This window comes from Sebastes fasciatus, chromosome 1 (genome assembly GCF_043250625.1).
Source record: "Sebastes fasciatus isolate fSebFas1 chromosome 1, fSebFas1.pri, whole genome shotgun sequence".
Taxonomy (NCBI): domain Eukaryota; kingdom Metazoa; phylum Chordata; class Actinopteri; order Perciformes; family Sebastidae; genus Sebastes; species Sebastes fasciatus.
The window spans coordinates 32,890,906-33,033,769 of record NC_133795.1 but is presented as its reverse complement, the minus strand read 5'-3'; the positions used below and the strand labels follow the sequence as shown (position 1 = coordinate 33,033,769).

Here is a 142,864-nt window from a genome sequence, read left to right as displayed (position 1 = left end):
ACAAAAATATGCTGTGAAAAATATTGTCGGTAAACTGAAACTAAATAAACTATATAAAACTAAACTGAAACGATATCGCCTGGGTAAAAAACTAATAAAAATAACATTAAAATGAGCTTAAATTAATTTCAGTTTTAGTTTTTTATCTATAATATATCACCACCGAAAAAAGGAGTCAGCATGAATTTCCGTCAACTCTCATGACGTCGAACCAAAGAAGCTTAACAGACTTGACCTTATAGGAGATGGCACTATGCTGCAATTGCTTCACATCAGACACTTAAGTACCACGAAGATTAAACATTATGGCCATTCCTACACAGTTCTCCAATGAAAAGGCCTGAACAAAAACAAACTAAATATATAAAAACTAAAACTTTCTGAAAAACTGAAACTAAACTAAAATTAGCAAACGCACCCCGAAAACTAAAATGAAATTGAAAAGTCAAAACTAAAGTACAATAAAAACTATAACCTTGCTCTGTACAGAGACAATATACAAGTTATTGAAAGTTTATTAAATGTTTATTCACATTGCTCAATGTGGAAACTCATTTTGATGTCTTTTCTACAACAACTACAGACGATTCAGTGACATGCTATGATGGTAGGTGTGACACACCTGAAACAAACATTTAAAAGTACAGCCCATTGGTATTTTATCAATCCAGTGGATCCACTTGGCAGCATATTTTGGATTCTTGCCTGGTTACTTAAGTTTAGTGCTCTTCTTGACCCCAGCACGAATACCAGACCGCTCTCCACTGTATCTGGTCTCCTCCCGACGAACATCACGCACCTGGTGAACGTGAACAACAATGTCAACTATTGAACGTGTTTGACATATCAACATATATTCAACATACTGTATATTCTTGATTCAAACTGATGAGCCTACAGACAGTTACCCGGAAGCTTTATGACGGACTTAAAGCGAGACACTACGGGAAAAAAAAATTTTTTTTTTCATGTACTGATCAATTTTGAGATTTTGGGCTATTTTGCTTTCACATGTCTTCTTTCAGACTAGTGATTAAAAAAACATCCGAAATACATTTAGGTGTTTATATTTCTACACTTTGTCTATTTGTGTCTCTCCTAAATTCACCAAAAGTTGGCATTAGATAATGCCTCATTTGCATATTTAAACATAATTTCAGGAAACTTGTAATACAAAAATAATTTTCTTAATGTAAGTAATCAACTGGGGAAGTTTCACGGTGATATGTATTGGTTAAATATGTTTACCTTATTCACCTGTAGTGTCTTCAAAATGTATAAAATTTTACAATCCATATCTTTAATGAACGTTTTCTCAAGTTGATTTCTTTTTTCTCAGACTCTGAACCACTTCAGTTGCACTTACATCCACCAAACTTTCCAGTTTCATTCCTATCTATATTCTGAATGTTTCTAAAGAGCGGTTTGTTCATATATCACAACATTTTAATTCTAAAAACATGTAGAAAATGGATATTTTTTTTATGGCTATTGACAGTATTTTCTGATTTATGGAGTGATAAAAAGAGATATTGAGAAGTCCCTCTGTAAAGACATTTGACTCTAATGTGTCAACAAAATGAAACAATAATTTAGAACTTTGCTTTATCAATTGTTCAGATTCCTGTACTGGAACTGTGTGCAAATAAGCACATTTTTAATAAGAAAATGTATCATTTTCATATTTAAACATATATTTTTAGAAAACTTGCAATACAAAAAAACAATTGTCTTAATGTGAGTAATCAACTGGGGAAGTTTCATGGCAATATCTATTAGTTATTTTTTTTTTACCGTATTCAACTTGGGTGTCTCCCCTTTTAACAGTGTAATAAAAATGATCACATCAACATGTGGAATACAAACCTGGCCCTTTCTGCGGATTTTGGCCCGTCTGAACTTCTCTCTGTGCTTGACTCTGGGATTACGGTCAATCTTCTTCCTCTTTGGTGTGAGCCCCTTGTTCTTGGCCATCTGTGGAAATGGCAGAGGCACATAATTAGAAAAACTGTTCAGAAATGACAAAGTTGAACATGTAATGCATGAAGTGAATACAGTGAGGGGCACCATATATTCATTTGTCTTCCAAATTGTGGGAATAAAATAGTCCACATACAGAGAAGACCTACGCTGCTGTAAGACTAAATTCTAAATTAAATCCTGTTTATATAATGTAAACCTGAACAAGCTGATCAATTCAGCTTTGTTAGTCCAGCATAAAACTATGATATTTAGTACGCTAAAACAGTAAGAGATTTTTTAGCATGTCTGAAACCGTAGTATGAAACCAATAGTACACAACTATTTCTAGTGAAATATTACAGTATGCAAACACTGGACACTACGGCGGCATATATATATCCCACAATGCAATGCAGTAGTGACGACAACGTTCATAACAGACGTTGATGGACAGCTCTGTAACATCAATAACACTTCAATTTAAGTAAGTGTAAGATTTCAATTTGATAGGCGTATTTTTAAAATGTTGTTTTGGTCACATGAGGTTGGCACTGGTTACCATGGTTACGCGTCTCCAACTGACGAGGCTCTCAGGAAGTTACGACGTAAAACTACAGTTCAGTGGGTTCCGAAAAGATACTTACTACTGTTTATTCAGACAAAAGTACGTTGAACGCTAGTACACATTCAGTATGTAGTGCGTAGTATATGATTTTGGACACAGCATTGATCTTCCACTTATGTCCAAATAATTAAAAAATTAGGATCAATTCAGCTCTTGGCATATGATCACCTGATCTGATGGGGTTGTGTTTATCATGAATAGTAAGTTACTCAGGGTGAGAGCATCTGACTGTAGATACTAGTATTTCAGTGTGTAAGTGGTTGTAACTCTGTACCTGGTAAGTGATTCCTCTCTTAGCGTCTGGATCTTCCTCCACCTCCACCTCATCTTCATTCTCCTCCAACCTGCAACAAATTCACAGTTTATCAGATCCCCAGTTGATTTTGTCCCAACTGCCGTTTTGAAGACTCAAATCATACTTACTCTACAGGTTCTGGCTCACTGCCCTTTCTCTTCAATTTCGACCGCTCAGCCACGTCTCTGTAGAAACGCAGAGCCGCTTCCTCGTCCAGGTCAGAGTCGGAGTCCTTCTCAACCTCAGGTGCAGTTTCTCCAGAAGCCTGCAAAACAACGTGCAATCATCATCATCATTCAAGTTCCATATTAAACACCAGCAACAGATTCAAAGTGAGAAAAAAAATACACAACTCTCACCTTTTCCTTCTTACTGGAGACTCTGGTCTTCTTGCCCTCTGCTGGTCTGCTGGTGGTCCCATTTGTCTCCTCACCAGACAGCAGCTTGCGGAACTGAGGTGCAAGCCGAGCATCTACTGAACTGAGTTCATTGATGAGCTGCAGACAGAGTCAGTAAGACAGAGGGTTGTAACTACTGTGGATGTGTCTGTGTATAGAGGAGATATTTCATGATCCCCTGTATCACAAGAAGTCGGATCAAAAAACAGTGGCATACTAAAAGATGCAAAATAAAAGAGTATATGTGCAGTTTTCAGTAACACTGACCTGTAAAATGAAGTGTTACCCAGTTTTCTTGACATATAGGGTGAAAATAACTTCACTAATACTGTATGTTCTACTGGCAGTGTGTGTGTGTACTTACATTTCTGTAGGTGAGCAGTCTTTCAATCACTGGATGGTTGTGAGCAGGGATTCGTTTTGCTTTCAGCACCAAGTAGAAACTGATGTTTGTGCAGTAACTGTGGCAGGAGAGAATCATTAGTAGTTCAATGTAGAGCCGTGACGTGATTCTGCAACGTGTCATTACAATTTAATTACAACTTACTTGAGATACAGTTGCTGTTTTGTCTTGAGGTAGTCAGCACCCTTTGGAAAACAGGACGGAAATTATTGAGATTCAATCTAACAATAGCTTTTACATTCCAAAAAAAAGAAAGCTGATTATTAATCTAACTGATGTTGTGATTACAGTCAATTTAAGAACCTAATCACAGCCGTGGTGGATTTCAGTGTGAACACTCATAGAGCCCCAGGTTAAGCCGGTTATGGGAACGAATTTAGCTTTGATTATGAACAGGCTGTAGATGGAGTCTCAGCAGCTGATGCTCTAAGACTGACTGGAGGTTCATCACAACGAGCGACTTCTTTCACATTTTCATTTGATACTTAAAAATATTGATTATAGTCTTTAAAATTCGGTCTGGTGACAAATTCACAGTTAGAAATCTAACTAAAATGGTAGGAGTCTCTGAATATAGAGCTGCAACAATTAATCGATTAGATGTCAACTATTAAATGAATCGCTAACTATTTTGATAATCCATTAATCGGTTTGAGTATTTTTCTTTTTTCATTCTTTATTTTGTGACAGCAGTATAAATTATAAAACATACTGTCAGGACAAAAGCAGTCTTACTTCCTCGGCTGTCCACAGATCTTTTCAAAATGTAGTAACTTTGCACATTCTGGGAGAGGTAAAATGTGCCATACAGAGCTTGTAAAAAAAAGTCTTTGATTCCAGCTTCTTAAATGTGAATATTAGTTTCTTTACTCCTCTATGACAGTAAACTGAATATATTTGAGTTGTGGACAAAACAAGACATTTGAGGACGTCATGTTGGGCTTTGGGAAACACTGATCAACATTTTTCACCATTTTATAGAACAAACAACTAATCGATCAATCACGAAAATAATCGACAGATTAATGGACAATGAATATAATCGTTAGTTGCAGTCGTATCTGTATGTATGTCTATCCTTCGACAACGACATGCTCGCTCTCCGTCGATGTTTATTTGAGCTCTTGCACCCAAAATGCGGCGTATCCTCTAGCATGGCTAGGGGGTGCAACTATGTCATGACAGGTGTATTGGTCAGGACCCAAGGAAGCACAGTGTCGAGTGTGAAGTTGTTTGGATGAGCGGTTCTCGAGAAAAAGCTGCAAGTAGCAATAACACAGGTCAAGCAATCGGCCCGCAGGCATGTTTTGAACGTTCACTGCATTAGTGAAGCTAAATGCGCTCACCTTTCCTGGAGGGATCTTTCCGTCCTTGACCATCTGTACGAGGGGCTGCAGCTCATCCTTCAGCTCTTTAAGCTGCACACATACAAAATAATTTACATCAATTACATGTTGATCTGTGGTAACTAAGCAAATATCATGTTAGTGTTTTGGTTGCATGCCTGTGTTTTACCTTTGCTTTGAAGTCTTGAATAAGTTCAAGCAGCTCTGGTGACTCCTTTTTCAAAAGTTTCATTTTTTCCTTCTGGGACATCTGCTTCAGGTCTTTCACAATCCTCTCTTCTTTATCCACAGTCTTCTTTTCATCCTTCTCCTCCACTGCAAATTCCTTCATTTATAAAAAACATAAAACAGTCACAATAAACAGACAAACACTTTCTATCATCACATGTGGAATTAAAGCAGGGGTAGACCGAATGTTTTTGGCATCAAAATGAAACTAAATTCCATAATAACCTTTCAGCATATTGTAATTCAAGTGTTTTGAGAGAAAACTAGACCTCTGCTCCTCCCCATGGCTCTGTTCTCAGGCTTTAGAAAATCTAGCCCGTGACAGGAGACTTTGGCCAATCACAGGTCATTTCAGAGAGTGAGCGTTCCTATTGGCTGTTCATTCAACGGAGGCAGCTGTCAAGCACCCGCGAATTCCGATCAAATGGTCAAACTAGGCAGCGCTGATCAAATATGAATCAATAATCTGTTACTATAATGGCTATTTCTCTCCTCAAATGTTTTCAGAAACATCTTGTAGTGTACGGTTTAGCTGTAAAATGAGAACGCTGCCTAGTTTGACCGTTTGATCGGAGTTTGTGAGTGATTTGACAGCTGTTCAGAGAGGGCAGACTCCAGATCGGCTCTGATTGGTTGTTTTCCTCCGGTCTGTGAAATCTTGCAGATGCCGTTAGGAGCACCGGAGGACACAGAGGCACTTGATGTTTTTCAGTTTACCTGTCTCATACACTACTGTCAGGATATAGTGACCGTTTCATAAAAATAACTTATTTTTTAATCATATTTGCTCCATTTCTACCCACTGCTGCTTTAACTGCAGGTGTACAGGAGAGATTTACAATAACAAAATACCTGGAAAAAGTTTAAATCATAATCCTCCTCGCTCAGATTCGCAGCTAAACGGTTTTGGACATTTTTAGCCTCTTCTTCTTCCTCTTGTTCCTCAGCTTCCAACTCGTCTTGTCTTTTCCCCTCTGTAATAATAACACAAATAAAATGTTGCATAAGCAAACATTAGCCACACAGACAACAAAACGATCATGAATTGCTCCGATAACATTGCTGGAGATGAAAGATGCTTACTGGTGGTGATGTAGTCAGAGTCATAGAACATCTTCTTCTTGGTGCCCCATGCCATTTCATTAGGAAGATCTGAGGAAGACAACAAAGTTACAGTTAAATGTAGGCTAGTAGTATGACAGTAAAACACATCCTGGATGTGAACTAATGATTTTATGTTTACCGTCTTCTTTTTTCCCTTCTAGATCACTCTCCATGTCCGTCCCCTCATCCTCTTCTTCTTCCTCGTCATCCTCTGACTCAGAGTCGTCCAGGGCCATCACTTCCTCCTGTGAAATTCAGCTGAGCTTGAATTTGTTCTTGAGCTACATACATTTTCTGAAGCAAAATCCAAACAAACAAATAGGTCGTCACCTCATCATCCAGTTCCTCCTCGTCGCTCTCCATTTGGACACCGCTGGCGAGAAGTTTCTGTGGCAAAGAGACGCAGCAACAAAGAGTTAAGAGAAGGTAAAACGGCACCAGACACTTACCACAGAACTGCTACTGAGGTAAACTTACTGCAATCTTCTGATCGTGAAACTCATCGATTTTGTCTTTTGTGTACAATGATGATTTCTGAAAGAGAGGAGACATGTTCAAATCAGACTGTTGAAAATAACGACCACAACACCAAAACAGAGTTATTGTTGATGGTTGAGAGCTGCTTGTTTGATGTATAAGAATACAGATCATCAGATTGTGGTTATTATAAGAAAGTAACAGGATTAGTGAAAAGTTTTCAAATTTGTAAGTTTAGACCGTTTGGCCATCATTTTCACATAACTGCTGATAGTTTTGCACCTCTAGTTACGATTTAATACAAGAATACCAGTCAAACGTTCTTGATATTAAAGTATTGATGAAAAATATCAGTGTGTGGAAGAAGCACCATATCAGTGATCAACGCAGGTTCCCCTGACATACAGGAGGGATAATACTGTCTAAGAAGTAAGAAAAAAAATCCCCCAAAAGATTAATGTGTAGTCGATAAACAATGTTTTTAGATCATGTAGCCCCGATAATAAAATCCATTTATAACTTTTGACTGAAAGCAGAGGGCCTTGAATTTTGGGAAATCACTTCTTCTTACTTACTTGCCAGACAATATTGCGCGGCTCTAGATTAAGTTACATTTTTAATATGCCCTGTATCCACTGACACATATAATAATACATTTATTTATATAGCACCTTTCAAACAAGGTTATAAAGTGCTTTCCAACAACAGCATGATAAAAGTATTAACACCCAGAACTAAAGATCTAAACAAAATAAAATCATATAAATAGTTACAACAATTCACCATCAGTTAAGAAACAGACATAATATAAAAGTGAGATTTAAAGGAAGGTATCATGGATATATAATAATAATATAATAATAATAATAATAATAATATATTATTATGAAGTTTATTGTGAAAATTTCTTTAGGTAACAATTACTATAATCAGCATTTGTTGGATAGATACAGTATAATACAAACGTATTTCTTTTGCTCTGAGTATGTTGAACCTTTCCTTTCCTCTTGTGCGTGCTACTGTAGTAATGTAACATATTTTAAACACATTTATGTTGTGCAACTCTGTCCAACTGCAATCACACTGTACGTTTAATAATCATATTAATATCAATAATAATAATAATAATAATAATAATGTATATTGATAGAATTTAATTTTTTTAATTCTTATTTTATTCTAACGTTTTTATCTATTCTTTTGTTATTATACTACTTATTTGCACCAACAAAACCAAAGCAAATTCCTAGTGCACACCTCTTACACCTGGCAATAAACACCATTCTGACTCTGATAACATACATCCAGGCTGTAATGGGCCCTTCTATCAGTGGTATAAAGACACACAGCAGGGACATGTCCTCTGCTGAGTCCTCTCACCTTATCAGGGACAGGCATGTTCTTGTAGGCTTCAGGGTCATTCTCATCATATCGCTCAGTCTTCTTGAGCCTTGGTATCTTGATCTTCCTGAGCAGCAACAGAGAGGAGACAGAGATTAAACCTCTGCTCTAAGACATCCAGATGTTTATATAAGTTCCTGTAGGTCCCATCTTATTAGAGACTTATTGGGACTTATTAGACAACTAAAAAGGTCCCATAACACGTCCCCCCTAACTGTTAATGACCACAAGACATGGGAGAAAACAGTGTATGAAGGTTTGCAGTCCTTTCAGCTAACTTTAGCTAAACTCACCTTTTCTCTCGAACCATGATGAAATGAATTAAACGTGTTTGCTACACGTTAGCAAACAAAACAGAAAACTAAACAACACGTTTAAAGGCCAGTGCTGATATCTGGCGATTTAACACAAAAGAAAAGTGTAAACATGCAGCAGAGTTGAGTTGAAGCGACACATCTCCACCATGTGCTTCCGGGAGTTCTTCTTCTTCTTCTCTTTAGAAGGCGGTCTCTACAGTGATGTGAGAGGTGCACACTGCCACCTGCTGGACTGGAGGGTCACGCATTGTTTTATTCAGTAGTGTGTTTTAAATTATTTGTTTTAGGTTCAAATCCAACAAATTATATGCAAATAATAACGAAAATGTGCAGAGAGAGGAAACAAATATAAGAATATAATATAATTTTATTATTAAAGGGACTGTTTGTAAGAATCAGAAATGCTTGTTAACAGCGACACCTGTGTCCGTTAAGTCAACGAAAGTCAGAGTTGGGCTCGCGCTTGTGCTCGCTCTAAATAGACATGAACGAGCATCGCTCAAAACAGTGAGGCGACACACGTCAGCTAAAACCACAATATCACTCTATATTTCACCTGCTTGGCAGTAATGTTAGCTGACCAAACGAAGGTCTCTCCATGAATCAATGCTGATCCTAGTGTTGGCTTTTCCTGCTTCAGCCTCCTGACCGCAGCCGGAGGGAACAGGGGAGACACCGGAGTTTTGGTCGGAGACGATAACGTTACTCGCTGCGGAGCCCCGTCACTTCACAAGACACGGGAAACCTCTGTTGGTCTGGAGGAGCTGCAGCAGTTATTTGTGTACAAACGTCCACTGTACATTCACTAGATATTCTCAAAGCTACGAAGTCTTCTACAGTGTGTAGTGTGCGCGCATGCACGTGAGGTGGAGCGAGCTGAGTGAAAGCAATCAGAAACTCCGGCCCTGGACATCAAAGCTACGGTCTCCCCCTGCTGTCTCAAAAGTATTGGTATCAGCTTTAAAAAAACAACAACTCACTTTTAAATCGTATTGTAAACTGCACTTCAAGCCCGCCAAATCCCAGAAAACAATACTGAGGACATGACCTCCGTGTCTTCACTGTTAGCTACAGGCCTTTTGGCTCCAGCTACATTGGACCTTTTACATCCTATCAGCACAAACTCAGCATTTTCCTTTAAAACCATTTATTTATCTCATACCTTCTTTTTCATGATATACTGTATAATGTTGCATTAAGGCCAGTATGTCCTGACCTTAATACAAAACAATAGCATCTTCTTTGTGACATTTTTTTGTCAATTTATCGGCACCATTTCCTTTTACTCCCTTGTGTACCTGTATCCAACACAAATGTAACATTTAATAAAATAGTTATTCTAAATTTCAATCAAAAGGTCCTTCTATAATTCAATTTTCTGCGACAACCGCCCATTGGTTATAACAGTTAAAACCATTCACGATGAGCAGCATTAACAGAACAATTTCATTTATTTAAACATATAAAGTCATAAAGCCTTGCATCAAACACACTGTATATACTGTACAGTGAAACATCCAATCATCAAATTCAGTGGGATATCAAATTAACAGATATACATCCTACATATATAACAATGGTTTTATTCTCAGAGTCACAGCCTGTTTTGGGCTTAGTTTGGGTGATTAACACTGCAGATGTTGTAACCATCCGCTGCTGGCAGCTGCCTTTCCTCGGTGACAGAAGATGTCATTACAGAACATGTCGCTCCTCATTCCTGTTCTCCCTCCGTCTCGGCCAGGGACCTCCTCCAGAGTCCATAACTGGAGCTGCGAGGCCTCTCTCTGGGCAGAAAGTTTTTTGGAGTTCTGTACAATAAAGGTTTCAACTCATCGTTCCTCTTCCTCATCAGGGCGAGAGCAGGTGTCATGTGATCCGGGTCAAAGCTCTGCCAAGGAAACGGGAGATTGATGATAACAAAAAAACATTAACATGATATGCTTGAGGGCGATAAACTGAGTAAAGGATTAGAGTTCTACTTTAAGAGTACACACAAGCATATACACAGAGAAACACACACTTACACTGGCCTTAAACCTCGGCACCGGGACTCCTCTGTCATCATCTGTGTTGTGTACGCTCAGGTCCACCATGGACTGGCTCAGTTCTGACACAGCGACCTTTCCTCCTCTCTTGAGCAGTCCTGAAGTGCTCTGCTGAGGCTGAATCCTCTTCATGATGTCACTCAGAGAGCTGTAGTTCTCAGACTGCGGCATTCTCAGGATGAGTGGTTTCTGTGAGGAGAGAAATGCATCTCAGTTTTCTCAAAGCTTTTTCACACGTTTAACTCAAGTGCTTTACTACAGAGAAGGGAGGTACTTACTCTAGAAGATGGCGTGTTCTCCACTTTGGAGCGTGTTTCATTTATGCAGCTCGCTTCTTCCAAAAAGACCTCCCTCCTTGAGCGCTCTTTTCTCTTAGGAGAGGACAGTATGATCATATTGTGTATTGGTTCTTTTGCTTTATCATCAAGTCTTGTTGTTGTTCTGTCATCTAAAGTGGTGCTCTTCTCTATGGAGAGTTGCCTGGAAATGGCTTTATTTATTATCTGTTCCACCCTGCAAGAGAAAAAAAAACACATTTCATTTTGGATATGATATTTAAATAACAATTTATCCAATGTGCTTCCTTCATCTTTTGGGTGTTACCTTTTCATTCTGTCTTGAGCTGTCGGGCTGGTGGGCGAGAGCTGTGTGTTGCTATGTGAATGATCAAGATCCCTGGCAAAGATTTGCATAAAACGTTAGCAGCAAAAGACAATAGTCAATATTCTTAATCTGTATAATGTCAATATTATCTGTAACAAGACTCACTTGAAAGGTGTCGATTTAAATGGCCCATTGTTTGTCACTGGAGAGGTTTTTTCATATACCCTGTCACATGCAAAAAGAGATCAATAAAGTCATGCAAACAACCTGTAGCACAACAAAACTACGCTGTGCTAGAACTACATAGGGGAAGTTATTCAAAGAATGATAAGAAAAAGAAACCATGTTTCAATATTTTGGTTTAAGTTTCAGTAAAAGGTAGATTATAGTAAAAAAAAACTAAAAAAAACACCTTCTTGTGTTACATACAGCAAAAGTTGTATTTGTGTAAATGGCAAAGTGAATTTAAAGGAACAGTGTGTAGCATTTCTGGAATCTATTAGCAGAAATGGAATATAATATTCATAACTATGTTTTCATTAGTGTATAATCACCTGAAACTAAGAATCGTTGTTTTCGTTAGATTAGAATGAGCCCTTCATATCAACATAGGGAGCAGGTCCTCTTCATGTAGTCCGCCATGTTGCTCCACCATGTTTCTACAGTAGCCCGGAACGGTCAAACCAAACACTGGCTCTAGAGAGAGCCTTTCACGTTTTTACGTTACCTAAAGGCCACCGTAGTTCTCCGACACACTTGTGAAACTGCGGTAACGTGAGCTGCAGAGTGCAAAACCGAGGTACCGCTATCCGCAGCCTGGCTTCCGTTGCTCCTAAAGTAGTGTTATTATGGTAAGGATTGGCTCTGAGCGAGGCTCACGGCGTTACCACGGTTTTCCACTCTGTGGCTCTTATTAGGGAGGGGAATTTAGTTGGATGCAATCTGCAACCACACCGCTAGATGCTACCAAATCCTACACACTGCACCTTTAAAAACTGTATGCTTGGGCCAAAGACAACTTAGATTGGTTAAGTCAAGATGCTCCATGTACCTTTTCTTATCCGCAAATAGATTTCCATTGTAAGTAAAACCCTCCATAATGGGTGTATCTCTATCCAACAGCACTTTGCTCTGCAGTGGTATTTCCTTGGCCATGATTTCCTCGTGTTGAACATGAGGACTGTCCGGGGAGCAGCAGTTTCTCTGGACAACCCCCATGGCTTCCCAGTCCAGGAAGTAATCAGCAGGTGGGGATGGAGGGTTGGTAATCTCAAACTCCGAATGTTGATGTTTTTTAAACCCGAGATCTGAGTGGCCTTTCAGCTGATGACTTATCACATCGACATGAGTACCTGCAACCCTCCATGTGTCTGGGACGGGGAGAGAAGCAGCGAAAAGGATCCTGAACTCCCTATCGAATGAGTCAACAACCGGGCCGCCCAGAACAGTGATCAGCTGCCGGTGCAGGTGGGCGTCTGTCCACGTGAGGCTGCAGAGTGCAAAGACAGCGTGGTGTTACATCACTCTCAAGTGTGTGTGATGCATATAGAAAAGACGAAAGACACGATTGCTCACCTGTAGCTGCCATGAATCACTGTCTCTAAATCCACCAGAATGAACTTGTCTTTCATTTCCCCGATCACCATTCGTCCCGTCCTCGAACAGAAGGGTTTCCCTCCAAGAACACGGACCCGCATGTTCTACCAGATCACAAGCTTAAGTTGAAACTCGAGAATGAAACATTGAAACTCTGTGTTTATCCGTGATATATGCTGTATCATATACAAGGTTTGTATGTAAACAAGAGTCTACAGCCATGCTAGCAGCTCTGTGAGGCTGTTTTTCAGCACAGCGGTGCTTTGAGCTAAATGCTAACATCAGCATGGTAACATGCTCACAGTGACAATGCTAACATGCTGGCGATTTGCAGGTAATGTATAGGCTAATGTTTACCATGTTCACCATCATATTTCAGCGTATTAGCGTGCTAATATTTGGTAATTAGAACTAAACACAAAGTACAGATGAGTCTGATGGTTTTAGTCATAAACCAAAGTATTTGACCTGATGATGGTGCTAGACGAACCATTAAAGGGGACATATCATGCTCATTATCAGGTTCATACTTGTATTTTGGGATTTTTAGGCGACTGAAAACTTTGAGCTGCTGGTGGCACCAGATCAAGAGAGCGGGGATCACCAGCGTCACTAGGGTTTGTCCTCTGGGCACCATGGACATCTGTACCAAATTGCATGACAGCCTATCAAATGGTTGTTGAAATATTTCAGTCTGTACCAAAGAGGTGGCTTGTCCAAACAACCCTAGAGCCACACCCCATGGCATGGCTAAACATTGTGCATTAGATTGTTGTAGTCATGGCATACCAGTATAATTAATATTATATAATTGACTTAATTGTTCTTTTCCCCAATTATAGACGGAGAGTTCTGTTCAGTCGTGAGTCTGCATTCATCAATTTCATGCACTGCATTCATGAAAATAAGATTGTTTTCATTTTGCTTTCAACAGAAGGCACAAACATTTCACCACTAGAAAGAAACACGGACGACACTGAATGCTGTGCAACCAGTTTAACTAAGTGGCGTTAGAAGTACATTCCTAAGATAAGAATGCCAAACTAGAAGCCGTGTATGAGATACCTCTCTAGAGTACGTATGCAGTGTGTCAAGTTTTTAATAACACTCACACTGAGATGTAACCTTTGTTAGAAAGAATCCCACAATACAACGTGTTGCTCTGTTAAACTGGTGGCACTCGGTTTTGGCAAAATAAAGCCTCTGGTTTATTCATCGCCATGTTAAACATACTCTAGCGCATGGCTGCTATAGGTGTGTGCTGATTTGCAGGAGGTGACTCACCGGATGCCTGAGCCTGTTGAGCGTGAAGTTCTCTTGAATGGACCTTTGGTTCAGGATGATGTAGACAGGGACACCCCGCGAAGCAGCATTATGTAAATCGCCAATTATTGCACCGTCCGTCAATCTGTCTGTCACGATGGCAATTACCTGTGTAGTACACAAAATTGTCACATAGCCTATAATTGACAGGATTATTCAGAAAGTGTTTCACACAAAATGGAACCCTTCAGTCCATCGTGTCATTTACCTCGATGAAGGACTATACACAAGTAAAACTGAACAAGTATTACCAGCAAAATGTAGTAAAGTAAAGTAGTTTATGTCGGAGTGTTATCATTTATTGATGCATTAAGCTTTGAGCATCATTGTAGCTGGTGCAGATTGCTTCATGTCTTAATACTCTATAGCCTACCATTTAATAGTTTAATCTGAAGCAGTGTATTTTTAATTTATGGTATATTTTTCAAGTAAAATCTCAAATTAAAATCACCAAATAAACGTAGTGGAGCAAAAAAGTACAATGTCAAAGAATTGAGTCTCAAAATGTGCCCCACCTCCGCCCATATGAAAAAATGTGTTGTGTTCATGCACGAAAATCATATTTGCATACTTGGCCAGCCTTTTGCAAGTGCTGTCTGATGATCTGTCTGACTGGGGGTTCTCCCTCAGCAGGAGGATTCGTGTGGACTGTAACGCTCCCCTTTGGCACCCAGGGGCCTTTTTCAGGCCAGCCCAGCTCCAGGTCCGGGGTCGGTGCGTCTGAGTGGGAAGGGAAGTATGTGGTACAGAAGTCCTCCGTCTCTGAGTTGCCTTCCTCTCCGTTCTCCTGTCTTTGCACCCGTAGCGGGTTAAAGCGATAGTCCTGAGCCCAGCTGGTGATCTGGCTGACCTCTTCAGAGGACAGGAAACAGCCGGACCGCTCTGTGCCCACGGAGCTGTAGAAGGCCTCCGGTCCTGCATTTAGGAGCCTCTCCACTGCTTGACGCTCCTTCTCGCAATGGAGGAACTCCGGGGAGGCCTCATTCACCGGCAGGAACACGGCATTCTCATCGAGGCTCTGCTCCTGGGAGTTCGACATGACTGCAGCCTGGTGTGTCTCTGGGAATAAGTGCTGCCTATCACAGTTCCTTCTACTGACTCCTGTTGTGTGACGACGACCCAGGCCAGCTCACGTCACCCTTCCTTCTAGTTAAAGTGATTTCATTCATTCCTCTGGCAAAAAGTCACACTGTTTCCATGTTGGCAAGTGCTGCCCAGAACACATACAATATCTTGATGTTGCAAACAATCCTTTCTGGGTTCACAAGTTCAGTCCTGAGCACATTTTATGTTCTGCAGCAGCCTCGTCCCCAACCTCATGTTGACATAAGAAACAAATCAATGAGTTTAAGTGATCAGTGTGTCTGAGAAAGACAGTTTGAACACACAAAAATCAATGTAAAACTCACCTCTTGGACAGCATGTCTCCCTTTCTCAGTATTCGGCTGCACTCAGGAGCCGTTGATCTTCATGTGTTCCCTCCCCGGCATGTTATCTCACAACTCGTAACCCTTCCACTCCTTCATACCGGCTTTGTTCTCAGATTCCAGAAATTCTGTGCAGCTGACAGACGGATCAGCTGCTCCGACACACACTCACGATTCTACTGTGCCGCTCTCTCTCTTATCTTTACAGTGGCAGCGTTTAAATCAAATTATCTTTGATATTCTGGATCCAGGTCACTTCCTAAAAGGTGTGTGAGGCGAATAATTGCCACATGCACTTTATCTAAGAGGCTGCTATTTACCTCTCAGTTTACCTTTTGGACTGGTCTAGCCTGACGGGTAGGTTTGTCTGCAAGAGTAACACGTAACACTGTATCTGACTTTCCAAGTAAAGGTGTCAAGTCACACCAGTTTCTTGTTGTTTCTTTGGAAACACCTTTAGGACCGACCATTGTGCTATGAGTTAGTTTGTTAATTGGAAAATAGTGTGAGCCTACTTTAACAAAGTAAACAATGAATGCCACAAAACAAAGAGTGGTTAAATAAGAAAGATGACACACCCTTTTTCTCAACCACGGTGTTATATCAGAGGATTACACCTGCACTGTGTTAACACAGAGAGCACTTAATACAGATTTTGCCCTTTAAATACAGGAATGCTCTCTAGTAAAGTTCACATCAACAATCAGTGTATTGCTTTTTTAATAAGTAAACAGAGATATATACACAAAATACACAAAAAACAATCATACATTAAGCACAAGTTATGCGTTCATTACCTAATATTCCTATATCAGAATCCTTCCTGTAACACATGAATATGTGTATCTTACAGCATGACTGAGATTTAGTTATTTTGATCTGGTATTTAGTGACAACATGTCTCACAGACAGCCACCATGATGACATAATGTCCTGCATACCTTGCAGCACGGTAGGGTGGATGGATACAGAGCCAGAAAGTAAACAGAATTGTATCATTTAAAGAGGTATTTCCTTCTCAGTCGTCATTTCCTCGTGTGCGCTTAGTACTGTTAATTGTAAAGTGATTAGCACTTATTAGTTTTTTTTCCATCCTTTCTGGTTTTGGCTCACTGCTTCTTGCGCAGGTGGACGTAGAGGACTCCACTGACCAGGAGGAGAGGGACACACAGCCACGCCAGGATGAAGCAGTAGCCGAAGCGTCCTTTGCTCAGATCTCTGGAGTCACTTAAGATCTCCTTTCTGTGGAAGGTGAAGATGAGGCAGGCAGCGAAGGCTGCGAGACCTGCAAGAGTGACACATTCAAAAGTTTGAGTTCAGATTCCCTTATCTCTTCACAGTCATACTGTACATTTTCATGGTATGCATATATTTAACTACTACTCATTAAAAAAACTTTTTCTTCCTGTCAACAAATGCCACAAAATCTGCCGCCTGTAGCATTCAGCCTCAAGCCCATTAGCTTCTACTGAAGATGTAAATCTTTAGAAATGGGCCATAAATATATGGTTTCATTTTTTTTTAAAAGGCTGCAGAATTTTCTAAAACAGCTGGGCACTGTAAGTTTTAGCAAAGTTAACTGAAACAGGAGTAAATGGGGCATTTGTTGAGGACTATTTTCAGCTGCGGATTAATACGCATTTTGTGCTTTAGTGAATATTTACTGCCAGCCCGTACTCATTCCTGGGGTGTAAATTAGCAACACTTTGTCACACCCATCAGCGTCAGATACCAACGCACAAGGTACCATTTAGCACCTGTATGAGATGCACCAGGCTTTCAAGTAACCTCAATGTAAACCCATCCGCGGCAACAGTAAACGCTCAGAGAAAGTGCTCCGGGAGGGTGATGACGTAATTTAAAAAGCAAAAGAGACACACAGGGTAGGCGGGGGTGTGGCCGATGGGTCCAGCAACACAAGTGTGTTACGTTTCACTTTCATGTTACAATCAGCTGGTCATTTTTGTCCCGTGCTCCCAAAGTTAAGTCTCATTTTCACTTTACAAACTTAGTAATTTTAAGCCCAACCATGTTGTTTTTTTCCTAAACCTAACTAAGTGGTTTTGTTGCCTAAACCTAAGAAAGTGTTTTTGTTTAATTAACAACGTTACGCACGTGTTTACTGCAACCGAAAAGTGATGCCAAGGGGTCTGACAAAGGGTGTGTATGTGACAAAAAAATTATAACAAAAGTTATTTTTTATAAAACACCTGTGCTCTTAATGGCTTTTGCAAGATTTCACAGCACTGAAGGAAAACTGCTGTGAAATAAAAAAGTTTGCTCCGGCTGGTGGATGATGTTTGGTTTTGGCTCGACTGTTTTCAACATGGCTGCCGGGTCACAAACTCTCTCATTTAACAGCTAAACAGTACACTACAAGATGTTTCTGAAAACATTTGAGGAGAGAAATAGGCGTTACAGTAACAGAATATTGATTCATATTTGATCAGCGCTGCCTAGTTTGATCGTTCGATCAGAGTTTGCGAGTTTCACAAGGAGTGATTGAAAGGGCGCTGTAGAGACTGTAGTTTGGCTCTGATTGGTTGTTTTGGTTTGGGCATGGTGAAACTTTCAAATGCCATTAGGAGTGCAGGAGGAAGCATGATTTTCTTCACAGATTACCTGTCTCATGCACTACTGTCAGGATATGGTGACAGATTATTTTTTTTTATTATGTTTGCTCCAACTCTACCCACTGCAGCTTTACATTGTCATCATAAGAATTGAATAGATTTAACAATACCTTGAATGATTGAAAACATAAAATGCTGTCAGGTTTTTATTTTCACTGACAACATTTTATGTGGCTTATGGAATAAGACTTCAAAACACCTGCAAATGCCTGACAGAGGCCTGTGAAGTAGAAGAGTCCTCCTCTGGACATGGTGAACAGCTGACCGAGGAAAACCAGGAAGGAGATGGAGGAGAAGACCACGGAGAGGACCATGAGGGCCTGGACAGACTGCAGCCAGTCTGGAAGAGCAGAGTGTAAGACACTTACTCACAAGTCACAAGCAAAACACTATGCAAAACAGGAATAAACAAACCAGCATGCACATATATGCAGGCAAGGACACAGACAAAAAAAACAAAACGTACCGCTTTCATTGGTAGCAGCACACATCCAGGTGTTTGTGGCATTATCATGGAAGCAGTTATACCAGAGGTCTGTGATTTCCATTTCATCCCATATCCACCAGGACTGCAGAGAGAGAGAGAGAGAGATTATTGGATCGGATTTCAGGGACAGTTTCTCAGAATGACATCAGGGCCACAGCCAGGGTTTTGAAATTAGTGAGGTCCAGAAATATTTATCTTTTAACGGATAATATTAAGTGGGGGGTCTGGGGTCACTACACAACACTTAATTTCCTGCATTCTGGTGAATTTTTCTCCATCAATTTATGATGGAAATGTCTTTATTAATGCAAAGGAAAACACAAAATTAAGGCGACAATTAAAAAAAATATAAATGACAATATAAAGCTGGCATTCTGTATTCCTTTTGATTATTTCCCCTAGATCAACCATTTTCATTTAATGTTACCTCTGCTTAGTAGGCATGATTTACTTTTCTTCCTCTTTTGTGTCTTTCGTTTGGGGAAGTAACCTCTTTAAATGTGCGTGTGGCACCTATTCACAGTCAATAGCAGCCTACATTAATTAATTTCAGTTAATATATAAACCTCTGGACTTTAATAGCTCATATGTATTTCAGTAAGACTCCTGCTCATGTTCAAAACTTTCTGCACATTCAAAACATGTTCCACATATCTGTGTTCTCTGAGAGGTTGTAATAAAGTTGCAGTATTTTGAGAAAATAGTAATAGTAATATTACAACAGTTAAGTTGCAATTTAATGAGAATAAAGTCATAATATAAAAAAAATAAATATATATATATATAAAAATCTACCAGCACAGGGCACAGTGCACAAAACCACAGTTAGTATCCGTGCAGCATTTTTGTGTTTGTGAAGAAAGACAACACCAGTTAAGACATCATGTGTCTCACCTTCTCCAGGGTGGCGATGAGGAGCATGGCCAAGGTGACCAGATGCAGCACGGTTAGGAATATGAGCAGGAAGACCATGGCTGCTCGGAGATGAGGGAAGAGTCTGGTATCCTGAATAAAAACAATGTTATTTTGATTATAGGATAGGATGGGGTCATTTGTGTTAATACTGGTGGCTCCACATAGTACCAAACAGCTCTGTAGTCAGATTTCTGAAGGCCTGAGACAGTGGACTCTCTGTCTGCCTCTGGAGGAAGCACTTTCATATCATGCATCTCAACATCTGCACTGATAATCTCTGCCCATTTACCAGACGGACAGACAGACAGACAGACAGACAGACAGACAGACAGACAGACAGACAGACAGACAGACAGACAGAGAGGGGGTTTTCTCTTTCTGCCAACAGAGCCGGTCGTCTCTGAGGAACACATCATAACATCAGCTCCCTGTAACCGTTGTAAACAAGCATGTAATCTGAAACCCAACGGTCTGACATACTGCTGTGTACTTTTTCTGAATCTGGGCACAAACTGTTTACCTACAGTATAAAGGATGACAATCTGGCATTACACTTCAGGTTCAATATGAAAAACCTACAAACGTTTTCCCTATCCTTCATCTTTTCAAACACAATGATCCACACCCAAGAAAGCTTTTAGAAAAAGGCTTGATTCAAGTCAAATGGCAAAGACTCTGGATAATGACTAATGGATGACTCAATAATTTGATTCACTTTTTCCAGAGATATTTTGGAGAACCAAAAAGGGGAAGTCACAATTAAGTAAGATTTGTTCCTTTTTGTTTTCAGTTCCCCTAGATATAGTCATAAATAAATAAAGACAGAATTTGCATCGTGCCCTACTTACATACAGTACAAACTAAATAAGGAATTAAACTTAAACATGAATATAGTGTTGTGTGCTGTTTTCCTACTACATTATTAGGGCTGTGTATTGGCAAGAATCTGGAGATATGATACGTTACAGGGGTTACGATTCAATATATTGCGATTTTTTAATCTAATTTTAGGAAAACTGTCATACTATAAAGAACATACCACCATATGCATAAAATCTGGGTGAAATAAGTTTACTTTGTTATGCATTTATTACAGTCCCTGTAACATCCAACATCGTAGCATTACTTTGAGAGGGCACAAACACTGAGAGGGCACATCTCTTTGCAAATGAAATAAAGTATTGACTGAGTTAATCTTTGCATGTAAACTATTAATTAAAAATCGAGACATTTCGAGATATTTTCTTACACCCCTATACATTATAGATGGCTATTTTTATTTTTTTTAAATCAAAAGTTACAAGTGCTAAATGTAGACTTTTCCTTTTCCTGAATGACCTTCCCTCAACTCTGCAGTGCACTTTAAGGACTGGGTACCTTGCAGATGTTTGTCTTTCCCACACCAGCTCTGTCCATAGAGGGAAACCACTGTTGCTATTAGATTGTAGACAATTCAGAGAGGCATGTGTTTGATTACATACTACTACATCTGGTTTACGTAACAGTTTGAGGTAACCACCACAGCCACAGAGAGAACGAAAATAATGACCACAGAAATAGCAAGCACTGTGGAAGCACAGAAAAGCATCCTTACAAACGTTCAATCTTTAAGGGCTCTGTTCTTTTAGCATTTCATCACATTTGGGTGTGACCTGCATCTCATGAGGTAATAGTTACATCATACTAAACTGTAAATCCAGGAATAACATTTCTGTTTAATCCAAGATGAAGTTCTTACCCTTCAGCTTCAGTGCCTCTAAGTGCCCGTTGTTGTTATCCTCCCTCTGTGCTCTTTCCGTCCTCACAGACGTTTTAGCTCCCAAACTTGGAAAGAAGAGGAATGTGGGCTTAGATATAGGAGGAGTTCTCAACACCCATTTCCTCTGAAGTTTCACTGCCCTCCCCCTCAAATCTGTGGTCTGGACCAACTCAGCACCAAAAGTGACATTCCCGTAAACCTGCATAAACACAGAACATTTCCTCAAAAGCTGTCAAAAGTCCAATCTGCATTAAAATTCGGAACAAAATATGATGAGGTAATGTATGGCTTAATCCATTATTTAGACTCTACCGAAGGACAAATCAAATCACACAGCTGAAACACATTTGTGGGCTGGCAATGGTTACATTTTGCATTATTAAAGCCACACTTTTGTGCCAGTGCTGCACATGAACTCATGCTGTTCAATGCAGTTTGGCATGAAGACCACCACCATGGTTTTTCCAGAGTGAGGTGATTGAAAGGCAGGAAGTCAGGACTGATTACTGCCCACTTTAGACTGTAAATGGGCAGGAAATCTCAGACCACCCAAGACACAACACACAGTGATTAATCCTAAATGTCATCCCCAGAAAGAATATAGATAGAACATAGATATTCTGTTTCATTAAAGGCCCAGTGTGTAAGATTTAGAGGGATTTATTGGCAGTAATGGAATATAATATTCATAAGTATGTTTTCATTAGTGTATAATCACCTGAAACTTCGAATCCTTGTGTTTCCGTTATTACTTAGAATGAGCCCTTCATATCTACATAGGGAGCGGATCCTCTTCACGGAGTCCGCCATGTTTCTACAGTAGCCCAGAGCGGACAAACTACACACTGGCTCTAGAGAGAGACTTTCACGTTTTTACATACCTGAAGCCACTGTAGTTCTCCGACAAGATACCACGGCGTAACCCTGTTTTTCCACTCGGCAGATCCCGTCTTGGAGAGGGAGGAGTGACTGGAGGGGTACTCAGTTGGTTGCAATCTGCAATCACACCACTAGATGCCTCCAAATCCTACACACTAGTCCTTGACATGACACTGGTTACGGTAAAAATTAACTTTTTTGTCCCACCAGGGTAGGAAATTTATCTCACAAAGAGGACCATACAGAGTAAATGCAATGTAATACAATATAAACATAAATACACAACACACATCACAAATCATTAACATGCCACATAACTGTTATGTTGGCGGTTTCATTCCAGTCGGTGATCTTTGTTGCATGTAATGCCCGTCTCTCTCTTCCTGCATTTTTAGTCTGCCTTTTCAACTATCCAATAAATATGAAAATACCCCCCTGAAAAAAGCTCCCAGCTGGGTATATTCTAATGCTGTTTGTTCTTTATATTGATTGTACTTACAGATAAGTTTAATTGCACCCCATAACTATTTATTACACACCTGTGTTGAATACTCGACTCTGATTGGTCAATCACGGTGTTCTATGGTCTGTTATTTCTTTATAGCAGACCGTTGCTATGTATAACAGACAGTTGCTATGGGCGCAGTTCTGATGTCGGACTCTGGCGGACCGTTTTTGTGTCAAATTATTGATTGGCCGTGTAATAAGCAGGATAATGTACAGCTAGCGGGTCATTGACCGGCTCCCTTACTTATATTACCATTTGTATAATGAACACAGTTTGTAAACACATTACTGGCAGCTGCAGCAACAATGGATGCCTATTTAAAAATTATGAGTAATATTTCTTTAATTATTCAGTAAGCTATGGTGAAGTATTCAGATCCTTTATTTAAGTAAAAGTAGCAATACCACACTGTCAAACTCCCCATAACAAGTAGCAGTCCAGCATTAAAAATGTTACTCAAGTAATTGTATTAGCAAAATGTACTTGAAGTATCACAAGTAAATGTACTCAATGCAAGAAAAAATTACCACTATGAGTGAAATATTATAAATTATTATGAATATTGCATAAAATATTTTTTTAATTGTCACTTTACTGTTGTAGCCATATAGGTGGTGCTAATATTACAGTTTTGTATACAGTATGTTTTTAGTGTTAAGGGCTCCTAAATTGGTACACAATATGTCAGGGATCCCCATTTGATATGATTTCATTTCAGGGACCTCCATCTGAGAAGATTATGGTTGTTGGATATGATTAAGACCAGATTTCTATGGTTGTCAATTTTCATGACTCTTATTACTCACATTGGGCTCACTTCTATAGTGAATTAAAGGGGGCTTGGGGGACCCCCTGAAACTCCCTCAAAGACCCCTGGGGGTCCCCAGATCCCTGGTTGAATCTAGATCAACAATGCATGCACAATCACAGGTTTTGTACATAAAATCTTAATTTTTAAAGTAACTATATAACTGTCTAGACTAAAATATACAAAATATACATAGTTATACAAGTACAATCGTGTGAAATGCTTTTTGCTGGGAAGCTCCATTAAAATAATAAGTTATATTACAATTATAAAAGGAAATACTTTGTATAAAGGCATATTAAGAACATATACATATCAGGAAGTATGAATGTACATATATAAGAAATACTTTGTACAAGGCATATTAAGAACATATACAGTATAAGATATACTATATAAATTAAGAATTTGAGATACTCAAGGAAAGTAAGTACCTCAAATTTATAATAGGACTTGAGTAAAAGCAATTAGTTAGAGGTATCCCATCAGTTTACTCTATGAATAAAAATAATAAGTTATATTACAATTGTAAAAGGAAATACTTTGTACAAGGCATATTAAGAACATATACAGCATATACAGTATAAGATATACTATATAAATTAAGAATTTGAGATACTCGAGTAAAGTAAGTACCTCAAATTTATAATAGGACTTGAGTAAAAGCATTTAGTTACCTTCCATCACTGCCACTGATAGAGGTAACCCTCAGTTTACTCTAAGAAATGGATTCTTACACAAAGTCTCGTTTTTACCGAGGTTTTCCAGTGACTTTAAACTACTCACACTGTTAACTGTCCCACAAGACCCCTTCAGGGACGCGCGGACAGCCCGCTATCACAGTTACAAGTAGTACCAGAACCTCCCACCACCACTTATATCCCAACCACAGACACTGATACTTTACTACACATCCCTTCAGCCTCAGCACACAGCACGTTTACACTCTTTTGTCGCTGGTTTGGACGTGAAAATCTCGACTATCTGTGTATTAAATCCCCAAAGTTAGTGTGGAGTTGCGTTGCTGTTTGTTACGCACCGTTATATTGACCGTCGGAGCCGTGACGTCGCAGTGCTGTCTCGGAGCCAGAGAGAGTTGATCTTCAGTCCATGTCGGGACTTCTTCAGAAACACATCAAGGCTGAGATGTGATTGTAAACTGCAGAAGAAAAGTTGTTTCACATCGCAGGACACATGGACCAACCAGAGGTAAAGTACCAAACACATACTCTCCGTTTCGTTTAGCGTTAACTAACTAATAAAACGTTTATGAACTTTAATCTCTGCAAAGCTGGTGATGAAGATAAATTAACCCTTTACATGTTCTCCCTTTTGTCCCACCTCCTTAAGTAACTTCCAGGTTGAAAACATCATCTTAGTTCACACTGTATCACACAACAGTATCACCAGCTTGTTCCAGCTCTACTAGTTATAGTCTCTGTTTTACATGTATCTGTCTGTACAACTCCATCAACTGGAAATGCTGCAGATGTGTTGTGCACCATGCAATACACATTCTCCTACAGATGTGCATCCTTTGCATCTTTGGAAACTTTGGGGATACAGATAAATGAATGTGCTGTGTTTCAGCAAAGTGTGGCTGCAGAGTGATTCTAATGACTGAGCGTTAAAGTGGCAGTAGGCAGTATATTTTTGGCATCATCTGGCAAAACTTCCATAATAACCTTTCAGCATATTGTAATCCAAGTGTTCTGAGAGAAAACTAGACCTCTGATCCTCCTCATGGCTCTGTTTTCAGACTTTAAAACATCTAGCCCCACAGGTCATTTCATTGAGAGAAAGCATTCCTATTGGCTGTGCTCCGGTCATGTGACCAGAACTTGGCGTTCCTTCACCAGATTTCACGAGATTTCAGCGTCATGAACTTTCTAATTTTATAGCTAAACCGTGCACTACAAGATGATTCTGAAAACATCTGAGGAGAGAAATAGGCATTAACGTAACATAATATTGATTCATGTTTGATCAGCGCTGCCTAGTTTAACCGTTTGGTCAGAGTTCGTGAGTGAGTGACAGCAGGCTCTCATAGACAGCAGATGGACAGCAGACCTCAAATCAGCTCCGACTGCTTGTTTTCCCCCGGTCTGTGAAATCTTGCAGATGCCGTTAGAAGCACCGGAGGACACAGAGGCACATGATTTTTTTCAGGTTACCTGTTTCAGGTACTACTGTCATGATATAGCTACCGTTTTATAAGAATAACTTTTTTTAATCATATTTGCTCCAATCTCGCCCGCTTCAGCTTTAAGGGGTTAACGTTAACACAGTTATTCCCACCACAGACACACAAGGAAGAGACACATTGGCAATGCCAGCTGTCTCCACAGAAACAAACAGCTGTTCCCCAGAATGTGCAAACAACTTCAGCCACAGCCAAGAGAAGTGTTATCAGTTATCTCACTCTAGTTCAGAGCTGGAGAGCTTTCATTGATAAAAAAAAAAGATTATTTTGACAAGCCTCTCGTCATCTTGAGATGTAACATGTAAGCATCACTCTCAGGAAAAAAACACAAGGTTGATAATAACTAGGGCTGTCAAAGTTGTAGCGGGCTCAGTTTTAAAGCTGGAGCGAAGATCCTGGCCTCATATGAAACTAGAAAACCTAATGAATTCATTGGTACCAACCAGGTCATACTAGCTTGTCGCAAAGGAGTTTGAATAACACTCCAAACTTTAAATTTTGGTGAGGAAAAACGGTCATGGCCATTTTCAAAGGGATCCCTTGACCTCTGACCTCCAGATATGTGAATGTAAATGGGTTCTATGGGTACCCACGAGTCTCCCCTTTACAGACATGCCCACTTTATGATAATCACATGCAGTTTGGGGGCAAGTCATAGTCAAGTCAGCACACTGACACACTGACAGCTGTTGTTGCCTGTTGGGCTTGAGCGTACATATTTTTTATGCTAAATGCAGTACCTGTGAGGGTTTCTGGACAATATTTGTCATTGTTTTGTGTTCTTAACGGATTTCCAATAATAGATATATACATACATTTTCATAAAGCAAGCGTATTTGTCCACTCCCATGTTGATAAGAGTATTAAATACTTGACAAATCTCCCTTTAAGGTACATTTTGAACAGATAAAAAATTAATTTGCGATTAATCATGGACAATCATGCAATTAATCACCATTAAATATTTTAATCGATTGACAGCCCTAATGATTATCTAATATTATCCTAAAACCAGGGTCTTGAATTACGTTTTTTCCTCACCTGCCTTTGCGGCAGGTCACTTAACATTTCTACCGGCCACTCAGTTTTTCTATTCTGTCTGCCTTCTGAAATCTATGTAGAACGATTTAGATTTCTAAACACTGAGTCAGTGGTATCAGACAGCGGAAATATGGAATATATCATGTAGCCTTAATCCCTGACTATTTTAAATTTAGGAATTGCTTTTGAAAAATAATATTTCCAAATATAAGGAAAACATTTCTGCCATGGTGGCATGTGACCTGAAATCTTTACCTGCCACAGCCAACATTTACTCTTCTATTTGGCAGGTGCTAATTTCATTCTCTGCCTACAACTTTGTTTAGCCCATGTATTTTAATCTTGTAGCATCATCAGTTTCTCTAAGTGAACTGAAGTTGCAGGGTAAGATTAAAAACAATACATCTATTTATAATGATATCCTAACCACACAGTAAAATGACATAATGGGAACATTAGAAACCGATTGTAAATATGTAATTCAGTTTCTCCTCCAACAATGCAAGTAGTCGGACACGGTAAGCCCTTTTCTAAGTATGAGACAAGGTGGTTTGTCTGTGACCATATCCACATATCACCATCTCTAGGAGGAGCTGCAGCAGATCGCCTTATGGCTCAGTGAGGAGGGACTCACTCCTGACGCCCCTAAAGAGGCTCAGCTGTGTTTACTATGGAGTGCCCTCGAGCGCACAAGAAGCTGTCTGAACAGTGTGTCGTGGGACCTGGACACCCAGCGCTCACAACACTTAGCAGAGATGGCAGAGGTAAGTTATCACTGCTGAATTACCAGTGACATCAGAAATTGTCAAGAAGAGCAAGAGTGAGGAAAATCTGTGTTGGCCTTCTGTCTGTCTGTCTGTAAGGTACGCAAGTCCTTGGAGCAGATCCGAGTCTTTACAGAGCACAAAGACGTTTTGGCTCAGGAGATACAAGATGAGAACGATCAGCTTAAGGACCAGCTGCGACGCATAATATCCCTTCAAGGTTGGACAGTTTTACCTGTACACTACCTACCTACACATAAGAATAATCCAACAGCAAGAGCAGTAGTGACAACATTCAAACTTCTGGATCTGCACTATGACAAAGTCTTTTAGTCTTATTATCCAATAGATTATTAGTAGAGATTTTGAGAATATACTGCAGGTATTTTTGTCTCCTACACTGAAGACTTTCTTCTCTTTTTCCGGTATAATTCACAATTTTTTTTTCAGTAACACAAGCCATGTTAGCTGTCATATCTCATTGGACAATGTCATTGTTGTAGTTAGCCTCGTTGGCACTATCTCATCCACTGTGTCCCGGATGGTTACATAGAAAAGCTCAGAGAGGCGACTGTGTGCTGCTCTTTAATAGTTTAGGTTATTATAGTAAACTAAAACTGAAACTAAAACGAAAATAAGCAGTGACAAATATTTTTAGTAAACTATATCCTTTAAGAAAAACTAAAACTAAACTCAAACTAATATTGCTTGGGTAAAAACTAATAAAAATAACATTAAAATTAACATAAAATCATTTCAGTTTTAGATTTTTTTAGCTATAATATATCACCAACGAAAAAAGAGACAGCATGAATTTCCATCAACTCATGTGACATTGAACCACAGAAACTGAACGAACTTGACAATATTGAGATCACAATTATTCATTGATTTTAGTGGCGAAATATTTGTATTGTTTATTTATATCACATTTAAATAAACAGAGCAGTGATTTCACTTCCATGCTGTGCTACATTCCTGCTAATTGTACAAATCTTTGCATCAAATTAAGACTGGTCCTTATTCACAGTGTATCTCCTAGAAGCAAAATAATATTGTACCAAAACGTTTTACCCCAAATTAGATTAACAGAGCGCTGCTTTCACTTTCCACTAATTAACAAATCTTTGCATCAAAATAAGACTGTTCTTTGCCTGAATTAAGTGCTTTTTTCAGTAATATAGAGTATATCACTCTTCTGCTCTGCTGTAGAGTGTGACAGCCGCCCAAAAGTGAGGCCAAAACATCTGGATCGCCCACTGGTTGCTAGCTGTTAGTTTAGGAAGCGCTTGATTTGATGTGCAGCAGAGTTTTCTATGAGCAAAACATTTTAGACGTCAATATCACAGTCGGTCATGTTCATTTAATGGTGGGAAGCCAAAATCGTGACCACGATTAATATTCAATTGATTGTGCAGCCCTACCTTCTTGAGACGAGGCTTCAGACACCCCCTAGTCCAGAGATTTTAAAGCATTATAAATCCTACTATGTCACCATTCTCTGTTGTGATAGATTCCCAGATCAGCGAGGTGGCTAAGATGCTGTACCAGCAGGGTCTCACAGAGTTGATCCACAGCAGCCCCAGTGAGCAGGTGGCCTACCTGCTTGTAGAGAGAGCCTCCTTAATGGAGACGAGTGAGGATCCGAACAATCTGACGGGTGACGGAAACACAGCCAGGCCGCTGGGGACTGAAGCCCAGGTGCTGAACACCAGTGCACACCAGGTTAGAGGACCATTATTTTAAATTTTTAACACACATACATTTCTCTGTGGGCAAAGGACTTATTCCATTATTCTGTGATCTAATGTAATTCCACAGTCTTCCCACAAGGGGGCACCGCCACGTCACGGCCAGAGCCCATGGAAGAGACTCTTTGGACTCCACAAAGCTTCACAGAGCAAACATACTTTTATTCCTGTATGTCCTTTTATCTACAGTAATGTTTCTGCATCCCATACTAACAAAACACTAAAAAACTGAACGCAGGTCTTTTGTAAAATCAGGGACAATCAGCCACGCTGACTTTATTTTGTGCATCCCAAGGTGCACGCTTGAATATGAGGATCTCCCTGCATGTTTTCCATTCAAAACGTCTGTTCAGCAGCATCCACATTAACTGCAACCTCTGTTTTTTGTTCCAGTGTTATTAAGCTCTAGCTCAAGCTAAGGAACTTTGCATGGCAGAAGAAATTCAAGATGCTACACCGCTGATGCATCTTGATCCAATGCACTTCTCAAGGTCTCTTGTCTGTTCTTGCATGCATTTATGAACGTTTCTTGTTTGTATTCATCGGTTCTCTTCATGATTAAAGTGATTGCCGCACTATGGTCAGTTGCTCTTTCCCTCTCTCTTCAGGCTGAGGCCAGGCATTTGGCTGGCCAGGCAAGCAGCGTGGAGAGGGAATGTTCCCGTCTGGAGCGGGACCTGGAGGAGGGCTCCCGCCGGCTGGCCATGGCCCACAACGAGATGCGGCGTTTGACCGATGAGCTGGAGTCCGCTCATTTGACCCAAAGAGCTTATGGTGAGATACAGTATACTGTATTAATCAGCTACTTACAAGCAGACTGTGTCATTCTCAAAGAGATTTGTAAGTAGACTGCTGTCACCACTATCTCAGCGTTTCCTCTATTTTCTTTTATCATTAAATCAGCTCTGCTAGAAAAGAAAACATCACAAACTTTCAGCACAATCCTTAATAAATATTGTATATTTACTAGCATTGTGAAGTTATTTCCCCATCATACAATATCCAAACAGACTCTGAACTGAAACTGAAGTTACCACCAACTTCCACTGCTTTAAACAGAAGAGGAAACATCTGTGTTTTTTAGAGCCTGAGCTGCAGGCAGCACAGCAGGAGGTAGAGCAACTCAGGCAGGAAGTACAAAAACTGAAGAAATATGGTGAGATTTCTATTTCATGTGTATTCTTTAAGCTGTTTCCAAAGAATTGCCGTATGTTATTGAGCTTACATTGGGTGTAAAAAGAAGAAAAGATCTGTGCTACAGTCCCCACACAGCTCCGATTCATCTATTTTGTATACTTGCTTATCCAGGAGGTTATTTCAGGATGCACAGGGTGAGAGGCAAAGAACACCCCGGACATGGCACCAGTCTGTTACACATGTAAACAAACACCGTCACACTCATATTAAGACAATTTCCAGTTTCCATTTCACGTAACCTGCAGGGGCCAGATGTATAAACGATGTGTATGCACAAAAACCCATTGCGTACACCTTTTTCCACACGTAAACTGGTATTTGATGTATGTGGTATGTAAGTAGTTTTGTTTATACCCGTGGGAGCGGAAATGAAGCTTGTGCACCCAGCTCCACAAGGAAACCCACACCAACAGTGGGTGAATATGCAAACTGCACACGAAAACAAACGCCCACCTGACTGAGCCACCTCGCTGCCCTAGATCTGATCTGCACAAAAACATTTACATTTTTTTGTTTAATCATATAAAAAAGCACTAAAAAAATAAATAAAAAATAACTTAAATTATCAGTTTGTATTTTTAGTATGCAACATGTTAGAATACTCACAATCGACCAGCATTTCACAGACAAGAATGCGTGATAACAGTGAAATGCTTTAACATGTATTATCTCTAATCTCATGAGTGCGTTATCTGACTTTACTTTAAAAGAAATGGTGGAACTGCGAAAGGCCAAAGAGCTGAACGATCGTCTGGACCTTGAGATCAGAGCCTTGAGGAGCCGGGTACGCACCCTGGATGCTGAGAAAGGCTCTCTGCAGCAGACGGTAAGATACCAGCTGGAATAAGGTATTTTATCAGTAAACATTATGCTGAGATAACACCGCATCAAGAATTTCTATTTTCACATTTTTTTTTGCAGCAGACTTTTGAGCTCCAGTAACAGAATAAACTTACATTTATAGTTCTGATAGGAACCACGTCACATTATACGAGGGGTGGAACAAACTCCTAATTTTGCACTCATTTTGCAGATAAAGGCAGATATTTCAGTCTACCTTATTTCAGATTGTGGGCCCATATTAAAAGTGGAGGTAAATCATACTTTTAGGAGAGTGTGTGAGATGTGCATGTTGTAAAGCACACTTACTGCACAAAGAGCATAGTTGAGTGCTGTTGCCCTTTTCTACTGTATGTTTATGAGTCTAATTCAGGCAATATCACTGTCAAAGTAGTCAAACCCTTGTTCTTTGGTCCCGTACGCTTGTTAGCGCACTACCCATGATGACAAAACAATGGACCGATTGTTTAGAGATAATTCATTGTGTTTTAGCTGTTTGTATAGCACAGTGTATGTTCAGTGTGTACTGTATGGTGTAGACATACAGATCAATTCACTGATTGGGTACCATCCAGCAGGCTGCACGGTGGTGCAGTGGTTAGCACTGGCGCCTCACAGCTAGAGGGTTGCAGGTTCGAATCCGGCTTGGGACCCTTCTGTGTGGAGTTTGCATGTTCTCCCCGTGTTAGCGTGGGTTTTCTCCGGGTACTCCGGTTTCCTCCCACAGTCCAAAGACATGCAGGTTACGTTAGGTTAATTGTGGACTCTAAATTGCCCGTAGGTGTGGATGGTTGTCTGTCTCTATGTGTCAGCCCTGCGATGGACTGGCGACCTGTCCAGGGTGTACCCTGCCTTCGCCCAATGTCGGCTGGGATCGGCTCCAGCCCCCCCGCGACCCCTAACGGGATAAGCGGTTGCAGATGGATGGATGGTACCATCCAGCAGATGCTGCGGTTTAACCACACGGCTTTCCTGTTTGCTCAACAAGCAGATGGGAAAGTAGTGTCTAGATTAGCTTCTGAGGAAGTCAATATTTGAAAATGAAATTATGAATGTCGGCTGTGGTCTGAGACACATAATTGCATTTTTGGTTTTATTGTTTTTGTAAAGTATTTTTTTTCTCAAATGTTACAAATGTGTGCCACTGGTGTAGATACAGAAGAATGACATGTTAGTGTAATCATGTTACGGCACTGTAGATGTACTAGTTGATTAATTGATCAACAGAAAATGAATTGGCAACAATTTTGATAATTGATTCATTTCTTTCAAGCAAAAATTACCAAAATTCACTGTTTCCAGCTTTTCAACTTTTTTTAGTTTCTTTGATTTAATTTTTTTAAACAATATGGAATATTTTGGGGTTTTGGACTGATGGTTGAATATGTCAATTTGGGCTATGGGAAATTGTAATGGGCATTTTCACTACTTTCTGATACATCATAGACCAAATGAGTAATTGATTAATCCAGAAAATAATCAGCAGATGAATGAGTAATGAAAATGAGTTGCAGCTCTACCGTACTGTATGTGTATTGGTCTCAGGTGGTGTCTCAGCAGGAGAAGGTGGAGCGGCTGGAGTCGGCCCTGCAGGAGCAGCAGCAGCTCCTCACTGTGCAGGTTCAGGCCAGCCGGGCTGAAGTAAGCCTCATTGTTTCACTGTGAAAACAAATAGCTGTTTTAGATGTTCAACAGCTACAGTATAGTCTGTTCAAAGTCAAGTACTGATGAAAATCACATTTAACATTTAGAGACTCTTTATTTTTATGCTGTCATTACAGCACATTATCCAGCAACAGTTATAAATTCAAGGTATCTCGTCTATAAAATCTTTCCACTCAGCCGAAATCTAATGTAGCAATAATCTGCTGCTATAAACGTAGGCAGGTTTTACAGGGCAACAATACTTTCTATTTATTGTCCTGTTAGATGTCTCATGAATGTGGTCTCATAAACCATGGTCAGAGACACAGATGCGGTGTATGACACATTTTAATATGTGTTTTTTATATTTTTTTCCCAGGTGGTGTCTCTGCAGAGGGAGGTGCAGCGTCTGGAGAAGCAGCAGCAGCTGGTTCATGCGAACCAGACAAACGACTTAGCTAAAGTAAGGCTGCATTCTCACCACATCAGGCGATGCGGTGATTCGCCGCAGAATTGTGCAGCGTTGTGCAGTAGGAGAATGACTCAGTGGCCCTTTCACTGCGATAACTAACATCTTTTGTCACCGCAGCATGACATGAGGTTGGGTTTTTCCAAAATTTGATTCTGTTTCTACTTTTACTTTTTTTTTTCGCCCCCCATTGCGGCCACCGCAGCCGCAGGCCATATGAACTAACCCCATTCAAAATGAATTGGAGGAATTGCGTTTTTGCCGCACCATCGGATGTGGTATGAATACAGCCTAAGTCCCTCTACACAGCACTCTGAGAATTACATCTGACACTGAAGCATTCAGTCTTTTAACACTGAGCCGAATGTAACTCGGTGTCAAACAGCTACAGATCTTTATCACTATCACCATTATTTGTATGTAATTTAATGCCAGTTAAATGAAGAACACGATGAACCGCACACAGACCAGTTGGTGTCTAATTTCTAATAAATCACCAGTAAAAACCTCTTGTTCCTCAAAATCATTCAAAATGAGAACACCCAATAGATGCTTGTGCATGCGAACCAGTACATGCGAACAAGTACCTTCTTGTTTCTCTTTTTTTTTTTTTTTTTTAGTCTCAAGCAGAAGAGCTGTCACAGAGTAACCAGACCTGCAGAAACTTACAGGAAGAACTCACTGCTCAGAAAAGATGCCTTTTGGAAAAGGAGGAAACAGTGAGTACATACAAATAGCATCAGATTGCAAACTAATACAAGTCAGCATTGGATTGTTTGTACTGTATGGCTTTCAAACACACAACAACTTGGCCCCGACTGCTCCATTTCAGCTCTCTCCCAAACAAATAAACTGATTAAGTATGACAAAACTACCATCAGATGTCTCTTAATGATTATTAAGCATCCTCTAAGTGTTGTAAATCCAATCCCTTGGAGTAAGTCCTGAATGTCTACCTAATTGTCTCTATGCCACTGACACTTTTTAATTTGTACAGTTTAACTTGCCAGTGCACCGCGCTGTATATCACTTTAAGCCATCGATAACTTGAAATGTCAGTGTAAGATATAGAATAGAATGAGACTGAAGACTAAATCACTGTGTGGCTGATGTGTGACAGAGTTTTTGTGATAAAAGATGTAGAGGTATTTGTTCTTTACTTTGTATGAAAATGTGTACAAATCTTGAGAAAACTGAATTATTTCAGTTTGAGTGCAGTCAAGTTGAAAGATATGGATTATTGGCACATCATCACCTGTTGGAAGCTTTGGTGCCTGTGTACTCCCATCAGTCAAACCTCTAGAATGTGAACCTTGTGCTGAGACAGACATTTGGTAACTACATCCACGTGCATAATGTTTCTCAGGTGGTGTCTCTGCAGACGGAGGTGGAGCGGCTGGAGACGGCCCTGCAGGAGCAGCAACAGCAGCTCCTCACTGTGCAGGTTCAGGCCAGCCGGGCTAATGAGTTAGCTAAAGTACGTCTCACCGTACATATCCTTGGGCATTACATGAGTAGATTACATTTAGCTTTAACCGCTATCACCAAGTCAAACAGAGCAGAGCTGAATCAAACGGCAATTTGGTTCAATACAGTTTTTGGTAAACCTTCATGTGCATGACTCGGTCTTATTCTTGTAAACACAGTAGTCAAACACATCAGTATCAACAAACTTGACTCTATACATTTTCGGTTGATACATGTCTGAATGTTGATCTTGTTGTGTTTGCAGTCCCAGGCAACTGAATTGATTCAGAGCAATGAGATCTGCAGAGAGTTACAAAATAAGCTCAGCGCTCAGTCGAGATGTCTTTTGGAGACGGAGTCAGAAGTGAGTGACTGGAATTATTAAAAGATTATTGATAATTACATTAAAGGTGCTAAATGCGAGATTGTGAGCATTTCTATTGCCTACGCACGGCTCTCAACATGTGACGGCTGAGCTGGCAGCTAGGAGCTAACGGTGCTGACAGTGAAAACAACGGCAACGGTGCTTACAGAGCTAACAGTTTTGCTCTACACAGCAAATAGTTGTTTGCTGCTATATTAATGTTCTGGATATCGTGTAGAGCACCTTTAAAAACAAATTCATTCACTGATTATTTTTTAAGAGAAATGGACTACAGTGGTTTCCTAAAACGCAATGTCAAAACTTTCTCTTATCCTTTCAGATACATTCCCTAAAGCAGCAGCTGGATACTTCCCATAATGACCTGGATAATCTTCTATCTACCATCTGCACCAAAGAAAACAATCTTCAGGATCAAAAGTAGGACATTTTACCTCCCTATACACCATCCAGCAGCTACTGTGTGTGCATGCCACCTCTCAGCATCGTAGTAACACGTAGGTTAGTGAAGGTTTCTGTGTGTGTTTGAAGGCTGTGGAACCAAAAAGAGCAACATTGTGAAAACACTCACTGTCAGCTGAAAGCTGATAAAGAGCTACAGACACAACTACAGCTGCTGCAGAACAAGGAAAACACTCTGCGTAAGGTAATTTCTTATCTATTTGAATATACTAGAGAATTGGTAATTCATTGTAGGACTGTCGACCAGCACTAAAGGGCAAAAACATATTGCCACCCATGTGTTAAACTCAGACAAAGCTATGTTCAAATCAATTAAAGTGAATGTGCCAGCTTGAGTTGCATAATGTACTACATGTACTCACTGTAACCTGTAATTATCGTCTCAGCTGATGTCTGTACTTTTGAACCGCAGGGGTGTCCTGATTATGCAGAAGCAGTGAAGACTCTGTTGGCCACCCAAGATGAGTGCGAGACACTCAAGAAGGAGATCTGTGAAACCCTTAAATGCCTCGACAAAGAGCGGAGGTAACAATATTGCCGTCAGCTGAAAAAATTCAACCCTGACAAACTACAAAGCCCAGTATAAGGCTCGATGAGACTGTGATTTTGGATTTTAGGTGATTGGTGATTTTAGCCAATAAGATATGTATGTGTGAACAAACACCAAAGACTTTCCTTCCTCCTGTAGAGGACATTGAAAACTTTGACATTGATGGTAACATATGACAATGTCCCTTCATAGCACAATATAATAATAATATATGTTGTATGGCTTTCTTTTGCCACAGCTAAATCAACATTTAATATAATAACAAGTAGAGGTGCAACGATTAATTGATTAGCTGTGAACTATTAAGCCAACTATTTTGATAATCGATTCAATAATTTTTCAAGAAATAAAAGTCTAAATTCTCTGATTCCAGCTTCTTAAATTTGAATATTTTCTGGTTTCTTTACTCCTCTATGACAGTAAACTGAATATCTTTGAGTTGTGGACAAAACAAGACATTTGAGGACGTCATCTTGGGCTTTGGGAAACACTGATCAACATTTTTTAACATTTTATAGACCAGACAACTAATCGATTAATCAAGAAAATAAGGAACAGATTAATCGTCAATGAAAATAATCGTTAGAAGATAGAAATACAATTATTATGAATTAATTCTGTTTCTATGGTTGCAGCCATATTAACAAGTAATGTGTCATTTTGGTCCATCTCCTTACAGTAAATACCACGAAATGAAAGAAAAGCACAAGGTGAAACTGTGTCGAGCCAAACAGAGATGTGACGATGAAACGACATGGCGCGACGAGAAAATAAAACATCTAGAGCGAGAGCTGTCCTTGTGTTCCCATTCAGTAGCAAAGGTAAATCTGCAGCTTGATCCTACTTCAATCAATCCATGCTTGAGGTGGGGATGCTGGGTTTCAGTAATATGTTTCTGATGGTGCTTTTGAATCAGTGGTAATGCTGAAAGTCCTCAGGAAACGCTGATTCATAGTGAAATTCCTGTATTGACGCATAAAGTTGATTATATGAAATTGGGTGATGAATTGAAGGAATTGAAATTGTTTTTCATTTGCAGGAAAAAGAGCTCACCATAAGCATTACTGAGGAAAATGAGAAACTACTTGTTGAGAGGAGAAGGCTACTACAGCAGCTAAATGAGGAGGAGCACAGCAAGAAAGACAGTCATCTAACAGCCTCTCTGTCCAAATGCAGGTACTTAACTTACACAGTCAGCACTTAACTGCATTAGCTGATTACTGCACATTTATCTAACGCGTGTTCATTGACGAAGAAGAGATGTTTGTTTCCATCTCAAGGGTGGATTTTCTCGAGATGGAAAACAAGAAACTAGGAAACAAAATACTCCACATGTCCCATCAGCTCGCTGTCCTGGAACGCAGCCTGCAAAACATGCAGTCACTCCACTTTGCCGAGGTACTGGCACTGTTTCCTTCCAAATTATACACAGGCTGTCATCTGGAGATGCTGCTGTTATTGCTGTAGTTTAGACAGTGTAAAAGCTACTTTAAATCAATTGCCCTCTTAACTAGGGACACGACTACAAGTCTACAGACAGTAGAAGGTTAGTTAAAGAAGGTACAGTGTGTAGGATTTAGCGGCATCAAGTGGACTGAGTACCCCTCCGCTCACTCTGCGGTAACGTGAGCCGCCAGGTGCAAAACCGTGGTAACGCCGTTCGCCTCGCTCAGAGGTCATCCTTGTCGTAATAACACTACTTTAGGAGCAACAGAAGTCAGATGGCGGCTGGCGGTACCACGGTTTTGCACTCTGAGGCTCACGTTGCCGCAGTTTCACAAGCGTGTCGGAGAACTACGGTGGCCTTCAGGTAACGTAAAAACGCAAAAGTCTCTCTCTAGAGCCAGTGAGTCAGGACCCGCTCCCTATGTAGATATGAAGGGCTCATTTTAAGCTAACGAAAACACAATAATTCTCAGTTTCAGGTGATTATAAAATAGAAACATAGTTATTGTATTATATTATATTTCTGCTAATAGATCCTCCCTAATGTTACACACTGTTCCTTTAAAATATAAAAAGGGGTGAGACCATTTAAGTGTTTATTTCTGCCTAATCTTTTTCGGACTTATATTATTTATTCAGAATTTGCTATATTTGTTTGCTGTTCATTAGTCTTGTTTTGTTTTTCTTATTATTTTTGTAAAATGTTTGAAATAAATCTAATCGGATCTAAATTTTGTTAATTAGCACTAAACATAAAGTACAGCTGAGGCTCATGGGAGTATTTGGTCATAAACCAAAGGATTGGAAACAGTTTGTATGCTAATGTTAGCATTAGCATGTTATAACGCACTCACATTCAGTACGTCAGCATGATAACATGCTAAATTACCATTAATCTCAAAGTAAAACTCACACGGACAGAGATTAATTTAAGTAATTATAGAAGTATCTTGTCGTTAACTGAGGTGTTGAACAAGGCTCAGGAGGTTACTAAAGTTATTATGTTTCATCATCTGGGGTCCATAACTTTCGGCACCAGATTAAATGTCAATCCATCCGATGATTGTTGAGATACCAAAGTGTTTGACTGATACTGACTGACCACGTTACTGTTCCTGGAGCCTCACCTCCACCACTGTTGGATACAGTCAAATAGAGAAAGACCAATTTATTCCTGAAATGGTATAATATTAATATTAACATTTGTTTTGTTTTATTAGGAGCTGAAGAAAACATCTAATATTATGCAAGTTTATAAATCCCTCCCTGTGCAAACTTCAAGGTAAGTCCGATCCAGTTTCAGAATTTAAAGGTCACATATTATGCTCATTTCCAGGTTCATAGATGTATTTTAATGTTGCACTAGAACATGTTTACATGCTGCAATGTTCAAAAAACCCTTTATTCTTCTCATACTGCAGCCTGAGTCTGCCTGCCTCAGAGCCTAATTCAGCCTCTGTCTGAAAACCACTGATTCACAGCCTGTCTCCTCCCACTCTGCTCTGATTGGTCAGCGTTTTCTGTCAATCAAACTTCCTCAACAACACAGCGTCACTATCTCCCCCTCCCTCCCGGAGCAGCTCTCTCTCTCTCTCTTTCTCTCTCTGAGAGACGAGTGGAGAGATAGCAGCTAGAATAAAGTTTATAAACCTGGGCACAGCACCAGCGAAAATAAAGTCCATCCACTGGGTCTTCAGAGGATCCGAAGTGGGTACATGGTGCAAGCTTTTGTGTGGAGTATTGCAGCCAACAACAGAACAAGCGGGTTTTCCTTTCAGCATGTTTACTAGTAAACAGTCGAAATAACAATGGCGGACGCAGCTTGCTGAGCCGGCTACTCCGTGGGCGGGGTTACCAAGCCGGGGTATGGGGTGAGGGGGTGCTGTTCTGTTTCACTGGAAACAGGAAAGCCATATATGGCTTGCATTTCTGCCTAATGACGTCAGAAGACTAGGAAAAAAGCGAATTTTTATTTCTGCACCCATTTCCGGACAAACGGAGGAGGAGAAAAAGAGAGAGGATGGTCTTTTATGATACTATGGTGGCCTGTAGACACACTGGGGACAGATATTGATGTTTAAAAGACATGGAAAAGTGCATTTTGCATAATATGTGACCTTTAAGCAAAACCTGTTTGCTTGCAAAATAAAACACCATTAAATGAACTTTGATTGCGTCCCCAGTGTGACGAAACCTGAGCTGTGTGAAATTCGGGGCTTATTGGACGATCCTCAGAGCAAGCAGACGGACGTAGCTTCCTCCCCTCGCTGTTTCATCTCTGGGCCCCCGTCTCGATCAGCAGAGATGGGCTACCTGAATCTGACCTCCGCTCAGGGACGCCCAGACCCCTCGGCTCCACCGGCCGCCATCAGCAGCTCAGACAGTTTGTGTTCCTGAGATTTTCTGTCTATCTGCAACATGAATATACTGTACAGAAATTATTTTATTTGTAATTAAATTAAATTAATAAACAAAATAGCAGAAGAATTTCCCTTTCTCTTCCCTTTTGATTTAATTCTCATGTTCATACTGAACACAACAAATGTGAAAACTTAGCAACAGTTTCTTCTGTAAAATAGTTGGAATATTTCTATTTAAAATAAATCCAAATCTTTTAACTATTCCAAATCCAGACTTGTCTTAAGGCCTTATAACCTGACCTGACCTGACCTAATTTAAAATGCTTTCATTTCCTGTCAGTAGGTGAACACAACCCACACAAACATGTGACAGTTTCCATCATGAGGTTCAGCGTTGCACGCTTTCCTTTCTTCCTTTGCAATGAACCAAAACGAGTTGTTTTGCATGGCGCTCTGTGGCCAGTAGAGATGGTGAAACCACAGAATTTATCGTAGCAAGTGTTCGTTCTAAACTGGCCTTAGGCGCTACAGTTCTGCAGCGTTAAATAAAATGTACTTTTATTATGAAAGTGCACAAAATGTCATTTTTGTTTTGATTGCAGTGGCTGGTTGCCTGTTGTATTTGTTGACATTTAAACTAAATCATATGACTCAACAGTCATTTGACCAGTTGGCCTTTTGGTCTGTTTTACCCACTAAGACATCTGAATAGACAGAAGCTACATCTCAAAAGATTTCCAACTAAAGCAGTCCGTTCTGAGTTAAGTGCTCACAGGTAAATCAGTTGGATGTTTGTCAGTAATAGCTTCACACTTTACCTCCATTTCAAACTATCATGCATACACAATATTTAAACATTTAGTAAAATGTATAAGAATAGACCCAGATTAGGGTTTTATAAAAAAATCAAACATATATCCAACACTATTACACCACAACTTGGACATTACACACACACACACAACACCAGAAATACAGACCGAACTAGATCATCTAGATTATTGGCGCTTTACCAGAGTCTCTCAAGTGCAGCCAGGGCAACTTGTACAAAGCAAAAGGGACTTCCTGCAATACATTTTGATGAGGTCGGACCACCTGCAACACAGCTGCAGAGAGGTAGAACAATTGGACTTTAACGTGTGTGTTAAGAGCTTACTGTACTATTGAATTATTTAAATTAAATAAATGCATTTGTCCTTTAAAAAAAAGAAGAAAGAAACATCTCTTGGACAAGGTGCCTAGGGACATTATATTTCTCCTCACAAATTTGTATTTTATTAACACAGCTTTCAAATAATTGTATTGTAAATCTTCATAAAAACAAACAAGTATTTTTCCTGCAGCAAAGCAGCTCATGCAGCAGTAAACGCGTCACAACTTTCACAAAAATGCAGCCTGGAAGAAGGCCCACCCATATAATACATCTGGGTGGGAAATCTGTAATGCCCTGCACACACCGTTTGCAAGGTTGGGATACAAAATACATTACATATGTACATCTTACAGACGTCAGCTGCGTCGATTAATTTAAAGCTCTCCTGAGTGAAACTGAATCAGTGCTTTTTTTAAACTGGATTTTAAACTAATAATATAAAAATAAAAAAAACAGTACAAAATGCAAAGTGACCAAAAACATTTTTTCACAACTTTCCCTATTGATCAAACTCTAAGGATCAGTCAATACAACGAATTCAATTCAAAGCTCTGGCTTCTACCCAAGCTTTACAGTTTGCTTTGCAGAGTTCAAAATGAAATGAAATTTGGGCAGCTTGTCCCGTAGACGATATGAAGCCCACTACATCCGGCACAACATCTTTGAGAAAACAAACTGTCTTGACTGTAGTTGTGGTATAGATGTAGTTACTATATTTGGTCTTTACTCCATTTAATCTTCATTTCTGAATAACTAAAGGCTCCATTGACCTAAAGCTGCTCTATTGTTAGACAATGTGTCATGTCAACACATGTTCAAATGTTTTCAGAAACATCTTGTAGTGTGCTGTTTAGCTGTAAAATGAGAACGTTTACTCCGGCTCGTGGGCGGTGCTTGGTAATTCCTCAACATGTCGGTCGGGTCACAAACTTTCTCATTTTACAACTAAACCGTGCACTACAAGATGTTGCTGAAAACATTTGAGGTGAGAAATGGAGTAACAGAATATTGATTCATATTTGATCAGCGCTGCCTAGTTTGACCGTTTGACCAAAGTTTGCAAGTGATTGACAGCTGCTCAGAGACTGCAGGCTCCAGCTCAGCACTGAATGGTTGTTTTTCCTCCCCTGAAATATAGCAGATGCCATTAGTAGCACCGGAGGACACATGATTTTTTTTTCAGATTACCTGTCTCATGCACTACTGTCAGGATATAGTAGAACATTTTATAAAAATAACTTTTTTTTAAATCATATTTGCTCCAATTCTACCCACCGCTGCTTTAGTGTCTCACTGACATCCTGAATATTACATATCCATCTTAAGACATTGAACTCAACATCAACACTGTGGATACAGATAACGAAGAGCAGCACGTTGCTTACTGTTAATTCAGAGGAAACAACCTGTTGAAATGAATTACTTATTGACCCTGAAGTTGCAGTGACATAAGTAATATCCACTAAAAAAGGAGGAATTGGGAAACTGACTCACACATAAATATAACTTTCATCAGCCAGAACAGACAGTCAAACATTTCAAAATGAATATACATATACGGTATGTTATGAAATGCAACAAAGACTTTGATATTCTCATGTGGCTGCATAAAATTAAACTATGCAAGTGCTATTTTTCAGCACACATATTTTCACGAAAACATTGACAATGAAGCAAGGGCGGCATTTGCATAGATTTACCTAGAGTCCTGGATAACAAAATTCTCTGGCAGGTCAGGCGGTCAGGGAAAGATGTCGTCACTCCTTTAGGAAAATCCACACTGGCAGATGTGCACATAAAAGAGCCAGGGAGCATGAGAACCTGAGGGTGTACTGCTTTTCAGGTAGTTTTCATGCCATTTATTAAATACTGGAGGTGATTTTACAGCACGCTACTCTGTGCGAAGTGTATCATAATGTTTCGGCGCCCACAGCAGTCGTTCGACTCGTATGTCGCTCCTGTAGCCGATACTGGTGTCCCAGCAGTACTCCGGAGACAGCACCCTGCTCGGCTTGTGAAGCCACATGTACTTGTTGAGGTGGCTCTCGTCGTGCCACAGAGCCTCCACGTTATTCTGTTTATCCTCCATGATGGTCTGATAGCACGCCTCAGTCAACGCTTTCACGCTCTTCCACGAGCCTCCGAAGATGGCAGCGTGGTAATAGAAATCCCCGGTCTGCATGTACGCCCTGGACTTTGGGTTACGGTCGTAGGTGAACAGGCTCTGCGGGAGGTGGTAGTAGTGGGCGTGGAGCAGAGCCACAGAGTCTCCCAGAGCCTCCGAGCCAAATCTCCCAGTAAACACCTGATCCACATCGAAGCAGAAGACGTGCGTGCAGTGGTGGCGAATATCGAACTCTATGACGTCCGATATGGTCTTCATTCGCATCATAGAGATGTCCTGCCACCTGGAGCTCTTCTGCACTCTGATGACCTTTAAACTGCGCTGAGGGGCGAGCTTGACGTCCGGTACCTTCTCTGGCAGGTCCGTAAATACATAATACGTTACGGGCAGACCCAACATAAAGTGATGCTCTGATGAGTTCAGGAAGGTCTCGAGGTAAGCTTCCAGGTACCTGTGGTGGAAGTGGAGACAAGTACAAAATTTACATCTTAATAGTTACCAGTTAAACATAAATGAAATAGCAGTTGGTAGATCAGGATTTATTCACGTTATTACAGTATTATTGTGAAAACAAACCTGCCGACAGCAAACACCGTCAGAGCCACAGAGGACCCTTCCCTCTTGTGCGCCTGGTCGTAAAGGTCAGGGTCAAACATCCCTTCCCAGATGATGGGAGCGTTCCAAGATGTACACGTTTGCACGTCAGATCTGGACCTGAAATATAAGACGCAGTTGTAGTTTGCAATATTAGGATTCAAATAAATACATTGACATTAAAAGAGGACCTATTGTGCTTTTTTCCTTTCCTTTAGTTTGTTATATATTTTTTTTGTGCATGTAAAAGGTCTGCAAAGTCACAAAGTCCGGGCCAAAGGGAGTTACTCTCCCCCCACAGAAACACTGCTCCTGAAGTGCCTCAAACACCTCGCTTGAAGTCCCGCCTTTTCTTCTGCAACGTGGTGATGTCACCAAGTAACACACTTTGCCGGAGCAGCTGGTTTGGCATGGACACACACAAAGCTAGTTAGAGCGGAGCTGGAGTGGAGTCCGAAGAGTTTGGTTCGGTTGACCAATCACGACAGAGTGGGCCAGATGACCAATCAGAGCAGACTGGGCTTTTCGGGATGGGAGGGGGGGAAAGAGCTCAAACAGACCGTCTCAGGCTTCATCCACACTAATATGTTTCCGTTTTAAAATGAAAACAATCTCCGCCCAGACAAGCATTTTAGGGCTGCTTTAGATCAATCTCCTTCCATACTACCACGCTTGAAAACGCATATCACATGACTGTTCATGTACACTGGGCATGCGCGTGCCGGTGTAAACCGAAAGCAGCGCTGAACACAGGACTTGATAGAAAGTGCTCGAATAATACCTTGCCCCCTGCACATGTAGGCAGTAGTATTTGTAATTGCTATTAATAAGTAATTGTTATTGCAGATTCATCATGAGGTTTCATCACAGCAGCACTACAGTTAATCTCACATCCAAAATGCATTAATGCAACCAAAGCACTTTATCTCATCTCATCTCTAATCTTTGGTTTTAAAGTAAAACATGTATATACTCTGCCTTCTGTGCAACAACAGCTTTACTTGTCACTGTTGTCTCTGAGTGACTAGTTGTGTTAATGTGTGCACAATGGTCTGTAAATACACAGCACACAAAGCCGACGTTTAGTCCACGCTGCCTGCTGTTGAGATGACTGTGTGGAGAGTTTTGAAAAAGGGAACTTTTTTTGTCCGGTAAAATGAAACGGTCCTATTTTGAATATCATTCATCTCGGTCGAGATGAACTGCACCGCACCCCAGAAAGTGGACATGATAAGACAGAGGCAGCAAGAGGCGGTGACGAAAAGTTACGGTCATGTGGGACACTCTTCAGTAGTCTTCTTAGACTTTACAGGAAGTAGCCACATCCTGTTAGATCCGATGTGTCTGACATTGTATTCTATCCTTCATTTTCAACAAAACATGTTGTTTGTTGGCGGACATCATGTCCTGCTTAAAGCTTGAGAAAATCAGATACTCGCTTCAATATTCACATGGGAAATTTATGAAAGCTTGGGGCCCTTTTTTAGATACATTCCAGACACTATAAGTACTTGATTACTAAGTGCAGCTCGACTTCATCCAGGGTCTGAAATTTAACTTTTTTCACTGCCTGGCATAGTGGCAGGAAAGTATTTTTTTTTGTCTGCCACTCAGAAATTTGATCTGCCACTTTTGAAATCTATGCGCTAAATAAAGGAATGACATTTTAGATCTGATGTCATTCAACGTTCAATATATTTTACATTAAAAAATATTTATATACACAGTATATACAGTACATGGTAAATTACAGTCTTCGAATTACACCTTGGAGGGAGGTTAGTGTACACAGTACTGTACTTTGTTATTGTCATCTGTAGTGGTTATTTGCAAAAAAACACAATTCAAATGATTATGATTATTCAAATATTTGCTTTGATAAAAAAAAATATTGGCAAGCTGCTTAGAGCTAGTGTTGGGAAGTTCAACAGGTCATAGAGTCAGAGTGATGTGATCAAATACATTTCAATCTATATTTCTTGATATGATGTAATACTTTCACTAGTTTTATTTATTTGTATTATATTAATATTTAGATATTTTCTCACATTGTGAATAGGGATGCACCATACGCTTTTTTCATTCCCGATAGCGATACCTGGCCTTTGGGTACCAGCCGATAACAAGTACCAATCTGATACCAGTGTTTAATTAATAAGCTGTATGCCTCACTGTGTGGAAGTGACTGGGATAATTATGTTATGTGTAAGGCAACATCAGGCTTGATTTAAACATTGCTTTCTTAACTTTGTAAAACAAAATGTAACAAATTCATAAATAGATATAAATTTATCTGAATTATTTATCATTAAAATAATAAATCATACACCAGTAACTTGGCAAATAATCTTCAAAATTAACAGGAATTACAATTCAGGTGTTAACCTTTTTAATGCAGCAACAAATTGGTCAAAACTTAAAACAGAAATTAAAAAATCCAATATATAATATATGTAGTATATAAACATAGAATTAAATTGAATAGATCGGCCCCATTGTCACCGATATCCGATCCAGGTATTTGAGTCAGTATCGGCCCGATATCCGATCCGGCATCGGTGCATCCCTAATTGTGAAGGGTAACCTGATTTTCTTTCAGTACACTGTATCAACCTCATCAGCCTTATATACTGTAAATATACATTTTGGGGCTGCAACTATTCATTATCGATTAATTGATTATTGATTGATTTATTTAGTCTTTAAAATGTCCTAACACCCAAAGTGATCTTCAACCAGCTTGTTTTTCCTCAACAACATAAAAATATTCATTTTACTATAGGGAAATACAATAATAAAATCTATGAAACGGTGATGCTGAAACGAGAGCATGTTTGGCATTTTTGCTTTATAAATGACTTAAAAAGAGTTAATCGATTATCTAAAGTTGCCTATTATGTTTTAGCCGATCTACTAATCGTTTCAGCTCAACTACATTTATTAACTCTTTCTATTATGTTTTTCACAAGAAAACACACATGTTGGTACTAAAGGCTAAGCACATTAAAAACATTAAATATCGCGGGATTATACACGGCGAGTTTGTAATGTGGTGTTTTGTCACAATCGTTATCAAAAGGGTTTTTACCCCCAACTGAGCTGTAATCCAAACAGGTGCATTTAGAACGAAAATATAAAATCAAAGAAAAAAGATTTGCATCATGAAGTATGAATCATGAATTTCATATGCAGTGCAAGCACTAACAGCAACCAGTAAACTCATCGCGTACACGCCACGTCATCTCAGCACTTACTTATTCAGAAAGTGGAAAAACCACCAGGCCACCAGGTTTTTAGTTGTTGTTGCTTTATGACTGATGTGATTAAACCTGCAGCTTCTCAACACGTCAAACAAATCCTATGTTGCTTGGACTTCTCTCAAGATGGAAACACTTAAGAAGGGGCTTTAGAGGAGGTTCTCGTGTTTTCAGTCAAGAGTAATTAGCGGCATCACGACTATCTGACTGTGCAGCTAAAACGTATGTGTTAATGGTCTCACCAAAGGTCGAGGGTGGCGTCCACACTGTTGTCCAGAGACAGCATCTTTGCACTTTCCAAAGAGCATTTCTCCATCGGCAAGAGGCCTATAAAAAGTCTGTTATAAAAAACAAAATATAGAACCGAATTTTAATAACGTAATGTTTGAATTTAGGCTTATTAATTGATCTAGTATGTGGTGTCTTAAAGACTCACCTCACAGATGGAGATATTATGTACAAGACACAGAGCGTGATTGGAATGCAAAGCACACATTTCAAAACACTCTTCATCTTCTGAACATGTCTGCGGGGAAAACAAGTCAAAGACAGTCAGATTAAAGAGTAAACGCTGAATATTAATTCAGCAAAGCTGTGTGGCACAGTAGCCTAAACAACAATGGTATTTTTAAAGATGTTAGATTACCTCATTGTTGGAAAACGCTGGCGTCCAACCTCAGTAGACCATGAACTCTCTTGTTGAAGAAAGTGAAGGCAGCTGTAGGTTCATGGATGAAACGGCAACTCTGAGAAAAGAGAAGGAGGCGTTACACCTTTTCTAAATGATTCTACGTGCAAGCTCGTTGCTTCAAATACGCCCACCGAGGTACGGCCGAGTGTCCTTTGACAGTTTTAGATATAAGAGGTGATATGATACCAGAGTTTTTGTATTAATTCCAACATTATACTTTTTTCATTACCCTAAAGATACCAAAGAAATTCTTAGTGGACTAACATTAGTTTGATTTTGTCGACTAATTGATTAGTTGATTTAATTGACAGATCTGTAAAACTGAGTTTCTCCACAAAGAATCACACAAAAGCACCACTTGTGTTTAGCAGAGATGTGCTCATATAACTTTCTCAGAAATAAGTCATCAGTATGAAAAAGCATAAAAACGACTAATCCACTAAAGAAATCTTAGTCGACTAATCCAGTGATTCTCAACGTGGGGTCCAGGGACCCCCAGGGGTCAGTAGCACTCAGTCAGGGGGTCCGTGGAATAATTTGCTATAAATGATAAAATTGTGCTGTATCATTAAAAAGTACACATTTACTGATGGGGACCATTCGTGCCAATAAAACAAGCATATGTCCATTACTCCCAACCATGTTAGCTTTGGGCCAATAGAAACTCTGATGTGACTGTGACAGACAGCAATGAGTTCATTATTTTTAAGCACGTCAGTTTCAAAGATCTGTATTTATTAGGACTATGCCAGTCTTGCTACTATTCATTTTCTGAAAGCTTTTAAGGTCAAATTACTTGATATTATAAATGTTGTCAAGCTGAGTCCAAATGCAATTTGAATAAAATTAACCTCTTTTAAACCTGCAGTAGGAAGTATATTTTTTGCATCATTGGGCAAAAAAAACATAATAATCTTTCAGTATATTGTAATTCAAGTGTTCTGAGAGAAAACTAGACTTCTGCACCTCCTCATGGCTGTTTTCAGGCTTTAGAAAATCTAGCCCGTGACGGGAGACTTTGACCAATCACAGGTCATTTCAGAGAGAGAGCGTTCCTATTGGCTGTTCATTCAACGGAGGCAGCAAATCACTCACGAACTCCGATCAAACAATCAAACTAGGCAGTGCTGATCAAATATGAATCAATATTCTGTTACTGTAATGCCTATTTCTCTCCTCAAATGTTTTCAGAAACATCTTGTAGTGTACTGTTTAGCTGTAGGCAGCACTTTACCGCTTTTAACCGTTTGATCCGAGTTTGTGAGTGATTGACAGCTGCTCAGAGACGGCAGACTCCAGCTCGGCTCTAATTGGTTGTTTTCCTCCGGTCTGTGAAATCTTGCAGTTGCCGTTAGGAGCACCGGAGGACACAGAAGAACATGTATTTTTCAGATTACCTGTTTCCTGTACTACTCTCAGGATATAGTGACCATTTTATAAAAATAAATTTTTTAAAAATCATATTTGCTCCATTTCTACCCACTGCTGCTTTAATGTATTAACATTCAATAGCATTGCACATTTCCTCACTGTGGGACTAATAAAGGATTATCTCACCTGATCTTAATCACTATGAAACCGGTCTGAAGTATTCAGGTTGAAAAGTTTTAGACGACAAATAGTTCCGATGGCAAGACGACAATGTACAAATGGTACAAATGGTAGTGAACATTATACTTGATCGGTCTTACGATTATGAGGGGGTCCTTGGAAAATGTTTTTCGGCTGTAAGGGGTCCCTGGCCCCAAAATGTTTGAGAACCTGGACTAACGGACTAAGAGGAGGGCAGATCCTAAGCATCAATGTATTTGACTGGTGGTAAACTTGCAGAATAAAACTCTTTTTTTCCCCTTTTAAATGCATTGTTGGGTTTTACTTTCCTCTTATGTGTGCTCCAGCAGCTAATCATTATTTTCCTTATCGATTAATCTGCTGATTAGATTAAATTGGCAACTTGTTTTGTTTATAAAATATAAGAAAATAGTGAAAAAATGCCCTTTATAATTAAAAACCAACAATCCAAAACAAAATAATATTCTGTTATTTATCATAAATAACAAAGAACGTCAGCAAAACCTCACATTTGAGCAGATCGAAGCAGATAATATTTGGCAACACCTATGCTGGAGGTGTTAAGACTCAGATATGATAAAGTGTTTCAACTCTATTGTGAAACTCTGTTGGAGCAACAAGAGAAATCAGGTTGTTTCAGGAAGATGTCAGTATAAATGACCTAATCTCTAGTTCACAATCAGACTAAACTGCTATCATAAACTGCTGGCAGTGCTGACAGATGTATGCACTTTGGTCAGCTCATGTTGTTTTAAATGTGCTATAGAAATACATTTGACTTGACTTTAAAGCGACACAAAGAGGTGACTTACCTGTGCCCTTTCAGCCAGTTACATCCATAACTCATCCAACAAATATGTTCCGACGCGATGTGGTACACTGGAAACCAGTTTTGTGTGTCCTCGGGTTTAAAGTGGAAAAGGAGTGTCTTCTTTCTTCTTAGCAAAGGGAGAGTCTCTGCTCAAAGGCCTCCTCAGGCCTGACGTCACTTTACAGGTGAGGCTCAGCTTTACACAAGTGGGTTTGGTCTACTGTAGCACACCTGGAGCTTCTTATGATCACACTAACGACCACTGCTGGTTACCAGTAGTCATGTCAATGTGCCCACAGATAAAGACACACCTTTACCCTTTCTTTCTGTTCTTTTCTTTGTTTTTTGCGGGAGTCTCCTGAGTGTTGACAGATAAGGAAGAAGTGTCATCCAAAAAGAAAAGAGAAACAATCAGATGAAAAAAGAAAAATGGAAGATGAATCAGTTTAAAAATGGCACCAAGAAACAAATCTTCCAATTAAAAACCTGAAGGATAATTTATATAATCAACACACCTGAGGACGACGCGCGACTAAAAAAGCGCATGCCAGAGAGACATGTATGCGCGCATGCAGCTCCTCTCGCTCGTGAGGATCATGAAGCTGTGCGGGTGCGTTTCCAATGTCTTGAGTGCACGAGCCTGTTGTCCACACCCACGACGGAGACACGCCCGTTATGTGATGATGTATTATTATCAGTAACTCATCACATGGAGTTTTGGATCATTTGTTGTGCGCTCATATGTGAGAAAAAAAACAGTTTACAAAGTGACACAAATGAATAAAAATCAGTGAAAAACACCAATAAAAACTCAGTTCTCTTTCACCTGTTATCTACTACACTGTAAAAGAAAGTTTTTTTCAAGAAATGTTACAATTTTTGTCTGTATTTCAAAATGACAGAAATTTTATTTTAAAAATGACATGTTTCATTTGTGATTTTATATGTAAATGGTCTTAGATTTACAGTATTTTTTGTAATTATCTGTATTTAAGCTTTTCTTGATCATTTTTAAAGATAATTATTCTGTTTTTTAGAGTTTTATGACTCTATTTTAACAATTAATTTATGTTAGAAGAAAAGGATTTCATGGAATTCTACAAATATTTCTTGTAAAAATATAGACTTTTTTTGCAAAACTTCTGAGAGTTAATATAAATTTGGGCTTTTGCAATGTAAAATTACATGTTTCATTTGTGATTTAAATGTAAATGGTCTTAGATTTACGGTGTATGACTATTCTAACAGTAATGTTTTTTTGTGTGTGACTGAGGGACGCCTGTGATTACAAAAATATACTGTAAATCTAAGACCATTTACATATAAATCACAAATGAAAGATTTAATTTTTACATTTTTTTCTGTCATTTTGAAATACAGACAAAAAATGTAAAATTTCTTGAAAAAAAACTGTAAAAAAAAGACTTTTTTGTTAAAAGTAAAATATTTCTTGTAAAATTACAGTAATAAAAGCTAATTATATAAAGATAATTACTGATTTGTTGTTTTTTTAAATTTTTTTTATGTTAATTAACGGACAGTATTTTTCCGTTTGTTAACAGACATTTTCTGGCGCCCCTGCTGCCTGAAAACTTCCGTTTTTTTACACTTTTTTTTACAGTGTACTACACTACATTAGAAGGAATTGTCTTCTACTTAGTATGACAGCTGTAGTCATATATACAGTAGATTCACAGATTAATATTTTACATACAGAACACATGGTAAGCTTAGAAATCATAATATATCATTATAAATCTTACCCACAATATATAAAGCCGTGGTCTGTAATGTAATATACAGTAATTAGTGTAACAGCTCTGAAAGGGACCTTTCTAAGTACATTTAGCTGATGATTGAACATGTACTTTTGTTCAAGTGAATTTTGAGTGTTGTACTTTAACTTGTAACTGAGTGCACTGTTAAGAATTCCCCAGTAAAATAACAGTAAAGAACTGGCATCAGGGTTGCCTTTATGTTACTGTAAAACTAACATTATTATACTGTCGCTGAAATTTACAGCTTTGTACTGTTAATGAAAAATACAGTTTGAACTGTTTTTTTTTTTATTAATTTCACAGTATTTTGCAGTTAATTTACTGTTTAAAGATACATTATAAAGCTGTTTTTCTCCTTTCTTTTACATTATCTTACTGATTTGTTTTAATGCACTATTTAGGTTGTATTTTTTACATACATTTTAATAAACATTATTTGTTTGCCTAGATGAATAGACTTAGCAGGTTACAGACATAGGAAGAGTCACACTAAATACAATTAAAGGCACTTGTTGGGAAAAAGGCTATAATAGACTTGTTGACACTTTTCCCAAAATGTCTGTCTCTAGCTGGCTACAAGCACAGAATGCAAACCAGAACAACATGTGAGTGAAGAACAATAAAGCTAATTCACTGATTTTACAATCACGTACAATGTACAAGCCTCACATGTGCAGATCAGGTCCCAGAATTAAACAAATACTGCATGAAACTGTTACTGATGATACTTTAGACAGCTGATCAGCAGTAAAGTGATGTTTTTTAAGAATGCATTATAGTTCAGTTAAATTTAATTTAACAGGTTTTCTTTTGTATTAACAGTAAAGCACTGTTTTTAGCAATAACAGGTTAATACTGTTGAAATCCTGCTGTAAATTAACAGCAATTGTTTACAGTGTAGATATTCATGCATCATGGTAGAAAATCTGAATAATTGTTCCACCACTGCAGTACAGTACTCATATACATGTAAATAAAGCAACATATTTCTAAGATGTTAACACTGACATGTTTGAGCATCACAACTGCACACTTTAATTCCCTCTCACATTTACTTACTGATGAGGACCAAAGCCAGCCAGCAGCCGGTCAGCTGTGTAAGGGTTAGCATGTCAACATGCCTGTATCTGATCTGATGTCTGCCTGAAGTCACCCTGTCTTTATGAGTCCCAGTGGATGGGTTTGGGGTTTTTTTTGTGGGAAGGTGTGGCAACTGCACAATACGATGAAAGCTTTTTGATAGCTCAATGATGTGATATGTGATATCAAAACTGAATCGTTGCTCACATTAATGTAGGAAAAATGAGGTGATTGATTTCCATGGTAATGCAGTTGGAGTGCAGATTGAGTTGAAATGCCTGCACTATGTTGCCTCAGAACAATAACACCACCGAGCTCACTGGATCACACCGCTCAAGTTTCAACAGTCTTCTCATGGGTACCCACAAGTCTCCCCTTTTTACAGACATGGGGTTTTGTTGTTTTTGTGTTTTCCTTTACATAAATAAAGACGTTTCCATCATAACCTGATGCAGAAAAGGCAAAGATTGGTGCATACAAATTTACCCGAATGCAGGAAATGAAGTGTTTGACGCTTAATATTTCCTTAAGGACGACCCACAGACCCCCGCTTCATTCATTTAAATAGCTGTCCTCGGGCAAATACATGTGCTTGTGATTATCATAAAGTGGGTATGTGTGTGTAAAGGGGAGACTCGCGGGTAGAACAAGAAGAAGAAGAAGAAGAAGAAGAAGAAGAAGAAGAAGAAGAAGAACATTTTTTTCACTGAGCTGAGGTCAGAGGTCATGGGACCTCTTTGAAAATGGACATGACAGTGTTCCCTTGCCAACATTTAGCCTAATTTTGGAGCGTTAGTCAACCTCCTTTCAGACAAGCTTGAGATTTCTCCAGATTGTATAAACATCAAATCATCCAAAATTTCACATAAAAAGCAAAGATTAGAGAAAACGCTATAAATATAAATTTGTGTTTAAGAACTTTGTTATTTCTTCTTTCTCACCTTTCTTTCTCACAACCCCTCAGATTTATCTTGTGACCCTTTGAAGGGGCCCGACCCCTAGGTTGGGAACCACCGGCCTGAACAACCTACTGTATATAATATATATTTAAAACTATAGCTTCACCTCCAGCAGCTACAACAGTAAAATGCTGCTTACACACTGATGAACTAGAATGGCACTCGAAGGGCGCAGACCTCCGCCAAGCTGCCAGAGTATGACTGCTCCCCACCCCCCCACCTCTCCGTGCAGCTTACGCCATCATCCACGTGTATTTTGTTTATGTTGAGATCAGCTGCACGTAGCGGAGCATCGTAAAACACTTCATTCAAACCAGACAGAACCAAAATAAAACTCACCTAAACCGTCGTCGTTACTCTTTCCAACAATCACCAAGTGTGCTTTGGTCGAACTCAACTGAAATTTCACCGAGTTTAATGTGAAAAAATGCCAAATCCACAGGTGTCCCCCTCCCTCCACCCTCAGCTCTCTCTCTGTCCCTCTCTCTGCAGGCAGAAGGAAAGAGGCAGGGTGACGCGTCATGAACGCGTCATCAGTTACACTGCTCATGTCCTAAAGCCTGTGGTGTTAATGCACAAGTTTTATCTTATCTTATCTTATCATGTATAATAATGTATCAGTCACAGGAGCTATTCTGCTGCAGAATGAGTACTTTTACTTTTAATACTTCTGATAATATTTGTTGTATTGGTGCTTTTACATACTGTGAGGATCTGAATATTTCTTCCACCACTAGTTGCTCTTATTTTTCTTTGTCTGGCAGTCATTTCCACGTTAAAAGATGATACCAGGCGGCTGTGGCTCAGAGGGTAGAGCAGGTTGTCCACCAATTGGAAGGTCGGTGGTTCGATCCCCAGCTGCTCCGGGTCACATGTCGATGCGTCCTTGAGCAAGACACTTAACCCCAAATTCACACACCGAAGGCATAGCCATCGGTGTGTGAATGAGTATTTAGATTAGATACTGATGGGCAAAGTTGGCACCTTAGCAGCCTCTGCCATCAGTGTGTGAATGGGTGAATACTGACATGTAGTGTAAAGCGCTTTGAGTGGTCGGAAGACTAGAAAAGCGCTGTATAAGTCCATTTAACATTTTACCAGTATTTCTTGCAACTACAATTGATTTATACATTATATTCCTGCTGACCATTTTTCAGTGCGTGCTGCATGACTTGACATTTCTCCAGATTGAATTACCGTCAATTAGCAGATGACGAGCCACGGTTACTCTTCATTGGTATTATTAATCACTGATTGATGTCCATGGTAATGCAGTTAGAGTGCAGATTGAGTTGAAGCACCACTATGTTGCCTCAGAACATTAACACCACTGAGCTGGGTCACACCGCTGAAGTTTCAACAGTCTGCAAATGGACTCTCATATCACATGGCAGCTAATGGAAACGGCTGTTTGAAAGGAAAATAAGAACACATTAAGGAAAATTTGACACCACAGAATGGTTTGCTGTGACGCTAAGTACTATTAGAAATGAGCTAAAACATGCAGAGTGACATGTAGTAATAATGATAATTGATATAGCACTGTTCAAGAACAAGTTGCAAAGTGATTTGCAAAGACATTAAACCAAAAAATACCAGATAAAAGTGGGATGAAATCATGAAATAAGATTCAAAATACCAAATGAGGTTAGGTAATAGCATTTTATGTCTTTGTTTGTTTTGTCTTTCAGGCCATTAGTGGTGAAACTTTCCTGTACATTTGCCTTTGCTCTGTGGTCATTTGTACGTGTGGTTATAAACAGTTTTTAAAATTTATTTTTTTATCTTTTCATAGAAATGTTTTCTGATTCACCAACATATTCAGACCCACAGACAACATGACAGACACGGACTAGAAATAAACGGAAGTGCGTGTTTGTGGCCTTGGTTTCAACTGTTCACCCACGTTCCTGTTTGTGGTTTACTACTATAGTCAGTTTTCAAATCCTTTAGATAAAAGTACCGATACCAAAATGTAAAAATACTGCATTACAAGTAAAAGTATAAAATACTGCTTAAGTAAAAGTATAGAATCAGCTAAATTTCTTTAAAGTATTAAAAGTAAAAGTACTCGTTTAGCTGAAAATTGGCCCTTGTGACTGATAGAATAAAATACATTATTAACACTGATGCATCAACGTGTAAGTAGCGTTTTACCGTTGTGGCTGCTCTACTGTAGGTGGCGCTGGTTCATAGTTAGGTTGTTTAATCCAGAGGTTCCCAACCTAGGGGTCAGGCCTGTCACTAACTGAATACCCCTCTGCTCACCGTCCCTTTCCAAGCGTGTCGGAGAACTACGGTGTCCTTCAGGTAACGTAAAAACGTGAAAGGCTCTCTCTAGAGTCAGTGTTTGGTTTGTCCGTTCTGGGCTACTGTAGAAACATGGCGGACTGGCGTGAAGAGGACCCGCTCCCTATGTAGATATGAAGGGCTCAATCTAAGATAACATAACACAATTCTTATTTTCAGGTTATTATACACTAATGAAAACATAGTTATGAATATTAAATTACATTTACTGCTAAAAGATCCCCCGAAATGTTACACACTGATGATTTAAAGGGGAAATCTCTTTTTGGTACAATTCATAGACTTCTGAAATGTGACAAGAGGCCCCAACCAGTCACTGTTTTCACAAGTCAAAAAGGTTGCGAACCACTGGTTTAATACTTAATGCATTGTATATCATAAGATCAGGATATGCTTTTATGTTAAATTTTAATCTGAAAAGTAACTAAAGCTGTGACATAAATGTAGTAGGGTCTAAGTGTAAAGTAACATTAAGTGAAAATAGTGAAAGTACAGTATAGGCTATAAGTACCTCAAAATTGTACTGAAGCACAGTACTTGAGTAAATGTACATTCACAGAGTATATTCAAGTTATTTTAGTCTCTCCCAACTCCTGAGAACAATATCTAAGCTGCTTAATGCTCCACTGTGTTCAACGTTATTACAGACATGTTTAGTTCAAAACGCCCTTTTGTGTTTTGTGTAATTTTTCCCGGAGATTTTATTTCACGTATTTTTTTATTCCATAAAGCCACTTTGGGGCTCCACACATTACAGGCTGCAGTCTGTGGAGGTTGTAGGAGGCTCTTTGTTGCAGCCTCAACCGTTTAATCAAACTAATGCACCAGAAGATGTTTTATCTCACAAATACATGGCTTCATGTAGACGGCGGTTTGTTTATCTCTGGTGTCACTGTATCACGTAACGCAGCTGCTTCCTTCCTCTTTCGCTCGTACTCGCCCTTTACTGAAAACGACTGAAACATTATCCTCGTGTAAACAACAAGACCTGTGCAAAGTCCACAGCTTTGAATCAAATCCTTCACATCTTCCTGGGTAGTTTGTGTAGCATGAATAGAGCAACCCAACACCTGTAGCACCATAGAGAGGGTTTAATGAGGCATTTTATTCATCAGTATGCAGAGAGAAAGCCCTTTATCTTGTTATGTTGTTAATCTTGTTTTGCAGTATAATCACTTTATTGGGATCATTTCCTAGAGAGGAAAACAAAAAAAAGCTTTTCACCATTATTTGTAATTATAGTTATTTATTATAAAACAGGTTGACAGTTAATATAGTTTATGTACAGTATATATCATGCTATGAAATAAAAGGCAAATGTAAAGTGATAAAACAACGACGTGGACCCTACAGTTGTAACAAAGTTAAGGCTTATATGCATATAAAATGGCAACATTTTCATTCATAAAATGATGGCAAAATGAGTTTTCAATGAATTGTGATGTTTCAGTTGTGCATTATAGCTGAAAACCAGAAAGGTAAACTCATTATTAATGTTTTCCAGGAAAGCAACACATCTGTCTGTGTGGTGGCGTAACATTTCAGTCTTGCCATGACATTTATTAATTTGCACACCCAAAGTTTGCATGATGCCATTTAATATTAACACAATAATCATAAATATTGTGGTGAATTTGGCACAATAAATGCATATAAATTATCATATTTTCAGGGTGTTTTGACTGTTACTCTGTACTCACAGAAAGCAGAAGCTCTCACAAGATTCAATTCAGTTTTTGTGTGCGTTTTTTTTGTCCCTTTTTTCAAACACTTTATAACCGTTCTTATATTTTAAGGAACCTAAAGCACTTTGTAAACTTGACCAGATTAAACTCGAGGACTGCCTCGAGCATATTTTATAACATTACAAAATATATGTAAAAGAAAACATATTAATATATACTAATTATGAGTCACACATCCTGGTCAGGGTCAAAATTACTGTAATAAAACTGTGTGGGCGTTGTGGCCACATGAAAGGTGAGACATTGCAAACACTGACATAAAAAGTGGCACGATATACATGAATACACGTTATAGAAGCATTCACCTTTATGTTCACTTGGCCACTCAGCTAACGGAAGACTATTTCTGATGCAAATATATTTTTCTTTGCAAAGACTTGAGTAAAGAAAGTAATGGACCATATAAAAAAAGACAATGTAATCTTGTTATAACACAAAAAAAAGTTTAAAAAGATTTCCCATGTACTGTAGCTGCCCAGAGCAATACTTGGTATTTTTTTTCTTCTGTGAAGTCACATAGAAAAAGACGTTTTTAGGCCTGTCATTTCCTGGCCTGAAAGTGCTGAGAAGTCATCTTTGGATGTCCCCGATAATACTATCTGGTCAGCAAGAAAGGAAAGGAGGATATACTCGTTAAAAGAGCACCTCTTCACTAGATACTTGTACAATCTGGCACATTTTTGGAACCTGTTTATGGGTTCAAAGTCCATCAGAGGACGCTGATATCACAGGAAACGTCTCTGATTGGAGGGCAGGAGGCGGGTGAGGAGCTCAGATGAGGGAGATCCGTATAGGGATGGCGGGAGACTCTGTCCTGTGCTGGGGGGAGTGATGAGACACCACATGTTCCACCATTGTGTGTTTGGACATGTGTTTTATAAGGTATGTCTCCTGGGGGAAAAAAACAACAAGAAATAATCAACACATTTAGACATCTCTCTCCGCAGTCAGTTCAGATTTTAACATTTAACTTGACTTCTAACTCACCGACGTGTACGCCCTGCCGCACAAGCTGCAGCAGTAGGCCTTGGCGTTTTTGATTGCGTGCGCAGACATGTGGATCTGCAGCGAGGCAGAGTCTGAATAGGCACGGTAACAGTTGGAACATTTGAAGGGCTTGTCTTTGTTGTGCTGCCTCTGGTGAGACTTAAGCAGGGGGAGGAAAAACACACAGAAACCGAGTCACCTTCATGCAGCTTTGTGAAGGGTATTGCTTCAGCGCAGGATCGGAGCCGTAAAACAATCGGCAAAATGAAATAATTCAGTGTTTACCTGCAGATTAGATAGCTGAGTAAAAGCTTTTTCACACCCTGGATGGGCGCATTTGTACGGCCGATCGCCTGTGTGGATTCTAAAACAGGAAAAATTATGTAAATATTAACCAACGGAAACTTTTTGACAAAAACAGGTCAGACAGGAAGTACATACAAGAAAAACTAATCTACTCGTGACATCTGCCAAAAATATTTCCTTGTGCAAAATTCTCATAACAACCAAATCTAAATCAATCTCTTCCTTGAAATTATATTTCCTGTTTGTGGTTTTTCTCCATGTTTAACACTATTTAAAGTGTATTTTGTCGTTGTTTACTCAGTTTGCATGTGTGCAGACTCAGAGTATCAAAAGCTCTCCAGCAGAGAGTAAAGAAGGAGGACAAAGGAGTCACCTTGATGACTACAGCACCTCCTCTACACTCTGCGTGCTCCTCCTCAACTGACAGGACTGGACACAACAACACGGAACATCAGTTCCTAACACAAGTTAACGCTATTTTAAAGGGTCACTTCACACAAATTACAAAAAAATATATATCGAGTTCAAGTTTACATTTTCTCACGTGATGCAATCATTTCTACCATTTTGTTTGTGGTGCTAACAGCCTGAGCTTCTTTTCTTTTTTAAATTAAAGCTAGGGTTGGTAATCTTAAGAAACCAGCAAGAGTATGCTAGATTTAAAAAAATTATCCAACCGAAAAACCCAGCCCAGTGTTGCCAACTCTTTTCCAATGAAAGTAGCAGCACTAGCTCCAAAAGCCCCCTAAATCTAGTGAGAAAGTTGTCAAGTCGACAACACTGACAGCCCGTCCCTCCAGGCCTCCGTCCGAAGCAACATAAACATATTGAACGTAAACAACAAACATGGCTATTGTTAATACTCACAGCTGTCAAGCTAGCAGCTAGTGGAAGACTCCGGTGACGCACAGTGAGTGCATGGACGGAGTGCACGCAGGCCGAATGAAAGGATTGGACGGGTTTATTACAGTCCTGCGACAGCCACAGATAACCGATTTTTTTCTTTTTTTTGGTCAGAACCTTGGATTTATTGATTGCTGTCAGGATGTAACGAGAATTTCAACAGATATATCAAAAATGTTTTTGAAGAAGATTAGCAACTCTAGCTTTAAAGGATAAGTTTGTAATTTTTCAAGCCTGTCTTAAAGGCTGCAGGTGCAGGTGTTTTCTTGCTGTAATCATTCCTTTCGTTCATACTGGCCATTAAAAGGTTAATTTCTAATGCTCTTCCAATGTAAGTGATTTCTACTGCATCACTTCCAATTTAAGTGATGCTGGTGATGCTGTGCAATGGATTAAAAAGTTTATCTGAAGCCTATATGAGAACATCTATGTACATAAATAAGGTAAGATAAAACTCGGGAAATTGTGCAGCAGTGAGCTGCTGACTGCTTTTTAAAGACATATCTGAAAAATTGTGAAACTTCCCTTTCATAGTATGAGCCAACATGCAAGCAATCTAGAAGAATCTCTTTCAAAGATCATAGATTCATTTTTTTGCACATCTGGCTTTATGGATAATACTAAGTTGTTTATTGCATAGTCAATTCTACTGTTTAGAGACATTGTCTCTGTTAAATGGATTCATGGGAGATATTTAAGACTGTAACCAAACCAACATATCTTCCCAAAACACATTTTGAATATATATACAGTCAAAAAATGTGGTCAGCTGTTTCAATATTGTTTTTATAAAAACACAGTTTTTATGATTAACATTAAACCTTTCATTAAGAAGCTCATCAGAAGGGTAAATGTGACATTGTCTTCTGGGACAGATCACACTGTCAGCAGTTTTCACAGACACTATTTCTTAAGTGCACGAGTTTCTAGGAAAACTACTCATTGTGAAATATATCATAAAACCTAAACTATCTCTATAGTTACAGCTGAAATCTTTAGAGGGAAGTGAAAGGGGTGTAGAAAAAGGTTCTTTTGTACTTCTGTAGTTTGGTTGAACGGACCTTGGTATGAGGAACTACCTGATTTAAGGAACAAATTATCCCCAGTGTGTTAAATGAATAATTTTGACTACATCATATTCCAGCACAGGTTACTATGTACTTTATGAAACAGCACATTATAGTGGGCTGCTCCAGCTAAGAAGACTGTTATGAACGCTGCACAACAGCTTTGATGAAGAAAAATAACATGACAAAATGTCATGGGATCAGACCTGGTGTGCTGCTGCAGATGGGAGAGCTGGCGAAAACATTTCTCACAGTAGGAGCAGCGGTAAGGTTTGATGCCCAGGTGTATGCGCAGGTGCTGCGCCAGGTACGATGCGTTCGCAAACGACTTAGTGCAGTGAGGACACTTGTGGGCCTTCGCCTCTGTGTGCGTTTTGGAGTGGATCTGCATGTCGGACTTGGAGAAGAAGGTCAGCGGACAAACTTTACACCTGTATGAAGAACACGGCGACACAGACAGAAGACACACGTGAGGGACACGCACACAGAGAGAGCACATGTATACGTTTCATGCTGCTGAATTGCAGATTTGTCCTCATTATTGAGAAAGACCATGTGCGGTGAGGGCAATTTTAGCAGTTGCGATTGCTTCCTCTTTGCACATTTGTTCACACAGGAAACCTGTCTGTCTGTGTCTCTCAGTGGTGAAAAGTACAGTACAGTAAAGTACATTTAGTAAGTTATTTCTTGAGGTGCTTGTACCTTACTAAAGTATTTCCACTTTATGTTACTTTAAATTTCTACTTTAAACTTTTTACTCCATAATATTTACATAACATCTATAGTTATTAGATACGCTGCAGATACATACAGTATATACAAAACACGGGATCAGTTCATAATAATTTACTACATACTGCAATACACTGTATAGCATAGTGAGTTCTTTTACTTTTGATATTTAAATAGATTTACCTGCTAATGCATGTATTTTTACTCAAGCCTACTGCTTTTTTTTGGTCAGCAGGTAAGCAGAAACAAGCCTTAAACCCAACACTGACATGCCATCACCTTTTTGTGTTGATATGGGGAACAAACAGTTGCCTATTTACACATCCAGCAGATACAGAGCAACATTTACATTCATTTGGAGTCTGTTTATGGCCAACTGGCGAATGTAAGCCCAATATTTGTTAGCTCTGTTTTTAGTCTCTACCAGCCCCTGAGGTAAATATCTGTCTCTTGAGCTGCTAAATGCTCCACTAAGTTCACCAGCTACATGCTAACTGTGTCTGGCTGCCGTTTGGTGCCGAGCAGGTTGTGGAAAGTGGCTCCTTAGAGCTTTTACGCTGAACGAAGCTGCCTGCTGTGGCTGGAAGAACAAAACAACTGCAGAGTCAGGTGCTAATTCTCTGTGGGGTTCGTCACTAGAAGCGACTCCATTCACCTCAGACAGTCATTTTAATCATTGTTATTTTTAAATTATTAGTCATAGCTGCTTTAAGTAGCATTTTTAATACAAAACTTTTACTTCTTATGGAGTATTTTTGCATAGCTTTCTTGCATTTCTACTTGTACCCAAGTAAGGAATACTTCCCTAACCGGAGTCTCAGTTTGGTAAATATCTGGGAAACTCCAGCTAAAGCTGAGTCACATGTAAACTGTGAGAACGAGAGAAAAATCCATAAAGACGCTGACAGTTCTCATCCTTAATTTTCTCTGCTTGAGACCTCTGGGAGGCATGATAGGGTGCCTTTGGGAACCAAATGTATTTTTCCCACAGTAACAGCTTTTTTCCTGGCTCAGAATGGATCTTTGGGGTGTGACTATGCACGAAAGTAAAAGCAATGAGTCATTGTTATACAGCCCAGCTGTATATAAACTGGAAAAACAAAGTTCGGAAACTTGTGTTTGGTGGATTATTTCTCTGTTGTTACAATGCTAATTGGCATTGTATTTTACATCGTTGGAAAGCCTGTTTATTTACCTTCGCAATGATGTCCCACTTGTTAGGATCATGCATTTGTGGGATGAGCAGCACAGCTGATTATGTGGGTAGCGCCCAAGAAAAATTTGCCAAAATGCTCTAAACAGTGTATTCTCATAAGGCTACCAGGAAGCCTGCAAGGACTGCCCTTCACCGTCAGGCCCGTTTGCGCTGGTGTCGACAACACAGACAATGGAACCTGAACATGTGGGGGAATGTCAGGTTCAGTGATGAGTCCAGGTTCTGTCTGCCAAAGTTGGACGGCAGGGTCAAAGTATGGAGACGACGTGGAGAACGCTATGCTGATTGTTGCACCGATGGAGTAACAGCTTTTGGTGGGGGCAGTGTCATGGTGTGGGGCGGCATCTCCCTCACTGGCAAAACAAGGCTTGTCATCATTGAAGGCCATCTCCATGCAGTGATGAGATTCTGCAGCCAGTGGCGATCCCATATCTCCACAATCTGGGACCTAACTTCATCCTCCAAGATGACAACGCTCGCCCCCACAGAGCCAGGGTTATCACAGACTACCTCCACAATGTGGGAGTAGAGAGAATGGAACGGCCTGCCGAGAGTCCAGACCTCAACCCAATTGAACACTTGTAGGATCAGGTTGGGTGTGCTGTACGTGTTAGAGTGACCAACACAACCTTGTTGGCTGACCTGCAACGAATCCTGGTTGAGGAATGGAACGCCATCCCACAGCAACGTGTGACCAGGTTGGTGACCAGCATGAGGAGGAGGTGCCAGGCTGTTGTGGCTGCATATGGATCTTCCACCGCTACAGAGGCTCCTGGCGGTGTATTAAATGAATAAAGTGTAAAATAGCCAATATGTCTTGTTTGTTCCTTGTTACTGATAGAGAGTTCAATCATCCAATCCACCAAACAACTCAAAACAAGAGTCAACACCAACAGGAGAATACACTGTTTACCATTGACGGAGCATTTTGGCAAATTTTTCTTGGGCGCTACCCACATAATCAGCTGTGCTGTTCATCCCACAAATGCATGATCCTTACAAGTGGGACATCATTGCGAAGGTAAATAAACAGGCTTTCCAACGATGTAAAATACAATGACCATTAGCATTGTAACAACAGAGAAATAATCCACCAAACACAAGTTTCCTAACTTTGTTTTTCCAGTATATATATATATATATATATATATAAACTCACGTTTTTTTGCTATGATCCTTCAAATGTGGTTATCAAACAAAAGATATGTAATGGTGGAAGGATATTTCACAGTTTAACAATAAACTTTATTGTCAAAAATGCACTTAACCAGTAAACTTCACTGGGATTAAATTATTATAAATAACTATAAATACAAAAGTATGTCCAGTCATTAAAGGTCAGGTGTTCAGAGAGATGGAAAAGAGAAAATGAGAGACCATTTCCTGACCTCTTCCACCACTGGGAGCATGCGTAGTAGTTGGTTTACATACTTTGACCTCAGCAAGACAGACGCAGCAAGACGGTTTATTGACTTCCCAAAAGCTGAGTAGTGTAGTAGTGATGGGAAGGGACGGTCCACATTTCACATCATGCCTGTCTAGTCCAGAGTGCTGGACTGAGAAGTTCATGTTCCCAAATGCAAATGTTACTTTTTGTTAGTGTCTATAACATAGTGTGTCTCTTCAGAACATGATGGCTTACGTTGGTAGTTGTCATTTATGTGCTGGTTTATAGTTTTAACTGTTAGTGAGGTGGCTGTAACAGAGAAAACAGAATTGCATTTATTAATTCCCCAATTCTTGTCACTTTGGTGCTATGAATTTGCTTTGTCACTAGCTAAAACATCTTTGGGCGGTGACAAAAACTTCCCTGCATTATCTTATTTTGTGTATTCATATTTGATACTTTGTTTTAGACATGTTATTTATATTTTTCACTAGTGGACTGTGTTCTGTTACCCTACTTGTTCTACATATTACATGTTTATGGGCTGCTTTAAGGTTTTGGTGACCTGAGACAATTTTCCAGTCTGGTGGACACTAATTTAAATTCTATTAAAAGAAATGTTATTGGTCTTGCAAATCACTATTTTCCTCCTTTTTTAGGAATACAGAGGGAGATTTGAAACCTGCTGTATCTACTGGACTCCTAGTTAACCTAAAAAACAATTGTGAGCCACGAGTCGGAGGCACTGCACCTTGGTTATCTAGATCTAGATAAGCCCTTTCTTACCTGTAGGTTTTTCCCGGTTTGGTAGTGATGGTGACACAGTCGTTGCCTGAGGCTAGGATTGGGTAGGGCACCACCAAAAGAGACGACCCATTCTCTGCTTTGATCCTCTTACGCCCCCGTTCCTCCTTTGGAGGAGGGCCGAGGAGTCCCACGAGGCCCCCGTTGTTTTTCCCAGGCTCCATCCCGTGGCTGCAGGCTAAGCCTGAGATGAGGTGAGGTGTAGGAGCTCCGCCCAGCCGGCTGTGGCTGCTCGAGTTGGGTGTGGTGGGGGTGATGATCTCTGAGGTGTTGAGGTTGCCCGTTCTGGATGCCAGCGCCACACCTAATGGGTGCAAAAGTGAGGACAAGTTATCATCAAATTGCCAATTAATATGAAAAGGGCTACAGTCATGCAAACACAGACAGACTGTGACAACATGGACAAACAATGGCCATATGGTAGGATGGTTAGCAAACACTGATGTTTGCAGTGTTTGTAGCTGTGTTTGCAAAGCAACTTAAAGTTAAAGTCAGTTTCCATAAAGTGTTAACATTATTCTTAGTCTATACGTACAGCACAGAGAGAGGTCCAAATATCCCAACATTATTTCCAGAACTAATGATGAATGAAACCCAACAAACCGCAGACCTGAGTAGGAGTAGGACAACAGGTAGTACCAACTGTGCAAACTGTGGTTACCTGAGACGTGGTTCGTCCTGGAGGGATCTATAAGTTGACGCAGATGCCAGTCTTCCCATAATCCTCTGGCTTTTATAGCTGCCTTATCGTCCAGATTCAAGTTTACATCCCCCAGAATCCGACCTGGTAAAAATGTGCAGGAAAATTCACGTTTAAAAAATACATACATCTTTCATCAACCTGATCAACCTGAGTGTCTTAATGCCAACAATGTACAGCTGGTATAAAGACACTGAACTAAAGTTTAATTTAGGTCATCATACAGCAACATTAACCTTTGTGTTTCGTTGACATTGACTTTACCTCCTTATATGTAAAAACAAGAGTGACACGCAGCAAAGGTCGGATGCGAAGTTTTTCACACTGTGGTTTGTGGTCACCATAGCGTGATGTAGAGACACGAAACGGAACTAATGTGGCAGATTTCTGAAACATGTCATGTGTTCAAAATCATGTTTCTGAGCAATAAAATTGTTAAGAGCCACAAAGTCACAAAACAATGTTGAGCTGTTAAAGAGGGTAAGAGGACACTGAGAGAAAGCTGAACCAACTCTGATGATGCAGGATGGATACATTTCTTGCATATCAGTAAAAGGCAGTCGTGGAATGTAAATGACATTTTCTCAGGCGATTAAGTACAAATTCGAGGTACTTGTATTTGACTTGAGTATTTCCATTTTGATGTAACTTTGCACTTCTACTCCACAACATCTCAGAGACAAACATAGTACTTTTTACTCCACTACATTTGTCTGACAGCTTTAGTTACTAGTTATAATTTTTGAATGAAAACAATGTATATCCAAATTTTATGACTTTGAATTATAACTTAGTTTGATAAACTGAAGGGTGACGTTCATTTATGGGTTGAGAAAATTCTCCTACTTCTTAAGCTTAAAATAAACTATTTAAAAAGCCTGTTGGATCAGCAGGAAAACGCATCGTCACAAAGTTGACAAGTTGACTTTTTTAGATACAGTATGTGGTTCTCACAGGAGAGCGGCGCTCTGATGATCTGATAGACCATAATGCATTGCTGTAGATTAAACTACTCAACAGTATACAAAGTAGTTAAAACATTTACAGGAGTAAAATGCATCAAATACATTAATGCAGCAATAATATCAATCCAATAACATCATACTTGGTTTTGAAGGGAGGACTTTTACTTGTAGTGGAGCACTTTAATAGTGTGGTATTAGTACTTTTACTTAAGTACAGGATCTGAGTATGTCCTCCACCACTGGTAAAGTGTGAGGACTGGGGAGGCAGGTGAGGAGGCAGGTGAGGAGTACCTGTGACGGAGCTGGAGGCAGGGCGGGCGTGCAGGGCGATGTCAGGCTGAGACGGGCTGTGGCTGTGGAGAACCTGCATCTGGTGAGTTTTGGACATCCCGTGCTGGCCGCCATCCGCCTGGATGGGGGGAGCCAGTAAGGGCTGTTGGGACGGGGCTGAGGCAGCGGGCAGATGTTGCGGTCGGATCTTCTCTGCCATCAGCTGCTCCTTGATTTTATTGATCAAGACTAGGTTATCCAGCTGACAGCCAGAAAACAACATTTGTGACAAGAGAACAGCCATCAGTTGAGTCAGTGTTACTGTATGAGGCGAGGGTTCCCTCTAGAGGCTGATATGTGACATTGTACCCAAAACTTCCATAATGTAAACATCTCAACAATTTAACACTGTGTTAAACAAGTGGTTCCCAACCTTTTTTTGTTTTGTGATATCTTAAAATGAAGCAATGTCCACTTGTGACTGACTTTATGGACTCTTTCTTTTTCTGATTTCTCTAATTTGAGAGAGATATCCATTTTTTTGCAAAAAAAAAGCTAAAATTAGAGAAAAGTAAGGAAAAAAACAACAATTTTCTGTGATGGATTGTTTTAAATCTGTTGTAGTGGCAGCTTGCTCTAAACCGTCCTCGCCACTTCTAGCAGGGTGTAAAGGTTTCTGACTCACGTAGCCTACCATGTCCAACTTCCACCTGCCTTCTGCAGACACTCACTTCTTGATCAGCTTAAAAGATGAGGCTCGTATAGTGAGTGAAAAGTTTAAACCACGAAAATTAAAACAAACAAAAATATTTCCACATGACAAATCTTGGACTATCAAAAACTGACCAATTCTGCTGGAAAAACAACTGAATCTGTGATCTGTGTGAGTCAGAAACATTTACATCCTGCTAGAAGTGGCGAGGATGGGTTAGAGCAAGCTGCCACTACAAAAAGTCAGAAAAATTGTTGCTCCCCATCCTGCTCCACTGAAGCCTAACTAGCATTAACCATACTTAAAGGGACACGCCCACATTGTTCAATAGCAGGACGACTAGAGAAGCACATCTTAACAGGGAAAAACACACATCATTGAGTCTATATAGATCAAAGCCCGTTCTATTACATGACTAACTGACCTAAATTCTAAAGTATGTCAAACATTTTTAATAGCATAACACAATGTACTTTTTAAATGATAATCAAATGCAAAAAACTGTAAATAATACAATATGGCTCGCACAACTCTATATCCATTTAATCATCAGTGACCCCTCAGATTAACCCTGGGACCCCTTGGAGGGTCCTAAACCCCAGGATGAGAACCACTGCTTTAAAGGAATAGTTTGACATTTTGAAAAATGTGCTTATTTGTGTTCTGCTGACATTTCGACGATAAGATTTCATGCCTGTACACTAACTGTGTAGCTAGAGCCAGCAGCCAGTTAGTTTAGCTTAACGGGGGAAACAGCTAGCCTGACAGTCCAATGGTAAAAAAAAAATGCCCCCTACCAGCCAAAAGTGTGTCTAAAGAGATGGCACAATTAACACACCTTAAATTAATGCAATATAATTGGCTGATGCGAACCTATAATCCCAGAAAAGCTCAATAAATACAATAGTGCTATACCTGATATATGTATCAAGGATGTAAAGGAAAAAGGTACACTTTTCCACTGTCTTTGGCAGTGTACTCACATAACAAAGTTCTGGGAAGAAGTGAACAAGTGTATCCAGGACATATTATCCATACAAATACCTCTAGACCCAAAGCGTTTTATACTAGGTTTATATCCAGCTATTCATAACATGAGAATGAGACAACACATTTGTTTTAGATATAGGGCTGTTATTGGCCAAAAGAGTTATTGCTCTATCATGGATAAGGGTTGGTAGGCAGAGTATGGGTAAATAGATTTCTGAAATATCTACGACTCTGCCCTTAGAAAAAAAGTACATATACTATCAGGGGTAATCACTCACTCTTTCACAACATCTGGGCTCCCTTCATATGTTATCTAGAGATGACAAACTTAGCCCATATGAAGCACTTGGGGATAACCCACTGCAACGGCCAAATCTGCCACGGTGTATTTCCAATATTTATACATTAATATGTACTTAAACTGAAGTGTATTACCCGAATACAATCCTCAACCAATACTCTTTTTTAAGGTGGATATTTTGTCCAGGTGTCCTGTATTTTTGTGCTTTTGTGTAAATACGCAAACTGGTATGTGTGTGTGTGTGTATATATATTTGTCTGTGTTTCGTTGTTGTTAAAGGGATAATTTGGGTGTTTTTTAAGTGGAGTTGTATGATGTACTTGCATGCATAGTCAGTGTATCAGTGTATTACCTCGCAGAACACAGGAGTTGCTGCTCTACCGCTGCCTCGGTACAATAACACAAACAAACAAACCAGCCGATCGAGGCAGCGGTAGACCAGCAACTCCTGTGTTCTGCGAGGTAAAATTACAATTTTTTTCCAATGGAGTCTGGTTGCTTTGGCAAGAGCACAGATAATGGTTTCAGTTCCCCGTCTGAAACATAGACTGTATAGCTGTCTGACAGCGAGGCAAAACCAGCGGAAATATTTTAAATATAACGTACTATTAAAGTGATTTTTTTTATGTGAGACTTTCTTTTAGGTGGCTAAAATACGTTTTGCTGCCGGCCCCGTCCACAGACTATGGATACATAACTCATACAACCCCACTTCAAAACACTAGAACTATCCCTTTAAAATCAATAAAGACATTGTTGGAAAAAAAACAACAACAACAAACCTTTACATAGAAAATGTACAATACAATGATTTTACTGCTTACGGTTAACTTGCATAAATTAGTGTGAATAGCGGAGTCACTCACCTGGCCGGGCATGGTAGGAGGTGGAGGCCAAAAATAGGGGTTGTTAAAGCGAGGTTCAGCCATCCTGAAATAAACACACAAGGGTCATAAACAAGGTGAGGGCAGCTTCTCTGTCAATCAGTGAAACATGTATCGAGGACATATTTGTAGTCAGACTGGTAAGAAAATGCTTCTCAATCTTTTTGTCTTGGGACCTCTGAAACAAAGACTGTTTACTTGTGACTCCTCATCACTGGTTGAATAGGTGAGTGATTTTCTTTTCTTGCTCTAATTTTTAATGTTCAGAGTCGTAATTTACACACAAAAAGGCAGAGATTCGAGGAAGCTTTGAATCATCTTACAGGTTTATTTTGTTTGTTTATCCCAGGTTGAGAACCACTGTTGTAAGATATTCCTAAAAACGGCCTCCTTGAATTGATGTGAAGATCTATTGTCAGCGTACAAAACAGTGGTTAAAACTTGTGCCAGTTACTCTCCACCCAAGCAGCACCAGCTGACTGTTTGACGTGATAATTTGCGATAACTTGTCTTGTGACGGTGTATTTTCAAAGACATTCTGTGTTAGTTCTCCTTCTCTTTCTCAAAAGTGCAAGAGGAGACCTTGTGCCTTTACACGATGCTTCATCAGAGGAGGACGTTCAAGTGAGTGATACGGCTTTTTCTTGGGATTTCCAACCACAAGACTTTGAGATGGGCATGCTGCCTGAGAGATAGGCTCTCACATGATTACAACAGCTAGTTAGGGTACTCTGAAAAAACGGTTATCAGAGAAAACAGAGACGTTAAAAGTGATGTGGCTCAGATCCTAATCTGTCACTGTCTGTCTCCTCGACACATGGGGCCCCGACAGGTTAAGAGTCTGGTGGGGAAACAGGAGAAACGTTGCACAGTCTCACCTCAGAGTACAGCGAGACCTGAATGACATAGTCAAAAGCTGAGAGGTCAGTAATCCAACTGAATATCATGAACATGGAATAACTAGAATGAGGATGCTGCACAGAAAACCACACTGATTTGTAAGTGACACAGTAGTTACTTTTTTCTAAGAGCATGACATTTCTAAGGGGTTGCAATTAAGCACATTGCTTTCCCACTCTGTGTGTTTGGCCAGATGGACAGAAACCTTTACGACAGAGAGAGAGCTGCTTGCTGCTGAAGTTTTGATCAGAAGGTTTTTCTTTCCATAGCGTCTCCTCTCAACCTCGTATGAAGTTTCTTTTTTTAAAACATTTTGCATTGCATGCTTTGGCACACTTCACCATTCCTAAGTCTGTTTGGCTTAGCGGAGGCATAACACAGTCCATCTCTGTGAGCCAAGAGAAACAAAAACGATACGTTCAGGGGTACGAGCGTACAGCAAACCCCACAGAATATTTCTCTAATGATGCCAGTGGGGATCAGTTTCACTTCCTGGAGGCTTTGTGCCTCCGGGGAGCAGGCTCAGGAGTTCGGCGGCTGCTGGACATCTTTGTGTCACTTCTTGAAACGACACGCTTCACACAGACATTTTTTTTTAATGACAGCGAGGTACTGTATATGACTGACAGATCCTGTGTATGCATTCATACTGTATGTTGGTGTGTGCCCACTTAAGGCCTTACAGAGTCCTTTCAATCAACCTGTAGAGTCAGGACTAGTCTAGACTGCATTGCTTACTTCAGTACTACTTGTGCCACTTTTGCCAGAATAGTTTTATGTTTTTTGCATAAATGCAGCTGAGTTTCTACACGGTTTAAATATTTATGCCTGCATGTAACAGGGTTTGAAGTATTTCCAGGAGGTATAGGAAAAAGACTTATGTCCAGTATTTCTGATGCAGGTGCATTAGAGCGGAGGAGTTAAAAAAAGCTGCAAATAACAGGTATTTTCATTGTATATTAATATGCACATTACTTTCTTGGTGGATAGGTTATTTGTTTTGTCAACAAAATGTCAGAAAATAGTGAAAAAATGGCTATTATAATATCCAGGTGCCCAAGGTGATGTATTCAAATGTATTGTTTTGTCAGACCAACAGTCTAAAACCCAACAATTTTCAGTTTACTATAATATATGACAAAGAAAAGCATCACATTTTTACATTTAAGAAACTGGAAGAAAAAGGATGTTTGGGCTTTTTGCTTGAAAAATGACTGAAACTATTAATTCATTATCAAAACAGTTGCTTATTGTTTCAACTCTGCTGTTTCAAACTGGATCAACTCTGCTGCTCTTTCCTTCAAGACATTTATTGAATGAAAACATCAAACTTTTGGTCCCTTTTTACAAAGGTTTTCATAATTACAAAGTCATTAATCTGGTGTGCTGTAGAAGTAATGGTACTTTCTAAGAAGTCACCCGTTATAAGGGGTTGTAATTAGTAACTGATGGTTAGTAAATCATTTACTAATGTTTTATAGATCAGTTAAGCCATCAACTTTTGGGTTGTCAGGTTGTACTCTCTTGAACCAAAATCTACCCACTTACAGTACAACTGCAGATCTGTGATGGCTTAAAACACCCTTTATTAATGACTTATTAACATTTATAACTGGAGACTTGATGGCTTTTTGTAAAGTGCAAAATCCACAAGCATTTATAAATGGATTACCAACATATGTAACTGCATTATTACCTCCCTTAAAAGATAAATATCAATCAAGGCAACCCAAAATATCAAATGAATTGCTTATAACTGATCTATAAAGTAGGGCTGCACAATTAAAGGGACTATTTGTAACTTTTTAAGCGTATAAATGTAGCGGGTCGCCACACATGCGCGTTCGCATAGGCATGCTCGCGTGTGGCTGGAGCCTCGTCTCCGCTGCCTGCTCTCCTTCACTTAGAATGCGCGCGTGTCCTCGCTCCACCTCTAGACGTGAACGCGCGCTCACTCCACACTGCAGAAGAGTTAGTTTAGCTCTGAGAATATCTAGTGAATGCACAGGGGACGTTTGTGCAGAAATAAATGCTGCAGTTCCTCCAGACCAACAGAGCTTTCCCGTGTCTTGTGAAGTGACGGAGCTCTTCAGAGAGTTACGTTACCCTCTCGTTACCGACCGGGTGCCGGTGTCTCCCTGCTCTCTCCGGCTGCGGGCGGAGAGAGCAGGGAGACACGCTGCAGAGCCCCGCTGCATCAGCCTGCCCTGAGGCAGGAAAAGCCAACACTAAGATCAGATCTAAATCATGTTCATGGAGAGACCTTTGTCTGGTCAGCTAACATTACTGCCCAGCAGCTGAAATATGGAGTGATATTGTGGTTTTAGCTGACGTGTGTCGCCTCACTTTTTTGTGCGATGCTCGTTCAGGTATATTTAGAGCGAGCAAGCGCGAGCCCGACGCTGACTTTCGTTGATTTCACGGCCACAGGTGTCGCTGTTAAGCAGCATTTCTGAAAGTTACAAATAGTCCCTTTAATTGAATATTTATCGCGATCACGATTTTAGATTCCCACAAATAATTGAACATGATCGCCTGCGATATTGATGTTTAAAATGTGCGGTCTGCTCATAGAAAATTGCTGCATATCAAATCAAGCGCTTCATAAATTACTAGCCGGTGATCAAGATGTTTTGGCTTCACTTTTGGGGATAGATATTATCTACACAACCAATGTGTTTATGATTAAATTGAGAGTATAAAAATGTTTATCTAGCTCTTAACGTTGCTTATTTTGCTCTCAAAATGCATCAAATTGAAGCATTTAACTTTAAATTGTATCTAACAAAAGGGTAGCGTGAATATTTTTTCATATTTGGCATATATATAGCAGAAAACATGCAATGTCAGTTTTTTCCAACATTGTGCAGCCCTAAATGTACATTAGCAAGAATGTAGCACAGCATGGAAGTGACAAGCGTGCTCTGTCTATTTTAATGTGAAAGTGCAATAAAAAAATGTCGTCGATATAAAATCAATGAATAATCGTGATAAATAATCGTGATATCAATATCGATCAAAAATAATCGTGATTATTTTTTTATCCATAATCGTGCAGCTCTACTATAAAGCATTAATACATAATTTATTAATCAATAAAAGCAACTTATAAACCCTTATAAAAGGATATTACAAAGTGATACTTTAGTAACATAAGACCCCTCTCAGGCTACATGCTGTTAATTCTGTAATAACAGTCTGTTAGTATTAATATATTAGTAGAAGAATCTATATCTTTTTTCATATTGGCATATATATATATATATATATATATATATATAACAGAAAAAATGCAGTTGTTTCCAATATTGTGCAGCCCTAAATGTACATTAGCAAGAATGTAGCACAGCATGGAAGTGAAAACAGTGCTGTTTATTTTAATGTAAAAGTGCAATAAAAATGTTGTCAATGAATAATCGTGATAAATAATCGCGATATCAATATTGATCAAAATAATCGGGATTTTTTTTATCCATAATCATGCAGCTCTACTATAAATAATTTATTAATCAATAAAAGCAATTTATAAACCCTTATAAAGGATATTAGAAAGTGATACTTTAGTAATAAAAGACCCTCTCAGGCTGCATGCTGTTAATTCTGTAATAGCCGTCTGTTAGTATTAATATATTAGTAGAGGAATCTATATCTGTGCTACTATAAAGCAATAACAAATCATTCATTAATCAATAAAATCAACTTATAAACCCTTATAAAAGGATATTAGAAAGTGATACTTAATATAATTATACTATACTATATACTATACTATATTATATAGTAATATAAGACCCCTCTCAGGCTACATGCTGTTAATTCTGTAATAACCGTCTGTTAGTATTAATATAATAGTAGAGGAATCTATATCTGTGCTCTCTTACATGTCTGGGTGCTATAATAATAATCCTGAGTCAAGTGTCACCACAATAACGTGCACAGTCTTTTGCAAACTATTTGTGAATCTGAATTTGTCAGCCTCAGTGTAATAAAACAGGTCATTATACTGTTAGAAGTTCATCTCTGGAACTAAAGTTAGGGTTAACTTTTTGTCCTTTTTCTTTGTACCTCCCTGGGCTAAATTATTCCTCCGTTAAAAAGGCAACAGACTCAGATGTTTTAGATGTTATAAAGGTGATGATGAAGAGCTAGGAAGGAGAGCATCATCTCCTCCAGAGAGAGAGAGAGAGAGAGACACACAGAGAGACATGATCCTCTCCGTCCGCCGCCTCTCCCACATTCTCAGACAGTTTATTAAAAAATTTCAGACAAAAGGAAAACAAAAATGGCAGCCCTGTCTTATTTTTATAAGCACTGGACGCCATATTCTGCAGATCTGCGACTATTATAAAGAGATAATTCAGCCCAAAGATGAGCTGAGACGCTGTGGCGACATGTTGTGCGTATTTGCATTAAAGCGTCCAGAATGATTGTTTACTTTGATTCAGGTTTGAATAGCCCGGCTCGAGGAGGAGAGCAGGAAAAAAAAAAAAAAAAAGAAGCCTGACACTTCCTACAACAATCATCATCATCATCATGCCCACAGAGAGCTGTGCAGCTTGCTTGAGCTATAAAAACACCATGCAGATGTGAACACAAAGCCTTTATGTGCACGACGAGATTTGATCACCTCTGCAGCTGCAAAATGCTGCTTTTTTTACATGCAACTTTTGCATGACTTAAAACAGAAAACGGTGACGAAGGAAGCGACACACGGAGAGACAGAGAGAGAGGTTGTTGTTGTGTGAAAGAGCAACAAAAAGAGGAAGAGATTTAGCATCGATCGGCCAACATACCTGAACCAGCGAGGAGCAGAGAAATATCTTATAAAAGGATTAGACTCTCTTCTTTCTTTCTTTCTGCCTTGCTCTCCTCAGTCGGACTTCAAACCTTCCGGGTCGCCTGCTGTTCACTTCTGGGTGCTGCAGGCGTCTCAAAACACAACGAGCTCAAACTGATTTTTTAACCCATTTTCTGCATTGCTTTCTCACTCAAAACGGTGGCTTTTTGTTGCAGCTGTTAGATGAAACACATACATATGGGTGGGAGGTTCATATTTAACATGGTCTTTCCTGCACAGTGACTGTTGTGGGGTTCATGTTAGTGCATGAGCGAGGCTTTCTCTTGCAGTGTGCATCATCACTATAAGACAATAGTCTCACATTGCACACAGATCAGGCTGCTGTAGCTCCACTATTAGACGTGCATAGTGAGGACAGCTATTAAAAGCTGTCTGTCTGTCAGTCTCAGGTCACAATGGTCATGTACAGTAAGTATAATCCGCTCAGCAGCAGCAGCAGCAGCAGCAGCATGACAGGCTGCTAATATGCTCTGTGCTTAGCTCAGCAGGAGATGGCACTGCTGCCACAAAGCTGGAGAGCTTCTTCAGCTAGTGGTGATCATGTTGGCTCAAAGTATGAGGAGATATAAATGATGAGCCCTCACTTTTTACATGCCAAACATGAGACTTTGCTTAACACACATGGTGCTCAGGTTAAAAAAAACAACAACAAAATCTTATTATTAAAAGGGACCATGTGTGACATTTCGGGGGTATGTATTTGCAGAAATGGAATTTAATATTATTAAGTACAAGATTTAAGCCCTTTATTGTCATTGTGTAGTAAAACGAAACCAGATTGTGACAATCCCATAGGTGCTAATGAAAAGACAGTACAATAAAAAAAAAGAGATTGTGCAATATAAATACAAAAAACACAAAAGATAATATAAAAAATAAAAATACAATATGTATACTGATGAGATGACAGTTTTGCCAGATTAGCAGATAATGATATAATTATTGCACAGCATCATATCATTATTGCACAGAGTGATCAGCATGTTATTGCACTTATCCGTAACAGTAGGTTTACAGTATTTACATTGCAAACGTGACGCAAACGTGACCAACGTGTTATTGCACATTTACATTGCACGTGTTCAACTCAGACAGAGGAGACGTCAGAGTTCGTTTTCATTATCACTTGAAACTAAGAATGTTTTTGTTAGCTTAGAATGAGCCCTTCATATCTACATATGGAGCGGGTCGCTAAATTACAAATCCTGCCATAACGAAGAAGCCCGCCCTACTCTGCCCGTGATTGGCTCGTAATCACTGTTCTTTTTGGTTGGATTTGTTAGGTTTATGCACGAGGAGTGATATTGGTTAGGGTATGGGTACGAATATCATGGTGAGCCAATCCGAAGCACAGGAGGGCGGGTTATGCCTTCGCTATAGTAGGATTCGTAATATCACCAGCGGGCCCTCTTCATGGAGTCCGCCATGTTGCAGAGAACGGACACACCAAACACTGGCTCTAGAGAGAGCCTTTCATGTTTTTACGTTCCCCGAAGGCCACCGTAGTTCTCCGACATGCTTGTGAAAATGTGGTAACGTAAGACGCAGAGCACAAAACCGTCGTACCACCAGCCACCGTCTGACTTCTGTTGCTCCTACAGTAGTGTTATTATGGTAAGGATGGCCTCTGAGCGAGGTGAACGGCGTTACCTTGGTTTTGCACTCGGTGGCTCATAATACCACAGTCTCGAAAGGGAAGAGGAGGTACTCTGCTAGTTGCAATCTGCAACCACACCACTAGATGCCGCCAAATCCTACACTACACTGCACTTTGAGATGATCTTGTATTTAAAATAATTGGATTAGACACTCAATTGCCAATTTTGAGGCTTTTGTGAGTTTGTGGTGCTGTTGAGTTTTATTGTATATAATATTTTGTCCACTTGTATCACTAAGGATGAGCAAAATATTACAAACACCCCATTGAGTAGCTTTCATGCTCCAACCTGAAGGCTCCATCTTTTTCAAGTTATCATACGTGTTTGCTGCCTAATGTGTATCGAAAACGCTTTATTGATAACATTTTTATGTAAGAATAATTTAAAAAGAAAATAATACATCCACAGAGCTTTTAGAAAGGTGCATAATAAAGTATGGCTTTTCCTTGAAAAAATATTATTAATCTTAATCATTTAAAATATTTTGACGGATCCAAAATTAATGTTTTGTTTATCTCTGTGGAAAATATCAGACGTTCGGCTTCCACTTCTAACATGGCTTGTGAGCCAATAGTATAACAATCTTAGTGTCACGTGGAATCTCTGGGTCGTCAGTGATCAAGTTGACAGCTAGTGTGGAAAAAAACGGCGCCGCACGTAGACACACCTAATGTAGGCCTATGTTGCAAAATGACTTCATTACTCCACCACGAAAGATTCATCACTTGACATGACTGTCTGCCTGAGTCTCACTCGTAGTCTGTATATAGTCTATGAGTGAGACTTGACTCAACTCAACCATTCAATATGCAGATTGTGTAACAAACTGGCAACCACTTGTTGTGAAGTGAATGCAATGGAACGGAGGAGGAAGAATGCGGTATCTAAGGCCTGTACTACAAAGTGAGTTCAACATACCCAGGGTATCTTATCGTTATCTGGCTTAACTAACCCAAACAAACGAGATCCCGCTAAACGGTCCTACGACTGTGGTTATCAACTCAGTAAATCAACCCAGGGTTTCTCAATTTGGCTATGAGCGCGTTCACATGACAGGGGCGGTGTTTGCAACATAGGACCAATCACAAACATGGACAAGTCTACTGTCAGCAGAGCGGCAAATTTTTACAAACTATATAATATAAGACACATACAAAGAAGTTAAACACATAATCCAGAATAAAAGTAACTCAGTTGAGGCTGCCAAATGCAGGAAGGACAGCTGGCAAAAGAAAAAAATTACCTATGTGGGAATGCGTAAATTAACAGATCTATTAATTTAACGGAATAGGCTACTCAAAAGTCAGATATAATCGTTTAGATGGGGCACTGATATATAAATAGCTTTCAAACTAAAATGGATGAGTATATTACTGTAGGCTAAATTATGCCATTTGGTAATGGTATGGGGTGTAGGACTATGACTGTGAAACAGCCTCGGGAGCAAATAAAAAAATAAATATAAAAACATAATTCAAAGCAGTAAACACCCACAGCATACAGCCAGCTGTCTTTTCTGCATTTATCAACTTAAATTGTGTTGCTTTGAGCCTGGATTATGACTTAAACTTCTTCGTATTTGTGTAATATTATCATATGATCTGCGCAACGAGCTCTGATTGGTCAGTCGGCAGAGCTTTTATACAAATGATCTCTTATCTGGAACATAACCTGCTCCGGAGCAGGTTAGGTAAGTTACCATGTTGATCTACCTCGGTAAGAAGTGAACCACCGTCGTAGGACAGAAAACCCAGAGTTAACCCTGAAGTTACCTCGCTAACCCAAAATACTGCTTCATAGTACAGGCCTCTGGTGACAGAATGGTATCAATGTTATCAATTTCACCGTTAACATTACCACAAAAAATAGCCTCCAAAATCATAATAAAGTTGAATTAACAGCTGCCTACAACAGTTTCAGCAAAAACAAAACATTAAAATTAAGGCTAGACTTCATTGGATAAGCCTATAAACTGCCAACTGAGTGTAGACAGTAACAACTTTTTTATGTAATTTGATCGTCAGCGTAACAATTGACCCTGTTTTTATCATGTATATGTTTCTGAGGAGGTCACGTTTTGTTGAACCCCGCACACATGGCTGCTTATACCTGCCTCAACTTTACCATACATGGTGTTTGCACACGCACATACAAAGTAACACACACACATTCAAATTTATGTTTACCTATTCATAGGAAATGCAAAACTCCACATGACTCTGTCTCATAGCTTAGACGTGAGACAGACTGAGGATACAAAAAAGGATGATTAGAGAGATAGAGCAGAAATTGAGTCCAGCAGGACTCACTTCTACAGACCCAGACGCCTGCAGTTTACATTCATACTGTTAACTTGTATTTATTAGATGTTTCAAACCCTACAATATAGACAAAATTAAAGTGTTTGAAACTAACTTCTCTGCTGCAGCTTCTCAAGAGCTTAAACATGATCAGATGAAGCAATTACTTAGACTAAAAGCCAGAACAATCTGTTATGTGTTTTCCCCAACAAAAAAAGGTGACACGTCATTGCTTTCTTTTAGCTTTATCTGACTATACTTTGCACAACTTCCTGCTGCACATCTGAGAACATTTTTTTTTTAAAAACTGATAAGAAAATGTGATTCACAAACCTCTTCTTTGTATCAGCAGAACACATAGACAGGTCTATGAGCCTCCTGTTTTTCAAAAAGCAGTCTCATGACTATTTAGTGGCTTTTTCTAGAGATTTTGATCGTATTACATGATCTTCCTCAGCAGATGAAGTTTGTAGATGTTCAGTTTTTTTTCTTCTTTTGGAGCATTTTTGGGACGTCTCGTCCTTGTTGTCTTGAAAGGTGAGTTTCAGATTTCATCCTTGACCTCGTTAACACCTACACGTCCATTTATTTCTGGGGCTTTTGATTGATCGTATCATACTCCTCTAGAATGGAATCGATTGGTACCAACCATGTCATGCTAGCTTGTCGGGAAGGAGGTTAAATAACGTTCCAAACTTGCGCCAAATTTCGTCGACGAAAAACTGCCATGGCCAGTTTGGGGAAAAGTCATAGTCAAGACAGCACACTCACACACTGACAGCTGTTGTTGCCTGCTGGGCTTGAGTTTGCCATGTTGTGATTTGAGCATATTTTTTATGCTAAATGCAGCACCTGTGAGTGTTTCTGGACAATATTTGTTATTGTTTTGTGTTGTTAATTTACTTCCAATAATAAATATCTACATACATTTGCATAAAGCAGCATATTTGCCCACTCCCATGTTGATAAGAGTATTAAATACTTGATAAATCTTCCTTTAAGGTACATTTTGAACGGATAAAAAAAGTGTGATTAATTTGCGATTGTTCGCGATTAACTATAAACAATCGTGATTAATCGCGATTAAATATTTTAATCGATTGACAGCTCTCGTTTTAAAGTCTTCAAATGGAAAAAGAGATTTTAACATGAATGTTTTTTCGCATCTCATTCCATCTGTGAGGAGCATCGTGTTTCAAACCAGTTACTTTCCAAGCTTGTTTTGAACTCAAGTTACAACTAAATTAAAATGTTTTGTGATCTGACATTTAGATGTAATCGGAGAACAGATAATGAGGCAGTTCTCCCAGGAGAACCTTATAGATACATAATGTACAATGCAACTAAATAAGAACACACCAGTGGTTCAGTCTATAGGTGGACAAGGCAGACCACCCGAGCATACAAAGAGCAATGGTGCGTAAGGGCTTTAAAACTCGTAATAAATCTCAGTGCTCCATGGAAGACAGTATCCAGCGAGCATAGGCTCTGAGAAGTTGCATGCATGTATATAACATCGCCGTAGTCCAGCACAGACATAAAGGTGGCAGAGACAAGTCTTTTTTTGGCCTCGAAGGAAAAGCAAGAGTTATTTCTAAAATAAAAACCCAATTTCAACTTATATTGAGATTCAAACTCAATTTCAGTGCCCTGGAAAGTGGTGGCAGTTGGGAGATTCAGTGGCTTAGATTTTGCATTTGTGAACAGCATGAGTTTTGTTTTGTCAGCATTTAAAACAAGTTTTAATCCACACAGGGTGCTTTGTACAGTATTAAAAGCGAGCTGTAGCTGACAGAGAGCCTGGTCTGGTGAAGACGCAGAGCAGTAAATCACAGTGTCATCGGCATAAAAGTGGAATTTTACATCGGGAACATTTTGACCAAGACTATTGATATATATATAATAAAAAGAACTGGTCCCAGGGCTGATCCCTGTGGCACACCCTTAGTTACATTGAGGGAGCTGGAAGTGATGCCTTCTGCCTGCACACACTGACATCTGCCTGATAAATAGTTACCAAACCAAAGGACAGTTTGTTCTGACAGTCCTTCACTGCAAAGTCTTTGTATTAAAATTGTGTGATCTACAGTGTCAAAAGCCTTGGATAAATCGATAAAAAGGGCTGCACAATGTTGCTTGTCGTCTAAAGACTCAATAAAATAATTTAATACTTTTAGGGCTGCTGTTGCTGTGCTGTGTTTTTTCCTAAAACCAGATTGAAAATCAGATAAGATATTGTTAGTCAATAAAAACTTCACTCACAAGAGATTCCAGACCTTGACCAGGACAGACAGCTTGGAAATGGGCCTATAGTTGTTTAGGACAGTCGGGTTACCACCTTTCAGCAGAGGTGGTACAAAAACAGATTTCCATATATGGGGAATTTCATTTGTATCCAGGGAGAGATTAAAAAGATGTGTCAATGTTGGTGGGGTAAAATCAGCTGCTAGCTTTAAAAAGTAAGGCTCCAAATTATCGGGACCTGCCGATTTTCTGGTGTCTAACAGGTTCGTGTCTTTACGAACCTGTGACACTGTAGCCGGGTTAAAATTAAAGGTTCAACCCACTGTAACATGATTGTCAGAGCAAACCGTTGAAGAGTTTCCATGAGCAATATTCAGAGAGTCGAACAAGGAAGTGCTCATTAAACCAACCAAGCATTTTGGTCTTATCAAAGATTTTAAGAGACTCCTTAACAATGCATGGGGGAAGCTCTATACCATTGTTATTACCATCTAGAGATTTAATAGTTTTCCAAAATGTCAAGGGTTTGTTTCGATTGGTTAAAGTTTTAGTGAGGAAATGAGCACGTTTGGCTTTTCTTATTGCAACTGCGCATGCATTACGGAGTTGCCTGAAGAGCAGCCACTCTGAGTCAAGACTTGTTCTCCTGGCTTTTGCCCATGCCACATTGCGCTCATGAAGTAAACTGGATAAATCTGGGGAGAACCATGTTCGACCTTTTGCTCAGTACTTTCTGAGGGGGGCATGCTTGTCAACAATTTCAATAAAACCATCATAAAAGAATTTTCAGGCGGTTTCAATATCAGCAATGAGGCTAGTTTTTCGCCCAGTCAAAGTAAAACAGATCATGAAAAAATCCTTGTTTTGTAAAATGTTTCATGTCATGATGCGTGTCATGTCATGTCATGATGCGTGGCTTGGTTTTGGGGAACTTTTGTATTTCTAACTGTGGCAACTACACAGTGGTCGCTAATGTCATTTGCAAAAACAGATGCAGCTGTGTATTTATAAGGAACATTAGTTAGGATAAGGTCAATCAAAGATGATTTTTCCGGACATTTCAAATTAAATATAATTATCCTACTTGTCCATCCTGGAAATTAAAGCGATCATCATCATAATTTATGAATCATAAGCGATGGGAAATAGCATTTTAATAGGGTCTGCGGTTAAAATGAAGCATTTAAAAGCATGAAAGGAATATATTGTTATGTGTTATGTGATCTACACTCTAATCCTGCTTCATGAAACACCCTGCATGTGTGTATTTGCTGTAACCTTTGAAATAACATACTGTAGTTTGAACAAGGTGGGTGTAACGCAGGAATGTTTGTACATTCTCCGTGTAAATGAAACATCTTTTATGCAGCGTATCCTTCACTGATGTCAACAAGTTTATTTTGGCACACACGCAGACATGCACTTTGCATCTCTCACTGTTAGTTAGTTAGTTAGTTGTTAAACAGGTTTTCTTGTCTGTACAAACAGTGCCACACCCTCTGAGGCGCACATGTTCTCTCACCTCCACACAGGCCAGGTGCAGCAGGGAGCACAGGAGGGGGGGGGAGGCGAGGGTGGAGGAGGGGGTCATTATCCCCATGAGGGCGGAGCAACAGGGGGAGGAGAAGACAACAGATGAAACATTTGAAGCTCATATTGACATGCTGCTCTGAAGACTCCTGTGAGTCCAGGTAAGAACTAATGAAATTCACAGCAGTTTTTGATCTAGATTCATAGTTTCCCGTTACACTGAGTTGGAATTTCCACACTGTAGACATGTGATAAGAGATTATGGAATAGTTTTGACAGGTTGAGCCAGTCTGATTGTACAGTATCATGGCCAGGAGGTGGACATATTTACAGTCACATCACAGCAACAGAGTCTGTCTGTAAATTTGCACTTGCGTACACATTACTGAGGAGTTTCATGGCATTTGTGTATTCATTGCTGGTGTTAAATATTACTTTCTGAAATGATTTTAGATATATCATGTTGACAGAGGAGGACAGGTGAACTTATTTTGTTGAGTTTGCTCATTTTTGATCGACTGTGAACAGCTGTCTGGTCCAGGGTTCACTACTAATGTAAACAACACAAATATTGATCTGCAGCCATGGGGCAGAGAGATTCACTGACTTGTGTAATGATCATGTAAAAACGTTATATACGGATATATCTAACATTGTTGGGGGGTTTACTAACAGCAGAGTGCCTGGCATTCCTGAGCTTCTCCACCCCGAGGCAAAAAGAAAACCAGTATTTCGATACGTTGACCTGCGTGTATGTGTTGTGTTGTTGCAGCCATGGATGGTGTGTTGGAAGGAGCGGCAGTGTTGTGTGTGTGTAAACTGGCCTGCAGTCTCCTCTTCCTGCCCTCATTGGCTGCCTCCTACAGTCCCGTCAGCTTCTGCTGCTGCTGCCTCCTGGTCTTCACCGACTTCCTGGTCACAGGTGAGCAACAGCACATGACAGGGTGTACTGGTCACCACGGTGCTCTGCTCTGGCTCCTCCCAGTCTGACATACCCACACAGATGAGCTCAGGAGCTTCACCAACACCACCTGTAATGTTCAAAAAGAATTTCAATAGGATGTTGTTTAACTAGTAATTACAGTATATCAAAGTGGATATTGCTACAATATTTTTTCATTCAAGACATTAGATGTGAAACAATTAGCTGATACATTTACTTGTTTCAGCTTCTCAAATGGGAGGATTTGCTAGTTTTCTTTGTCCTATGTGATAAACTGAATATCTTTGGGTTTCTTTGAATATTGGCTGGACAAAACCAGTAATTTGAACAAATTGTGATGGGCATTTGTCCCCGTTTTCTGACATTTTGGAAACCAAATGATTATTCAGTTGATAATGAAAATAATCATTTCAGTGAAGTAGGAGACATCATTGTGTCCAGATGTCCAACTTTTGAAATGAGCAATACTTGCATATTCACAGATTCTGGATTTTTCAAAGAAGGAGAAGGAGTAGATGCAATTTTAGGAATTTCTGACATTTTTTGTCTGAAAAAATACACATCAGACATAAATTAATATTCCAAGCAGAGTATTTTGTATATAAAAAAAAGGAGGAGTCCAAGGCACTCTTCTGTGTTCAGCTCAATCTGAACATGTACCAACATTGTTTTTAGCATTTCATCATGAAATAGCCATTTGTATAAAGGCTTTTTATTTTTTTGCCAGAAGAGTGCTTTGGACTCCCCCTTTTTTGAACCTTTGTGTACCCTGCCAAAGAGCACCTTCATCACACTGATTTGAACTTCCGCTCACTTTGGACCTTTTCCCTTTTTGAAGAGTATTATGTATCTCTTAATAGATGTCTTCAGGGGATCTTTCATTTCATTTTTTTTTAATTAGCTGAGCAGCTCCACCATCTTTGCACATTATTCTCTAATTCAATCCAGTCACCTAACTCACTGACAATTTGTTATCTTTTTTTCCTCCCACAGTTTTTCTGAGTTTCATTTGCATCTTTGAGTCCTGGCAAACTGAGCTGACCCCACTGGGTGATATCATTGCCCTGCGCTTCCTGCTTTTTCTCAGCCACACATACGGTGCGGTGCTGCTCCTGACCACACCGCTGATTGCAGTGGAAACTCTGACCAGACTGCTGTGGCCTCACTCTGTTGTCGCTCACAGGACAGTGAGCCAAACGGCGGGCTCTGATGGACAACGTTATGTTTGGGAGGTAACTGTGGAAGAAGAGGAGGATAGTAAAGACAACAAAGACAAAGAAAAGAGGTTGTCTCGTCATGCTGTCAGCTACCTCTGCTGCCTGTCAGTGTGGGTCCTCGTCGCCCTCGATGTCAGGTGGCAATGGAAGCGGGAGGAGGTGTGGACTGTTGTCTGTTTGCACACAACCAACTCCCTCATCAGATGTTTGCCCACCCTGTTCAGCCCCATGTCCACCACTGTAAATCCCTGCTGGGGTTTGGCCTTCCTCTCCCTCCTCCTGCTCCTCCTGACCACGAGCACAGGTCTGCTCAGTCGACTCTGGGCCCCTGCAAGGACACACAGAGAGAAAAATGGAGTTAACAATAACGGCGACAGTTGCTGGCAAGACCTCGTTCCAGCACTGTCTGCACCCTCCAAGCCTCCAAACCCTGAGCCAGCACAGTGTGTTGACCCAGGGAAAACAGAGAGCAGCTGCACCGTTCACAGAGCGTATTCCTGGAACAGCGTGCAGATGTCGGTGCATCACCATGGAGACTTTGTCCTCAACTCCCCAGAGTGTTTGTCTGCAGCGAGAGGACGACAGGAGCACGAAAGGGCAAAGAAAGGTATACCTCTGACATTTATCACGGAGGAACATGTGGACTCACAGTGCAGGAGCCAAAGTGGGTGGCGACAGTGGGCTTTTCCCTGCCCAGGGGTGAATGTAATGATCGGGTTCGTGGGTGTGTTCTCCATCTTTGTGCTGCCTCTACACCTCAGTGTGAACATTCTTCTGATCAGGACTATAGAGACTCTGCTGGAGCGGTGTATCAAATCTTTGATTTCATCTGCAGCAAACACAAGCAACGCTTCCACCTCTCACAATGAAACACTTGTATGAAACCAGACTGGTGAGAGGCAAAAGTGGACCCTGATTGGAGGCTATATGCGACACGATCACTGGATTAATATTTCATGTGTACACAGCAGGTCAACCTGTCAATACTGACTTGAATAGAGTGTAAATAAGAATTCATGAGCAGCTATTCACATGTGAGGAATAATATGTGGAAACTGCCGAAAGGTGCAGGTTGAGGCGTGTTTGCTAGTAACTAAACCACCCGACTGAAACAGACGGCTGGAAGGCCCATTTTTATTGTTCAGAGCCGTAAGATCTGCAGCGATTTGTCATTACACAATGGGTTATAGAATGAGCCTCTCCAGCGTAAATATGACTAATCCAGGGGCAAACAGTGTTTTGAAAGAAGTAATATGAAGTGTGCTGATGCTGCGTCACATAAACCCTGCATAAAGCAATGTATAAATAAATACTGAGTGACTTGAGGGTGTACCACAGATGTTCCTTTTCTTTGTAGCTTTGTCTCTGTTCTTAAATCGGCTGGTATCAAAGGATTGTACTACTCCTCAGGGGTGAAAAGTCATTTAAGGCACTTGTACTTTACTTGAGTATTCCCATTTATACTACTGCTCCACTACATTTCAGGTAAAAATGTTCCAACTTTTTACTATACTATACTATACTATATACTATATATACTATTTATTTGACTAAATACTTTTAAGCTTAAGAGTATACATTAAAAAAAACATATGCACCTATAAAATACAAAGCATTGTTAAATATTAAACCAGTGGTTTGTGACAAAAAAGCAGTGTCTATTTGGGGCCCCTTGTCACGTCTCAGATGCCTATTAGTTTTTAATAGTTCCACCAAAGACAGATTTCTCCTCTGTACCTCTCAGATAGTTTCATTTAAATAACCATTTGAGGCCAACAGAGGTCAATTATCCAATATTTCAGAAAGATCAGAGTCAAGCAGAATTAATCATCTCATGACCACCTCGAAATTGATCTTGTTGAACCCATACATAGCCTACAGATTGATAAACTACATAAATGTATACCCTATAAAGTAACGTTACTAAAGTAATTAAAACTAGCTCCATCTCAGTCAGCTAGAACAATGAAGTGCTGCTTACACATTGATGCACCAGTATTATTGATCTACTATTGTAATATATAATAGTCACAGTGGCATTTTGTCTGCATAACAAGTAACATTATTGCCTTTTTGTCCTTACTTACCGGTAATAACATTTTGAGAGAGCTGGACACTTGAGAACTTGTAACACTTATTGCTGTATTGGTAACGATACTTTTACCCACAGCTAAAGTTTAGAGAAACAGTAATATGCTTTCTTGCTGAGAGTTAGCTAGCTAGCTAGATGAGAAGGTTGACACTAGCTAACTAGATGAGAAGGTTGACACTAGCTAACTAGATGAGAAGGTTGACACTAGCTAGCTAGATGAGAAGGTTGACACTAGCTAGCTAGATGAGAAGGTTGACACTAGCTAACTAGATGAGAAGGTTGACACTAGCTAGCTAGATGAGAAGGTTGACACTAGCTAACTAGATGAGAAGATTGACACTAGCTACCTAGATGAGAAGGTTGACACTAGCTAACTAGATGAGAAGGTTGACACTAGCTAACTAGATGAGAAGGTTGACACTAGCTAACTAGATGAGAAGGTTGACACTAGCTACCTAGATGAGAAGGTTGACACTAGCTACCTTGATGAGAAGGTTGACACTAGCTACCTAGATGAGAAGGTTGACACTAGCTAACTAGATGAGAAGGTTGACACTAGCTAACTAGATGAGAAGGTTGACACTAGCTAACTAGATGAGAAGGTTGACACTAGCTACCTAGATGAGAAGGTTGACACTAGCTAACTAGATGAGAAGGTTGACACTAGCTAACTAGATGAGAAGGTTGACACTAGCTAACTAGATGAGAAGGTTGACACTAGCTAACTAGATGAGAAGGTTGACACTAGCTACCTAGATGAGAAGGTTGACACTAGCTAACTAGATGAGAAGGTTGACACTAGCTAGCTAGATGAGAAGGTTGACACTAGCTAACTAGATGAGAAGGTTGACACTAGCTAGCTAGATGAGAAGGTTGACACTAGCTAACTAGATGAGAAGGTTGACACTAGCTAGCTAGATGAGAAGGTTGACACTAGCTAACTAGATGAGAAGGTTGACACTAGCTAGCTAGATGAGAAGGTTGACACTAGCTAGCTAGATGAGAAGGTTGACACTAGCTACCTAGATGAGAAGGTTGACACTAGCTAACTAGATGAGAAGGTTGACACTAGCTAACTAGATGAGAAGGTTGACACTAGCTAACTAGATGAGAAGGTTGACACTAGCTAGCTAGATGAGAAGGTTGACACTAGCTAGCTAGATGAGAAGGTTGACACTAGCTAACTAGATGAGAAGGTTGACACTAGCTAGCTAGATGAGAAGGTTGACACTAGCTAGCTAGATGAGAAGGTTGACACTAGCTAGCTAGATGAGAAGGTTGACACTAGCTAACTAGATGAGAAGGTTGACACTAGCTAGCTAGATGAGAAGGTTGACACTAGCTAGCTAGATGAGAAGGTTGACACTAGCTAACTAGATGAGAAGGTTGACACTAGCTAGCTAGATGAGAAGGTTGACACTAGCTAACTAGATGAGAAGGTTGACACTAGCTAGCTAGATGAGAAGGTTGACACTAGCTAACTAGATGAGAAGGTTGACACTAGCTAGCTAGATGAGAAGGTTGACACCAGCTAACTAGATGAGAAGGTTGACACTAGCTAGCTAGATGAGAAGGTTGACACTAGCTAGCTAGACGAGAAGGTTGACACTAGCTAACTAGATGAGAAGGTTGACACTAGCTAGCTAGACGAGAAGGTTGACACCAGCTAACTAGATGAGAAGGTTGACACTAGCTAGCTAGACGAGAAGGTTGACACTAGCTAGCTAGACGAGAAGGTTGACACTAGCTAGCTAGATGAGAAGGTTGACACTAGCTAACTAGATGAGAAGGTTGACACTAGCTAGCTAGATGAGAAGAAAAAAAACTAGCTACATATTGGGCAGGCGGTGACTTCCGCTCTGCTGGTTGCCTGGCAACCGCAATGAAGAGATGTGTATAATTAGTGAGCTTTAGAGGTGGCTGTTGTCTTTGGACACAGCATTTCAAATTTTTATGCTAACCCTTACCAAAAAGAAGATATTCAGGTGTGCTATACTTATTTTAAACTTAAAATAAGAGTGTACTTTTTATGTATTATCAGAAATATACTTAACAAAAGTATACTGAAGTATACTTGGCTCATACTGACAAGTACATAGAAAAGTCTAAGTATACTTGGCTTAATACTTGTACTTAATCTTTTGAACAAGAAGAAATAGTATAAAAACTACTAAACTAGTAGTTTACTGAAAGTATACTTTAAAGTGCACTCTCATAAACTAGAAAGCGGGCTACCAGTATAAAACTAGTGAACCATCAGTACAATACTTAGCCTACACTTAAAGTATACTTTTATAAACTAAAAAGTGGGCCTATTTAGTCCCAAGAAGTATTGAAATAGTACACTTACAAGTATAAAACTAGTAAACTAAACTGGGAAAAAAAAGTTCGGAAACTTGTGTTGAGGCTTCCTGGTAGCCTTATGAGAATACACTGTTTACCATTGGCAGAGCATTTTGGCAAATTTTTCTTGGGCGCTACCCACATAATCAGCTGTGCTGCTCATCCCACAAATGCATGATCCTTACAAGTTGGACATCATTGTGAAGGTAAATAAACAGGCTTTCCAACCATGTAAAATACAATGCTTAAAAGCATACTTAAAAGTATACTTTTATAAACTAAAAAGTGGGCCAATTTAGTCCCAAGATTTATTAAAGCAGTACGCTTATAAGTATACTACTAGTACATTGATATTAGTATACTTACTACATAAACTTGGGAAATATATACTTGAACTTTCCTTAAGTATACTTCATAAAATAAACTTGGAAGTGTAGGCTACTGCTTTTTCGTAAGGGAAGCGGCTGCTGGCTGTTTAACGGACAGACACGAGTGGCCGTCTTCTCATTTAACTCTGTTCCTGTAAATAGCACAAAGAGATGTATTGTAGTCTGTAATGTATTGTGTAACTGGAGAAACTCAACATAGCACGGCTGCCTTGTGAGTTACTCACATGTAGGACTCATCAAGCCTGAGCTGTCAAGTGTTGGAAGTTAAAGGCGAGCAGCAGGGACACAGATGTCAACACCAGAGGGCACTCCGGTACAACAACAACTCAGAGAGAGACTAACTAACACCCTTCAAGACACTGAAGCTCCTAAAACGTTTGATAGGTGAGCTTTAGGAAGTAACATGAGAGGGATGAAGGGGATTCAGGAGACAAAAGACGGCATTTTTAGCTTGTCTTGCCTTTATGGAGCCTCGGGGTTCGAGTGAACGGCCTGCACGCCTCCTCTTTCAAAGTGCAGAGACCTGTACAGACAAATACTGAAACCACAGCAGCACACGCTGACTTTGGCAAGATTAAACAACAGAGCCACGTTCCTATTTTAGACGCTGTTTAAGATCCAGATGTATCAAAAGGAAAAGTATTGCTTCAATCAGACACTTAATGAGTACAATGGTTTTGTGTCTTTGAGGATTTATATTTTTTAATGTTTTAATTATATGAATGTCATGAGAAATATTAAGAAGCTGTATGATACAAGAGTTGAGATAATTCTCTTCCTAATGGTGTTTAATTTTATTGCTTTAACAGAACACCCACAAGTGATTTAACTGCTCCCAGCCAGATGAGTAGCTTTGGAGACTCTTAAATTGCACAGCACAGATTTTTAGAGGTAGTCTAATATTAATTTCAGATTGTCTCTAGTGCCAAATCAAAACAAAAAAGCAGATAGACTGCCAAAGTAACTAAAAGATGTAGATATTCCTGTAATTATTCTACATAAAATGAAGAAAAGAACAAGAGAAGTGCAATTTGATAACTCCACCATTAGGCCTATTGTACATCTGAGAGATTGATTAACAATGACGACAAAATATCATCAGACCATCCACCCAACCGTCCAATACTGATAATATGTCTTATCTTCAATGATATAAATGAGAGAAAAGCAGAAAATCCTCATATTTGACAAGCTGGAACCAGGAAATGTTTGGTATTTTTGCTTGTTAAAATTACTTAAATGAAAAAAACAGTTGGTGATTAATTTTTCTGTTTATGACGAACATCTTATTTGGTTCTAAACAGACATTACATCCTTAAATAACAGGCAATTGTAGAAACAGAGAAAATAACGTTTTTATTAATACCGTATTATCATGAATCCCAAGTAATATTTACCCTGATACATAATCCTAAAACATGTACAATTATATATGGATGATTGATGTGGTGTTTGAGCGACCAGCGTTATAGCTGCAGTTCTTGTTATTTAACTGTAAGTGATAGCAAAAATGAGCCTTCATTTCTGCTTTTTCCATCGCTTACAAGATTAAAAACCTTACACTGGCGCCTCCGGAGGGCCACATCAGACTGGAATCAGATACAGGTCTCTCAAAGGAGAGCTCAGTGACTTTTTAATGTACACTTTCCCCTTGGGTAAAAATGTCTATTACAGGATGGACACCTTCTACACGGATATAAATGTCTCAATCACAGGAGTGAGAGGAGGAAATCAAAGCTGGGGATATGAAGCCTCTTGTCCCCGAGGGTCTGCTGTGAATAAACGGCACTCGGCTTCAAACCGCACAGTTTGTTGTGGAACAGCTGTAATCATGATGCAACGAGGCTCAACTTCACAGTGTGAAATAATAAAGCAAGCCGGGTACAAAGTTGCACCCAAAAAAAACTTTCTGGGTTTCTGACGCAGTGTATGACTCAGATCTTAACTTTCTATCAGGATTTCAAACTGTATGATAATTTATTCCCACCAGTTTAACAACCAGTCATTCAAACGCGTCACAGATGGCAAATGAAGAGGACCTATTGAAAGCGGCGGCTCACCCGCGGCGAGGGAACACTGAACCCATGCAGACATCTTGTTATTCATCATGTCACATGCCCGGGCCTCAGCCTATGCCAAAATAGGGAGCAGTAATAAAAAGAGTGCACCGCCTCCCACCTCCCAGCTGGATGGCTTAGCAAGGGCTGAGAGTTTGGCACATCTCAACTAAAAATGTCTGGCATGAAACTCGTACTGAACTGGAGCAGGTATTGACAAGCAGAGCCTTCCTACATTTCAAAGCGGAGACGTCTGCCTCCAAGATATGTTTCATTTTATAGTTTAAATTACCACTATGTTGATTTTCTTGCTCTCAAAGTAATGATTGATCGTGTTCGCTCTCTGACTAAAGAGTACAACATTACACCAGCGTCAGCATTAACGCAAATTGACTTGTATGTCCTTTAGCTCGTGACCTTTTACAATGAAGCATCATGACTGCTTGTCAAAGGCTACATTTCTTATTGAACTTGAAGTAAAGAGTGTTTTTTTCCCTGAATTGGATAATTGTATTGAAAGTTTGTAGACATTTCCCCAGAGGGTGTAGCTCAGCGGGTAGAGTCGTTCGTCCTTTAAATGTAAGGTTGGGGATTTGATCTCCGGCTCCTACTGTCTGCATGTCGAAGTGTCCTTGAGCAAGACACTGAACCCCAAGTTGCTTCACAGCAGCCCATTGCTCCGAAACGCTTAGGATGAGTTAAACTCAAAGGTCAAATTTCATGTATGCAAGCTATATGACGAATGAATGTGCTTACTTTGGTGATCCCCTGACTTTTCATCTAGTCCCACCAGTAGGTCAAAGTTTTGATTTGTCCAATACGCTGGTTTATGAACAAATACCTGCCGTCACCCATTGGTCTGTGGACTGCCGTTTTGAAGCCTCGAGTTCGGCTTTTGGCCGTCGTCCTCTTGGGTTTACTGAAAACACACTGTGAAAGGGTTAAAGTTCTACGATGAAAGCACAGACAACTGCGTGGTAGCAACCTGTCAATCACAAAGTAGCCACGCCCTAAAGCATACCCTGCTTTATGGTCTATTTGACTCTAAATGGGACCATAATTTACTAAACGAACATCATGCTGGATTGAAGAGGACTTGAAACTATATAGACGTTAGCATTTATAGCTCAAAGCATCACTGTGCCTATGTGCAGCCTCACAGAGCCGCTAGCACGGCTGTAGATTATTAGTTTTATAGGCCTGAAGAGGGAAAACGACCCAGTATCTCACAAGAAAATAGCAAAGATGTGAGATGTCTGGAAAAAAATAAACAAACTTCATGCAGCAGATGAATGATTTGTTTCATCTCTCTTAAATTGTTAATCACCCAGTGAACCCTCGGATCTAGCTTGTGACCTCTCGGAGGTTACGAACCCCCAGGTTGGAAACTAGGGACAAATGGATCTGATACGCCGGATCAGATCTTATTTAGTGGTTCGGGCATTGGCCATGACATGACCTCATCCATATTAAATGCAGTACAATTCAGTGTTTGCGCTATCAGTTACATTCATCATGGCTACTGCTGACTCAAGTTTGTAGTGCCACAGAAATTTCCGGCTCATGTTACCTGCATAAGTTCCACACAGAGGGGTGAACAGGTTTTAAATTTAGGGCAAAAAAATCCTTATCGATGCTCTACAGGCTCGGTGTTGATGCACATCCAATCTAGGACAAATATAAAGAGACTGGCTGATTTTCGCAGTAATTTATTGTACATTAAAACATTTCCCACAAACCTCAGCTGCAGCTAAAGTGAAACACTAGGGTGTGTTCACACAATGATGGGTGCACAGCGGCCATCATTAAAAGACACAATCATCATTATATAATCATTAAAAGTGTCATAGTTATCATCATAAATCATTTTAACAACTAGCGTCACCACCACCACCAGTAACCCGACACCACCTCACAATAATCTCCTTCTTAATATTCAAACAGAAAGTCTTAAATGAAGCAGACTCCACTGAAGTCTGCCACACAGCAAACTGGGGTCAAATGTAAGCGTTTTGTTTTGAAGCACCAGCTGGTTGGGATTTACTTCTCAAGGACAATAAATAAGAGTCTCAATCAGAGAGAGGCAAAAAGACTAAATACGGTACTGATTGTCTGGTAATTACATAAATCCTGTTTACAGAATCATCTGTATACATTTACTGAGTAAATCCCAGAAAAAAAGACATGTTCACGGTTTTATTCAACTTAGTAGATCTGCTTCTTGAAGCAGGCTCCTGCAGATGTGTGCAAGATAAAACAAATGCCAAGAATACTTTGCAGATGCTCATCATTTGACCCTAGTTTGCATCATACTGCACATACCGGAATCACATCCTACAAAAACAAGGGCACTGCCCCAATTTTTTTTTTTTTTAAATGGACAACACAGACAACACACACACACACACAAATGCAAAGATGTACAGTGGCAAAGGAAGAGTGAGGTGATTTCATTTTTGTTTGTTGTTGTTTTTAGTTTTTTTTGCTGTTTACCAAAGTTCTACCCGATTCCAAAGTATTTCGTAATGATCACTTTTGGCCACTGTATGGGTTTGCTCGGGAGGGCCAGATGGGTGCTTATCAAGCACAACCAAAGCTGGATTTAAAATTATAGCTGAACCAGGCCACACAAACACACCCGTGTGTGCACATGCCCACCCACCCACCCTCCTACGGACACGTCTCTCCGTATGCTGGACTTGGCTGAGTGACTGGAGCCTCTTAGAGCAGATTCTGCAGGAGTTGTGTGCAATTAATGATAAACAAGAGCACTTGAGGCACGTGGGGCGAAGAAACAAACATGGGCGAGCCTCGGGGGAATTATCAGTGATTATGTCATTATGTAACACAGCAGCAGCCCGGGGAATGCCAGTCACACAGGAATAGCATATTTAGCGCAATCCATCCATCCATCCATCACTATTCTCCTTGATAATTGCCATTTCCCAAAACATACAGCTTGACTTCATTTACATAAATTATATGATTTAAAATAAGAGAAACAAAGTCAATCAAATCGAGTAATAATTCATCTTTAAAGGGTAACTTTGGTATTTTTAAACCTGGATTTTCTATTTTCCAAGTTTTTTAAGTCTAAGTGACTAATGGGGGCAAGGCTTTTTGAAATTGGTCCAGTATTGAGGGAGAACGCTGCAGCCACCAGCCGCTAAACAAGCTGTAATATAATAATTTAGGGCAACCTGGCACCGTCAGTTTACGTCCACTAAAAGTGCTTGTTTTTGCCACGGACATGCTCAGATTGTTATCATAAGTGTCTGACAACATTATGGAAAGGATCCTACAGAGAAATTAAATGTTTTTCTTACCTTTCTGTTTGTCATCGTGTCATGTGACTTGTTGCCGGAAGAGGTAATGATGGAAACATGAGTGAGAGTTGGAGTGCCACAGGACACCAGTTGTTGTCAGAGTTTGTTGTGTTGGATTACAGAAAGCGTAGCTTAGTGTTATCTTTCAATGTCATGGCCGAATATTTAGCTGATTTTCACCATGAGGAAAAGGTAAGAAAAATGTTTCATTTCTCTGTAGGGTCCTTTCCATAACGTTGTCGGACATTTATAATAACAATCAGAGCCTGTCAGTGTCCAAAACAAGCACTTTTAGTCGACTAAACAGACGGTGCCAGGTTGCCCCAAATGATCACATTACAGCTCGTTTAGCGGTCGGCGGCTGCAGCGCTCTCCCTCAATACTGGACCAATTTCAAAAGTGTTGTCCTTATTAGTCACTTAGACACAAAAACATGGGAAAAAAGGGTCCAGGTTGAAAAAATACCAAAGTTCTCCTTTAACCTTTCAGATTTTCACCTCTGAGAAGTTATGCTTTTACAACTAGAGGTCTCCGCCTCTTGAGGCTATCTACTCAGAGGGCATAATATAATATTCTTTTCATTTTAAGACAAATAGAACAAACATCATGACTGAAAGCAGAAATGTACTTGAATTCAACGCTGAAGTGGACAGAAATACCCCACAGGTATGCTTGTGGTTAGCATACTTGAGGTTTTGGAGCGGAAACTTAAACATGAGCCAGCATGAAGAGAGACTTATTTCTCTTAACCCTTGATACTCTATATACAAACATGCACGTCCTTACTCCATCAGTAGCAGCATAATACTGGACAACCTGCACCTCCAAACAGCGGATAGGACGGGCAGCCTGTGAACTACTTTTTGACTCATTTAGTTTGTTCTAGGTGACGTGGAGCTTCCCTTGCCATGATTAAGAATGAACAGACACATGTGGACGTGACCTGCAGGAGGAACGAAGATCCTGGTCTCACACAGGAGTAAAAAGTACTGACAGACCTGACGAGATCAGGGTGGATCGCTGGCCAAACAAAAGCCAAAAATAGGAGCCGAGTGCCGTCAATCACATTCCACACACAAAGCTAAGCCAACTGTACAGCACGGAGAAGACAAGTGACCAGTCTTCAGTGTCCTCTTGCCTGGACGGAGAGGGGACGTCAAGTCTGACAAGCCTTGAGCTTGATAAGGAGAGGGGAGCCCCCTGGGAGTGTGCAAGGTGGGTCAGGGACTTTAAGAGGGGGAATCACTTTATTTATTTATTTATTTATTTATTTACATCACTGCCACAGACCCCAGAGGAGCCTAGCGGTCCCTCTGCCTCCATTTAGTGTCATCTTTTCAATTAAAGATGCGGAATGAGGCTCAAAGTGCAGGCCATTATTGCATGGTCGTTTCAAGTCACACATAAAATAACAGCGCCGGTTTTAAGAGCAACATCAAGCACAATTCTGAACTGAACTGAAAGAAATAAAAACACCCTATTAAACATTTTTTTAAACGGATTTCTTGAACATCTTTTCGAAACCTACACAAGTCCTGTGAATTATCTGTCAGGACAAAATCGGGGACCACAGATGCGTGCAGCTCTTAAAGGCGTACAGTGTTGATTCGCAGCGGCTGCACATTCTTGCCGTTGGCGTGGCTCTGGCCCGGGCTGAAGTAGGGGAAGACCTTGGCGGGGAATTTCTCCCGGTAGGTGTAGAGCCAGGACATGTCGTCTGCATTGTAGAAGATGAGCAGGCCTTTGTGGTAGTCCAGGTACACACCCACCTTCTCCAGCTTGCTCTTTACGTTGAGGCGGGTCCACGGCTCGGTGCAGGCGCTGTACTGGTTGCCGTCGTGCATTACGATGCAGTAGAACCCGCGGCTGGGCTGGATTTGGATGCTGCCCTTGCGGCTGACTGTCTCATGGGCCACGCCGATCATCCACTGGGTCTTCTCCGACACCATCACCTCCCAGTAATGGACGCCCGACACGAAGCCCTCTGCACCCAGGACGGATACCTCCACGTCAAAGCGGCGCGGGGAGTCCTGCAGGGGCTGCGGATGGAGATTCCCGTAGGCCACTATGGTGCAGTCGTCCGAGAGGATCAGTCTTTGGTGGGCCGTGATGGGGTCGAGGGTCAACGCCACCGGAACTGAGGAAGACGAGGAAAGGGAACAGACAGTTTTAGCACAAAGAGTCAGCATTTATTTCACTTTTAGATTCAAATCCGTGGAGAGAAAATAGCCAGCCTAGATAAACAGGCCAGTCATGGATATAAGTAAGTAGGATAAAACAACACAGCAAAACAAACACATCAATATGTTATGACTGAGCTTGGCCAAACAGAAAAGCGAGGACAGCAGTGTCACTCTCGGAGCCTCATTTTTCTTTCTCGTTGCAGATGCTGTGTGAACAGTTTTATGCTGAGGCAGAAAGTAAATACATCCCGGCTGCTCAGGAGCTTTACGGGAGAGGTGCGTTCAAGGTTATGAACTGATCTCTGAAATGATCCCAGTGAAAAGATTTCATCACAGGCAGCAGATTAAAAACAAAGGACGCTGTCTGGTTGGAAAATATATAGTGAAAATGTTTTGACCAGGAGGTCACTGAAAATGGTTTCAATTATATTTTTTCCTAGGTAGGTTTCACAGAGCAGATACACTTCCATTTGATCAAATGCATCAATCTACACGGATTCAATGGGAAATAAAATCAACGAATCGATGAAAAAACACAGCCGCTTTCTTCCTTTATACTCCTAATGGAGCCTACTTATAAACTATTTTTGTCCAGTAAATGTTGCTGTAATGTGGAGCTTTAGTAACACAGTGGAGGTCAATTAAATTTAATTTGTGGTGCTTGAAGCATTGAGAAAAAGCATAACGATTTTTTTTCTTAGCATCTTGCTTTCATCTGATAGTTTTGACATTAGAGACAGAAAGGAAAGATGTGGAGAGAGCATGGTCACCAGCCAGAATTGAACCAGTGGGGACATTACTACATAGTATGCACCTTACACCTCTTTCTAAATGGACTCAATGCAAATATCAGATTGTTTCAGTTTTTCCCAATGAAGATGTCCTAACCTACTCTGTGCATCACCCAACAGGCTAAGCCGCGTGTCGCTTGTTTGAAAAACTGCTCGCCCTGCCTGTATTTTTTTCAAACTTTCGTGCACCTGCTCCACCTCCAATCTATTTTCATTGGTGAAAATTGATACTAACAGCAACCAACAGTTAAAGGTCCAGTGTGCAACATCTGGGGCATTTAGCGGTGAGGCTGCAGATTGTAACCTCTCCTGTGTACCATGTGTGTAGAAGAACTACGGTGGCCGACGTGAGTGTGTGTACGTAGGAAGTGAGTGGTGAAGCAAGAGAGAGTGAGCGGCGTTGAATGTGTGTGAGCGAGTGGAGCAGAAGACAGAGTTAGTTTAGCTCTGAGAATATCAAATGAATGTTCAGTGGAAGTTGCAGTTTGTGCAGAAACTAATGCTACAGCTCCTCAAGACCAACTAGTTTCTTGTTTCCCGACGGCTGAGTGGAGTGACGGCGAGGGTTAACTCTGGAGCGAGTAACGTTATCGACAATGGCTCAAGCAGGAAAAGTTAACACAGTGGTTTGTCCGTTCTGGGCTACTGTAGAAACATGGCGGCCGGCTCCGTGAAGTGGACCCGCTCCTTATGTACTGTAGATATAAACGTCTCATTCTAAGGTAACAAAAACACAATTCTTATTTCCAGGTGATTATACACTAAAGAAAACATACTTATTAATATTATATTCCATTTCTGCCAATAGATACATTAAAAAAATCATCAGCGTTGTATCTTTCCAGAAACGATGTCCAGGTGACTCTGGACGGATCGCCTCACTGTGGACAGTTTATCACGGAAATATTCACTCTGTGTATTATCCAGAGTAAAGACATTGATATTGAAAATAGATGTTGCTGAAATCCATAAAACATCCATTCACCTCCATTGTTTTGTATTGGAGGCAGATTCAAAAGACAGAAGCCAGATATCTCTAAACCTGGACAAATAAAACCAGATTGATCTCAATGCATAAAGACTTACACATTAAGACTAACAACCTGGTGGAGATACTAAAGTATATACATACATCAGTACTGCCAGAGTTGGAGGTGGTGATCAAAGGCATGCCCTGAGGTAAAAGATGACTTATGGCTTGTTATTATATGGCGCGCCCAACTGCTGCTGCTCCACTCTTATTTCAGGAAAACGAGCAACGAGTGTGACTGAGTACACCGCGATACATTTTTTATAATCTGTTTTACCTTCATGCATAAACTAGAGTCTTCAAAGTCAAGTGCTCTCCAGAGTCTGATAGGGTAGCTCAATTTGAGCAATATCAGACCGCAGGAAGAGTGCAAACAATACAGTGAAGCAGTAATTACAGCGATGGGAGGAGCTGCTCCAGCTTGCTCCACAGGCTCCAGGCCCGCAGGAGGCTGTTTCTCTGTGCAGTTATGTGGTTTTAGGGAGGGAGAATCTGCACCCGTGTCTGCTGCTTATTAGGGAACCATATCAGGCTGTGAACAATAACGGCTTGTTCTCTTTGCTCTCTGGAAAGAGTGGGAGAGGCATTTTTTTCTTTTTTCAGCTCTTCTATATTTATATCAGCTCGGATAAATGGAGGTGAAATGTCTGGCGGCCGGCCAGCGGACAGGACAATGCCTTCTTCAGTCAATGACATCTCCAGTGTTTGTTACAATCAGGTCATTAAAATTTCATAACCTGAGTGCCTCTTTGTGTCATACAGAGAAACCTGCAAGCGTACACACATCAGCGGAGAAACCATTTTTCCTGCTGAACATGAGAGGGGTGGGAAAAAAAAAAGCTTCTAGTTATTCCCGCTAACCCATCGGTGACAGCGAGGGATGAGGGATGATGGGAGGAATGTCTTTATTTCGTCTCTGGCAACCGGTGGTGATGGATCGTAACCAATTGTTCCATTTGGCAGCCAGTCGAGGGAGACCAAAAAAACCCTGCCCGGCCCCTCCTCTCGGCCCAGTAGCGGGCTGAAATGGGAGAATTGATTGAGGGAGTAAAAAATTCCTCGGCACATTATTTGAAATAATCTCCTGTGAGTGAGTGATGGCTGTAGGGCAGCGGGAGCAGAGCTCCTCTCGGCACTGTCAAACACAGAAGGGCATCGCCGCCCTCCAGGTCCGACCACTATTTCTCAAAAAAAAGCACAAAGCATTCCAGCAATTCAGGGTAAGATCAGTTCCTGCACTCCGTGTAATCAACCTGTTTTTAAAGGAACAGTTATACATTTTGGAAAATATGGTAATTTGCCGAGAGTTAAGGCCCAGACACACCAATCCGACATCAAAGAACTAGCGGGGATGAAGGCCGACTGTTGCGTTGCCTCACGTCGCCTTTGTCTTGGCCGACAAGTTGCACTCGAACACACTGCAAAGACTACAGCCGACGGCCAGTTAGCACGTACGTTCTGCGCCTGTGTGAGAGGAAATAACTCTCCATACCAGCAGGTAGCGGTAGTCTGTATTCGTCATTCAAAAAGGGAGACGGAGGACTACGGATATACGAGCCGTTGTTATGATACGGACATGAAACAAAGCGTCGTTTGCCGACCATTTTCACACCACTCTCACTCACCACTTAGCTTCATTCCAGATGGCCATGTTGTTGTGAAAATATCCGTGTGTTGGAATGATCAGGTGAGATGAAGATGAAAAATGAGAAGAGCCTTCTGTGTTTGCCTTCTTGACTTTACTCGTTGGCTTGCTTTCCTCACGTCTGTTTCTCTTCTTGTGCACTGATTTGTTTAAGCTGAACAGCCAATCAGAGGGATATCTATCACCGACTGGCTCCTCCGCCGATTCAACATGCTGAATCGGCTAAAAAAAACTCCCAACACGGGCAGACCAGAGCCGATGGTGTGCGACACACCACAAACTAGGTCGACAGACGCTCACTGACGGCACCAAACTGGCCGATGGCCGACCTTCAGCTTGGTGTGTCAGGGCCTTTAGATGAAACGACTGATAGCACTCTCCCATCTGTCTGTTATATTACATATACTGTAAGTCTACAGTAAGCTAGACGATGGTTATCTTAGCCTAGCATAAAGACTGAAAACAGGTTGCACGGCTTTGTCCAAAGTAACAAAATCCTCCTACCAGCACCTCTAAAGCTCGCTAAAGAAACAACAATTGGTAGTTTCACATGGCCAAGAAATACACCAACTCATAACTGTGAGCAAAAGCACACAAAAAACGGATTAAACAGAAGAGATATAACGTGTTAATTAGTGATGGATTCTGTTACCTTTGAACAGAGCCGGCTGTTTCCAGTCTTCATGATAAGCTAAGCTAAGCTGCTGGCTGTAGCTCTATATTTAACAGAGTGGTATCGATCTTCTCATCTAACTCCCGGCAAAAAAAAGCAGATAAGCATATTTGTGGAATCATTCCTTTAACACCTGCAGTGCTTTACACTAAATGACACGCTGTGTATTTACTAACCAGCATGTTTGCATAACATTCAGCTCGTGTTCACATACCTGGCGAGATGTCCTGGAAGAGCGACTTCCATATTGTGTACTGTAAGGGCCCCATGTATTTGGATGTCGGGAAGTCTTCATACGTCAGATTGGTCTCATGTATCTTCCCTTTAATCCTGAGACAGAAAAAAAACAGATCAATAACAGCCTAAATCCAATTTGCTGCTTTTCTTCCCAAATAACACTGCCTCTTGTTCAACCCACAACGCCGATGCTTCATGTCATTATTCTGGTTTGTGTCTTTGAAATGTGCCATTATTGAAATTAAAGAGATGACAAACTGCTTCATGAATCACCAGCAACAGTGATGAATGTATCAGTGAGAGAGAGGGGGGGTGGGGGGGTTCAGCTCTAACGCCATTACAATATGATTCAATATGAACCTCCAAATGAATCACTCAGCGCACTCCTACATGTAGTCCAGAGTTCAGCCGAGATATTGAGTGGGTTACTTATCACAGTGTAAACCTGCACATAACAGTGCACTGTGCTGAAAAGGGACCTTGTATAATTGTGCAGAACATCATGTTATTTGTGGTGTATTGTCAGACAATACGGAATAGAAATAAATGAATAGTGCAATGTTTCTGTATCTACCAGAAGCAGACAGGAGTTACCGAACGGGAGAAAAGCAATGTACTGCTGTGGACGGGGCCAGAAGCAAAACATATGTGTGATATAAGTATAAGTGTACGCTATATTTAGAATATTTTCGCCTGTTTACCTTGCCATCAAACAGCTACAGTATACAGTCTATCTTTTTTTAAGCCGTTATCTATGCTCTCGCCAAAGCAACCAGACTCCAATGAAAGAAACAGTCATTTTACTTCACAGAGCACGGGAGTTGCTGGTGGACCGCTGCATCGATCGGTTAGTCTGTTTGTGTTATTATGTGATTTGATTAGTTCTTCGGCTTCACCAAAGTCACACAATAGCACAAACAAACTAACTGATCGAGGCAGCGGTAGAGCAGCAACCCCCGTGTTCTGCAAGGCAAAATTACAGGTTTTTTCTCCAATGGAGTCTGGTGACTTTGGTGAAAGCATAGATAACTGCTTCAGTCCCGTGTTGAAAAGGGCCGTCTCACAGCAAGGTAAAGCGGTGGAAATATTCTAAATATAGCATACACTTAAACTGATATTGATTTTTTTAAGGTGGGCCTTTCTTTTAGGAGGCTATAATATGTTTTGCTGCCGGACCCGACCACAGCAGTACATTACTTTGCTTACGTGCCGGTAACTCCTGTCTGTTTCTCCGAACTGGGGGCGTGCTGACCGTCATTTATTGTAGGTAATACACTGACTATGCATAAGTACCTCATACAACCCCACTTCAAAACACCTCCAAAATATCCCTTTAGGGACACAGGGAAATAAAATAAAAAATCCTAAATGTGTGTTTCCTTTGTTTTAGCTGAGTGAAATGTACACTGATCATACCTGCATGTCCATCATATTTACATACTGTACATTTACAATCTCTTCTCAGACATGAAATCATCCCCCTCCAGTTTACATGAAATACAACTTGTAACAAAAAAATGTTAATATTGTAACTTTAAAGATATTGTAGTATTTTGCAAAAGATAACATAATATGTTATTCTGTCACTCTTGTAAGCTCTATATTCAACCTCATTAATCTGCTCTAAGATATTAAACTGTTCAATTAAATCGTCCTCAAGTACCCTCCCAGATTAAACACTACAGTTGGTTTATTTCAGGCCCACCATCTGTTCGGGGATTATCTCATGCTGTTTTTTGTTTTTTTGCATTTAAGCAACTTTACGTTTTGCACCAGCAGAACACACATGTGGCATGTCATGTCAGGCTAAAGTGTTGATGCAAGACTTCAAGAGTTGATAAAAACCTGATCTTTCTCGAAGCAAATGTGTTTACAACCACATTTCTGTTCTTATCGGACTGCGGTGATGATACTGGGACTGCTTTAGCAAACTCAGAGCAGTTGAAGCACCTCTCAGATGTGACGGCCACTCCCTCCAGGAAGTCGTGTCGTCCCGTCTCGTTGAGGCGCTCCTGCAGGATCTGAATGCCCTCCTTGACGTCGCGCAGCTGCTGGCTGTAGCGCTGGATCTTGTGCTCGATGTCGGCCAGCTTGCGGGCCGTGTCCATCTCCAGCTCCTCCAGCATGCTCTTCTGACGCTCGCGCAGGAAGCGGTGGAGGCGCTCGAATGCGTCGCCGATGGTTGCGCGCAGACTCTTGGCTGAGGACTGAAAAAAAAGGTGGTTTACTTAAAAAAAAGAAAACAGCCAGGGTATTTATAGCTGCCATTACAGGACTGTGAAAGAGACTTCGTACTGTAGTTAGCTGAGTGTTTGAGTCACAGCAGCCTGACTGTTCATTAGACAAGGGTCAGTAATTCAAGGGCTTACAAAGTGCTCTAAATTGTGTTAATATTACATTAACATTCATTAATTTAGTTTGTATATGTATAAATTATAAGTGGCTCTCTGAGAACAGTGTGTGTACAACCTTCCACTGAGAGCATAAAGCAGCTTTTACACCGTTTTACTGTAAGGAGAAACAAACATGAGTATGCTGTAACAGAAATAAAGACGATCAGGATGGGGGTCGCAAAGGACATCCTGCCTGTGAAGACAGCTGATTACAAGGCCTGTGGCCAGGCAGAGAAGCTGACGCTATTACAGACAGAGCCGAGCAGTTTGCAGGCGACAGCAGACTGGGAGCTGAAGAGTTGAAGAAACTGATTTGTTGCTGAAGAGGGGGAAAATGGGAAGCTGGACATCAAAGAGAATAAATCATCTGGGTGTCGGAGAGACAGAACAAGAGCCTTTCAATTAGCCGCTTCTGAGGGAAGCAGAGACTGGACTTCATTCAGAGGCTTGTTGAAAGTTTCCCTGTCTGTCCGTAACAGTCATCGTTTTACTGGAAAAGTTTGTACACAGATTCAAAAATAAAATTTAATATTCTTATTTAATACTTATTTATAATATTCTTGCATTTATATTGGGGCTGTCAAAGTTAACGCGATAATAATGCGGTCTTCCTTTTACAGAAATGGCCACTTTATGATAATCACATGCAGTTTGGGGCAAGTCATAGTCAAGTCGGCACACTGATTTTCAAACTTTCTCATTTTACAGCTAAACCGTACACTACAAGATGATTCTGAAAACATTTGAGGTGAGAAATAGGCATTAACGTAACATAATATTGATTCATATTTGATCAGCGCTGTCTAGTTTGCCCGTTTGGTCGGAGTTCGCAATTGATTGTCAGCCGGCTCTCATAGAGAGCAGATGGACAGCAGATCCCAGATCAGCTCTTACTGCTTGTTTTCCTCCAGACTGTGAAATCTTTGATGCAAATATTTCCTCATTTCTTATTATCTGTTCATATTTCTCTACATATATTGTTATATATTGTTGCATTATGTACATACTCCTTTATAATATATTATATCTTATATTTCTTTATGCTTTTATATAAGAGCAACTCCCCCCCGGGATCAATAAAGTATTTCTGACACCAAAAAAGAAATCTGCCCATCAAAGGGCAGCTCAGAACAAGAGAGAAAATGAATGAATCACAGTAAAAACTGATTTAAAGAAGAATTTCAGATGAAACTAGTTTTATTTTCTCTGTTGGGAATTTCAACCACTCCTCTGATCTTTTTCAGGATTTAGGAGCTGTGATCTGCGATTTAATTACACTTGCCTAAAAATTCAAATCAATCCCCTTCAAACAGCAGGCGTGTTCCTCTCAGAGACCGGGGGCAGGTATTCTCACTCTGCCTGTGGGAAACTTCTCAGATGACACGAGAGCTATGACATTAAGGTGGGCTGTATCCCAGCCCTCCTACCTAGTTAAGAATTGAAAGCCGATGGTGTAGGAGGGAGAGAAGGAGGAGGAGGAGGAGGAGGAGGAGGAGGAGGAGGAGGAGGAGGAGGGCTGCAGCAGCCCAGCTATCAGTCTCTCAGCGACGTGTCTGCTGCTTTGGCCCAGCAGGCTGTGATGGCACTGAGAGGGCGTCTGCAGCCCCTGGAGACAGCAGGCTGGCTACCTTTCAGGGAAGCATGTGATTATCAAGCGAATCCCCGGCGGTGGGCATGACAATAGGACACAATGTCTACCCTTCAGACAGAGACCCTCCCGAGCACACACGATGCCAAGGACCCAAATTGGAGTGCGAGGCGGCCGCATCCACTTAAAATGACAGCCGGGCTGCTGCAGCGATTCCTTCTCAATCTGATACACCACTCAGTCTAACAATAAAGTATGCAAATAAGGCCACTGATTTTACACATAAAAGTCTGTTTGCAGGTCTTGATGAGTACTGCTGCATATGTGAAAACGTTTTATTCAGCCTTTTGTGGCTCCAGAGGGAGCTGAGCGAAATCTGATATATTGCCTCGAGTGATGTCACCTGGGTCACCAGCGTCGGTCGGGGCTGAAGACGAGATTGAAAAAGAAAAAAATGTGGAGGTGTGGAATTAGAAAGAAGTGAGCCCACCACCAGACCTCTGTAGCGCCTCATCTCTGCCTGAGGCATCAGCAGCCGCTGCTAACATAACGGACCTGGATCTATGATCGAACTGTCGGCGGTGGAGTTGCATTGTGGGTAATGTAGGTGCAAAGTTTCGACAAAGTGGAAGAATGTGTGGAATAAATTTGCCAATATCTCTGGCTCTGCTATACTGATTATTTTTTTATTTTTAACAGCCCATGGTGGAGTACTCCTTTAACAACAATCAGGTACGGACGTCACGAGAACAGATTCTTCAGCACCAAGTCGATGACAAAAATCTGAAAACCTGACGGTACTTGTTTTCATTCGTCAGGGCTCGAGACTAACATCATCACGTCATCCAAGGGACGATAGAAAATGCGTTTGGGACGCAGTAAACTCACTATTGAAGCGTCTAGAGGACGCACGCTATTTTTCCCTGATAACGCTACATTGTGAACAATAAATGCGTGCTGAAATCGTCAGAACGAGAGCTAACGTTAGTCGTTAGCTCCGTGCAGGACTGAGCTGCACACCGGCTGCTAACATCTAACGTTAAATAGCTCTCATCTTGCCGATTTCAACGCGGGAGGTACCAATGATTTATATTATGATGCGTTCAGGCTCTATTCAGTAAAACTGAGTAAATTCTAACATTATCATGATGTGTTCAAATGCAATCTTGAAAAAATTTTACTTTTTGGTGAGAAACTTGAATGAATCCAGTTGATTGAAGGAGATGTTTTAACAGAAATATAAAATAGATAATAGAGTGAATTATGACCTGTTTAACTTCCTAACAAATACCAGCATGCAAACGGTAATAAAGGAGTGGATGTTGAAGTACATGGATTTATTGTTTTACTTTAATTTTTTGCTGTGTTTTCTGGTATCATGACATCCCTACATTCAGGTAAAAACAAAGAAGAAAAATGACTTCAGGCAACCTAAAATTTGGCAAGAAGAAGAAATGCAGGGAAATGTTTCATTGTCAGCTACCTAAACACACCAGAGATCAATGTGGCCACAGCGTGGCTCTCTTCCAGGCAAAGCACTCTGTGCAAATGGATGTAAATCTAATGAGATCAGCTCATTTCCAATGAGAAGTGGGGGCGGCTGAAAGGCCTACATCTAGCAGTCAGAGTGAGTCGATGGACGGGCTGAAATGGACGGGGCCTGGCTCTCTCTGGCAGAAAGAAAGACGAGCGGTGCCGTGACGCCGGGCAGCACTCGGGTACAAAAACAGGAGAAAGAGGAATGTGCTCCCTTAATGACAAACAACGCTGACGGCTGCGACGTCGTCTCTGCCAGAGACCCCTCCCTGGTCAATAGCTTCAATGTCACTACAGGAGAGAGAGGAGACGTGCATGTGTGCAGGGGTGAGGGACCGACGTATTGAGTGGGTGCTCATGGTTCGCTGATTAAAACAAGGTGTCGAGATCGAACAGCCGCTCAATAAACCTATTTTAACTGTCCGTCCAACTCAGTTTGAAAGAAAAGGTGGATAATCAGTGACTGAACGACTGCACACGTTAAACAGACCTGTCCTTCTTTCTCCTCCTCATTCAGACAGTCTCATTTGGATGCTTAAGATGCAAACAACGATGTCTTGTTTGAGTAAATATTCACACCGTCTGTTACGACCGATGCCATTTGTTAGTGTATAATTAATGTTCAATTCTAGCAATTATTTTCTTGTTTCTCTAATAATTGTTGAAAATAATGAATAATGGCCATCACACATTTTTCAAGCCCACGATGGCGTCCTAAAATCGTTTGGGTTTTGGACTGTTGGTTGGACAAAACAAAGAATAGAGCTGAAAACAATTAGTCGATTAAGTGATTAGTCTGACTAGTTAGTAATTTTCAAAATTGGTTAATCGTTTAAGATGTTTTTTAAAGCAAAAAAGCTCAAAATCCACAGATTCTAACTTCTTGTATGTGGATATTTGCATATTTTTTAAATGTTCTATGATATTAAATAGGTTTATCTTTAGATTTTAAACTATTCATCAGACAAAATAAGAATGAAGATGTCACTTTGGGTGTTATTTATTTTTTATTTCCTGACTTTTATAGACTAAATTATTAATTGAGAAAATAATCAGCAGATTAATCGACAGTAAAAATGAATTGTTAAGTTACAGCCCTACCAAAGATTTTCCGTTTACTGTGAAATAAGACAAACAAGCAGCACATGTTCACAAGTAAGAAGCTGGATCTTGGAAGTATTTAGTAATTTTGCTTGAAAAATGACAATTAATCGATCATCAAAATCGTTGCTGAACTGATAAATTCTGTCGATCTATTAATCAATTAATCGATTGTGAAACGATTGTTTCAGCTCTACACCTGACAATTAGACGTTAACTGATCACTCTTAAGTTGTGTATCCAGCAATAATGGCAAACAATCCCTGGTTCCAGCTCCTCAAACGTAAAGATTAGCTGCTTTTCTGTTTTATATCATTGTATACTGATTATTTTTCACTGTTGGTGCGATGAAGCATGACTCCACCTGAGGCTCTAGGAAACTGTGATGCCATTTTTATAAACTATATAGATAATGAAAATGATTAGTAGACGCAGGCGTATGAGGCTGAACGATTGCTGCTGGTATAGGTCTATATATGAGAACTGTTTGTTTTAAAAAAGAGAAATGTTTGGTACCTTGGTCTCAGTGAGTTGTCTTTGCAGGAGCTGCAGGGCCTCGGTGTGTCCCTTCTCACTGTCCTGCAGGGTGGCCAGCTGCTCCTTCATCTCCCTCTGCAGCACAACAAACAGCAGGTCACTAACTAGTGATTGGTACTCAGTGGAACAGAAATGACACTATTTCCCCTTCGTCTTTGCTCAAACAGCGTCTCGAAAACACTGTCAGTCGCATGAAATGAATGATAATATTTTTGGCAGACAGATATTTTTGCATCTCTATTCTATTTATTTAAATTGTATTATTTGTGTAACCGCTCTCGTTGCTTCTTTTCTCTTTGGTACGAGGCAGAAAAGATTTAAGGCTGAGCTACAAAACAAGCAAGGCAGATGGAGAGCGAGATATGAAAGAGATAAAAATGAAATCTCTGGAGGTGTTGGGCTGTGTCAGAGAAAACTGGGTCTCATCTCTAGTCAGGCACACGCTGGCACAACCTGCACCACTCAGCCACCTTCAAGTCTCCCCAAGGCAGGAAAGAGGCTCTGCAGGAGCTGGCTGGGACGCCTGCTGTCACGAATGCTGCAGAGTTTTTGTGCAGGTCCCATGTGCCAACAACACCGGCGCACTCAGATTTAGCTTTTAGGACAAAAGTGGTTCAGCAGATTGAATTCCCGAAAGTAGAGACTTGTTTATACAAATGTACAAGACTGAAGGTACGGCTCTGCACTTTGTTAATCAGGACTTGGCTCATATTTTCATACCGAGTAAATAATGAGGACTGAAATGGTAGAATTTCACTCAAACACTTTGTTGACATAATGGTCACTTTTGAAAATATAACATTATAGAGAGAGAGAGAGCAATCATCCCCAGGTATGTAGAGGAATTACTAGCTTCTGTTACTACAATGAACAATAGTACACAAAAGACATTTATAATCAAAAGGACGCAAAGAAACATTGCATCATGGACCTGACCTTGAAAATCAGACCTGATCCGTGAAGCCGAGCCTGAACCACTGCAGTATTTAATGAGCTGGCAGACAATAGAAACCTTTTTGTCTTTTTGGTAGTAAAATAACATTCTGGTAACTTAGAGGGTCTGGATTTCTGTTCATTAATAAAAGGTGGTGGGTGGACAAATTACATTTTATAATAAAAAAAAAATAAAAAAATAACTTATCAGTTCAAGAACGCCATTATATTCAAATTACACCTTTGTCAGTTTACAAAAATGTTAACAAAAATGTTCTCGAGGTACAAACAATTATATTAGGGCTGTCAAAGTTAACGCGATAACACATTAATCCTAAATTTGTTTTAACGCCACTAATTTCTTTAACGCATTAAAGGGACTGTTTGTAACTTTGTAAGCGTATAAATGTAGCGGGTCAGCACACATGCGCGTTTGCATATGCGCGTTCGCGTGTAGCCGCTGTACCCTCCTCCTCTGCCTGCTCGCCTTCACTCAGACAGCTCAGCTCGCTCCACCTCTAGACGTGAACGCGCGCTCACTCCACACTGCAGAAGAGTTAGTTTAGCTCTGAGAATATCTAGTGAATGCACAGTGGACGTTTGTGTAGAAATAACTGCTGCAGCTCCTCCAGACCAACAGAGGTTTTCCGTGTCTTGTGAAGTGACGGAGCTCTGCAGAGAGTTACGTTACCCTCTCGTTACCGACCGGGTGCCGGTGTCTCCTCTGCTCTCTCCGGCTGCGGGCGGAGAGAGCAGGGAGACACGCTGCAGAGCCCCGCTGCCTCAGCCTGCACTTAGGCAGGAAAAGCCAACACTAGGATCAGATCTAAATCATGTTCATGGAGAGACCTTCGTCTGGTCAGCTAACATTACTGCCAAGCAGCTGAAATATAGAGTGATATTGTGGTTTTAGCTGACGTGTGTCACCTCACTGTTTTGAGCGATGCTCGTTCAGATATATTTAGAGCGAGCAAGCGCGAGCCCGACGCTGACTTTCGTTGATTTCACGGCCACAGGTGTCGCTGTTAACAAGCATTTCTGAAAGTTACAAATAGTCCCTTTAACGCAACTTGGGATTTTTAGGTTGTAGCGAACTCAGTTTTAAAGCTAAATGCAGATCCTGTGAGCGATTATGGAGAGTACTTGCCATTGTTTTTAGGGATGCACAGATACCGGATATCGGGCCGATACTGACTCAAATAGCTGGATCGGATATCGGTGACAATGGGGCCGATCTTTTAAATTCAATTCGATGTTTATATAGTATATACATTATATACTGGAATTTTAATTCCTGCTTAAGTTTTGACCAACTTGTTGCTACATTAAAAAGGTTTACACCTTAATTGTAATTCCTGTTAATTTCGAAAATGCTTTTGTATTTAGCTGTTGGTGTACGATTTATTATTTTAATAATAAATAACAATTCAGTAAATTTATATCTATGTATTTGTTTGTTATATTTTGTTTTACAAACACAGTGAGACATACAGCTTATTAATTAAACACTGGTATCGGATCGGTACTCGGTATCGACCGATACCCAAAGCCCAGGGATCACTATCGGACATATTTGGCCACTCACATGTTGTTAAGAGTATTAAATACATTAAAAAAATCTCCCTTTAAGATCATTTTGAACAGATAAAAAATGTGTGATTCATTTGCAATTAAATATTTTAATTGATTGACAGCCCCAGAATATACACAAGATAGCTGCAAATTAAACATAAAGTGTGCATTTGGACAAAAGCCTCATAAATAAAATGATAATACATGTGTGGCAGTAAAAAAGGCGTCATTGCCTTTGCTCTGATTGAGGGGAAAACTGAAACAAAGGAAACAACCTGGCACAAGCCTCATTTATTTATTAAGCCGCCCCCGCTGCTGGTCTCTCTGCTCATGTAACCTGTGTGTCACATAGTGTCACCTCCCCTGAACACCAACTGCGGCAAAAATCCACCGAATGGAACTGTCAGTTTAGTGGGGCTGATAAAACAACCATCACTCAGCTACCGGGCTGAAATAAATGCCAGAATAGATCTCAAGTGACCGGAAAAATATATAATAATTTAACCATCTAGTCTAGCAGGGAAAAAGGTTAAAGGTAGAGAGGGAAAAAAATCAGTCAATCTGTGATGCAAAATTAAAAAGGAGCAAATGTGGGCTGTTGGAGATGAAGCATTTTCCTCTCAAGGACAGAAACGGTGGAAAACAATGGTTGGTGCAGAGGGGGAGCGTGACTCTCCATGCTAATGATAGGAGTGCGGCAGGCTCAGCAGGCTCTCCGCCTCATCGCTACACGCTTGTCTGCAGCAGGTCAAAGGCCGCTCCCACACACTGAGATAGACCAACACTGACAGACTGGCAGAGAAAACCTGCTCCTCCACTCTCCTGCTGCACATCGTCTGACTGACTGACTGGTCAGAGAGGGGCAACTTCAGCTGTGGCTGCCGTCACGCCAAGAGACGGATGCGTCAACATGAACCCACACGTTCCTGAAAATCACCTGCAGTGCTTCTTTCAATAAACCAAGTTTTAGATTCAAATTGTCTGGGAGTTTTGCATCATCCTCTGCAAACTGGATATATCCACTCTGAATAGAACTTGTCGCTAAAATTAAATGCGCTGGAGAACGTGTACTTAAGCTTAATTTAAGCAGGCAAAGCTGCATTTTAGAAACAGCAAAAAAATAAACCTTAGTGAAATCATCTTCATACACGTTAAGGTCCTAAACCTCCTCCATAACGTGCAATTACATAATCCTCTTTAATCTTCCTGGAAGCCAAAAGAGTCCTTTGAGTATCCTACAGATGGGAGATTTTCTGTGATGACATATAACCCAAACAGAGAAAAAGCCACAGCTGTAGTGTCCATTACTACTACACATGGGGCAAAGAATTAATACCTGAATGTGATTCACTGGCATCTCGAGGAATAATGTGCATTATTATGTGACAAAACAAAAACAAACAAAGACTCTGACAGGGAAGTCTGTGTGTGGAGGCGTCTCTCTCCTGTCCATCACATCTGGCCAACACAAGTCTGACATGACATTTCCTCAGGACGTCAGCTTGCAAGAAATGGGGGTCACGGCTGGGGGATTACAAATCTAAAATTCATTTCATCCTACTGTCGTTCCTTTCTTCCTTTTCCTCTCCTGTCAGGTTAGCAGCTCCGGTGGATATTTACGAGTAAATAAATGAATAAAATAATAGACTATCAGCACGATTCGGAATGTGCATGGGGCTTAAAATTCCTCAAAAACTTTCGTTACAGCTGCAGACGTGATTATATTCAGCAGCTCGTTCAGGATTGAAAGAGCGTTATTGGCTTCAAACTGCCAGCCCCGACGAGGAGGCGAACAAAACAACATGCAGTGCCACAGTATGAATAATAAAAAGCCTACAGGATGGAGAACTTCCTCTTACACACAACAGGACCAGCTTTCCAGTGATTTCATTCACGTGCACTGACGAAAAGGGAGAAAAATAAACAAACATAACAAAGCGCACTTTGCAACTCATCTCCTCACTGGAGGACATACAGAAAGCAGAGCCAATGCGCTGCTCAGACTTATAATTAAAGTGGAATCTCGTTCATCTGTTCATCATTAGAGAGGGAATGCAAACCCCAGCATAGCCCATAATAACTCAATGTACTGCGAGTGATTTTCACAAGGACAGTTTGGCATAACCTTCATCAGGCTGAGGGTGTAATTCTGTCAGGTAGCAGACAGGGTTGGGTAAATAGGACGCCAGCCAATAACAGAGTAGTGAACACACTGCAGCCGTTTCAGTTAGGCAGTAAGCTTCATGGGCTAATTCAACACAGAACCGGGTCTCAAATATGTCATCCATGTGCCGCTTATGCTTTTTTTTGTGCTGCTGAATGATTTATTTCCAAGAATTTTTGAGCACATCTCTGGTAAACACGAGATTTAAAGTGGTGCTTTTGTGTGACTCTTTGTGGAGAAACTCGCAGATCTGTCGATTAAATCAACTAATTGATTAGTCGTGTTAGTCGACTAAGAATTTCTAGGGCTAGAGGACAGCACCCTGGATGTTTGTGATAGTAGATATTATTCTAGCATGAAGTCAAAGCTAATGTTCTCCACATCTGTACGCGATAAGCAATGCATAGCCTTTAATGATGAAAGAGCATTTGGAAACAATTGGTTCATTCTTTATGTAAGATACAAGGTTCATTTACAGTATTGTCATGTAGCAACCAAACAACTATCATAACAATCTCTCCATTATTTATTTTATTATTAATATTTCATTTATTATTATTATTATTATTATTATTATTATTATTATTATCATCATCATTATTATTATTATTATTAGTAGTAGTGATAATTAAAATATGTTTATTTCATTTATTAATTATTATTTTATTAAATCATTATTATAATTTTTTATGTTTTGTTTTGAAATATACAATTTGTTTTTTGTTAATTTCCAATGCATATCTTTAAAACCAATAAAATTTGATCACCAAAAAAAACAATCCCTCCATTATATTATGATACAAAATGCATCTTACTCTCCCCGTTACCTGTTTCTGTACCTAACTATATGTTATGATTAGGGCTGTCAATCAATTAAAATATATAACATTTATTATCTGTTCAAAATGTACCTTAAAGGGAGATTTGTCAAGTATACTCTTAATACTCTTATCAACATGGGAGTGGGCAAATATGCTGCTTTATTCAAATGTATGTATATATTTATTATTGGAAATCAATTAACAACACAAAGCAAATATTATCATAAACCCTCACAGGTACTGCATTTAGCATTACAAAATATGCTCAAATCATAACATGGCAAACTGCAGCCCAACAGGCAACAACAGCTGTCAGTGTGTCAGTGTGCTGACTTGACTATGACTTGCCCCAAACTGCATGTGATTATCATAAAGTGGGCATGTCTGTAAAGGGGAGACTCGTGGGTACCCATAGAACCCATTTTCATTCACATATCTTGAGGTCAGAGGTCAAGGGACCCCTTTGAAAATGGACATGACAGTTTTTCCTCACCAAAATTTAGCTCAAGATTGGAGCTTCATTATTTAACCTCCTTCGCGACAAGCTATCATGGTTGGTACCAATGGATTCATTAGGTTTTCTAGTTTCATATGATGCCGGTTATTAGGTCATTCTAGTTTTAAAACTGAGCCCGCTACAACCTACAACAAAACAGCAAACAGAGGGCAGAGAGCCAAGATACATAATCTGCCAGTGGACCAAAAGTAAGAGGAATCCTACAAAGTGCTGCGTTTTCTAATTGGAAGCGAGGAGTGAAAATACACAACTAAAACCAACAGTGCACCGTGCAGCAGGCCGTCTCATCAGCAGGTTGTCGCGATGAAACATGATGACAAGCGACTAGCCTGTGCGTGGTCCTGTCCTCGCAGTGCAAGGACCCTTTCACAGCACTCAATGCCAAGCCGAATGCAGCCTGAAGACACTGACACAGTGAACGAGCTAACAGCAACTACTGATGTCACAACCGCAGAAATACTTGCTGTGATATGAGCGCTGTGTTCTGAGGTGCAAGAGTTTCTAATGTTTTTTTCTCTCATCTGTTGTTTTCACAAGCACTGCCATTCAGTGCGATATCAAAATGCAGACCGATGACCTCTGGGAATATATAACACATTGTGTAAGCACCGCAGCCTTTCAAAATATTTCTTATATATACACACAAGTCATCACTTTCGTGTATAAGCCAACAAAGGCTGATGTATTTGAGCTGTGTGCTATGATAAACTGTGGTCTAAAGGATTGGAGACCAATCATAAAAATGTTTCACCTGCCTGTCTGGGGTGACGTCTGCCTCCCCCCCTCTGGTCGCGGGAGGCAACCAAAACAAAAACTTGTGAAAAGAAACAAAAAGCAAAACATCTAAACTGCTGTCTCAAGCTGCAAACTCTGGTATATTTGTTCCAAGACGTCAAATAGAGCTCAAGCTGCGCCGTACATGCCGCAGCCGTGTTTCCTCTAGCATCAGCAGAGCCTGCAGCCTCTCCAGGGGGACGAGAGCGTCCCTGCAGCCTGAGCTCAGCCAGCAGAGAGGCCAGCTGAGCTGAGCTGACTGAGCAGGACGGAGACACAATGTTCACCTCCAACATCTGTCCTGGCGAGACAGAGGCAGCCTGAGACGGCCTATACAGTGCGTGGGTACTGTATATGTTCATCTACTACACAGGACAGGCTGTGGTACTTTCAGATCTGGACTGATGAAGACATGAAAGATTATTTTTATTAGGGCTGCAACTAACAATTATTTTCAACTCATCAGTTTAGTGCTAACGAAGGTAACGCTTCATTTTACAGTTCTGCAAATTTCATGGTAATTAGGTGATAATTAGCAAGTAACCTATTTGAAATTTCTTTGGATTTACTGCCAAATTACCCCAATATTTACCTCAAAAATGTATCGAAAATTAATTTATTATAAATGTAATTTAATAATTATATTCTGCTATTTCCCAATAGATGGTCATTTATTTAATACATTTCCAGGAAAAGAATACAAAGTTAATTGATATGCTTTATTTCCATGTTCGCTGATAAATAGATAATAATTAGCAAATAACTTATTTAAAATTTCTTTAAAAAACTCCCTGAATCATGACATCAGCTACCAGGTTACATTTGTGTAGACAATAAGTCACACAATGGTGAGATTTGTGCCTGATCAGAAGTGTCTTCTATTAGTTTTGGTTTTTCACCTCTGATGAAGAGCAGCACACAGCCGCTTCTCAAGCCTAAGGGACCCTATTTTAATGATTATTTTCTATTTTAACATATAATTATTAAATAATGTTTATAATAAAGTTATTTTCGATACATTTTGAGGTAAATATTGGGGTTATTTGGCAGTATTACAAAGAAATTTCAAACAGGTTACTTGCTAATTATCCCCTAATTACCATGAAATTTGCAGACCTGTAAAATGAAGTGTTACCCTGGAGAGATTACAAGACTGATTAATCGATTGACAGAAAATGAAATGCCAAAAAGTTTGATAATCGATTTGATTGCTTAAAATGTCAAGCAGAAATAACAACCTCTGGTTCCAACTTCTCAAATGTCAGGATTTGCTGCTTCTCACTGACTGTAAGATGAATATATTTGGGTTTTAGACTGCTGGTCGGACAAAACAAGAAATCTGAAGACGTCACCTTTGGCTCTTGAAACTTGTGATGGGCTTTTTTTTACTATTTTCCGACATGTTCCTAAGTGAACCAATTACTCTATAAGATGTCAGAAAATTCAAAAGTTCACACTACACGACATTCACAGACGTCAGATCGCTGTACTGTTCACACTACACAACTTGCTGTCTTGTAATCGGGAGTCTTTAAGTGGTTGTGGTTTTCACACTGCATGACTGACCGGAGACAGGAGGTCACACACTACAAGATCTTTCACCGGGAGAATTCCCTATTGAGGTCGCCAAATTACATTTTGCCAGGAAAACACACCCCAGAAGTGACACGCGGCGTAGTCATGCTTGTTGAGGATGTCGTTGGCACACATGTTCCCAACATAGCCTGTTTCCACACGTCTTTACTATTTCCACTATGTAGATAAGTCGCTGTCTGATCTGGGGCTTTTGCCCGGAGGAGATCTAAAAACTGTCGGCAGGTGGAAAATCCGGGCTTAAGTCATGTAGTGTGGACTAGGCATAAGGTTTAATTGTTTGTTTTGTCTGACTGGCAAAGAGTAAAGAAAAACAAACACAAAGATATTGAGTTTACAATGATAAAACAAAGGGGTAAAAGCAGCAAATCGTCATATTGAATTAGCTGCAACCAAGAAATGTTTTGCATTTGTGCTTGATAAATGATTTAAAGAGGACACATTATGAAAAACTCACTTTTCCAGTGCCTGTGCTCATACATTTGGGTATCTGGAGGAGTGCCTACCAACCCACAAACTGTGAAATAAGACAACCCAGTCAGTTTTCTTGTGGGCTGCCTATATCAGAAAACGTTTGATTCAACAAGCCGTTCAGATTTGACTCCCCTTCCTATGTCAAATGCAGGCTCGTTAGAATATTTCGCCCACGGCTTGAGAACTACCTTTACACATAGGTGTACCATATTTCTCACAAGCCAATCAGAGCAAATTGGGCTTTTTTTGGAAGGGGGTCCTAAAGAGACAGGAGCTAAAACGGAGCGTTTCAGACAGAGGGTGAATACAGATATATTCAGACAGACAGTATGAAGAAAATAATGTGTTTTTTGAACATTAAAGCATGAAAACATGTTCTACTAGAAACCCGTATGAGTATAAGTATGAACCTGGAAATGAGCATATGTCTCCTTTAAAGATTAATCTATAAATTTTTTGTTAAATTTTCAGCAATATTTTTTTTCCACAATTAATACTAGTGTAATAACTAATGTGTTCAATTCCCATCAAAGGAAATTTAGCTGACAACTATGTAAAAACTAAAAGGTACATCTTTTAGTCTTATTACTGAGCAGCACTACTACTAATCTACTGCTACAATTTCAGCACAATATTTGACAGATATATCTTCAAAACAGCCGTTCTTTGACAGATGAAACAGGTCTGCTGTGACTGATCCAATGACCCCCACATCTACTACATCTATTTTACAGGAAACATTTGGTAAAAGCAGTGGGGATTATTGGAGGCGCTGATGCTGGCGGCCTCCTCCAGTCCTCTGAATATAGGGCACGTCATGTAAATGATGAATGCTCAGGGGCTGCTGCTCCACTTCCTGGAGCGAGGAAGGGCACAGAGTATGCAAATATTTTACCCCCAAACATGAATAGCTGAGGACAAAAAAAACACAACACTGCATGTCGGTTTTAATATTTTTATCCTTAAAATGAAAAAAAGATTCACAGGGTTTGAATTGCTGACGAAGGTCTACAGAGTCCACACACTGAACTGAGGGAGCAGTGAGAACGGAGAGTGTGTAGTAAGGTAGCTGGATGTCTGAGCGGGTCTCGGAGCATCAGTGGTAAGTTTGATAATCTACACAGCGGAGGACAAGCCATTTAAGAGGAACAGGGGGTTCGTTGTTGGCACTGGAGTGGAAATCTGAGAAGTGTCGAGCGATAAGAGCGAGCCTGCTGTTTGCAAAGAGTCACCAGCTTGACAGAAGACACTCAGTGCTTCACCATCCGTCCTGAGGCTGTTACAGCACAACCGGCGTCTACACAGCTATTCAAATAACGAGTCTGAGGTATACACACAAATTTCACAGCTGAAGTTGGAAATTTATATGACAGACAGCTGGGTTAAATGCTTACGGGCCTAATATGGAATTTCAGAATATTCTCACTACAGCAGCAACCCGTTTAAACCCATCTCTGAAGAGCTATCAATCAACCCTGTCAAGAGCAAGACGCTAATCTCGGAGAGTGCCGCACATCATCTCAACAGGCAACTGATAAACATTAACGTCACAAAAATGTACTTCCTTTAGGACTGTGAGATTACAATCCAAAATAAACCACAAGCGTCTTCTATGAATCACCAACGTCTGTAACTATTTCCAAAGAAAGGGATCATAAGTAAAACTGGTTCAAGTGGCTATATAAGGAAGTTGTGCAGCAACCAGACTCAAACTATTCAGAGTTTTATATGTTTGCATATAAAGAGCCAAAGTGAGACCGGAACTTCCTGGTTCTGTTCAAGAAGTCCAAGTCTCCAGCCTCAGAACAGCGCCTTTTTCAACTGTATGTTGTGTGTTTGTCTGCATAAGTCTCTAAAGGTCATTTTCTAAAAAAAGAAAAAGAAATTTGGTCCAATATTGTTGAAATACTGAATATTTCTGTATTTAGCGGCCTTTAAGGAACAGCATTGCACATATGCCTGAGTATATAACAGGTCAGGGCTTGACAGAAGAGGTGAGTCGAGGGACTGAGGGGGGTTCAGATGTCTGAAATAAGATTATGAGAAAGACTACTAGAAGTGTTGGTGAATTTTGTGCCTGCATGGGTTTTTGTGTCCTCACAGTCCAAAGACATGCAGGTTAATTGTGTGTCCATGTGTCAGCTCTGTGATTGACTGGGAACCTGTTCAATTACCCCGCCTCTCGCCCAATGACAGCTGAGATTGGCTCCAGCCGACCTTCTAATGCAGTCATTCCCAAAGACTGGGTCGGGACCCACCAAGAATTTATTAGGGTCGCCAAATGAATGTGCAGAATTTCTTCCATAGTCTTTAACATTTATATCTGCAGTAAACCTTTGAGCCACATGAGGCAGCCTGAATGTTTGTATTGTTCTGATAATTAAAATTGTTGGAAATTGAATTTCCCCTCGGGGATTAATAAAGTGCCCTTCTTCTTCTTCTTCTTCTTCTTCTTCTTCTTCTTCTTCTTCTTCTTCTTCTTCTTCTTCTTCTTCTTCTTCTTCTTCTTCTTCTTCTTCTTCTTCTTCTTCTTCTTCTTCTTCTTCTTCTTCTTCTTCTTCTTCTTCTTCTTCTTCTTCTTCTTCTTCTTCTTCTTCTTCTTCTTCTTCTTCTATTAATCTAATATGAAAGACTAGCGTTTATTCTGTTTCTTTTACTGATGAGAGGAAAAAGACGAGAGCCTGTTAACTTCACCGAAATGCATTTATTTGGTCTCATCTATAAAGTATTTAACGTGTGCATTTGTTTTCAATAACATATAAAACAAAGTTTATGAGACGTATATCTATTCGACATGGCTGGTTTACCTGTTCAAGATAACACGAGGTGATGCAGAAATGGCAGTAAAAATGGTCAGGAACGTTGATTTACGTACAAATTCGCTCTTCTCACGATCTATAGATGAGGCCTATCGTGAATTTGGTCGTTGTGGTTTGTCATTTTTATAAAGTGGGTCCCCAGAAAAAAGATTTGGGAAACACTGTTCTAAAGGATAAGCATGTATAGCTAATGTATGGAAGGAACCAAGCAATGATGACAGTAACCACACTAGTGCATTTCCGTGGAAGCTTTTTTTGTATGCAAAAAGTACACAAAGTTCTTTTAAACATTTTAAATAGTGTCTAAAAAATTGGTTGAATGACAATCAGATCTGTTATCCTTGAGCTAAGAGACACTGAATTTGGCCAGCATTGAAACTGATATTGTGCTCCCTAGTGTGAACTTAGTATTGTTCTTCTGTTGTTTGTTTCGAGGTCGTTGTTGAATTTATTTTTTCCGACTGTTGTTTTATTGTGACTCCTTTAAGATTTTGATACAACTGATGTTTTATCTCTGTAACCTGCGCAGCACTTGAAAACATGAACACATGAAAATAAGCATTTAGCTATATCTGTTAGGATATATGTATTGTGCATTGTCCCTGCTAAATAGATAATAAAATCAAGTAATCATGTAGTGCTGTCGATTTTCCTAGAAGATTTTTGAATATTGGAACTGTCCATAATAGTATTTTTACTGCCACTGTTTTACGTCAAAAGTTTCAACTGCAAAATTTCAGCAGTGAGTTCACCTACATTTTCTTCAGTTTATTCTTTTCTAGTTTCATTTTCAAGGTTCATTCACTAGACTAACAGCTATATTAGGAAACTCCACCCGGCTATACAGAAACCAAACACACAGAAACCAAACTTGCCGTCATGCAGGCATAACAACACAGCATTTCCTGCTTACACCATCATCTCTTTGCTGCTGCACACTGACTTCACTGTGAGGACACGCTGGGTAAACACACCCTGAAAATGACCCTTGGACACATTTGACTGCCAGCAGATTTTCATCACAACCAAACACAAGCTAGTGTCATCTTTTAGAAAAAGCTCCTTAGGATTAGTCAAACCTCTAATAGTGACTAAAAGTCAACATGTTGTTAATATAAAAACCATGTAGCATGTGTCAAGCGCAACAAATCACCATGTGAGAAAACATGACGTGGTAGCATGCCAGCGAGCGCCACACGGCAGGGATAACAAACAGATTTGTTTGCCTCTACTTCGTCTAAGCACCGTGGGTGCAGCTGGAAGCTATTCGGTTGTAGCTTGTTGTGTATGCACTCGCCAGCAGCTCTATCTGACCAAATAAAGTGTGCGTCTGCTTCTCTTTCACGCAGACATCAAATAAATATTTGGGATGTGTGCCTCTTTTGTCGAGTCACACTGTAAAATAACAGACTGTTTCTGCAGAAGCTGGCAGTACAGTTCCATGAATTTTAAGTGTAGCCTCCAGTCAGGTCTGCATGCTATTAAATCCCCCTGATGATTCCTATAATCTACATATTGAAGCCTGGATCATCATATTAAAAAGTTTCAGGCTGTGCTTGAGCACAGAGCAGGAAAAAAAATATGTTTACAGTTGATGCATGTCTTGTTTGTGCAGTATTGACCAGTTTCAACCCACATAGCCTTCCAAAACCTAATATACTGAATATGATTAAGATCAGTCTTCAGGAAAACTCTCTCTCGGTTTTACTCCCAATTATAAGAAAAACCAAGGCCACATACAAGCAAAGTGGTATTGTGTGCTGTGCAAACAAAATATATAATACAGAGTAAATTATTAATCAATACTACCACAGTATAGAGAGACAAATAACTTCCCCTTTTTAAAGCTAGACACTGTTTCACTCGCTTCAGCCAGACAATGCAACATCTACTACTGTGCTAGACAGACAGATTTGAGCAGTTAGTCACGAGATGACACATGGGAGCTCCAGTTGTTGAAGTCTTTGTCATGTAAGCTTTGTTAAAATGACACTGCTCGAATCCAAAGCCCTGCACAGCAGTAGAGACCAACTCAGCTTAAAATATGGACAGAAAATCCCACTAGGGCTGCAAATAACAATTATTTACATTGTCAATTAATGTGTTGATTATTTTCTGGATCAATCGATTAGTTGTTTGGTCTATAAAATGTCAGAAAATGGTGAAAAAATGTCAATCAGTGTTTCACCAAGCCCAAGATTACGTCCTCAAGTAACTTGTTTTGTGCACAACTCAAATATATTCATTTTACTTTCATAGAGGAGTAAAGAAACCAGAAAACATTCAAATTTAAGAAGCTGGAATCAGAAAATGTTTGACTTTTTTTTCTTAAAAATTACTCAAACCTATTAATCGATTATCAAAATAGTTATTTGATTAGTTGGCAACTATTAAACTAATCGACTATTAAATTAATAGTTGCAGCTCTAAATCCCTACTTTTTACTTTTTAGAAAACATAGACTTAAGCAAAATGTCTATATAAGCTAGTGGAACAGAAGCTAACCAGAAAGTGGGGCAGGACTTCAGCTCACCATACAACCTCCTGAGAAAATGCTCATCTTTTACTGCATACCCACATATTATAGCTATGACGTCAAAGTGAAATCAACGTTCGTCCACACTGGCGTTTTAAGGTAATATTTGTAATTATCTCTGCCAACACATTTTAACGGCTGAACAGAACAAAAGGCAGATGAATCTTTTCTTCCTCGTCCGGTTTTGGTCAGCAAACCACAAAACTGAGCTTTAACATCTGGTAAGGAGTGGAACAGACAGCCAAGTTACTGCTATAACCTCTGCTCAGTCTCCTGCTCTCTGTGATGAACTACATGGTGTTTTAATGCAGACAAATTCACCATTTAGTTGTTCTCATTTACATATTTTTCCGTTTCTGTTGACAGACATCTGAACGAGCTAAAAATAGTCATTTCATTGCTGGTCATAAACGCTACTTGTTAATAAGGCTAGCAGTGATTCTTTGGTGCAAATCAATACGATCATGAAGTCGCCTCATGACAACACCTGTATCATGTGATCACCTAGATTGACATTTAAAAGGAAGGTGGGTTAAAGGGGGTATCTTTTTAACTTTGCGCCACACAGCCCCCAATCAGGCTCACGTCATTTCAAAAGCTCAGTTTTCTCATTCACATTAAAATGCATGTTATCAGATTTAATCTTTCTGCAGATCGTTTTCAAAAAGCTCTGTTTTCAGGTGTCAAAAATCGTCATCTTAGTGTGCATGAAAAGCCAAAATGAAGAGAAAAAGATTTCTGAGACGATCAAGCAAACAAACTGATTCCGAACACCTCCGGCGCTTATTTAAACGTGTCTTTTTTTTTTTAAACCACCACCAAGGCATGCCTTGTATATCAAAAGAGGAGTTTTCTCTGTCACTTCAATACATGGCGGTGCTGATAAGACGGGTGTTCTTACTTGACTTTTCCTGATTTAAGATGCATCCCTTTTCCCAACCCTCTAATCTATCTGACAACTTACATTTTTAATGCTTGACGAATACTCGCTTGTTTTACAGCTGCAGTTATTGTAAGTCACAGCGGATAAGAGCTTCTGCTAAACGCCTAAACTGCAAACAGCTGCTGGAGCAGGAAGCCTCCGCTAATGTGCAGACTGGGAGCGATGATGAGTGGAGGAACCAGGGTGAGGACAGACAATACAGCTGACTGCTCCCCACTGATTAGCCTGACCCTGGATGCATACTAAATGCATTATGGGAAATAAACAAGCTCTTAGATTACCTGGCCAGAGAAACTTGAATTGACCATACATCACATTAACAGGTAATTTAGGAGTTACGGTGTTTAAACAGCTAATGGAGATATAAATTATTATGCAGGCCAAACCAGCCATGCAAAACCTTTATTCACTTTCATTGGGTGTTTTCTAAGACACAGTATTAGGGCCACATTGGGGAAAACTAAATAAATCTGAGATTTAAAGAATAAAGTCATAATATTATGAGAATAAAGTCGGAAGTTTAAGCAAAAAATAGTCGTAGTATTATGAGAATAAAGTCATAATATTATAAAGTAGTAATTTTACATGTTTATCACACGTTACACGTTACATTATCATAAGTATCAGGACCTTGAAAAGATTGTGCAAGAAACTGTTTATTTCGAAGAAAAGAACCACACAGATCTGGGGGAAATCGCCTCTTTTGTGGAGGAGGAAATAACTCTTTTACCTCGTAAAGTTATGACTTTATTCTTGTAATATTACGACTTTCTTTTCCTGTAAAGTTATGACTTTATTGTCATTAAATCACAACGTTTTTCTCGTAATATTATGACTTTATTCTCGAAATCTCCCGATTTTTTTCCCCCTCAATGTGGCCCTTATACTCTCTGGTAGTTTTCCACTTTCACACATAATCATAAAAACGAATTATTTAACAAGCTTTTATTCCCTCTTGACTCAGATAATTACACAACTGTTTTGCAAAGAGCTGTTGTTTAATTTGACACCATTTCCCAAAGCTAAAATTAGACCGAGACTGAGCACCTGCCTGCCTGCCCATCAATCACCTCCTGTCCCACCTGGACTGTGGGAGAACCACAGGGTTGTAAGAGAAATACAGCTCGACTCTCTCATCTAGACAAAAGAGGTATTTAAGAGGTAAACATCATCAGGCTCCTTCTCCCTCCTCCTCCTCTAGACTTGTTAGCTCAGGGTCAGACCTGAGTCTGGCTGATTGGAAGCTGTAAATGAGGACTCCTATCAGCAGCACGTCTAATTAAATCAGCTGCAGCAAATCACGGACGCTGGGAATTACAGGAGATTACAGCCCGGTCCGGCCCTGCCCAGACCCCCGAGAACAATGGCCTGTAATCTGTCTTAATTCCCCAGCTAATCAAGCAGCGCAGGGCTCAGAGTCTCATGGCTGCAGCGGCTGGGTACAGCAGTTCACATCCACCCAAATATCAAACTGACACGGACAAAACAGTAAAGCAGAGAAGCCTAAATAATGCGACCACTCATGGAGCAAGATCTGAAATTGTCTCGGCCAAGAACTCATCTTTCTCAAACTCTCATTTCATATTCACCACTTTTTAAAAGCTATTCTACCTCAGAGAGAGAAAAAGAAACATCTTCCACTGCCTGGTCTTTTTTTTCATTTAATCAGAATCAGAATCAGAATGGTGTTTATTGCCAGGTGTAAGAGGTATACACTAGGAATTTTCTTTGGCATTTTTGGTGCGAGACAAACAGTACAATATAATAACAAAAGAATGGATAAAAACAAAAGAATAGATAAAAGAATAGATAAAAACGTTAGAATAAAATAATAAAAATGTACAATTTACAAATTACAAATTAATGAAATCTTTATAGCGGTGTCGCTGGTGTGCAGGCGGCTCTCCCTGCTGATCTGCCTCACATTAGGGAGCAGCATTAAGCCTCGCTTTAAGCCGCAAAACTTTAAGGACAGCACTTCCCCTTTCATCCACTAAGATGACCAGTAAATCTCTCCTCTCCACCAGTGATCCTTCCTCTCCCTCTCTGGTCTGCCAGACCAGTTACAGCACGCACAGCAACCCTGTGACCTGCAGGTTTAACTGGCAGAGAGACATGTCTGACTACTGATGTCAGCAGGTACAATGCATTCATTTACAATGAATCATTGGGAGCTTGTGCAATTAAACAGGAAATGATATACTAGGGCTCTCAACAGATTAAAATAGTTAATCACGATTGATTGCAAATTAATCACACATTTGTTTTATCCATTCAAAATGTACCTTAAAGGGAGATTTGACAAGTATTTAATACTCATATCAACATGGGAGTGGTCAAATATGCTGCTTTATGCAAAAGTATGTATATATTTATGATTGGAAATCAATTAACAACACAAAACAATGACAAATATTGTCCAGAAACCCTCACAGGTACTGCATTTAGCATAAAAAATGACATGGTTGGTACCAATGGATTCCTTACGTTTTCTAGTTTCATATGATACCAGTATCTTCACTCTAGCTTTAAAACTGAGCCCGCTAGAGCCTACAAGTCGCAAGTTGCGTTAATGCGTTTGACAGCCCTATGAAATGCACTTCTGCAGAACTCTTCAGAGATGGCTATCTTTGAGGTTGTATGATTTACAATGTCGCAAAGCAAATATACACTCAGTTGCCAGTTTACTCACTACATTTCTAAAACTATCCATCAATCTATATGACTCAGTGTTATATTTGACTTTTCCCCTTTCCATAGTTCATAAATTTGTAGTGTGTTATATCTTTATTACACCTACTGTGTGTAAGCATGTGGCAACAGAACATGTTCACCATAAATAATGAAAAAAGAAGATATGGAGACTAAAAACCAAAGATCAATGTATTAGACGAGGAGAGGATGACGATGGCAACAAAAACTGGCAAATCAATTGCACAAATCGAATGTTCAACAATTTTTTTTCTGTGTGTTAGTTTAGTTTTATTGTCTGATTTTGGAATATCACTCATCTTCATCACTTCATAATTTTAACTTATTAGACATTAGTGTACAATTGTTATAATTAGCATATTAATTATTGAGTTATGGACAAAAATGTGTTTTGTGAGGTCACAGTGACCTTTGACCACCAAAATCGAATAAGTTCATCCTTGAGTCCAAGTGGACGTTTATGCCAAAGTCAGATTTCAGACTGGGAACAAGAGAGAGTTGACAGACAAGACGATGGCGGAGGATTTGGTGTCAAAGCGAAAAGCAAAAGCTCCTATTTGGCAAAGCGTCAGATCTAAACCAAATGATATAAGGGAACCATAACGTTAATGAGACAATCGCTGAGCGACGGACGGAGTGGTCACAGCCGGTGTGCATGGTGCAGCGGCTCCGGGTGGAAACCTGCAGCCTTGGAGCGAAAGCTGGACCGGAGAGGCCAGATACACAGCCGTCCAACGATAAAGATCAAAGTAAGCGGTCTACATATATTGAGCGCCATATTTTCTTGTAAAATGTCCTGTGTAATCGGTAACACCGGTCACAAGTTCATTAAACCAGTGGGAAAATTCCCTCACCGTGACATCCCTACTCTGGCCATTGCGGTCGCGGAAGCATAACAACATCAGCTTCTTAGCTATCTATGAGCAAGTGGGGACTCATTAGTCTACAATCATTTCTAAGAGTATCATTAGTCAATATAGTTTTAGGAAACACCTGGATTTTGCGATCATCTTGGCCTTAAAATACTTTGGGAGATAATCTCTTTACAGTATGTGGCTGTAAAACATCTTTGGCCTGCATGTTTCCTGCCCTCATCTGTGCAGAAGGCCTACATAAACATTTCTAATGCACAACAGATGTATCGACATCTGACTCACTTCACTTAAGCTTGAGCCAAAGTAATCATCTAAACAAGACAAAATGTTGTGTGATGGACGCAGGAAGCACCAGCTCTACTTTCTCCAATCAATGCAGCTGTTTATCTGCTGATCTACCAACAGCCTGGGCTGAATTAAACATGCAGTCCAACTCTGCCCTGCCTCAAGCATCATCAGTGGTATCAGTAATAAGTGCAGCACAAGCTACTGCCTCTCTCTGGATGAGGATAATATGCCAGCGCTGCCCTAATGGAACATCACTGTTCTGTCTTTCCCCATGGCTTCATTTCCGCATGAACGCAGCCTTCTCTGCCACACCACCCTGACTGACCGCCAAGCCGGACCAACTCATTTGTTTGGGGGGGGGAATTAACAGGGTGGGAAGCAGCTTCCCAAACTTCCCAATTGGTTACCAAACAAGATCTGTAGCTTTTAATAAAGCACATACCTTCAAAACAAGAAGATTACTGAGAGAGAAGAAAGCACAGGAAAGAGAGGGAAAAAAAGGAGAAAGAGCGAGATGGAGCTGCTGGAGGAAAGGAGAGCAGACTGTGGCGAGCCACAGGGGAGATGGCAGCCGTGGGTGCCCTTGAAATTGCCTGACTCATTACTGCAGCAGCACGGCCATGCGTGGTGATGGCAGGCTCGGAGAGAGCTCTCGGCTGGGGCTCTGACAGTCAGAGAGTGAAAGACAGCCATGTTTTTTTAAACCACCAGAGGAACACTTCAAAGGCTGGCATGCTTGTTCTCCCTTTTCAAAACGCCACCCTGCATTACAGCGAGGCGGACGAGAGAACCCGCTAATACGTTTTCATGATTAACCCGCCTGTTTGTTGTCTGACAAGGAGGGAATAAGTAGGTATAAGAAAGGTGTTAATGGAGGACGGCTCACAGGTGTATCTGGACATTTTGAGTGACAGGTCTGCGTGGGCGATTCAACACTACATAATCATTTAATTCTTCAGCTGCGTGGGCTTTAGTCGAACTCAGACCAGCATTACTGCACAGCTGCCTGCTGCTATACCATCTACTGTATGATATATATACTCTGTGGGACAAAGTTAAGTCCCCAAGTATGCATGGATAACCAGGGGCCACAGTCTTATTCCCCTTCTTGTCTGGGCTCAACATCGCTGTCAAATAGAGCGGAAACACGTCCCTAGGGCTAGTAGACAGCAGGATGTCTAGCCCTGCTATACTGTGGTCGCACACAGCCCACTGACAGCCTCCATCATCACAATTAAGGCACAGTGGCTGCTGTGGCTCCCACTTTGTCCTCCACAGGAGTTGACTGCCAACTTTTAGGCCACAGTGGTGTGATAATAAGAGCGCAGCTTCGTCCAGCACCAATCAGGGTTACAGCGATCCAGCCAACCTCTATTTAAGATGGCGCCAGTGCTCGGAGGCTGACCGAGGGAGGGAACTGTAATCTCATCACCATTAACCATGTTGCCTAAAACAAAAGGCATCATTTCCCAGAACATAAAGCACACATTGTACAGGGTGAAGGATGTGGCTCGGTAGATAAGAGTGTCTGGCTCTCTGGTTATAACCTCATTTAATGAGTTCAAAGTAAGACTGACGGGCCAAACGAATTTCACAACAAAATAAGGATTAAAATGATGAGACTGCTTGGTTAAGAATCTGGAGATTTTTAGGGCTGATTGTGGCCCAGTTTAATGTTTTAGTTCAAGACGTTTGAGATTTTTTTTTCTTCTTGAAAATTGAGATTTTGCATTTAGAGTGCTTTCTGCTCTTGTACATTACGTTTAAATGGTGTTAATGCCGTCCAATATGCCCGGTGGAATAAAAACCCTACTAATCAGAATGCATTAGTTCCCTGTAAAATCTCCGCTCCCTGACAAATCCTCCTCCATCCTACCTTAATGTCCTTTATGTTGCGAAATTTGCGCATGCAAGCAATTATGTGCTGGGTGAATGTTTGCCAGATGTGCGTGCGTCACCCTGCAACGGTGGTCGGGTGCTGGGTCTGTGTGCGTGTGTGCATTACAGCTTTGGCCGCAGAAGCGTTTACGGGAGGAAAAGGATGCAAATCAGCAGGAGGTAAAGCTCTCAACACGGCAACAAGACTCAAGGCCTGAGGTCAGCGGAGTGACATGCCAGGCTAAGGAGATTACAGCCTGCCACGGACTAACCAGAGGCTGCCCTCGTCAGTGGACACTGGCCAGTCAAACACACTGTCAACACACAGTCTCAGTGGTGGTGCCATGACATAACACCAGTGTGTTGTGTATAGGGCTGCAAGATTATGGCTAATATTGATTTTAATCAATATTGTGGTCACGATTATTTATTATGATTATTCATTGATTTTAAGGACAAATATAAATACATTTAAATAAACGCAGCATTGCTTTATGCTTTCACTTCCAAGTTGAAAAACTGTCATGGCCATTTTCAAAGGGGTCCCTTAACTTCTAACCTCAAGATATGTGAATGTAAATGGGTTCTATGGGTACCCACGAGTCTCCCCTTTACAGACATGCCCACTTTATGATAATCACATGCAGTTTGGGGCAAGTCATAGTCAAGTCAGCACACTGACACACTGACAGCTGTTGTTACCTGTTGGGCTGCAGTTTGCCATGTTATGATTTGGGCATATTCTTTTATGCTAAATGCAGTACCTGTGAGGGTTTCTGGACAATATTTGTCTTTGTTTTTGTTTTTTAATTGATTTCTAATAATAAATATATACATACATTTGCATAAAGCAGCATATTTGTCCACTCCCATGTTGATAAGAGTATTAAATACTTGACAAATCTCCCTTTAAGGTACATTTTGAACAGATAAAAAGAGACAAAAATTGTGATTGCGATTAATATGCGATTAATTGGGCAGCCCTAGTGGTATATCTAAAAACCTTTGGGAATTTAGTCTGTTTGAGAATATCAAATCTAAGGCTTCAAATACTGAAATGTGTTGTAACAGTGAATTAAAGCTTATGTAAAATATAAGCCATGAATAGATATAAATTGTGAGATGATGTATTTACAGAGATAACATTTATCACCAAAGAAATCCGCACAATTTTGCCGACACAAAGCAGTTCTGGATCAGACTACGTTTTTATGTTTCTGTAGTTCATCATGGTGGCCCATCGTAGGGGGTTGTATGTTTGAGTCTGATTGTCTACTGTGGATGTTAAAATTTGATTTCGTCATCCATGGAGCTCTGATTGTGAAACAAGTCAGTGTGTTTGAAGATAGAAGGTTTGATGACAACAAGGTGATGGAGGACATGTGTGTGTGTGTGTGTGTGTGTGTCATCCTGCTCCTCTTGCGGGTGATGGAGGATGACGTAACTCAGCAGCAAACACTGCCGGGAAAATGGACAGTAACCGTGAACCACTATTACTCAGACATTAGTGTGCGTGTTTTTTTTTTTCTTTGGTTTTCCCGTACAACTAAATCATGACTCTTCACAGAATATTTGGCAATTTTAAGCAGACCACAGAAGTTCTCCTCCCCCTCTCTGAGAGCTCATCTTAAAGAGGAGTCACAGTTCTGCAGAACCACACAAATGATGAGTTATATCGCGCTAACAGAGAGGCAGAGGAGAGAGAGCAACGTATATACACAGCTTACGCCAATCCAAAATCCCATGTGCCAAAGTGTCACACAATTCGGCACAAAAAAATCAAGCTTTGGCTCTCGACCTACCAAAATCCCCCCCCTCATCGCCAAACTTTCCCACCCTGTAAAAACTCTAAGGTTCATTTTAAAAGAGGTCACCAAGCTGGCACGGCATGTACCCCTCTGGCCCAGGCAGTCAAAACACTGGAGCTGATTGCTGCTGCACTCTAACACATCCTCACCATGTTGTTTTGGCACTTTAGCTAAGCATCGTCGAGCCTCATGCTGAAAGTGAAATTTGTGCCTGCAGGCACAGCTCTCACACATTAGTTTCTATCTGACACACAGCTCCTGTCTGCTCTCTGGAAGGAAACAAGAAATGATATCTATTATCACAGTGTTACTTACATGGACTCCTTAATTCAGAGAATAAAGTTCACAGTTACGGTAGACACGTTCCTAATAAAGTTGACTTTGTAATCTCAAACGAACGTGACAGAAAATAATTGTGACACCATCTGCCGCCGTGTTCTGATGTTTGTGTTTGTCTCGTAAGACATGATGAGACGTTACGTAACAAACCGCCCCACTTGTAGATCTAAAAAGGCGAGTATGCCAAGCTCATCGGGAGACTGGGTTGTCTCCGATGGGGCCTCTGTATGCTCGTACTCTCTTTCAGTATTGTAGATCTGGGAAGCCTCCAAAGCTCCTGCCAGAATATAAAATGCCAGAACGCCGCCTTGAAAAGCGCTCCAAGCAGAGGGACAAGCTGGTGTCCAGGAAGAGAGAAACATCTTGTGCTGGGCCTAATTACTTCTGCTCCAAGATTACACGCTTTTGACCTTTCTCAGGCTTCCAGTGCAGAGCCTGACTGGAAATTAAGGAGGACAGCATTGAAGTTCTTGAAGTTCACAGCGCTGTTAATTATATTCAATGCAGAACACAGAAGGGCACCGCTGGAGCTCTATCGTCTCACTATGTTTACATGAAATCTGTACTTGTCGTTTATGTTTTGATTCTCTCCTCACAACCACCTGAATGGAGTTAATTGGTTATAATCCCATTAAAACATCCCTAAAAAAATAATAATATTTAAAAGCATTTGATATTAAGAATGCGAATTAGACTGAATTGCCATATTGCTTCACTCATTCATATGCTGATTATTGTTTGTGAGTTTTTTTTTATTTTGTCTGAACAGAATTTATTTATTGTGCACATGGAATTTGTTTTGGTGCAGGTATCAGAAAAGCAAAATAAAGAAATAAGAGAGCAAAATAAAATAAAAAATAAATGCTATGTTACATGTAAGGGTCATTGTCATTGTTGTGAAATAAACCCCAACAGGGCGATGCAGGACCCCGATGCTAACATTTATAACACTGCTTCATATCACAAGGCTACTTACTTAAGAAATCAATAATGTGACACAAAAATGTTCCGCCAGACTCCGACATCAGGACTGCGCCCATAGCAACGGTCTGTTATACATAGCAACGGTCTGCTATAAAGAAAAAACAGACCGTAGAACGCCATGATTAACCAATCAGAATTGAATATTTATGATAACATACAAATACACAAAAGCAATACACTAGGGCTGTCAAAGTTAACGTGATAATAACGAAATCGTTTTAACGCCACTAATTTCTTTAACGCAATCGATCTTTCGGAGGTTGTAGCGGGCTCAGTTTTAACGCTAGAGTGAAAATACTGGTATCCTATGAAACTTGTAAACCTAATGAATCCATTGGTACCAACCATGTCATACTACAGCGGCTAAATTCAAACTTACGCAAAATTTTGACGAGGAAAAACTGTCATGGCCATTTTTAACGGGGTCCCTTGAACTCTGACCTCCAGATATGTGAATGTAAATGGGTTCTATGGGTACCCACGAGTCTCCCCTTTACAGACATGCCCACTTTATGATAATCACATGCATTATGAGGCAAGTCACAGTCAAGTCAGCACACTGACACACTGACAGCTGTTGTTGCCTGTTGGGCTGCAGTTTGCCATGTTATGATTTGAGCATATTTTTATGCTAAATGCAGTACATGTGAGGGTTTCTGGACAATATTTGTCATTGTTTTGTGTTGTTAATTGATTTCCAACAATACATATAATTGCATAAAGCAGCATATTTGCCCACTCCCATGTTGTTAAGAGTATTAAATACTTGACAAATTAACTATGATTACTATGATTAACTATGGGCCATCATGCGATTAATCGCGATTAAATATTTGAAATCGACTGACAGCCCTACAATACATACAACAAAGTTTACAGAGAAAATAATGGTCTGTGTTATATGTACATAGTGTACAAAGATACCAGTAATGTTGTCAGATGAGTAACTCCAGTGCAATCAGCAGTTTAGATATATAACCAATAAAGAAGTAACGTATCTGTCCTGCAACTTAATTTTCAGTTAACATGAAAGCTGCAGTAACAGCTGATAGGAGCAAACGTATAGCTGCATAATCTCATCCACACTTATCGCTATTTTTCTGGCTCTGGCAAAGAAGGACAAGGTCCCAATTCTTAATCCAGTTTTACAAAACTCTGATTGGCTTTGTTGTTTTACCAACAGCTGTCAATCAGCACAACACCTCAGAATGTCTGAGAAATCAGAAATGGTGTCAACTTCTGAGGTTCGTACTCTGAAAATGACAAAATGTCCTTCATCAATTCTGTCTCACTATTCTGCATCAGATGAAGTTTATAATTCAGCTGCAGCTTCCATACTAACCGGCTCACGGATTCAGAGCAGTGAGAGCAAAATGAACTTGCCAGTGTCAAAGATACACTTTCAGAGGAGTGCAATAGGTCAGTGTAATGAATAGTCAATCTCATTGATACAGTCTCTGCAGCGCTTATAAAGTAACACTCAAAGGTTACAGCGGCTGTGGCATTATATAAATGCAAACCAACAGTAAAGATGATAGTATAGCATTAACCTCAATGTTATGAATAACCAGAGCTGTGAAAGATTGTTAGTGTGACGTCCAATGTGGCCTGAGCGTTGGTCTGATCTGCAACGGCAGAGTGTAAACCCTTCAAACCTGCATACATGAGTGTTAACAATCAACACTTTGGTCTGTTTCTTATCAGAAAGTTCAGCTCGCTGTCTGCCAACAAAACTGGAAGCCAAATGTTTTTTATGTTATAAAGAGCAGATCTCAATATCTACATTGGTAACAGCAGCTTAAGAAATGAGACAGGCTACATGAAATGAGACTGGAATGTGTTTCTTTGCATACTGGAGCTAAGGAGGAACGGGATTAGGAGCTTTGTTTCACAGTTATTGGATTTTGGCTCTGTGGGAATGGAATTATCCAAACACAGAGAGGAGAGCAAACACTGAACGGTTCCTGTTGATGTGGAAAATATGACTCAGTGTAAACACACATGACACATTAACATAAGCTTCGTAAGGAAGCTCATATCTACAAAGTTACTGTCATGAACAATATTATTGATCTGAACATTAATGGATCAGTTTTTTGTTCTCATTTCAACAAACGCTTCACATCTTCTCGTGCGCTTACATTTCCGTAAGGCTGGCCCACACTAAAAGATTTTTGAAATCTTAACAGATGTTTAAAATGTGAGAGACCTCCCACATAACGACATGTTAAATGTTAAATATAATAGTTTTGTTCCTACAGTGTGTGGTGAGCAACGATTTGGTCAAAACAGCACACCACACACTAACAGATTCATTCATGAACAACAAAAGTCCCGACTCAAAAAAATGGATATCTCGCAAAATCTCAAACGATCAAACGTGACTTTAGTCCAAATAATCATGGCGTACGATGGGTAGGAAGAATTAGCGATGTTAGTTTTTGCTCTCAATGGATGAAGTCATGGAGACGCGTTAAATAAACACTCGTGTTGTTGCCACAAATCAAGTTGCTCCTCCATTTCTGAGGTCCATCTTACTACTACTTTATGGTGGCGGTGATTGTCCCACTGCTTCAGTCAGCTTGGTTACCAATTGGCTACCATTTTTCCCACGTGACTGCGTCATCGGCTGTCCTCGGGGTTCCCCACACACAACAGGATATCCGATTTGAAATCGGTGTGGCCAGGATGGATCGGGGGGGATGTAAAAAACACTCTTAACATACCTCACACCACAAGAATATCTGGATAGATAGTCTTCAGAACTATCAAAAAATCGAGGTTTTGCTGACGATTGTCAGGAGGGAGGAAACAGGTCCAAAATCAGCTTGGCTCTCATGTAGTCTGTGCGCGGCATTACTTGCAGAGCCAAAATCCTCTCACTGAGACACAATTCTTCTACTTTATGCATAAAACACTCAGAACACTATGACACTCCAATACTATCCATAGTGCATCACTAATATCAGTGTTTCATCGGTACATTTTGTGAACTATTTCCAGAATTTAAATGTGTAACTTAAAATAACCATTGCTGGCAAAAGGCAGGTTTGACATTTATACACAGTGTAAAAAAAACTTTATTTCAGAGCCAGAATGACACCCGACTGAACTCACAGATGAGACAGGTAATGTGGCCATCAGCGAGGGAAAACTAAATTAGATACGTTTCACTCTTCAGCACCTATTGCGCTCTAAGTACTCCTGAGCGAAGCACAAAATCCCCAAACTGCTTCAGTGGAGCTGCTCTGTGGCAATAGAGGACTGAGGTTGAACTGTCTGGGCAGCTCCCACAGGGCGAATGAGTGCAACTGCCTGAATGTGGCGTGGAGTGCTGATGGGTTTTAAGAAAATGTCAGCCTCACCCTTGCTAATGAGCTGTCAGAGTGTGTGTGTGTGTGTGTGTGTGTGTGTGTGTGTGTGTGTGTGTATGTGTGTGTGTGTGTGTGTGTGCGCGCGCTTTAACTGACCTGTATCTCCTCGTACGCCTCGTCAATAGTGGTGACCTGGTGCTGCTCGTGTAGCGCCGGCTCGTCGCAGAAGAAGCACACCAGACTTTTGTCGGTGAGGCAGAAGAGCTTGACCTTCTCGTGGTCCTTGCAGGGGTAGGAGCTCCTCTGAGCGTTGAGGATGGCGTCCAGCGGGAACGCCGAGTAGCGCTCCACAATGTTGGACAACTTGAGACTCGGCGAGAGGAGGGGATCGGTGAAGGTCCTCCGGCACTCAGGGCAGTCCCGCACTCCGTGAAGCTCCTGTCTGCTCCAGTGCTCGGTGATGCACTTCCTGCAGAAGTAGTGCTCGCAGCCAAAGCTGACGGGGTCCTGATAGATGCTGAGGCAGATGGAACAGAGGAGCTCGTCCTTCAAGCAGCAAGCCATTTGCAAAGACGGAGGCTGAGCGGCATCTACGAGGGCAATGCTCTGGAGCTGAGTGGTTTAATCTTCAAGTGAGTGGGTTACTGCCATGTGGGAGACTTCACCTTTATTGTGTCTGTTGAAATAACCATAAGATGCTATTCTTTTATTATGCACATAAACAAATCATCAACAGGAGCGGATTCTCTTGGTTGCACTTTAACAAAACAGACTTCAATGAGAGCCCAATTAACACATAATGGTATAGTGATTGCAGTGAGCTGTCACAGCTGGCTGTCACTTTTTAAGCAAAAGTGCCAACCTAATCACAGGTTCCAGCTTCTCAAATCTGAATATTTGCAAGTTTTCTTAGAATTTTTGGACAGTATTGAACAGCTTTTTGTTGGTTGGGTGTGTCAGTGGCAGTCTTTGCATGTACTGTTGGTACTGCGTGTGTGTGTATGCATGTGGGCTAGTGACAGCCTGTGTATACGGCATGTACTGTGTTATGGCGCATTTCTTAACGGCAGATAATGTATGTATCCAAGACACATTTCCTTCGGGACAATAAAGTCTTATCTTATCTTTTGGACGAGCAAAACAACTAATCTGAAGATGTCCCCTTGGCCTCTGGGGAAATTTGATTTTTGACAACTTTCAGACCAAACTACTCATTGAATATAATAGGAAAATAACAGGAACATGGACAATGGAAATAATAGTTAGTAGGGGTGGCAGTAGCTCAGTCCGTGGTGACTACGGGACTCAGGAACCGTAGGGTCGCCGGTTCAAGTCTCTGCATGGACAAAGTACGGAGTGTGGACTGGTAGCTGGGAGGTGCCAATTTGCCTCCTGGGGCACTGCCGAGGTGCCCTTGAGCAAGGCACCAAATCCCCTAAAAACTGCTCCCCCCCCCGGGCGCTGTATAGTAGCTGCCCGCTGCTCCTAACATACTAGGATGGTTTAAATGTAGAGAGTACATTTCACTGTGTGTTATGCTATATACAATGTGTGACAATACAAATTTGATTTACATTTACATCATCTAATAATGATGTCATACAGAACCTGAAGCATGTCCTATAGGTTGCTCTTGTAACCTCTTACTTTCTTAACATTAACATTCATTTTAATGCCATTTTAATTTAGCTTTCACAAGAGAGAGCATTCACACAATCTAGTTTCACTTTCTCCCTTTAACTGAGGAAGCACCTGAATATATTAATGCTTTTTATCAAAAACACTTCTTCACCTTGCTCTCATTGTGGAGGATTTGTTGATTTCCACAGCAAACTGTCTGCAGCAACCAACCAACCCACAGGGACACAGAGGAACACCTGCAGCAGTAGGTGTTATCTCTCAGCCCAGTGTTATAACAAGCTGCCCTTTAAATTCACATTATGAAGAGAGCTCCAACAGCTTGTGAGCTTTTCACAAACTATGGAGCCAGCATGTCTGCTGTAACTCAGCAGACATGCTATTTTAATTGCTCCACATTGCTTTAAAGCTGGGTTTGTAAACATAAACCGAGCAGCAGGACCACGACAGCACAGCAGGAGGATGAGAGGAGGCAGACACACAGAGGAAAATGAGGCAAAACTACTTTAATACGCTACACATTAAGAAGCTGGAGTAGGAGGAGACGTGTGAGGAGTGAAGGTATCTATATCTGACAGTTCATAGTCAAAGAAATGAACAGGAATGGAGAAAAAAGGCTGAACTCACCTTCCTCCTCGCAGCGACAGACCGCGGCTCTGATACACTAGAGTCTATCAGGAAGGAGAGCAGCAACCAGCGGCAACAGACCGTACCAACTGCGTCTCACAACGGAGGGGTGTTATCAAACATTATATTTACAAGATAACTGCTGTTCCACGATTAATACGTTACAAAAGGGAATAGCAGTTCATTTGTTTTTAATTTGAAGATTTTAGTGGTTTTATTTTAGTAAATACGAGGGTAAAACAAAATAATAATGTAAAGTTTAACTCCCTGTAACAATGGAGTGGCCCAGACTTCCTCAGCCCTGCTCTCCTGGTTGGTTAGCATTGCTGCTTATAGCTGCCTTGACTACAGCAAATAAACATGCTATAACACATGTACTGCAACTATTGATATTATATTATATTATAAATAGTTTGCATTAAAAATAATAATAAAAAAAGTGTTGGAGTTGCCATAAAAATGGGCTATCCCTGCTCAGTGAAGGAGAGGGTCTTGCACAGGCTGCAGTGTGCAGCTGCAACCAGCAGGTGTCAGGAGAGATCACCTGATTGCTCCCAGTAGAGGTGGAGGAGGCTCCTTCACAAGAGTTATGGGAGAGTTACAGGTGAGCATGTGTTGTAAAATCTTTAATCTTGGCTCTTTTGTTTAATCTGCCTCTTGTGAGCCCCCCTACTCCCAACTTTATGGAAAAAACACTGACAGTAACTGACAATAACCTGATATTTTCAGGTGGGATTTCATTCATTCTCACTGTGCAATATCATTTTCCACTTGTGCAATTTTGTTAATAGTCTGTTTATTGTCAATACTGTATATACTGCTCCTTTTTTTATACTTCCTTCTATTTAAATGGTTCATATTTTGTTACACTTTGTTTAGCTCTTTTTTTTTTACCGTGTTAGCTGACGCATCTTGTTTTTTGCACTATCCCCTTTGCTGCTGTACACTGCAAATTTCCCCACTGCGGGACTCTTATCTCCCCTTATCTTAATCTTAAACTACCATCAGTGTAGGCCTACATTTACCATGTACTAATTTGCATTTTACTTGAATATTTCCATTTAACATGCTACTTTTACTATGACTACATTTCAAATCGTAGTATTGTACAATTTACTCCACTACAATTTTGTAAAGCACACTATGATTTTGCATACAAAATATAATGTGAGCTAAAAACAGACAGATAATAATGCACACAGTGCACTTTCATAGACTAAGCTACTGGAGTTACCCTGCACTATACTCATTTTGATCAGTCTCTTCTGCACTATATTCATTTTTAACAGTCTCTTCTGCACTATATTCACTTTTTTTAATAGTCGTGTATCTCAGTTGTTACCCTGCACTATATTCAGTTTTAACAGTTTTCTTCATCTCCTTGTATTTTTATATCTGGTATATTTTTTTGTACTTTGTACTACTAACTTCTTTACTGCCTTTTTACTAACATGTTTTGCACTATGGAACTGTGATGCTGGAAACTTCCCTCGGGATCAATAAAGTTACTATCTATCTATCTATCCATCTATCTATCTATCTATCTATCTATCTATCTATCTATCTATCTATCTAAAAAGAAAAAAGCATAATGCATTGTAAATAAATAAAACTAGCCATATGTATACAGCAGTTATAATTAGCTCAACAGTGACCAACTACAACATTAAAATGTTGCTTACACAGTGATGCATCAATAGTAATCTAATACAATCATAAAGCACTGACAGCCTCTCAGCTGTCTTGAGTACTTTTACTTTTGATAAGTAGCCTATATTTTTACTTACTTGCTTTTACCTTCATAAAAGATCAAAATACTTCTAGTATGATGTATGAAATCTTAATCTTAATCTTGTGTTAAAGCGCAATCCTTTTTTCACAAAATATACATTGCGTACTAATTGTACACAGCTTAGTAAATTCTAAATCAAGTACACACAATTGTACATTTTACAACATATATGGGGTGTATTATAAGTTGGAGGTGGGGCTGTAATTTAATAATCATGTAAAGATATGTAAGGTACTTTTAGGGCTTTCCCGAATACAATTTTTTTTGGGCTTCGAAGCTTCGGTGTGAGATATTCGAACGAATTTGAAGCTTTGCGGTGCATCACAGCAGGCTGACATGTTCTTCTGTCTGTCTATCTCCATTTCCCCATTTCAGTGCATGTTTCAGTGCCGCTGCCGCACTACTGTACACACACGCACCTCTACACACAAACAGCGATATCCGTCTGAGAATAACTAATAATAATTGATGTAGAATATATATCCAAATGTTGTAGGATTATTCCTTATTTCATGTGCTATTTGGGGATTTATACTTTATTATTACATACTTACAGTGTATTAAAAAAAACAAAAAAAAACCGAAGCATTCGAATACTGATTTGGAGGTTGAATACCATTGCAACGGTCGACGCTTCGAAGCATTTGAGTCAGCCCTAGTTACCTTATGATGACTGTAGACAACACGTCATAATTTATATCCCCTTTTTAATTTACAGCCACTTATAATTGCACTACATCACTGAAGGAAAGACAATATTCACATCTTTATTTAATGTATATACATATAAACACACTGTTGATAACTTTGATATGGAAACAGAACTAAGCTTGTCTTGTTGTCCTCATAAAAACATGCCACATCTACAAGTGCATCTTGTAGCCAGTCAGATTGTTTTCAATGTTGTATCATGACAGAAAGAAAAAAGCAAATGGATTTATCATCAGTCTTTCACGTAGGTGACTCTTCATGCACTGTAACTTTCACTCTCCTGCACTGACATCAGTGATTGTTTTCCAGCTTCTTGCTGCGGGATGCTAAACGTCTCCTCCTCCTCTCCAAAGGGCAGTTTAGAGTCAACCTGCCTCAAGTCTGTGGGCGTGATAGACGTCGGCGTGCCACAAGACCCGTTTGCTATGTGGAAAGTGATGTTGACGTTGACGTGGGGACTGGTGGTCACGGGGCTGATGACCTGTGGGCTGGTGGGCTGAGAGGAGGGCTGAGAGGAGTACTGTATGGGGATGCTGGGCTGGGGCGTGAAGGGCTCTATGTTGGAGTGTAGAGACCTGGGCTCCGACAGAGCAGAGTGAGGATCGTGAAGAGCTAGGGTGGATTGCAAAGGGCCGATGGACTCCAGGCTGCTGCAGCCGTCTGTTCGGGTTAAAGTTTCAGTATTGTTACTGCACTGACTGTGGTCACTGCTGGCTTCCCCATTCTGCAGCAGATGCCGTTGTTCTGGTGAGGTTACTGTGAATGAG

The 142,864-nt window shown here is 40.2% G+C and overlaps 9 protein-coding genes across 21 annotated transcripts in view; 2 read left to right on the top strand and 7 right to left on the bottom strand.

Annotated features, from left to right (window-relative positions):
- Nucleotides 1-503: 503 nt before the first annotated feature.
- utp3 (UTP3 small subunit processome component) lies at nt 504-8,732 on the bottom strand. The gene is made up of 16 exons (XM_074644162.1): nt 8,533-8,732; nt 8,219-8,306; nt 6,839-6,895; nt 6,692-6,748; nt 6,501-6,606; nt 6,341-6,409; nt 6,110-6,231; nt 5,199-5,354; nt 5,030-5,101; nt 3,828-3,868; nt 3,645-3,741; nt 3,242-3,379; nt 3,011-3,147; nt 2,862-2,931; nt 1,867-1,974; nt 504-799 (listed from the first exon to the last, which is right to left on the bottom strand). Exons 1-16 carry the CDS (start codon nt 8,547-8,549, stop codon nt 710-712), a joined length of 1,425 nt encoding a protein of 474 aa, XP_074500263.1. The 5' UTR covers nt 8,550-8,732; the 3' UTR covers nt 504-709.
- A 1,256-nt stretch (nt 8,733-9,988) lies between these two features.
- fam83e (family with sequence similarity 83 member E) lies at nt 9,989-15,805 on the bottom strand. The gene is made up of 10 exons (XM_074644372.1): nt 15,533-15,805; nt 14,695-15,438; nt 14,085-14,231; nt 12,780-12,904; nt 12,256-12,693; nt 11,370-11,429; nt 11,205-11,276; nt 10,880-11,114; nt 10,581-10,790; nt 9,989-10,444 (listed from the first exon to the last, which is right to left on the bottom strand). Exons 2-10 carry the CDS (start codon nt 15,160-15,162, stop codon nt 10,268-10,270), a joined length of 1,932 nt encoding a protein of 643 aa, XP_074500473.1. The 5' UTR covers nt 15,163-15,438; nt 15,533-15,805; the 3' UTR covers nt 9,989-10,267.
- A 448-nt stretch (nt 15,806-16,253) lies between these two features.
- Nucleotides 16,254-24,804, bottom strand: emp3a (epithelial membrane protein 3a (MAM blood group)). 3 transcript variants are annotated; one of them, XM_074644493.1, is made up of 8 exons: nt 24,064-24,795; nt 23,889-23,930; nt 22,226-23,820; nt 21,324-21,409; nt 19,565-19,675; nt 18,650-18,752; nt 18,383-18,523; nt 16,254-16,835 (listed from the first exon to the last, which is right to left on the bottom strand). In XM_074644493.1, the coding sequence occupies exons 5-8, from the start codon at nt 19,640-19,642 to the stop codon at nt 16,660-16,662; spliced, it is 498 nt and encodes a 165-aa protein (XP_074500594.1). In that variant the 5' UTR covers nt 19,643-19,675; nt 21,324-21,409; nt 22,226-23,820; nt 23,889-23,930; nt 24,064-24,795; the 3' UTR covers nt 16,254-16,659. The 3 variants fall into 3 exon arrangements, with proteins under 3 accessions (XP_074500594.1, XP_074500586.1, XP_074500604.1); XM_074644485.1 differs by having other exon boundaries at nt 22,226-24,034; nt 24,257-24,804; XM_074644503.1 differs by lacking the exons at nt 22,226-23,820; nt 23,889-23,930; nt 24,064-24,795 and having other exon boundaries at nt 21,324-21,460.
- On the top strand, nt 24,624-40,396 carry LOC141772867 (coiled-coil domain-containing protein 30). 4 transcript variants are annotated; one of them, XM_074644334.1, is made up of 21 exons: nt 24,624-24,748; nt 27,371-27,547; nt 27,647-27,767; nt 29,061-29,272; nt 29,369-29,467; nt 29,907-30,072; nt 30,383-30,454; nt 31,206-31,321; nt 32,881-32,976; nt 33,359-33,442; nt 34,069-34,167; nt 34,815-34,925; nt 35,181-35,279; nt 35,620-35,717; nt 35,829-35,943; nt 36,172-36,284; nt 36,989-37,130; nt 37,349-37,485; nt 37,590-37,707; nt 38,976-39,037; nt 39,939-40,396. In XM_074644334.1, exons 1-21 carry the CDS (start codon nt 24,734-24,736, stop codon nt 40,150-40,152), a joined length of 2,466 nt encoding a protein of 821 aa, XP_074500435.1. In that variant the 5' UTR covers nt 24,624-24,733; the 3' UTR covers nt 40,153-40,396. The 4 variants fall into 4 exon arrangements, with proteins under 4 accessions (XP_074500435.1, XP_074500461.1, XP_074500445.1 ...); XM_074644360.1 differs by lacking the exon at nt 27,647-27,767; XM_074644344.1 differs by lacking the exon at nt 30,383-30,454 and having other exon boundaries at nt 39,939-40,394.
- Nucleotides 40,397-42,638: 2,242 nt separating this feature from the next.
- LOC141772917 (alpha-1,3-galactosyltransferase 2-like) lies at nt 42,639-50,961 on the bottom strand. 4 transcript variants are annotated; one of them, XM_074644470.1, is made up of 6 exons: nt 50,320-50,961; nt 47,891-47,990; nt 47,681-47,770; nt 47,487-47,582; nt 43,970-44,107; nt 42,639-43,844 (listed from the first exon to the last, which is right to left on the bottom strand). In XM_074644470.1, the coding sequence occupies exons 2-6, from the start codon at nt 47,893-47,895 to the stop codon at nt 43,160-43,162; spliced, it is 1,014 nt and encodes a 337-aa protein (XP_074500571.1). In that variant the 5' UTR covers nt 47,896-47,990; nt 50,320-50,961; the 3' UTR covers nt 42,639-43,159. The 4 variants fall into 4 exon arrangements, with proteins under 4 accessions (XP_074500571.1, XP_074500564.1, XP_074500545.1 ...); XM_074644463.1 differs by having other exon boundaries at nt 47,487-47,585; nt 50,320-50,939; XM_074644444.1 differs by lacking the exon at nt 47,891-47,990 and having other exon boundaries at nt 47,487-47,585; nt 50,320-50,673; nt 50,830-50,850.
- A 6,706-nt stretch (nt 50,962-57,667) lies between these two features.
- znf362a (zinc finger protein 362a) lies at nt 57,668-76,324 on the bottom strand. Of its 2 annotated transcripts, none has more exons than XM_074644124.1 (9): nt 76,108-76,324; nt 70,397-70,460; nt 67,549-67,756; nt 66,254-66,376; nt 65,575-65,896; nt 61,660-61,884; nt 59,463-59,541; nt 59,178-59,336; nt 57,668-59,081 (listed from the first exon to the last, which is right to left on the bottom strand). In XM_074644124.1, exons 2-9 carry the CDS (start codon nt 70,457-70,459, stop codon nt 58,962-58,964), a joined length of 1,299 nt encoding a protein of 432 aa, XP_074500225.1. In that variant the 5' UTR covers nt 70,460; nt 76,108-76,324; the 3' UTR covers nt 57,668-58,961. The 2 variants fall into 2 exon arrangements, with proteins under 2 accessions (XP_074500225.1, XP_074500216.1); XM_074644115.1 differs by having other exon boundaries at nt 67,549-67,789; nt 76,108-76,321.
- A 7,609-nt stretch (nt 76,325-83,933) lies between these two features.
- On the top strand, nt 83,934-87,396 carry LOC141772761 (uncharacterized). 2 transcript variants are annotated; one of them, XM_074644148.1, is made up of 3 exons: nt 83,934-84,065; nt 84,677-84,826; nt 85,841-87,396. In XM_074644148.1, the coding sequence occupies exons 2-3, from the start codon at nt 84,679-84,681 to the stop codon at nt 86,944-86,946; spliced, it is 1,254 nt and encodes a 417-aa protein (XP_074500249.1). In that variant the 5' UTR covers nt 83,934-84,065; nt 84,677-84,678; the 3' UTR covers nt 86,947-87,396. The 2 variants fall into 2 exon arrangements, with proteins under 2 accessions (XP_074500249.1, XP_074500238.1); XM_074644137.1 differs by lacking the exon at nt 83,934-84,065 and having other exon boundaries at nt 84,658-84,826.
- A 7,242-nt stretch (nt 87,397-94,638) lies between these two features.
- Nucleotides 94,639-139,738, bottom strand: trim62.1 (tripartite motif containing 62, tandem duplicate 1). Of its 3 annotated transcripts, none has more exons than XM_074644398.1 (6): nt 139,595-139,738; nt 137,486-138,005; nt 109,965-110,060; nt 104,676-105,037; nt 102,808-102,923; nt 94,639-98,408 (listed from the first exon to the last, which is right to left on the bottom strand). In XM_074644398.1, the coding sequence occupies exons 2-6, from the start codon at nt 137,891-137,893 to the stop codon at nt 97,858-97,860; spliced, it is 1,533 nt and encodes a 510-aa protein (XP_074500499.1). In that variant the 5' UTR covers nt 137,894-138,005; nt 139,595-139,738; the 3' UTR covers nt 94,639-97,857. The 3 variants fall into 3 exon arrangements, with proteins under 3 accessions (XP_074500499.1, XP_074500518.1, XP_074500507.1); XM_074644417.1 differs by having other exon boundaries at nt 104,781-105,037; XM_074644406.1 differs by lacking the exon at nt 109,965-110,060.
- A 2,390-nt stretch (nt 139,739-142,128) lies between these two features.
- The window catches only part of tnfrsf1b (tumor necrosis factor receptor superfamily, member 1B), a 7,518-nt gene continuing 6,782 nt past the window's right edge, over nt 142,129-142,864 (bottom strand). Inside the window, exon 9 of the mRNA XM_074644105.1 lies at nt 142,129-142,864. This exon is cut by the window's right edge and continues 35 nt beyond it. Coding sequence (XP_074500206.1) covers nt 142,354-142,864 — 511 coding nt within the window. The 3' untranslated portion in view covers nt 142,129-142,353.

Excerpts from the sequence above, each read along its gene's own strand:
- utp3 (XM_074644162.1), bottom strand. Across the intron at positions 3,869-5,029 it reads GAAAGATCCCTCCAGGAAAG|GGTGCTGACTACCTCAAGAC; the intron begins GTGAGCGCATTT and ends TGTTTTCCAAAG. Across the intron at positions 3,380-3,644 it reads GACTGCTCACCTACAGAAAT|CTCATCAATGAACTCAGTTC; the intron begins GTAAGTACACAC and ends CTCTGTCTGCAG.
- fam83e (XM_074644372.1), bottom strand. The coding sequence starts at position 15,162 with ATGTCGAACTCCCAGGAGCAGAGCCTCGATGAGAATGCCGTGTTCCTG. Across the intron at positions 12,905-14,084 it reads TCAACAGGCTCAGGCATCCG|AACATGCGGGTCCGTGTTCT; the intron begins GTGAGTCACCTC and ends GTGATCTGGTAG. Across the intron at positions 11,277-11,369 it reads TTTAAATCGACACCTTTCAA|GGATCTTGATCATTCACATA; the intron begins GTGAGTCTTGTT and ends AATCTTTGCCAG.
- emp3a (XM_074644485.1), bottom strand. The coding sequence starts at position 19,642 with ATGGTCTTCCTGCTCATATTCCTAACCGTGCTGCATCTGGTCACCTTG. Across the intron at positions 18,753-19,564 it reads TCATCGCCACCCTGGAGAAG|TCCTGGTGGATATGGGATGA; the intron begins GTGAGACACATG and ends CTCTCTCTGCAG. Across the intron at positions 18,524-18,649 it reads TGCTGCTACCAATGAAAGCG|ACTGGCTGCAGTCTGTCCAG; the intron begins GTACGTTTTGTT and ends CTGCTCTTCCAG.
- LOC141772867 (XM_074644334.1), top strand. Across the intron at positions 37,131-37,348 it reads GTTCCCATTCAGTAGCAAAG|GAAAAAGAGCTCACCATAAG; the intron begins GTAAATCTGCAG and ends TTTCATTTGCAG. Across the intron at positions 37,486-37,589 it reads GCCTCTCTGTCCAAATGCAG|GGTGGATTTTCTCGAGATGG; the intron begins GTACTTAACTTA and ends TTCCATCTCAAG.
- LOC141772917 (XM_074644444.1), bottom strand. The coding sequence starts at position 50,354 with ATGAGTTATGGATGTAACTGGCTGAAAGGGCACAG. Across the intron at positions 47,586-47,680 it reads ATAATATCTCCATCTGTGAG|CAGACTTTTTATAGGCCTCT; the intron begins GTGAGTCTTTAA and ends TGTTTTTTATAA. Across the intron at positions 43,845-43,969 it reads ACGGTGTTTGCTGTCGGCAG|GTACCTGGAAGCTTACCTCG; the intron begins GTTTGTTTTCAC and ends CTTCCACCACAG.
- znf362a (XM_074644115.1), bottom strand. The coding sequence starts at position 70,459 with ATGGCTGAACCTCGCTTTAACAACCCCTATTTTTGGCCTCCACCTCCT. Across the intron at positions 67,790-70,396 it reads CTCCTACCATGCCCGGCCAG|CTGGATAACCTAGTCTTGAT; the intron begins GTGAGTGACTCC and ends TCTGGCTGTCAG. Across the intron at positions 59,337-59,462 it reads CTCAGCTATCTAATCTGCAG|TCTCACCAGAGGCAGCACAA; the intron begins GTAAACACTGAA and ends CCCCTGCTTAAG.
- LOC141772761 (XM_074644137.1), top strand. The coding sequence starts at position 84,658 with ATGTGTTGTGTTGTTGCAGCCATGGATGGTGTGTTGGAAGGAGCGGCA. Across the intron at positions 84,827-85,840 it reads CACCGACTTCCTGGTCACAG|TTTTTCTGAGTTTCATTTGC; the intron begins GTGAGCAACAGC and ends TTCCTCCCACAG.
- trim62.1 (XM_074644398.1), bottom strand. The coding sequence starts at position 137,893 with ATGGCTTGCTGCTTGAAGGACGAGCTCCTCTGTTCCATCTGCCTCAGC. Across the intron at positions 110,061-137,485 it reads AGGCGTACGAGGAGATACAG|AGGGAGATGAAGGAGCAGCT; the intron begins GTCAGTTAAAGC and ends GTTGTGCTGCAG. Across the intron at positions 105,038-109,964 it reads GACAACTCACTGAGACCAAG|TCCTCAGCCAAGAGTCTGCG; the intron begins GTACCAAACATT and ends CTTTTTTTTCAG.